Raw genomic sequence first — 144,179 nt, 5'->3', positions numbered from 1 at the left:
CCTATTTCTACAATATATCTTCTTAATATCAGATTTTAAACCCAACCCTTACCTTAACCCTAACCTTAATCAGACTGCTAACCTTATGCCTAACCCTAACCTTAAATTGAGCAAATTAGTGACTAGTGGAAACCGGGAGAGGGAGAGAGAGAGATGGAGAGAGAGAAAGGGATAGAGAGGAACAAGAAGACTCAAGGGGAAAGAGAGTAAGTCAGACAAAGAGAGACATGAATGCCAGACACCACAGGAATGCTCAGGAAGTGAAATCGTTTTTAAACTGTCATTTCTGGAGGAGCATCGGCCATTTCCTCTGTTTGTGCCTGGGGATGAGCTGCGGTCAGTATGTGTTTTGTGTGTTGTGGTTGGTTACAGTCACTTCGCCTAAAGCAGGAATAATGAAGAAGGGTAGTGATGTCATTGGAGCAAATCCTCAGGTAGGCCCTCAGTTACACTTACAGAATAGAGGAACAGCGTATGTGTGTGTTTGTTTGTCTGTGTGTGTGTGTGTGTGTGTGTGTGTGTGTGTGTGTGTGTGTGTGTGTGTGTGTGTGTGTGTGTGTGTGTGTGTGTGTGTGTGTGTGTGTGTGTGTGTGTGTGTGTGTGTGTGTGTGTGTGTGTGTGTGTTGGTTCTTCTATTCTCGTGGGTACCTAAAATCTACTTAAATAAACAAGGATATAAATAAACAAGGATAGTAAAACAAGGAAAATTCTCCCTTGTCCCCATGAGGCTATTTTAAGCTTAGGGTTTAGGTTTAGGTTTAGGGTTACAATTAGGGTTAGGGTTAGAATTAGGGTAAGGGGTTAGTGGTTCGGGTTCGGGTTATTGTTAGGAGTTAGGTTTAGTGTTTTGGTTTGTGTTACGGGCAGGGGTGAAAGTAAGGTGGTACGGTCAGGTACGGCGTCCCGGCAAAATAAATAGTAGGGGTATGCCGTACCGGTAAATGTGAGTTTATCACAATTAATGTGTGTGTGTCTGAGACAGAGAAAAAACAGTTGCTTGAAGACATATGTAGGTTGATGGGCTGAATGGCTAGCTGTTTACATGAGACGAAAAGACAGAAGACAGACAGACAATCACGCAAACATCAACTCCTAAACACACACACTTACTTACGTACACCGCCCTCTCTCTCTTACACACACACACACACACACACACACACACACACACACACACACACACACACACACACACACACACACACACACACGCACACGCACACGCACACGCACACACACACTCAGATCAGTTCTCTGTGAAATGTAATCCGTTACAGTTACTAGTTACCTGTCCAAAATTGTAATCAGTAACTTTACTTTTGGATTACCCAAACACAGTAACGTAATATGATTACTTTCAGTTACTGTGAGATTACTTTCCCCTTAACAAAAATGTATAGTACCAATTGAACAATATCTATTGGAGTATAAATCAATGTTGACATAGCTGGCCATAAATGGATGTTGCATTTTATTTTATGAGTTATAGGCTTCTTCTTACCCATTGCTTTCTATTTCAATACAGATAATAATACGATTAGACCAGGGCTGTCCAACCCTCTTCCTGGAGATCTACCGTCCTGTGGGTTTTCAGTCCAACCCTAATTTAACACACCTGATTCAACTAATTAGCTGCTCAAGAAGACCTTAAATAGCTGAATCAGAACCGCTAAATTAGGGTTGGACTGAAAACCTACAGGACAGTAGATCTCCAGGAAGAGGGTTGGGCAGCCCTGGATTAGACTATATCTTTAAATAAAAAAACAAATCTGGTAGAATTCCATTCATTCCAATGAATTTAATACCCCTTGATCTTCAAGAATAAGACATGGAAATATAATAATAAATCAAATATTAACACACATGTGAATTGGAAATGTGATTTTTGCATATCCCAGTCTACCTGAGACACCCTCGGAGAGTGGGGTCACAGCCAGGGTCTTTCATTATCAAAGGCAACCCTGGAGCAATTAAGGTTAAGTCCCTTGCTCAAGGGCACAGATGTTTCACCTTGTCAGTTCAGGGATTCGAACTAGTGACCTTCCAGTTAACGGCCAAACGCTATTACCGCTTGGCTACCTGCCGCTACTCTATCTGGAAATATAGATCAGCCAAATTGATTTACCTGAGCATAACCCAAAAACGAAGGACTTAATAGCCAACTCTGTTGTTTATGATGTTGTTGTCATGGAGGACTGATTGTGCTCATTGCGTCGAGTCGACAAATAAATGCTGCTCTCATGGAATGGCATGCTTTGAGCACTACCGAAAAGTGCTATTTGCAAGTGAAAAATGTTTGGTGACGCATTGATATTTCAATATTTTGCAGCTGTTTAAGTCCATCAATTGTGCGTGAGTTTGTCCATTAGGCCTATAGATTTCTTTCTTTTTCAACAGAAAGAATTAGATAGAGCAATAAAAGCCACACTTCTTAAATTACATTTGTTGTTTACAGTATGGAGCACAATACCAGGGAGGATTTTAGAAGGGAGGAACTCTTCCACAGGCTGGAGTCCGCACTATGCAGCTGTTGCAAGAGCACATTTTTCACTTTCTGTCCACTGGTCGCAAAAACAATGATTGATAGGCAGCTTAAAATTCTTAAATTCAAACATTATTGGGTAAAATCCATCCACAACAACCACAATCCGTAAGGCGCAAATAGCTAAATGACAGAGCAGAAGTGTGATTCACATCATTGCGCTATGTATATACTGTATTAATAATAAGTGATAGCCGTGTCGGCTACACCACTACTGTCTTCCTTACCTCCAAGCGTTTATTCAAGTTGGATGTACAGTAGAATCTTTAGATGCCGACAGCAGTCGCACCATTGGAAGAAATAGCTTCGACAGTAGCCTACAAAAGCATATTCCTTCTTTCTCATCAAAAGCATTGTGTGTCATCATAGTGGTCTCTGATTTGTGGTCAGACTTGTTCAGGAGGACCAAACTTAAATTTGTGCCATTTTTCAATGCTGATTTGAATGACATTTAGAAAACAGAAAGGTGTCATTCATTTTTTCCCGCAAATGTCCTTTCTGAATTTAAACGTAATCCTAAAAGTAATTATCAATTTCTTCTAAAGTATCTGTAATCCGATTCCAATATTTTTGCTGGTAACATAAGGGACAGTTAAAAAAAATAATCAGTTACATCTAATCCGTTACTCCCCAACCCTGTGTGTGTGTGTGTGTGTGTGTGTGTGTGTGTGTGTGTGTGTGTGTGTGTGTGTGTGTGTGTGTGTGTGTGTGTGTGTGTGTGTGTGTGTGTGTGTGTGTGTGTGTGTGTGTGTGTGTGTGTGTAGCTGATGAGGACTGACATGGATGCTCTGCACTCCAGACCAACAGCAGGCTGACTATAAATAACTCCCCCCTCCTCCTCTTCTCTCCTCCATCTTCATCCATCCCTCTCTCCCTCCATCCATCATTCTCTCTATCCCATCCCCTCTTTCTGTCTCATTCCTCTTCTGCTCTCTATCTTCCTCTCCCTTCACTCTGAGTCGCTCTCCAACCCTACATCTCTCTTTGCCTGGCTACCCAGACTCCTTGCTCAGGCGAAATGCTAAACCACACCCACAGACGTTAGTTTCTTCTCCACAATGAGTCTGGAGTACCTTCCTGACATTCAGGGTAATCTGATTGGTCCAGAAACCGTTGGGCTGGGCCAGAGCCAGAACACACGGTTGGAAAAGTAATCTTTGGCTTTGATACTTTGATTGGTTAGAGACGATCCAATCGCTGATTACTTTGTTTTGTACAAAGCCCCTCGTCACCACAAACGACTTTAATGACGGCCGTCTCAGACTAATGTACAGTGGCTTGCGAAAGAATTCACTCCCTTGGCATTTTTCCTATTTTGTTGCATTACAACCTGTAATTTAAATGGATTTTTATTTGTATTTCATGTAATGGACATACACAAAATAGTCCAAATTGGTGAAATGAAAAAATTAACTTATATATATATATTTTTTTTTAACGAAAAAGTGGTGTGTGCATATGTATTCACACCCTTTGCTATGAAGCCCCTAAATAAGATCTGGTGCAATCAATTACCTTCAGAAGTCACATAATTAGTTAAATAAAGTCCACTTGTGTGCAATCTAACTGTCACATAATCTGTCACATGATCTCAGTATATATACACCTGTTCTGAAAGGCCCCAGAGTCTACAACACCATTAAGCAAGGGGCACTACCAAGCAAGCGGCACCATGAAGACCAAGGAGCTCTCCAAACAGGTCAGGGACAAAGTTGTGGAGAAAAAAATATCTGAAACTTTGAACATCCCACAGAGCACCATTAAATCCATTATTAAAAAATGGAAAGAATATGGCACGACAACAAACCTGCCAAGAGAGGGCCGCCCACCAAAACTCACGGACCAGGCAAGGAGGGCATTAATCAGAGGCAACAAAGAGACCAAAGATAACCCTGAAGGAGCTGCAAAGCTCCACAGCGGAGATTGGATTATCTGTTTATAGGACCACTTTAAGCCGTACACGCCACAGAGCTGGGCTTTACGGAAGAGTGGCCAGAAAAAAGCCATTGCTTAAAGAAAAAAATAAGCAAACACGTTTAGTGTTCGCCAAAAGGCATATGGGAGACTCCTCAAACATATAGAAGAAGGTACTCTGGTCCGATGAGACTAAAATTGAGCTTTTTGGCCATCAAGGAAAACGCTGTGTCTGGCGCAAACCCAACACCTCTCATCGCCCCAAGAACACCATCCCCACAGTGAAGCATGGTGGTGGCAGCATCATGCTGTGGGGATGTTTTTCATCAGCAGGGACTGGGAAACTGGTCAGAATTGAAGGAATGATGGATGGCGCTAAATATAGGGAAATTCTTGAGAGAAACCTGTTTCAGTCTTCCAGAGATTTGAGACTAGGACAAAGGTTCACCTTCCAGCAGGACAATGACCCTAAGCATACTGCTAAAGCAACACTCGGGGAAACATTTAAATGTCTTGGAATGGCCTAGTCAAATCCCAGACCTCAATCCAATTGAGAATCTGTGGTATGACTTAAAGATTGCTGTACATCAGCGGAACCCATCCAACTTGAAAGAGCTGGATCAGTTTTGCCTTGAAGAATGGGCAAAACTCCCCATGGCTAGATGTGCCAAGCTTATAGAGACATACCCCAAGAGACTTGCAGTTGTAATTGCTGCAAAAGGTGGCTCTACAAAGTATTGACTTTGGGGGAGTAAATAGTTATGCACGCTCAAGTTTTCAGTTTTTTTGTCTTATTTCTTGATTGTTTCAGAATAAAAAATATTTTGCATCTTCAAAGTGGTAGGCATGTTGTGTAAATCAAATGATACAAACCCCCCAAAACACCTTTTCATTCCAGGTTGTAAGGCAACAAAATAGGAATAATGCCAAGGGGGGTGAATACTTTCGCAAGCCACTGTATTTAGCAAACGACAGAGCAGCGAAGGAACTTAGTGTGAGAAGTCAGACTACATCCCTCTGTCCACTTGGTCTCTCTCTCTGTCTCTTTGTCGCTCTCTCTCCCCTCTCTCTCAGACACCCCAAAGAGAGGATGAACAAGCAAACAAATAAAAATATGTCTTAATAGCAATTAGAGCAGCTCCAATCCTGTCTTCTCCCAGAGGAGGAAAGGAGAGGATAGAATAGAGGGAAAGAGCATTTGTTGGGGAAATAGGAAGGAGAGAGGGGGGTAGTGGTTATGTAAATCAAACTAATCTCTTTGCAGCGCTGAGAAAGATAGAGGACATGCTATTTCCATCATCCCATCTCTCTCTCTCTCTCCCTCTCTTTTGCTCTCTCCCTCTCTCTCTCTTTTGCTCTTTCCCTCTTTCTCTCTTTTTCTCTCTCTCTCTCTCTCACTCTCTTTATTTTGCTCTCTCTCTCTCTCTCTCACTCTCTCTCTCTTTTGCTCTTTCCCTCTCTCTCTCACTCTCTTTATTTTGCTCTCTCTCTCTCTCTCTCACTCTCTCTCTTTTGCTCTTTCCCTCTCCCTCTTTCTCTCTTTTGCTCTTTCAACCCACTGAAAAGTCAACATCTACCAGGACTAGTTGTGAGCCTCTTTATATAAGAGGAACAAACTAGGCCAAAAATGTAATGATGATGCTGGACATCAAAATGTTCCTTTAACAAGCTCCAGTCAAGTAAATGTTTTGCTAACAAGATAACATTAGTTTGTGTTGTATCCCCCAAACAGGGCCACCTGCCCCTGGCCAAAACTCCCAGACAGAGAGCCTAATTCTTCTCCCCCAAACACCCTCTAACCCCTATCCAGTCCACCAGCCCCCCAGCCCGACACAGACAGGATGCTCCAGTGCCCTTTAACCTAATTTACTGTGGTCCCTGTCTGGGGGTGACACCATGGCCAGGGGTACTCAACCAGAACCCAACAACAGGAAGGGCCGGGGGTAGGATGGCGAATGTGTGAGGATCCTCAATCAGTTTTTTGGGGTCAGAGGACAACATTTTTAAGATCCGTGAACATTTTGTGATACTTTTACATGCTTTGTGCATGGAGTTGAGCCATAGTAAATGAATCCAAAGAAAGATGTCTGTTTGACTGTAAATCCTAAATATAATACAGCTTATGAACCTGACCTTGAGTGAGAGACTTGAGAACTCTCAGAACAAAAAGAGAGAAGAGTTTGAGTTGCTTATTGTTTGGAACATAAGGAATAAGTCTGTCTATCTGATTCGATCTAAATAGATGATAGTATATCTGTGTAACATTACAAACCACAAGGCACAAAGGTTCTGTGATACTAGACCCAGTGTTCAATATATAGTACTCGATGACCTCATAGTGTGCAAATACACACACACACACGCACATACACACACAATGACCTCACACAGGCCTTGATTTCATGTTTCTGCTGATGGGTCACAAGATGAGTCCTCTGACTGTCTCTTTCATTCCTCCAGAGTCCCTCTCTCCTTCGCAAATCTTTCTCTCTGTCTCCCTCCCTGTCTAATTCTCTTCTCTCTGTCCTTCTCAAATCTCTCTCTCCTCAAATCTCTCTCTCTCTCTCTTTTCTCCTTCTCAAATCTCTCCCTCTCTCTTTTCTCCGACTCAAATCTCTCTCTCTCTCTCTCTCTCTCTGTTTTCTCCACATTATCTCTCCCTCATCCCTCCATGTCCTCTCTCGGTTCTGGCGGTAGCTACTAGCTAGAACCCTCACTCTCTCTCTCTCATTCCCCCCACCTCCCCCGTTCCCTTCTCCTCCTCTCCTGGCAGACTGGATTCTCTCTCTCAGCAGAGGAGCTAAATCTCCCAGAACCAATCCCTTCATAGAGAGAACACACAGCAGACAGCCAGGAGGACTGGAACACAAAGGAAACAACTATTCACTGGTACTGTTCACCGTCTGACTGGGCCAACACTGGAGGCTACAGTGCTGATGGAGTCTTTTCATTCCTCAGTGTTCTTTTCTGTTCTGTTCTGTTCTGTACCATGTTAATACAAGCTTCAGATTACACTGACAGACAAATTAAGTTGTAAACTCTTAGTTTCAGACAGACCGAAGATGGTCATAAACCATGTACGCATGTATACACACACACCACACATACCATTTGTTTTTCAAAGAGAGGTCCGTGTTATAAATCTGCTGTCAATGTCAGGATGGCTTCTGGAACAGGCGATGGGAAGGACAGGATTCTGAATGATGTCGGACATTTCCCAGAAATAGGAAAACATGTTACCGTGGCGATGGCAACATATACAGACAGCCAAACCATGTGTGTGTGCGTGTGTGTGTGTGTGCATTTATTGTGTGTTTGTGTGTGAGAGTGTGAGAGAGAGAGAAACAGAGAAAGAGGACAGAAGGAGGAATGACAAGAGAGGCCTAGTGAGGAATAACATCTGTCAACAATTACAGCAAAGTGGGCTCAATTCCACAGACCCACGATCACACAGGCACACACATGCGCACACACACAAACACACACACACAAAGGCATGCCTTGGTTGGGGTTATCATTCAATAGAGGCGGCAGGTACCACTCATGGGGCAGCAGGTAGCCTAGCGGTTAGAGCATTGGACTTGTAACCGAAATGTTGCAAGATCGAATCCCCGAGCTGATAAGGAAGAAATCTGTTGTTCTGCCCCTTGAACAAGGCACTTAACCCAGTGATCCTAGGCCGTCAATGAAAATATGAATTTGTTCGTAACTGACTTGCCTAGTTAAAAATGAGACAAGTGTACACTCCTCGAAAAAAGGGTTCCAAATGTTTTTTGGGGCTGTCCCCATAGGAGAACCCTTTTTGGTTCCATGTAAAAACCCACTGTGGAAAGGGTTTTGACATGGAACCCAAAAGGGTTCTACCTGGAAACAAACATGTTTTTTCAAAGTGTACTCCTAGGGACACTTTGCGGGACACTTAGGGACAACCTAAGACAAAATATATCTAAGAGTGCACGGTATGGAACTCGACAGAGAGGGGGATATCAATTACAAGCAAAGGCGGTCAGCTCTGAATCAGGCCAATAGTCTTAAAGTGAAACAGACATGAGAAGTCACCATCCCAGTCTCCATCTATAGAGTGACATGGTGTAGTTCACAGGAGGTCGGTGGCACCTTAATTGGGGAGGACGGGCTCATGGTAATGGCTGGAACGGAATTAGTGGAATGGTATCAAATACATCAAACACATGGTTTCCATGCGTTCGAGACATTATTATGAGCCGTCCTCTCCTCAGCAGCCTCCACTGGTGTAGTTGTAGTATCTATCAGGCCTAAGGACAATGATGACAGGCTTGGTTAGATCAATAACTGCTGTTCTTCTTCACTCAGCCAACCTAATCATTTCATCAATAGGGCCAATCAACAAACTGCTTCATCAATACCTTTGGCACTTGTATTGACAAACTGTTACTGTTGTTACTGCAGTTACACTTTTTATGTTTGCTTGCTACAATGTTTCTAGAATCAAACAAAGCATGGTGTGTTATTGTGTGTGTGTGTGCATGCGTGCGTGCGTGCGTGCGTGCATGTGTGTGTGTGTTTGTGCGTGCATAAGTGCATGTGTGTGTTTTTGGTTGTTGTGGGGGGAGGCCAGAGGGAGTGGCTCATTTTGGAAGTAGGTTGCTCTTTTGACTCTTACATGGAGCAGACCTTTGCTGACAAGTTCCTGAAATACCAATAGGGCTTCATTACAAACAGAAATACTCCGCAGCAACCCCTCAGACGATCCTGCAGATGAAGAAGCGAGGTCCTGGAGGTCCTGGGCTGGCGTGGTTACACCTGGTGTGCGGTTCTGTGGGCGGTTGGACATACTGTCAAATTCTCAAAAATGACATTGGAGGCGGCTTATGGTAGAGAAATGAACATTCAATGATCTGGTGGACATTCCTGCAGTCAGCATGCCAATTGCACACTCCTTCAAAACATGAGACGTCTGTGGCATTGTGTTGTGTTACAAAACCGCACATTTTAGAGTGGCCTTTTATTGTCCCAAGCACAAGGTGCACCTGTGTAATGATCATGCCGTTTAATAAGCTTCTTGATATGCCACACCTGTCAGGTGGATGGATTATCTTGGCAAATGAGAAATGCTCACTATACAGTAGGCTCACAGTACATGGCCTTCAGATTGTAGGCATGCATAAGACAAAGGCAAAGCAGCTAGTGAGGTACTGCTCTGTGTCAGCGGTCATGGGCAGCCTTGCTGTGTGGAGAAGACGGTGCTATCTGTTTCCATAAGTGTCCAGATATCTGTGTCCTTTGAAATGTTTGAATCCTTCTCGACTGTAATGTGATTTGTGGATTCAAATCAAGATTTTAAAATGTGTGTGTGTGTGTGTGTGTGTGTTTCAGCGCTAACTTAATCCTCATCCTTTAGGCCCCTGACACAAGTCAAGTGACACTCAGTGACATATTAGACCACTTTAGTCCCTCTGGGAAAATGGCTGGAGTGGGGCCCAGATTGGCTGGTTCCTCTCTGCAGTCTGATTCCTACCCATGTAGTCTGGTTCCTCTGAAGGTTTCCTCCTACCCATGCAGTTTGGTTCCTCTTAAAGTTTCTCCCTACCCATGTAGTCTTGTTCCTCTCAAGGTTTCTTCCTACCTATGCAGTCTGGTTCTTCTTCCAACCACATGCAGCATGGTTCCTCTCAAGGTTTCCACCCACCTATGTAGTCTTGTTCCTCTCAAGGTTTCCCCCTAACCATGTAGTCTGGTTCCTCTCAATATGTATTCCTACCCATGTAGTCTGGTTCCTCTCAAGGTTTCCTCCTACCCATGTAGTCTGGTTCCTCTCAAGATGTATTCCTACCCATGTAGTCTGGTTCCTCTCAATATTTATTCCTACCTATGCAGTCTGGTTCCTCTTAAAGTTTCTCCCTACCCATGTAGTCTTGTTCCTCTCAAGGTTTCTTCCTACCTATGCAGTCTGGTTCTTCTTCCAACCACATGCAGCATGGTTCCTCTCAAGGTTTCCACCCACCTATGTAGTCTTGTTCCTCTCAAGGTTTCCCCCTAACCATGTAGTCTGGTTCCTCTCAAGATGTATTCCTACCCATGTAGTCTGGTTCCTCTCAAGGTTTCCCTCCTACCCATGTAGTCTGGTTCCTCTCAAGATGTATTCCTACCCATGTAGTCTGGTTCCTCTCAAGGTTTCCTCCTACCCATGTAGTCTGGTTCATCTCAAGATGTATTCCTACCCATGCAGTCTGGTTCATTTGAAGGTTTCCTCCTACCCATGTAGTCTAGTTCCTCACAAGATGTATTCCTACCCATGCAGTCTGGTTCCTCTCAAGGTTTCCTCCTACCCATGTAGTCTGGTTCCTCTCAAGATGTATTCCTACCCATGCAGTCTGGTTCATTTGAAGGTTTCCTCCCACCCATGCAGTCTGGTTCCTCTCAAGATTTCCTCCCATCCATGCAGTCTGGTTCCTCTCAAGGTTTCCTCCTACCCATGTAGTCTGGTTCCTCTCAAGATGTATTCCTACCCATGCAGTCTGGTTCATTTGAAGGTTTCCTCCCACCCATGCAGTCTGGTTCCTCTCAAGATTTCCTCCCACCCATGCAGTCTGGTTCCTCTCAAGGTTTCCTCCTACCCATGTAGTCTGGTTCCTCTCAAGATGTATTCCTACCCATGCAGTCTGGTTCATTTGAAAGTTTCCTCCCACCCATGCAGTCTGGTTCCTCTCAAGGTTTCCTCCTACCCAGTCAAGGAGTTGGTCCTTTCCACTGTTGCTTTAGGCTTGCTCTTTGGTGTGTAGGCCTGGGTTACAGTTCAGCACTTTATGAAAAAAATATATTTGTAATATTCTTATAATGTTGTAGAAATTCAATTATATTGATTGATAGCTATATGGAGTTGTTGGCAAATGTCAGCACTCAGGAGCCTAATGTGATCTACTTAATTCCATCATACTGTATACAAGCCTATTCTTCTGGTCATTACACACAGCATTGATTCTCGGTCCTCTTACAAATACATTTACAGCACCATCTGTGCTATTGATTGAGTTTCAACCCACTGACATTAAGACACTCTTCTGCTATATTCTGCAAGGCAATCTTCTTCATCTTAAACTACTGTATCTCAGTATAGATGAAGGGAAGGACACAAGAAAAGGAAGCCGCTTAAGAGTACCGGGATACATCCGTGGTATTTAGTGAACTTGTCTTTGACTCCCTTCATTATTCTCCAGAGCTACAGTAGTATTTACCTTCCGAATAACAGAGAAAAACAGAGGTCATGTCTCTAGTCAGGTACCCAACGATTACTGCTCCTAACAGGGGGTAGAGAGATCTGTGTGTATGTTTGTGTGTCCCTGTCAGTCTGAAGGGTGCTGTCAGAATGTTCTCAAAGGGCACAACCTCAGCACAGAGCGGGAGAGGAGACAGGCAGTCAGATTTATACACACACACACACACACACACACACACACACACACACACACACACACACACACACACACACACACACACACACACACACACACACACACACACACACACACACACACACACACAAAACCGTTTTTTGACAGTAGTAGAACAAAGCATTTGTAAACAAGTTGAGATGTTATAAGACTCTCCTCAGACGAATCTGCTAAGAAACGCTATCTGGAGTGGTTCAAGAGTGGCTAAAAAGTCATAACATTGTTCTAAAATTAACCCACAAATAGCACTGTTTGGAGACCTGGAAAGCCATAATAAGATATTTATCACAATCTGTTGATAATTTGCCATTATAAAGGTTCAGAATCTATGTAAGAGATCATAGCACAGATAAAAAAATATACAGCACATGGAAATCAAGAGATACCGAATAAAATACCTATGGGTCTCCCAATCACAGCCAGCTGTGATGGAGCCTGGATTTGAACCAGTGACTGCTCTTACACTGAGGTGCAGTGCCTAAGACCGCTGTGCCACTCAGGAGCCTGTTATTAAAAGGATAGTCTGAGATTTTGGCAATGAAGCCATTTAATTACTTTCCCAGAGTCAGAAAACAGAAAACAGATATATTTTTCTACAAAAATAAACAAAAAAACATGCATCCCCTGCAGTACCTCCGCAGACCCCTAGGGTATTATGTCAGAACCCAGCAAAATGTTATCAGATTTTACATCATTACAAAAGCAAATGATTGGGAATGGAAAATGTTAAGGGAATGATGACAGAAGTTAGCATTTGGCTTATGTTCACCTACTGCTTGTACATTTACCTGAATTAATGTAACCTGTGAGAGTACTTTCCTGACCCAATGAGTCATATTATATAGTTACTCAGCTTTACCATCTGTATAGCTTCTAGCACTCACCATCATCGCTGTATAAATTACTGTAGGCTACTTTATCTTCATTTAAACGCCAGATGGCTGCAAATGCATTTTTAAATGTGCATCACACAGGTGCAGTAATTCTCTCTCTCGCTCTCTCTCTCTCTCTCTCTCTCTCTCTCTCTCTCTCTCTCTCTCTCTCTCTCTCTCTCTCTCTCTCTCTCTCTCTCGAGCTTCTTCGAAAAGAAAGCGCAGGGTCGGAGCTTTGGTGGCGTACCCGAGCGCTGTGATAGCACGGCTCCAACCCCAGCCTCGGACGCGTCCACCTCCACTATGAACGCTAAAGCGGGGTCCGGTTGCGCCAACACAGGAGCGTCAACAAACAGCGCCTTCAACCGCTTGAAAGCTCTGTCTGCTGCTGCCGACCACTGTAAGCGCGCCGGCCCCCCCTTCAGCAGTGAGGTTTTGGCCACCTGGCCAAAACCCGGATAAACCTCCGGTAGTAATTGGCAAACCCTAAAAACCGCTGCACCTCCTTTACCGTGGTCGGAGTCGGCCAATTACGCACGGCCTTAACACGGTCACACTCCATCACCACCCCCGAGGTGGAAATGCGATAACCCAGGAAGGAGACAGCTCGTTTGGAGAACACACATTTCTCAGCCTTAACGTACAGGTCATGCTCCAGCAGTCGCCCAAGTACCTTGCGCACCAGGGACACATGCGCAGCGCGTGTAGTGGAATAGATCAGGATATCATCAATACACACCACCACACCCTGCCCGTGCAGGTCCCTGAGAATCTCGTCTACAAAGGATTGAAAGACAGCTGGAGCATTCTTTAACCCATACGGCATGACAAGGTACTCATAGTGGCCCGATGTGGTACTAAACGCGGTTTACCACTCATCTCCCCCCCGAATACGCACCAGATTATACGCGCTCCTGAGGTCCAGTTTCGTGAAGAAACGCGCTCCGTGAAATGATTCCACCGCCGTAGCGATAATCAATGCACGGACACAGACCTCCCTCCTTTTTCTTCACAAAAAAGAAACTCGAGGAGACGGGTGACATGGAGGGCCGAATGTACCCCTGTCTCAGAGATTCCGTGACATATGTCTCCATAGCCAGTATCTCCTCCTGTGACAATGCGTGACTCCTGGGAAGTGCAGCGTTTTCCTGGAGGTTTATCACGCAATCCCCTCGTCGATGAGGTGGTAATTTAGTCGCCCTCTTCTTACAGAAGGTGATAGCCAAATCGGCATATTCTGAGGGAATGCGCACATTGGAAACCTGGTCTGGACTCTCCACCGACGTAGCACCGATGGAAACTCCTACACACCTACCTGAACACTCCTCTGACCACCCCTGGAGAGCCCCCTGTTTCCATGAAATACTGGGATTGTGATTTGCCAGCCAGGGAACCCCCAGCACCACCGGAAACGCAGGTGAATCGATAAGGAAGAGACGAATCCGCTCCCTATGATCCCCCTGCGTTACCATGTCCAGTGGAACCGTGGCCTCCCTGACCAGCCCTGACCCTAACGGTCGGCTATCTAAGGAGTGCACGGGAAAGGGAGGATCTATCGGTACCAGCGGAACCCCCAACCTATGGACGAGTCCGCGATCCATAAAGTTCCCAGCTGCGCCTGAATCGACTAGCGCCTTATGCTGGAGAGAGGGAGAAAACTCAGAAAAATACATTTATAAAAACATGTGACCAACAGGGAGCTCTGGGTGAGTTTGGTGCTGACTCACCTGGGGTGACCGAGAAGTGTTCTGCCTGCCCTCTCGACTCCCAGACGAGCTCCTCCAGCACCGGTCGGAAGTGTGCCCTCTCCGACCACAGCTGGTACAGGAGGAGCCTCCTCCTCCGGTCCCCCTCGCTGCAGCCCCCCCTAACTCCATCGGAATGGGAGCGGGAAGTCCAGGAGATGGAACTGACAGGGCCCTTTCTGAACGCCCGCGGGCAGCTAGCAGGTTGTCCAGCCGAATAGACATGTCTATAAGTTCACCGAGAGAGAGAGAGTGGTGTCCCGACAAGCTAGCTCCCTGCGGAACTCCTCCCGGAGGCTGCACCGGTTGTGGTCCATCAGGGCCCTGTCATTCCACCCCGTGCCAGCAGCCAATGTCTGGAACTCCAGCGCGAAGTCCTGCGCCCTCCTCCTCTCCTGCCTAAGGTGGAACAGCCGTTCACCCGCCGCTCGGCCCTCAGGAGGGTGGTCGAACACGGCCAGGAAACGGCGGGTGAACTCTGGGTAGTGGTCCCGAGCGGAGTCTGGGCCATTCCAAACTGCGTTGGCCCACTCCAGGGCCCTACCCGTCAGGCAGGAGACGAGGACACTCACACTCTCTTCACCCGAGGGGGCCGGACGAACGGTAGCCAGGCATAGCTCGAGCTGGAGCAAAAAGCCCTGGGACCCAGCAGCTGCTCCATCGTACTCCCTCGGGGGTGCGAGACGAATTGCGCTATAGCCGGACGCCGCCGGAGGAATGGGTTGAGTCGTCGAAGGCAGAACTGAGGGGGAGGTAGGGAGACCACTCCTCTCCCATCGCTCCATTCGCTCCATCATCTGGTCCATCGCAGACCCAATACGATGGAGGATGGTTGTATGATGGAGGACTCGCTCCTCCATAGATGGAAGAGGGGTGGCCGCTGCTCCTGCTGACTCCATTGTGGTGCGGGCTTCTGTAACGCGAGGGTGCAGGAATCAGGCGCAGAGAGCAGAAGGTTAGGACAAACGTATTTAATACTGGTACTGACACAGTCACGCCAACACACTAGGCGCATAAAACCCCGATCGGCCCAAACCAGGACCCACGACAGTACGGCGTAAATACAACAAAATACAATCCACCACAACCTAACAGAAGAAACAAGCCCGCACAATAGCAAGCGGGCATGCCAGCTTAAATAGCCCTAATTACAACCTAACAAGGAACAGGTGAAAACAATAAGACTCAACCAACCGAACAGGGAAAAAGGGATCGGTGGCAGCTAGTAGACCGGTGACGACGACCGCCGAGCACCGCCCGAACAGGAAGAGGAACCGCCTTCGGTGGGATTCGTGACAGCCCCCCCAATTGTCACGATCGTTATGAGACGAATGAGTGGACCAAGGCGCAGCGTGGAAAAAAGACATCTTCTTTTAATGAAGAAAAACAAACACTTACTAAACGAACAAAAAAACAAACGATCGTGAAGCTAAAACGAACTAAGTGCACACATGCAACATAGAACATAGACAATTACCCACAAACACCTAAAGCCTATGGCTGCCTTAAATATGGCTCCCAATCAGAGACAACAATAAACAGCTGTCTCTGATTGAGAACCAAACCAGGCAACCATAGACTTTCCTAAACACCTACACTGAACACAACCCCATACATTCTACAAAACCCCCTAAACAATACACACACCCTAAACTAGACAAAACACACAAACATCACCCATGTCATACCCTGACCTAACTAAACTAATAAAGAAAATCAATATAACAAAGGCCAGGGTGTGACAGTACCCCCCCCCCCAAAGGTGCGGACTCCGGCCGCAAAACCTGACACAGAAGGGGAGGGTCCGGGTGGGCCTTCCTATGGCGGCGGCTCGGGTGCGGGACGTGGACCCCCCTCCACCATAGTCACTACCCGCTTTGGTGGCGCCTCTGGAACGGCGAGTCCCGGACTGAATACCATCCCAGAGGGCGCCACTGGACTGAGGGCAGCTCCGGACTGAGGGGCAGCTCCGGACTGAGGGGCAGCTCCGGACTGACTGACGGCTCTGGCGGATCCTGGCTGGCTGACGGCTCTGGCGGATCCTGGCTGGCTGGCGGCTCTGGCGGATCCTGGCTGGCTGGCGGCTCTGGCGGATCCTGGCTGGCTGGCGGCTCTGGCGGATCCTGGCTGGTTGGCGGCTCTGGCGGATCCTGGCTGGCTGGCGGCTCTGGCGGATCCTGGCTGGCTGGCGGCTCTGGCTGGTCATGGCTGGCTGACGGCTCTGGCTGGTCATGGCTGGCTGACGGCTCTGTCTGGTCATGGCTGGCTGACGGCTCTGGCTGGTCATGGCTGGCTGATCCTGTCTGGCGGACGGCTCTGGCTGATCCTGTCTGGCGGACGGCTCTGGCTGATCCTGTCTGGCGGACGGCTCTGGCTGATCCTGTCTGGCGGACGGCTCTGGCTGATCCTGTCTGGCGGACGGCTCTGGCTGATCCTGTCTGGCGGACAGCGGCTCGGGACAGACGGGCAGCTCTGACGGCTCGGGACAGACGGGCAGCTCTGACGGCTCGGGACAGACGGGCAGCTCTGACGGCTCGGGACAGACGGGCAGCTCTGACGGCTCGGGACAGACGGGCAGCTCTGACGGCTCTGGGCAGACGGGCAGCTCTGACAGCTCTGGGCAGACGGGCAGCTCTGACGGCTCTGGGCAGACGGGCAGCTCTGACGGCTCTGGGCAGACGGACAGTGCAGGCGGCACTGGGCAGACGGCAGACTCTGGCCGGCTGAGGCGCACAGTAGGCCTGGTGCGTGGTACCGGAACTGGAGGTACCGGGCTGAGGACACGCACCTCAAGGCTAGTGCGGGGAGCAGCAACAGGACGCACAGGACTCTGAAGGCGCACAGGAGGCTTGGTGCGTGGTGCCGGAACTGGTGGTACCGGGCTGGAGACACGCACCATAGGGCGAGTGCGTGGAGGAGGAACAGGGCTCTGGAGACACACTGGAAGCCTGGTGCGTGGTGTTGGCACTGGTGGTACTGGGCTGGGGCGGGGAGGTGGCGCCGGATATACCGGACCATGCAGGCGTACTGGCTCCCTTGAGCACTGAGCCTGCCCAACCTTACCTGGTTGTATGCTCCCCGTCGCCCGACCAATGCGGGGAAGTGGAATAGCCCGCACTGGGCTGTGTAGGCGAACCGGGGACACCATGCGTAAGGCTGGTGCCATGTATGCCGGCCCGAGGAGACGCACTGGAGACCAGACGCGTTGAGCCGGCTTCATGGCACCTGGCTCAATACTCAATCTAGCCCTGCCAGTGCGGGGAGGTGGAATAACCCGCACCGGGCTATGCAAACGTACAGGAGACACCATGCGCTCTACCGCATAACACGGTGTCTGCCCGTACTCTCGCACTCCACGGTAAGCATAGGGAGTTGGCGCAGGTCTCCTACCTGACTTCGCCACACTCCCTTGTAGCCCCCCCCAAGAAATTCTTGGGTTTTACTCACGGGCTTCCAGCCTTGCTTCCGTGCTGCCTCCTCATATCGCCTCCTCTCGGCTTTAGCTGCCTCCAGCTCTTCATGAGGGAGGCGATATTCTCCCGGTTGTGCCCAAGGTCCCTTACCATCCAGTATCTCCTCCCAAGTCCAAGAATCCTGTGTATATAGCTCCTGCTGCTGCTTTACACGCTGCTTGGTCCTTTTGTGGTGGGTAATTCTGTCTGTCACGATCGTTATGAGACGAATGAGTGGACCAAGGCGCAGCGTGGAAAAAAGACATCTTCTTTTAATGAAGAAAAACAAACACTTACTAAACGAACAAAAAAAACAAACGATCGTGAAGCTAAAACGAACTAAGTGCACACATGCAACATAGAACATAGACAATTACCCACAAACACCTAAAGCCTATGGCTGCCTTAAATATGGCTCCCAATCAGAGACAACAATAAACAGCTGTCTCTGATTGAGAACCAAACCAGGCAACCATAGACTTTCCTAAACACCTACACTGAACACAACCCCATACATTCTACAAAACCCCCTAAACAATACACACACCCTAAACTAGACAAAACACACAAACATCACCCATGTCATACCCTGACCTAACTAAACTAATAAAGAAAATCAATATAACAAAGGCCAGGGTGTGACACCAATTTGGTTCTGAAATCACCATCACCCACTAATGAACTTGTCAGTATTGCAAATTAAGTGTTTGAGCTAGTAATGTATCAATATTTATAATTTACAAATAAGCTATGACATAGCCAATGAATATATAGCACAGCTTTGGATTTCACCATCATCTGAAAATTGTTTGGAAGTGTTTACGGAGTGATCTTCTCTTCTCCTCTCCCTTTGGCCACTAAGTGCACCTTGCAAAGTGATTTCTGTCCTCGTTATGAAATTCTCAACTTTACCATGTACAGTTGAAGTTGGAAGTTTACATACACTTACGTTGGAGTCATTAAAACTTGTTTTTCAACCACTCCAAAATGTCTTGTTAACAAACTATAGTTTTGGTAAGTCGGTTAGGACATCTACTTTGTGCATGACACAAGTAATTTTTCCAACAATTGTTTACAGACAGATTATTTCACTTATAATTCACTGTATCACAATTCCAGTGGGTCAGAAGTTTACATACACTAAGTTGACTGTGCCTTTAAACAGCTTGGAAAATTCCATGGCTTTAGAAGCTTCTGACAGGCTAATTGACATCAATTGAGTCAATTGGAGGTGTGCCTGTGGATGTATTTCAAGGACTCCCTTCAAACTCAGTGTCTCTTTGCTTGACATCATGGGAAAATCAAAAGAAATCAGCCAAGACCTCAGAAAATAAATTGTAGACCCCCACAAGTCTGGTTCATCCTTGGGAGCAATTTCCAAACTCCTGAAGGTACCACATTCATCTGTACAAACAATAGTACACAAGTATAAACACCATGGGACCACGCAGCCGTCATACCGATCAAGAAGGAGACGCGTTCTGTCTCCTAGAGATGAACGTACTTTGGTGCGAAAAGTGCAAATCAATCCTAAAAAAACAGCAAATGACCCTGTGAAGATGCTGAAGGAAACAGGTACAAAAGTATCTATATCCACAGTAAAAACGAATCCTATATCGACATAACCTGAAAGGCTGCTCGGCAAGGAAGAAGCCACTGCTCCAAAACCGCCATAAAAAAGCCAGACTACAGTTTGCAACTGCACATGGGAAAAATATCGTACTTTTTGGAGAAATGTCCTCTGGTCTGATGAAACAAAAATATAACTGTCTGTCCATAATGACCATCATAATGTTAGGGGGGAAAAGGGGGAGGCTTGCAAGCCGAAGAACACCATCCCAAACGTGAAGCACGGAGGTGGCAGCATCATGTTGTGGGGGTGCTTTGCTGCAGGAGGAACTGCTGCACTTCACAAAATATATGGCATCATGAGGAGGAAAATGTATGTGGATATATTGAAGCAACATCTCAAGACATCAGTCAGGAAGTTAAAGCTTGGTCGCAAATGGGTCTTCCAAATGGACAATGACCCCAAGCATAGTTCCAAAGTTGTGGCAAAAAGGACAACAAAGTCAAGGTATTGGAGTGACCATCACAAAGCCCTGACCTCAATTCCACAGAAAATTTGTGGGCAGAACTGAAAAAGCGTGTGGGAGCAAGGAGGCCTACAAACCTGACTCAGTTACACCAGCTCTGTCAGAAGGAATGGGCCAAAATTCCCCCAACTTATTGTGGGAAGCTTGTGGAAGGCTACCTGAAACGTTTGACCCAAGTTAAACAATTTAAAGGCAATTGTAACGGCGTTCCTCCTCCTCTTCATCCGAAGAGGAGGAGCAGGGATTGAACCAAACTGCAGCGTTGTATTTAGACATAATGAATTTATTTAAGTGTAGACGAAAAACACGAACTTCACTTGAATACTTACAAAATAACAAAACGAATGTAGACAAACCTGAACATACGAACTTACATATAAAACGAAGAACGCACGAACAGGAAAAATGACTACATAAAACGATGAACGAACGAAACAGTCCCGTATGGTGCAAACAAACACAGACACGGAAGACAACCACCCACAAACAAACAATGTGACACCACCTACCTTAATATGATTCTCAATCAGAGGAGATGAAAACCACCTGCCTCTAATTGAGAACCATATTAGGTACCCATTAACCAACATAGAAACAGAAAACATAGACTGCCCACCCAAACTCACGTCCTGACCAACTAACACATACAAAAACTAACAGAAAACAGGTCAGGAACGTGACATAACCCCCCCCCTTAAGGTGCGAACTCCGGGCGCACCAGCACAAAGTCTAGGGGAGGGTCAGGGTGGGCATCTGACCACGGTGGTGGCTCAGGCTCTGGGCGAGGTCCCCACCCCACCATAGTCAATCCCAGCTTACTTCTCCCCCTCAGAATGACCACCCTCCTATTCCACCCACCTAATATAAGAGGCAACACAAAAATAAGGGACAGCTCCGGGACAAGGTAGCTCAGGACAGAGAGGTAGGTCAGGATAGAGAGGTAGCTCAAGATAGAGAGGTAGCTCAGGATAGAGAGGTAGCTCAGGATAGAGGGGCAACTCCGGACTGAAGGGCAGCTCCGGACAGAGAGACAGCTCTGGACTGAGTGGCAGTTCTGGATACATGGCAGCTCTGGACGCTCATGACTAGCTGACGGCTCTGGACGCTCATGGCTGGCTGACGGCTCTGGACGCTCATGGCTGGCTGACGGCTCTGGACGCTCATGGCTGGCTGACGGCTCTGGACGCTCATGGCTGGCTGACGGCTCTGGACGCTCATGGCTGGCTGACGGCTCTGGACGCTCATGGCTCGCTGACGGCTCTGGCAGATCCTGTCTGGTTGGCGGCTCTGGCAGATCCTGTCTGGTTGGCGGCTCTGGCAGATCCTGTCTGGTTGGCGGCCCTGGCAGATCCTGTCTGGTTGGCGGCTCTGGCAGATCCTGTCTGGTTGGCGGCTCTGGCAGATCCTGACTGACGAATGGCTCTAGCGGCTCCTGACTGACTAACGGCTCTGACGGCTCGGGACAGACGGGCGGCTCTAATGGCTCGGGACAGACGGATGGCTCAGACGGCACTGGGCAGACGGATGGCTCAGACGGCACTGGGCAGACGGATGGCTCAGATAGCGCTGGGGAGACGGATGGCTCAGATGACGCTAGGGAGACGGATGGCTCTGGCCGGATGAGGCGCACTGTAGGCCTGGTGCGTGGTGCCGGAACTGGAGGCACCGGGCTAAGGACACGCACCTTCATGCTAGTGCGGGGAGCAGGGACAGGGCACACTGGACTCTCAAAGCGTACTATTTGCCTGGTGCGTGGTACCGGCACTGGTGGCACCGGGCTGAGGGCACGCACATCAGGACGAGTACGGGGAGAAGGAACAGGGTGTACAGGGCTCTGGAGACGCACAGGTGGCTTAGTGCGTGGTGCCGGAACTGGTGGTACCGGGCTGGGGACACGCATCTCAGGGCTAGTGCGGGGAGCAGCAACAGGATGCACAGGACTCTGGAGACGCACAGGAGGCTTGGTGCGTGGTGCCGGAATTGGTGGTACCGGGCTGGAGACACGCACCATAGGACGAGTGCGTGGAGGAGGAACAGGGCTCTGGAGACACACTGGAAGCCTGTTACGTGGTGTAGGCACTGGTGGAACTGGACTGGGGCGGGGAGGTGGCGCCGGAAATACCGGACCGTGCAGGCGTACTGGTTCCCTTGAACACCGAGCCTGCCCAACCTTACCTGGTTGAATGCTCCCCGTCGCCCGACCAGTGCGGGGAGGTGGAATAACCCGCACCGGGCTATGTAGGCGAACCGGGGACACCATGCGTAAGGCTGGTGCCATGTATGCCGGCCCGAGGAGACGCACTGGAGACCAGACGCGTTGAGCCGGCATCATGGCACCTGGCTCAATGCCCAATCTAGCCCTACCAGTGCGGGGAGGTGGAATAACCCGCACCGGGCTATGAACACGTACAGGAGACACCGTGCGCTCTACTGCGTAACACGGTGTTCGCCCGTACTCCCGCTCTCCACGGTTAGCCTGGGAAGTGGGCGCAGGTCTCCTACCTGCCCTTGGCCCACTACCTCTTAGCCCCCCCCCCAAGAAATTTTTGGGGTTTCTTCACGGGCTTCCGTGCTAGCCGCGTACCTTCATAAATCCGGTCTCTCTCTCCCGTTGCCTCCGCTCTCCTAATCGCCTCCAGCTGTTCCCATGGAAGGCGATCTCTTCCAGCTCGGATCTCCTCCCATGTGTAGCAACCTTTTCCATTTAACACGTCCTCCCATGTCCACTGCTCGAACTCACGCTGCTTGGTTCTGGATCGGTGGGTGGTTCTGTAACGGCGTTCTTCCTCCTCTTCATCCGAAGAGGAGGAGCAGGGATTGAACCAAACTGCAGCGTTGTATTTAGACATAATGAATTTATTTAAGTGTAGACGAAAAACACGAACTTCACTTGAATACTTACAAAATAACAAAACGAATGTAGACAAACCTGAACATACGAACTTACATATAACACGAAGAACGCACGAACAGGAAAAATGACTACATAAAACGATGAACGAACGAAACAGTCCCGTATGGTGCAAACAAACACAGACACGGAAGACAACCACCCACAAACAAACAATGTGACACCACCTACCTTAATATGATTCTCAATCAGAGGAGATGAAAACCACCTGCCTCTAATTGAGAACCATATTAGGTACCCATTAACCAACATAGAAACAGAAAACATAGACTGCCCACCCAAACTCACGTCCTGACCAACTAACACATACAAAAACTAACAGAAAACAGGTCAGGAACGTGACAGCAATTTTATCAAATACTAATTGAGTGTATGTAAACTTCTGACACACTGAGAATGTGATGAAAGAAATAAAAGCTGAAATAAATCATTCTCTCTACTATTATTCTGACATTTCACATTCTTAAAATAAAGTGGTGATCCTAACTGAATTAAAACAGGGAATTGTTACTAGGATTAAATGTCAGGAATTGTGAAAAACTGAGTTTAAATGTATTTGGCTAAGGTGTATGTAAACTTCTGACTTCAATTGTATATCTAAAAATGACCGTATACACTGATTGTTTAAAGCAAAATTACCCAAACTATTGTTGAACCTGAACAATCAAAATAAAAACTATTGTATGCTCAGTTCAGCAGTTAGCCGATTAAACTCAACTCCAGGATTTCAGGTTTTCAGCACCCAAAGAATAGCCCGCAATTACACACGACATTGTTCTGTGTAATTGCGGGCTATTCTTTGGCTGCTTACATCAGTAGATTTTGATAAAAATTAAATTTTATGTGACAACAATAGTCGTTGCTCAACTCCATCGTAAATCGTGGAGTTGAGTTATGGCTCTGGTACCTTAATTTTATTCCGGTAAAACACCATTTTCAACAGCACATGAATAACAGTAACCTAGCAAATTACATAGGTTGTCACTAAACTAATAAAGCCTAATATCACGCAAGCCATTTTAGCATTTGAATGTGCTGTGCAGATGGACAAGATCAGGAACAGGCTGCATACCTCGCGTTGGTCAGCGTGTGTAGCTGGGCACAGTGCGCAGTTTGACTAGGCTATTGATATTGCAAAATTACTTGTACATCAATGAATGTCAACAGTTACATGCAGATCGACATTGAAGCAGATATGACGCATCAGCTGTCACAAAAGATGAGAGGTATTTTTGGAAGGTAGAAATAATGTAATATGAACAACAACAAAAATGTGAACCGGTGATTCGTAACGTTTGGATCGATTTTCTGATGGATGCATGCTACATTTGGATCGGTATTGGGTCCGCGACCGATGGACTTGTATCTTAAACATTTGAATTGGGGACTGATGCGTATCGTTGAATCGTTACATCCCTATTATTTATGGTCCAATCAGAGCAGCAGCATTTCCAATTCTGCTCACAGCTGATCCTGATCCATACACTGTATTAAAACAGGCATTGAGAGCATAAAACAAAGATGTCTCTTTACGGTGTCACAACTTAACCCTATCTCTGCCCTCTCTCACGCCCCCATTCTCTCTCTCTCTTTCTCACTCTCCATCTTCTCTCTCACTTACTCTCTCTGCCAGAAGCTTTCATCGATATATCCTCTATCACTTTCCATGCCGCCTTTCTCTCTCTCTTTCTTTCTCTCTGCCCCCTTCTCTCTCTTTCTTTCTCTCTGCTCACTCTCCCTTCTCAGCCCTCTCTCTTTCTCTCTCCCCCCTTCTTTCTCTCTCTCTTTCTTTCTCTCTCTCCCTCCCTCCCATTTGTGTGTTAGACATTATTGTTCCTTCAGCAGACAGTCAGACACCCTTAAACAACTGGGGATGGCATGAGAGTCAGACAGGGAATGTCCTGCCAAGACTCTGACGATATGGGTATTAGCGGGAATGAGTGTGTGTGTGTGTGTGTGTGTGTGTGTGTGTGTGTGTGTGTGTGTGTGTGTGTGTGTGTGTGTGTGTGTGTGTGTGTGTGTGTGTGTGTGTGTGTGTGTGTGCCTGCACAGGCATTTCTGCATATATGTGTGTGTGTGTGTGTGTGTGTGTGTGTGTGTGTGTGTGTGTGTGTGTGTGTGTGTGTGTGTGTGTGTGTGTGTGTGTGTGTGTGTGTGTGTGTGTGTGTGTGTGTGTGCCTATGTGCGCTTGCATTCGTGCGTGTTTTCCCAGACAGGGGATGCCAGTGGGGTGGGTAGGGAAGACAAACCCCACACTGAAACAGCTGTGTAGAGCCAAAGACAGACAGCACAGCTCAGCACATTATTACCTAATGCTGACCGCAATTAGTGGACTGTTCGATTGTTTGGTCAATAGGCTGTTGGTCAACCAAGATTATTTTTAGTCAAGCAATATATTTTGGCACACGAGACACCTGTCTGATTCGCGCTGATCTCAGAGATCTAATCCATTGAGGAGGCCGTGTGAATGGCACAGTCCATGAAAAAGGGGAGTGGGGCTAAAATGCACAACTCTCTCCAGAATGGGCTCTCTCCCGCCAATTTGTGCACATTCATTATTTTATGACTTCATTGTGTGAAATGTTTGCCTTGATTGTTGGTGTCTATCTATTCCCCACTACATATATGACCAGTAGTACATTTACAGTTAATTCCTATAATTTCTGATCTACAATGTTTGCTTGGTTGTGGTCATTTCTGTTAATGCATTCTAAATATTATTATTCCAGTCTTTTGCCGTTCTCATTGTCAGAGTGGACACTTTGTTTACAGAGCGCTACACTTGTGAGAAACACGTTTTGGTTTATTTCATTCCATTTACGAGTTTTGTGAATTTAGTCATCGTATTTTGTTTGGAGTGCTACTGTCAATGTTGAGTAAGGACGCGCACCGGATTGCACATAGAAGTAGGCCTATAGACTACCTGGCCTGCGCGCAAATGTTGGATTTGATAGTATTACTGATTGGCTTAACGCACCACCACTAATGAGCTGTGGAGCTTCTCAAAGTAATGTTTTCTTCACCTCAATCAGCAAGCAAACAAAGTCTGTTTTTACATCCATTGAGAATGACAATGGTTCCTCAATGTATTTGAAAAATCTTTCCATCTCTCTCCCTTTCGATAACCACTCAAAGCGAATGAAAAAAATGTCATGCTCTGATCTGGTGGAAACATCATAAAATAGGCCTACCTGATTAGCTCTTATCCCTTGCACAAATAGCCTACAGCTGTATCTGTCCCTATCTCACTGGCTTGGGAAACTTTGAGGGCCCAGAATATTTTATACAATGTTGCAAGTTTGCTAATGCAAGCTTTAGGCTGGACCCAAGTTGATAGTTGATACAATGTTTCAAGTTTGTTGCTGACAAGCCATGTGTAGCCAATGTGATTTATAGGATATGTATTTTTATCAGGATATTTTCTACCTGCAATGTTTTTATTTGTTGGCTTTATGTACGCTATTTTTACATAGTTGGCAATGGCAACATAAATTACTTTTTAGGTTTGTATAATTTTCATTTCAATTTGGATAGAATTTTGATTAACCACATGACAATGATTTTGAGATACGAAGATGTGTATATGAAAACCATAACTGGCACGCAGATCGGTAGAAATTGGAAGATAAATTGCCATTCCACATGAGAAAGGTTGCCGACTCCTCATGTAGCCTATTACCGGCAAAATCAGGAGAGTAGAAAGCCAGCAGGAGTAGGAGAACGATGGTCGGGTCAGGTTAATACGTTTTTGTTTTTACCTCTAGTTATCCTGATATCTGACTCCCTCTTGAGTCATTTGTGTCTTATTTCATCAAACAGTTCGCTTAAAGCATCAGACAAGCATATAGTTGATTTTATTAAAACACATAGGTGTGTCTATATATGGAAAAATACACGTTAAAGAATTTCAAACAATCGATTGGTCAACAGAACAGACGACTTTCGGTTGACAACAAAAAAAGAATTGTCAGGGACAGCCCTACAATTACCCAACATTCCTGCTCCACAGAGACACACGGCAGTCTAAGAGACTAAGTGAAGACAGATGAAATGGCATCAGAATCCCGGAAATATGCTGAGAAATATGTGAGATTTGTACATAACTGGACAAGAGAAATACCTATATAAGAATGCTGTTCATTGACTACAGCTCAGCATTCAACACCATAGTACCCTCCAAGCTCATCATCAAGCTGGAGGCCCTGGGTCTCAACCCCACCCAGTGCAATTGGGTCGTGGACTTTCTGACAGGCCGCCCCCAGGTGGTGAAGGTAGGAAACAAGATCTCCACTTCGCTGATCCTCAACACTGGGGCCCCACAAGAGTGCATGCTCAGCCCCACAAGAGCGCCTCTTCAACCTCAGGAGGCTGAAGAAATTTGGCTTGTCACCTAAAACCCTGACAAAATTTGACAGATGCACAATCAAGATCATCCTGTCGGGCTGTATCACTGCCTGGTACAGCAACTGCACCGCCCTCAACCACAAGGTTCTGCAGAGGGTGGTGCAGTCTACAGCACCCAATGTTACAGGAAGGCCAAAAATATCATCAAGGACAACAACCACCCGAGCCACTGCCTGCTGACTCCGCTACCATCCAGAAGGCGAGATCAGTACAGGTGCATCAAAGCTGGGACCGAGAGACTGAAAAACAGCTTCTATCTCAAGGCCATCAGACTGCTAAACAGCAATCACTAACTCAGAGAGGCTGCTGCCTACATAGAGACTCATATCACTGGCCACTTTAATAAATGGATCACTAGTCACTTTAAACAATGGCACTTTAATAATGTTAATATAGCTTTCATTACTCATCTATTATGTATATACTGTACCTTATACCATCTATTGCACCATGCCTATGCCGCTCATCCATATATTTATATGTACATATCCTTATTCTTCCCTTTAGATTTGTGTATTAGGTAGTTGTTGGGGAATTGTTAGATTACTTGTTAGATATTACTGCACCGTTAAAACTAGAAGCACAAGCATTTCGCTACACTCACATTAACATCTGCTAACCATGTGTATGTGACCAATACAATTTGATTTGATTTGAACTCTTGTCAATTAATTAAGACATTGAATAGACACTGTATCAAATCTCAAGAAGCAGAAATGTCAAATCAACCAATCAATGACTAGATCAATAGATCAGTCAAGTCTTGAATCATTTTAGAGACAGACACTCTTTCCACTGATCTAAACAGAACAGACTTAACTGAGTAGGCTATGGCTGTGTTTACACATGCTGCCCAGCTCTGATCTTTTGCCCAATTATTGGCGAAATAACTGGTTTGATTGGGCAAAAGACCAATTATTATTGAGAAAAGATCTGAATTGGGCTGCCTAACGCAGCCATTGTGATGGATATTATTACCTACTGTAAAGTGACAGTAACATTTGAAACAGTGTAAAATAGCTTCGGGTCCTGCATGTTTTTAGTATGGATGATTTGTCTACAACAGCTGTTCAGATATGGCTGCATCATGTGAGCTCAGCTCCTGATGTGTGACTGTAGCTGGAGCCTGTCCGTTCCACTGTATGTAATGTCAATAACATAAAACATTGCTGTTCACAACACAACACAACCGTGTCACTGGAATGACACGAAACAGGCCCGCAAACAATCAAAACTTAAAATATAGGCTACTGCTTTAAAAAGGTGAAAACTATAAAGAACCCGACTACGAGCACCTCACGCTTTAAAAATAAGTTTGCTACATGACAGCGAAACAATCCTCACCATGATGTGCTCTGGGCCCTAGGCTACTTCAGAAATAACCAACATTTTATGCAGAACAGCATCCATTCCGTATGCACAACTCGGATACATTGCTGATAGTTTAGTAGCCTAAAATCCAAGAAACTCACCTCGAGCTGCTCCTTGCAGAGAACGTCCGAGGAACGACTATTTCCAGATGTGGCTTGAGTGTAATATTAAAGTAAGTTCTTTCCTTGATATAACAGGTATTCCCCCCTCATTTCCCCCTTTCTTTCACGAGTTGAAACTCAGTCTTCCCTTTCTCATCTTGCTCACTCTCGTCCTCTCTTCTCTCTGTACCGAACACGTCCGCTTGGAAGAGAAACAGATTTGCAACAATCTCGACTGGTCCCGTCCTTTTCTCTCAGTCTGTTCTCTCTCGCGCGCAGTATGCCAGCCCCCAACGTCCGGGATGCGTGCTGCAGCGGTTCAGCGCCACCCGCAGACAGAGGGAAACGAACGGAGCAGAATGGAGCAGCGCGGGCGAACTTGCTGCTCTCGTCGTGGCTCGAACGCTGATCTGGAGTGACACGTTTTAGGACGGTGGAGGGAAGGGGATAGGAGACGGTATCATAGGGGCTATTCAGACGGCCGGTGTTCCTTTGCTTGACAGAAACAATCCCTTACATAATTTTACTGTCGACCACTTTGCTTCAAAGATCATGTGTCCTTTGTCATATAAATAGTCTATTTGCTAGCGTATGTGTTAACATACAATGCAATGTAGATCAAATAGTGGTGAGTAAAATGTCCCACTGGGCTATGGTCTGTCACAGTCTGTGAGATCTCTTGAGTCAGATTCTTTAGTCAGTGGCCATATCCTGACTGGGTTAGAAACACTTTGGGTCACAGCCTATTCCAGAGGAAATCCTGATTCCTGTCCCTCACGAACTAGCCTATAGAAACTCAATTGGTAGCTAATTCCTCTTAGCACTACACTACCTCTCTGACTGAGCTTTGAAACAGAGCCGTCGTTGTGTCTGAATGGGTTTAGTGTCAGAGATGGTGAGGCTGTACAGTATGTACTGCTCCTTGCCCTTAGGGCCTTATCGTCCAGAGGTTGGTGGGAAAAGGTTGTTAAATGCCAGTCAACATTACACAGAGGGACATTTCTTTATTTATTTTCCCTTTTGTATTTTAACCATTTGTACATCGTTACACTGTATATATACATAACATGACATTTGTAATGTCTTTATTCTTTTAGAACCTCTGTGAGTGTAATGTTTACTGTTCATTTTTATTTTTTATTTCACTTTTGTATATTATCTACTTCACTTGCTTTGGCAATGTTAACATATGTTTCCCATGCCAATAAAGCCCCTTGAATTGAATTGAATTGAATTGAATTGAATTGACATGATCCACTGTTTGATGATTCATGGTGAGTGGTGTCTATTGTATCAATTCATGGAGAACATTTGGAACGTTGCTTGAACCAGTAACCTTGTTACTGTGCCATAAAGGTTCAGACCCCAAGGTAGAGGCCATACTATGCCTTCATATAGATAACACTTTTAGACTATGTGAAAATGGATAATGCTATCCATTATTTTTTATAATTGAATGATTCTTAAGTCATTGCTCAATTGATAGTGTCCGGTTCATACCTCTACACGTGAGGTCCAGTACCAGTCTATAACCTGACTGATACCTGAGACCCCTATCACTGTTGAACTCTGAATGACCCTCTACCTCCCTCTCACTTTCTCTTGCTCTCTCACTCCCTCTTGCTCTCTCTCTCTATCTCTCTCTTGCTCTTTCTCTCTCTCCCTCTCTCTCTGTTTGTGTAAACTGTACGCATTTATAAACTGAATTGCTGCCAAGAACATTACCCCCACTTCTCTGATCACCCTCATCCCATCTATTCCCCCTTTCTCACCCACCACCTCCCTCTCCTTCCCCATTCTCCAAGGCTATAATCCCCACCTCTCCTCTTCCACCTCCCTCTTTCCTCTCCTCCTCCAGCCAGTGTACTGCTCCTGTGCTAATATAATTCACAGCTGAAATTAGATGCACTGATGGAGTGCAGCCGCTGCATTCTCCCCAACAGCCTCTCTGTGCATTCTACTACATTAGGTGAGGCCTTATGACACTTTATTCCCTATGTAGCGCACACATTTGTACCAGAATCCATAGAGCTTTGGTCAAAAGTAGTGCACTAAATAGGGACTAGGGTGTCATTTGGGAAGCACGCTCAGAGCGTATTTACAGGACTGACTGATGATGAGGGTTGTGGGCAGGACTCTCGTTCAGTTTTGAACCGCAGCAGTTGTGGTTTTTTAACTGTTCATTTATTAATCTGTGACTCTGCCAACATGTATAGCATACATTTCCTGCTGCATTTACAGTTAGTGTGGGTGTGTGTGTGCGTGCATGCGCAGGCACGTGTGTGTGTGTGTGCACCAACTAATGAAAGTAATTGCCTTGGGCAGTCAGTTGGGCTTGTGATAGAGTGTGTATATTTGATCATATAGCTTGGAGCTCAGTCCATCTAATGCTTCTTCCATACAGCACACTGAGTGGGGGTAGCGTCTCATTTGACCGATACTATATCCGCATTTCTTTCTTTTGCGGTTGGTTATGTGGTTGTGATGTGACTGTTGCAATACACTGATGCTGTTGAACAAAATGCAAGTGTGGTATGCACAATTTGTATCCAATGACTGGAGACCTACTCAAATAAACTAAACTGTTATTTGTCACATGCTTCGTAAACAACAGCTGTAGACTAACAGTGAAATGCTTACTTACAGGCCTTTCACAACAATGCAGAGAGAATTTAATTTAATTTAATAATAACACATAACTTGGCTATATACACGGGGTACCAGTACCGAGTTCATGTGCAGGGTTGTGAGGTAATTGAGGTAGATATGTACATATACACTACATTGACAAAAATGTGGACACCTGCTTGTCAAACATCTCATTCCAAAATGAGTCCCCCCTTTGCTGCTTTAACAGCCTCCACTCTTCTGGGAAGGCTTTCCACTAGATGTTGGAACATTGCTGCGGGGACTTCAATTCATCACAAGAGCATTAGTGAGGTTGGGCACTGCTGTTGGGCGATTAGGCCTGGCTCGCAGTCGGCATTCCAATTAATCCCAAATGTGTTCAATGGGGTTGAGGTCATGGCTCTTTGCAGGCCAGTCAAGTTCTTCCACACCGATCTCAACAAACCATTTCTGTACGGACCTCGCTTTGTGCACTGGGGCATTGTCATGCTGAAACAGGAAAGGGCCTTCCCTAAACTGTTGCCAAAAAGTTCGAGGCACAGAATCATCTAGAAAGTCATTGTATGTTGTAGCGTTAAGATTTCCCTTCACTGGAACTAAGGGGCCTAGTCCCAACCATGAAAAACAGCCCCAGACCATTATTCCTCCTCCACCAAACTTTACAGTGCATTGGGGCAGATAGTGTACTCCTGGCATCCGCCAAACCCAGATTCGTCCGTCAGACTGCCAGATGAGGAAGCATGATCCATCACTCCGGAGAACGGGGTTTCCATTTCATAAAGCTCCCGAAGAACGGTTCTTGTGCTGATGTTACTTCCAGAGGCAGTTTGGAACTCGGTACTAAGTGTTGCAATTGAGGATAGACAATTTTTACATGCTACGCGCTTCAGCACTCGGCTGTCCTGTTCTGTGAGCTTGTGTGGCCTTCCACCGAGCCGTTGTTGCTCCTAGACGTTTCCACTTCACAATGACAGCACTTACAGTTGACCAGGGCAGCTCTAGCAGGGCAGAAATGTGACGAACTGACTTGTTGGAAAGGTGGCATCCTTTGATGGTGACACGTTGAAAGTCACTGGGCTCTTCAGTAAGGTCATGCCAAGGTTTGTCTATGGAGATTGTATGGGTGTGTGCTCATTGTTATACACATGTCTGCAATGGGTATGGCTGAAATAGCGAATCCACTAATTTGAAGGGGTGTCCACATACTTATGGATATATAGTGTATATGATTTTTTTATATTCACTATTAGCAATTGCTGATTTTATGTTCAATACAATTCAACAAAAATGTAATGTATTGTTGTTTTGCTATATATTTACTGCAGCATACTGTTAATTATGGTGCATTGTGGATTAATATTGTGGGAGGAGAAAGAATTGCTAGCTCATTAACATATTTTAAGGCACGGTAAGTGGCTATGTTTATTTGCTATCATTAAAAAAAATTGGGGGGGGGGGGGGGGGGGGGGCTATGTCTGTTGTGCACCCGTCAGTGAGAGTCCTGTACCAATTTAAGTTATATGTGGTATTAGTTCCCAAGAAATGTAATTTATATAGGGAACAGATCAGAGTGGTAGCAGGTATAGGCCCACCCACTTCGGAGCCAGGCCCACCCACTGGGGAGCCAGGCCCAGACAATCAGAATTAGTTTTTCCCCACAAAAGGTTATTTATTACAGACTGAAGTACTCCTCGGTTTCATCAGCTGTCCGGTTGGTTGGTCTCAGATGATCCCGCAGGTGAAGAAGCCGAATGTGGAGGTCCTGGGCTGGCATTGTTACACGTGGTCTGCAGTTGTGAGGCCTGTTGGACCTACTGCCAAATTCTCAAAAATTACATCAGACGCGGCTTATGGTAGAGAAATAAACATTTGATTCTCTGGCAACAGCTCTGGTGAACCTTCCTGCAGTCACGCTCCCTTAAAACTTGAGACATCTGAGGCACTGTGTTGTGTGACAAAACTGCACATTTTAGAGTGGCTTTTTATTGTCCCCAGTACAAGGTGCACCTGTGTAATGATCATGCTGTTTAATCAGCTTCTTGATATGCCACACTTGTCAGGTGGATGGATTATTTTGGCAAAGGAGAAATGCTTACAAACAAGGATGTAAGCAAATTTGTGCACAAAATTTGATTGAAATAAGCTTTTTGTGCATATGGAACATTTCTGGGATCTTTTAACACTTTACATATTGCGTTTAGATTTTTGTTCAGTATATTTACCCATGTCCATTTGATCTGTTTTGCCCTGTAGTCAAACCCAGTTTGGAAGCCTTTGTTTAGACCTCTATAAGTGCAAGTAATATAAAACTCCTAGTATACATTAATTTGCTGTAATATGCAAATGCATACAGGCAACCTGCTTGCTCTAATACCTTGTAATTACAGTAAAATATTGCAGAAATAATTTTTAACATTTTAATAGTTGCTTTTACTGTGTTGTACTGTGTTTTATTGCTCTTCAACAATATTTTCAGTAACGTTTACAGAAATGTTTTACTTGCTATAACTCTTGATATGTGTTTTTTTTATCAACCTTGGTAAAATGCACTGACTGTAAGTTGCTAAAGACAAGAGTGCTCGCTAAATGATCAAAATGTAAATGTAAATGTCAACATTTAAACTTCCAAAGAACACTGGGTAGTATGTCACTGCATGGGTAATTCCAGTAATATACTGTAAATTAGATTACAGTAACATGTTTGATACTGTAAAATGGATTACCGTAAAATGGATTACAGTAGCTGTAGTGGCCAATTGCTCTAAGTTACTGTACATTTTACCAGAAATGTTTTACAATGTACACACACGTGCATGTGTGCACACACACACAACCACTCCGACCAGGAACTGTCAAGAGAAGAACTGACCCTTTAGTTGGATACATGACGATGATGCCGGTCCAGTTAATGAGCCTATAGGACGATAACAAGACAGATATCAAATGTTTTCCTTATATTTTTTTCCCCTTGTTATGTTTATATTTATTGTTCTGTTTCTGGGGTTATTTTGATGTGTGGTGACCACATTCCAGTCTTCATTGTTAATGTTATATAATAATGTAATTTTCCCATGGTGAATTAAACATATACATTGAACCCATTAAGTACATTGTAGCTAGTTATTAATACTTGAATAAAAGAACACTTGTGAATGTTCGACTGAAACAACAGAATTTAGAACTCTATGCTTTTGGGTATTTCAGAATCTGTCTGTGGTGCAGGTACTTGTTTATCATTGTAGAGAGAAGACCTACAGTAACAGGGTCAAAGTTAGGTCAGGTGACTAGTAGGACTAGACCCTGGTCATAAGATGAAGACCCTTAAGGCAGAGAACGTCTGTGAATCATATGATATGAGAGGCCCATTTCATATAGCTCGGTCTCTTGTTCCCTCCACTATAGGATTTATGCCATCTATGTTCACAACCTACTGGAAGGCTAGCTATCACCATATTATAAACCATATTCCAGAAATACACTACTCGTCGAACATCCAATTTCAAAATCAAGGGCATTTTAATATGGAGTTGGTCCCCCTTTGCTGCTAAAACAGCCTCCACTCTTCTGGGAAGGCTTCCACCAGACTTCCTGCCACTCGGATCTGTCCTCTGTATAAATTGAATTGTTAGGGAAACACTACCACATATCACTTAAATTGGTACAGCACTTTCACTAATGGGTGAGTGAGAAACAACAATACCCTGCACCCACTAGTGTTCATTGTCCACTGTATTCGGAATTACAGTAAATTGCTGGCAGCAATTGGCCAGTAAGTTGCAGTAGAGTTTCAGGACAAGGTCTGTAGAATGCCTAAAATACAGTGTAGTACTGTATTCTGTGGATGTACAACTGTCTCACTCATGGGTGCAACAAATAGAGCCTCTTACAATGCACGGCTTAAAATATGCAACGCGCCAGAGACTTTCCCCGCCCACAAAATATTTCCACAATTTCAAGGCCAGGTATGTCCTGCTCTACCATATGGGAGTCTCTCAAAGCATACCTACGTGGCCAAATTATTTCCTATACAGCCAACCAAAACAAAGCTCACTCTCAGCAACTTCGGGACATGAGCGAATCCATAGCCACATTGGATGAGAAGTATGCTACGGATCCTTCCTCTGATCTACATAAAGAGCGCCAACTACTCCAATCTGAATTTGATGAGCTTTCTACCAGGCAAGCTGAACATTTACTCTTGCGAGCTCAATACAGAGTGTATGAACAAGGCGACAAGGCCAGTAAACTCCTTGCACATCAGATCCGTAAATCTGAGGCCTCATGTTTAATCCCACAAATAAGGACCCTGTCTGGTGCCACCACAGTTATACATAAAGAGATCAATGATCAATTCAAACAATTTTACTCTGCGCTATACACCTCTGAATCTCCTCAAGACCCTTTGCTGATTGATTGATTCATTCTTTAATGGCTTGAATATGCCTTCAATTGATATAGACTCCCGTGACTGTCTAGAAGAATAACTTACACCTGAGGAGATTGCAACAGCAGTGTCCGCAATGAAAAGTGGTAAATCACCGGGTCCAGACGGTTTTCCAACTGAATTTTACAGGACGTTTTCTGGTCTGCTTTGCCCATTCTTGTCTCGATTATTTGCAGAGTGCCTTAATACCTCAAAGCTACCGCCTAGTCTTTATCAGGCTTCAATTTCATTACTATTAAAGAAAAACAAAGACCCCCTGGAATGTGGATCCTATAGCCCAATCTCGCTTTTAAACTGTGATTACAAAATCCTAGCCAAAGTTTTAGCCATCCGTATGGAGGGCTCGCTGCACCAAGTAATACACTCTGACCAGACTGGCTTTGTGAGAAATAGGCATTTGTTTTTCAATATTAGACGCCTTATGAATATACTGTACTCTCCAGCGTTGGGGGACCCGAAGGTGCTGGTCTCACTTGATGCGGAAAAAGCTTTTGACCGCGTTGAGTGGGACTACCTAACAGCTGCCCTTTATAGATTTGGCTTTGGCCCCAAATTCATTGCATGGATAAAGAGTCTTTATTTTTCTCCCATGGCTTCGGTACAGACTAACAACTTGTCCTCTGACTATTGTCCCTTGCACCGCGGATCCAGACAGGGTTGTCCACTCTCCCCCTTGGTGTTTGCTCTGGCAATCGAGCCTCTCGCCATTGCACTACGCTCTAATGATGCCATTCAAAGTATAATCAGGACGGGCTTAGAGCAGAAAGTCTCGCTATATGTTGACGACCTCCTTTTGTTTATCTCCAACCCTGATACCTCATTGCCACGTGCCTTATCTGTTCTTAAAAAGTTTGGATCAATCTCAGGATACAAGCTGAATCTTGGCAAGAGTGAGCGTTTTCCTGTAAATAAGGCTGCTTTAAAGTGCTCTTTTGCAAGTTTTCAGTTTAGGATTGTCCTGGAACAATTCACCTACTTGGAGTTAAAGTGACAAGGAAATATTCAAATTTGTTTCAGGAAAACTTTGTTGCTCTAGCAGACAGTTTGCAACAATCTTTTACTTTTTGGAAGTCTCTACCTCTTTCTCTTATCGGAAGGATTAATGTCATTAAAATGAATGTGTTGCCCAAATTTGTATATTTATTTCAATGTTGACCCATTTTTATTCCAAAGTCTTTTTTTAAATTCACTGGATCAAACATTCATGTATTTTATTTGGGATGGCAAGGATTGGTAGAAAACATTTACAGAAGCCTAAGGCACTGGGTGGTTTAGCTCTACCAAATTTTCAGACATACTATTGGGCTACAAATTTCAGAGCCCTTTTGTACTGGCTGCAGACTGATCCTACTGGCCCTAGACCACTCTGGGTCCAGATGGAGTCGGAATCATGTAAACCTGCTGCACTTTCGTCTGTGTTGTGCTCGTCTCTCCCAGTGTCCCTAGGCAAAGGTGTGTCAACCCAATTGTAAAGCAGTCTCTTAAAATTTGGAATCAGTTCCTTTTAGCCTTTAGCCTCCGAGGCTTTTCTCTATCAGGCCCAATTAATCAGAACATTTTATTTCCTCCATCTTTGAATGATGGGGCTTTTGCCATCTGGCACTCACTAGGCCTCTCCTCACTAGCCCAATTATTCTTTGATGATACATTTGCCTCTTTTGCTCAGCTACAGGAAAAGTTCAACCTCCCCCATCCCACTTTTTCCGCTATCTCCAGACTAGGAACTTTGTCAGAGCTAACACACCTGAATTTCCCCATAGGCCTGCGAATACAGCTATAGAGAGCATCTTTGAGCTGAACAAGCTTCCTAGGGGCGCAATTTCAGATGTATATGCAATCATTCATGACTTACAGAACCCTTATTTGGTGCCTTTAAAGACTCGATGGGAAAAGGATTTGGGGGAGGAACTTGGGGAAGACACCTGGGAATCTGTGCTGCACAGGGTGCATTCGTCCTCTTTTAGCACTAGACACAGCCTCATTCAATTCAAGGTGGTTCACCGTATCCACTGGTCCGGGGCCAAACTTGGAAGAATATTCTCTGATTTTGATCCTACCTGTGTCAGATGTAAACCGGAACCAGCCACACTGTTGCATATGTTTTGGGGCGGTCGTAAACTGTCAGGTTTCTGGGAATTAATATTTAAATGTTTCTCTAATATATATGACACTGTTATAGATCCGTCTCCCCTTACAGCCCTTTTTGGTGTACTGCCCATAGGTACCCCCCTGTCAAGAATCCAGTTGGACACTGTTGCTTATACAACTATTTTAGCTAGACGGCTAATACTACAGAACTGGAAGATGGCAGCTCCCCATCATATTAATATTGGGTGAGAGATGTGTTGTGCTCTCTGAAACTAGAACAAATTTAAGTCAATACACGTGGGAACCCCAAACTGTTTTATGAGGCTTGGGCTCTATTCCGGTCTTACTTCAAACAGTCCATCCTCTGATGGCATTCATTTTAAAACAAAAAGAAGTCTGTATTTGACTCCCCTGTGACTGAAGGGTTGGATGAGCATTTCATTTTTTTTGGGGGGGGGGGGGGCATTAAGGTTGTGTGCTTATTGTGCTTATTGATTGTGTCCTGCGGATGCCTTGTTCGGGTCAGAGACTAAAATGTGAGCTTGTTTTGCCCTGTTTTGAGGGGGGTTTACCTTTTGTTCACGCACGCTTACATAAAATTATTATAATTTATTTTCTTTTAAAGCATTGTAAACTTTTTTTTTGGTCCAGTGGATGGTCGGTCTGTGGCCATGACTGTCTGTGAGTGGTTGCATTTCTCCACCCCTATCCCTTGACTCTTTACAGGAACAATGGTGAGGTGTTTGCTCTGTCCCTGTATTACAGATTGCCCTTTAACCTTTGTAGCCTTCTGCCCGGTGTGTTTAACTTGTCGAAAGTACGGTATCTTTAAAGCTAATTATTTATTTTTTAAATTTGTATTTTTTCTAGTTGAGTATATTATTTATATTGTTTTGTGTTGTCTTCTGTGTAAAACTGAATAAACAGAGTTTAAAATATATATATATTTCCACAATGCACAAAAATTAATACTGTAAAACGCATTTATGGTATTTTCCTGTTCATTCTACGGTGTATTATTGTTGAAATTATAGACAGGTCTTACAGTATGCTTTCAAACAAATGTGCAGTATTTTAGTGTGCATTCTATGGTAATCTACTGTATTCAGTTTATACAGTATCATACTGTTGACTAATGCAGTAATTTACGGATAAGATTACAAAAACGGGTAACAGTGTATGTGTGTGTGTCAGGGGGGTTATTTGCATATTCCAAAGTTAAATCAGTGGGGAGCATCACAGTGTGAAACAAGCATTCTTAGCCCCATGCAGCACTGGGCTCATACAATATTGAATCTTTTGTCCACTGCAGACTCTATCTGTATGGCTGTGAATAGAATAGAAGGGAGAGAATTGGGGCAGAAAACTCTTAACTCCATTCCAAAGTTCTATTCTAGAACACTGTTTTTCTGTTTGTTCACAGATGTACACTACTGCCATCTGAGTGCTTTGAGTTGGATACCAACGTCTGTTTTGTAAACAAAGTCTGTGAAAGCCAGTGTGTGTGCATCATACTGTAGTGTACAGTAAGTCCTAATCCTTTGAAATATGCTGTTATTGTTCGAGGCTTGATCAGTGGGATACGAACGTTGACATTTTGGTCACTGCTTGTACTGACTGAATACAATGGGATAGAACACCCCCCCCCCCCCCCCCCCCCCCATGGTGAGACAAAGCTGAATAGATGAGCTGCCCAGTCTGTTTACAATCCAACTACAATCCTTTCAGATCTCTGAAATAGAATAATCAAGGATCCAGAGCAATAGGGAAAGCTATGAGGTTGTTTTGGATGGATTGGGCACTATACGCACCACCGCATTATTATTTTGATGGAGTTTTGAGTCCAAAAATGTTTTTTTTTGCGGTGTGCAGACAGCATCCCTGTTCTGGCTCCACACACCTGCAGTACACTGATTTATATTCAAGAAATGGAGTGCAGCAATCACCTGCCTTCACCTATACAGTGAGCACCATAATTAATTGGACAGTGACCATTTCTTTAGTTATTTTGGTTCCGTACTCTAGCACTTTGAGTTTGAAAGGATACAATGACAATGAGGGTGAAGTGCAGACTGTCAGCTTTAATTTGAGGGTATTTTCATACATATCGGATGAACCGTTTAGAAATTATAGAAGCTGTTGTACATAGTCCCCCTCATTTTCGGGCATCAAAAAACATTGGACAGTTTAACATAATGTAGAATAAAGTCATCATTGTTAATATTTGGTCGCATATCCTTTGCATGCAATGACTGCTTGAAGTCTGCGATGCATCGACAACACCAGACGCTGGGTATCTTCCCTGGTGATGCTCTGCCAGGCCTGTACTGCAGCCATCTTCAGTTCCTGCTTGTTTCTGGGACTTATTGCCTTCAGTCTCCTCTTCAGCATGTAAAATGCATGTTCAATTGGATTCAGATCTGGTGCTTGACTCGGCCAGTCAAGGATTTTCCACTTTTTGGCCATCAAAAACCCCTTCGTTGCTCTAGCAGTATGTTTAGGGTCATTGTCTTGTTGCATGATGAAGTGCCGTCCAATGAGTTTGGAGGCATTTGGTTTTATCTGAGCAGATAAAATATTTCTATAGACTTCAGAATTCATTGTTCTACTTCTGTCTTCAGTCACATCATCGATGAAGACAAGTGAGCCTGTTCCACTGGCAGCCATACAGGCCCAAGCCATAACACCTACTCCACCATGTTTCACAGATGAGGTGGTAGCAATTTCAAAGATTTTACTGAGTTACAGTTCATAAAGGAAATCAGTCAGCGTGTACAACAGCGTGTACCAGTTCCCGCCAATATCCAGGATATTCACACAGCCATTGAAGAGCAGTGGGACAATGTTTCACAGGCCACACTCAACAGACTGATCAACTCTACGCGAAGGAGATGTGTCGCGCTGCATAAGGCAAATGGTGGTCACACCAGATACTGACTGGTTTTCGGATCCATGACCCTACCTTTTTTTTAAGGTATCTGTGACCAACAGATGCATATCTGTATTCACAGTCATCTGAAATCCATAGATTAGGGCCTCATTTATTTATTCAAATTGACTGATTTCCTTTATGAACTGTAACTCAGTAGAATCTTTGAAATTGCTACATGTTGCGTTTATATTTTTGTTCAGTGTAGATGCGTATCGAATCGTCTTGAAACGGAAATATGCACATCACAAAGAGTTTCTAACAACATCCTCTGGCTCCTACGCACCTGGCTGGGATACAGTAATTGAGGTGGACAATATTTTCTCTTTTTGAAATAAACTTTTCTTATGAAAACCGAAACAGCATTTGATGTGTAAACAATATAGTGTCTTATGAGCAGGGTTTGTGAGAAAATCACTAAACAAAATCAGAACTATAGATCATTTTAAGGGAGATCAGCTTCAGCTTTGTTGCAGTTTTCTACAAATGAATCTCTCCTCTCTTCTCTCTCTCTCTCTCTCTTTCTCTCTCCCTCTCTTTCTCTCTCCCTCTCTCTCTCTCTTTCTCTCTCTCTCCCTCTCTCTCTCTCCCTCTCTCACTTTCTCGCTTTCTCTCTCCCTCTCTTTCTCTCTCTCTCTTTCTCTCTCTCTCCCTGTCCCTTTGTTTCTCTCTGTCATCCCCCTCTCTGTACTCCACCTCTCCCCCTTTCTCTCTGCTAAAGTAAATAGAAACTTAAACTAAACCAATTGAAGTTTTCTCTGAAATTGAATCAATCTAACCAATAAGCTCTTACTAAGCTGTCACAAGTGCACTAAATAACTGTCTCAACCTGTAAATTGAAGATTAATACTTTTTTCAGGATCAAATTTTTCGCTCCCAGAGCTTAAAATTAAGTGTTTAGAGCCATCCTCCCAGGATTACTGAAACCAACTTCAAAAGCTCATCTTTCTAATCCTTTATTATTGATATGGGAAGGTAGGGAAATAGGGAGTAAAATGTACCATTAGAGTCCCATTAAACATTCAGCATGATAAGGGGCTACGGCAACGTCACAAAAGATTTAACATACTCCCTATTCAAAACTAAGACAAACAGTAAATACTGTATGTTTTTAAAGGGTTTCATTGTTAGTTAAGAAACATTTGAAGAACATTAGGCTATTAGGATCCTATGGCACCCGCCTCTCTCTGGGGTTTTCTCTTCTGTGTATTGAATAACTCCCCTCTAATGACACTGTGGTGTGTGCTAAATAGGCTTGGACTGATAGTGCCTCAGTATTGAACACACACACACACACACACACACACACACACACACACACACACACACACACACACACACACACACACACACACACACACACACACACACACACACACACACACACACAAAACATGGGTTCAGATGAGAGGACAATTTTTTTATAAAAACAAAATGAAAAAGTATATGACGTTGTTGGTATTTCAACAAACTTTAATCTCATAACAGTACATGATGTAACAGAAAATATCAACATTGACGATGATGTCAAGTCTATCTTAATTTACTCACAATTAAAGGTCAAGAACAACATCCCACGCAAAGTAGTCAGTGTGACACTAATAATCCACTGTAGCCTCTCCTCCCACACAAACAAACACCCCATGGTCACGCTACAGACAGGTAACTTGTGTGTGTCCCAAATGGCACCCTATTCCCTTTAGTGCACTACTTTTGCCCAGGGACCACAGGGCTCGGTGGTAGACCATATACGGAATAGTGTGGTATTTGGGACGCATGCTGTATGTGTCACGAATCCCGCTTCCTGAGTCTGGGTTTGCCTGTGTGTCTGTCCTGGAGTGTGTTTCAGGTGTCCTGGAACGCACCCTGTCTGGTTGCCGGGCGAATTAGCTCATTGGGAGATTGATTTCACCCGCACCTGTTTCCCGTCAGTAATCTGCACACCTGTCCTGATCATCATCTCTACCCTTCAAAAGCTCTGACCTGACTTCCATTCCCTGCCGGATCGTTAGCCATGAACAGTATGTTGTGCCTGAGTACCAGACTCCAGTTGGATAGAATTTGTTTTGTTGTTTTCATTTACGTATTGCTTGCCTTGAACTTACCTCCGTTTGTTTTGTCTTCAGTTACTCACCTGGATCATTCACTCCATTCCCGCCTGGTTGACAGAGGATTCTGCTACTACATTGGATTCACCTATTTCCTCTCATCTACTCACCACCGCTGCCCGCTACGCCATCTGGATATATCTACCTTTTCACATTTCACTGTAAATAAATACTCACCTTCTTCCTACGCTCCTTGTCCTGGTCTGCTTCTGGGTTCGATCTTGAAAGATCGTGACAGTATGTACCTTACAGGGGCTGTCCACAGTAAGTGTGTGTTGACAGTATGTATGTTCCTTACAGGGCCTATCCACAGTAAGTGTGTGTTGACAGTATGTATGTTCCTTACAGGGGCTGTCCACAGTAAGTGTGTGTTGACAGTATGTATGTTCCTTACAGGGCCTATCCACAGTAAGTGTGTGTTGACAGTATGTATGTTCCTTACAGGGGCTGTCCACAGTAAGTGTGTTGACAGTATGTATGTTCCTTACAGGGCCTATCCACAGTAAGTGTGTGTTGACAGTATGTATGTTCCTTACAGGGGCTGTCCACAGTAAGTGTGTGTTGACAGTATGTATGTTCCTTACAGGGGCTGTCCACAGTAAGTGTGTGTTGACAGTATGTATGTTCCTTACAGGGGCTGTCCACAGTAAGTGTGTGTTGACAGTATGTATGTTCCTTACAGGGGCTGTCCACAGTAAGTGTGTGTTGACAGTATGTATGTTCCTTACAGGGGCTGTCCACAGTAAGTGTGTGTTGACAGAATGTATGTTCCTTACAGGGGCTGTCCACAGTAAGTGTGTGTGTTGACAGTATGTATGTTCCTTACAGGGGCTGTCCACAGTTGGTGTGTTTTGACTGTAAATAAATACTGCAAACAACATAACAGATGCTCTGACCTTCCCCTATGAGGGGTCCCAAATGTCATGCAGTGTTAGTGATGTATGCACACACACACACACACACACATAGGCATGTGCACATATGCAGATACACACACGCATGGTAGCATGCACACACACACAAACAAACCCACACAGACAGACACACACATCACATTCACACACACACTCCCCACATTCACACAAACACAGACACACACATCCCATTCACACACACACTCACACACAGCGGGGGACTGGGATGTAAGCAATATTTGCTTTTGTGTGTAAGGAGAACGCTCCATGTTACATTAGATTAATCCACACACTCAGATGGGAGGGCAATGACCCAGATTAGCCAAGCGCTAAGTCTCTCTCTCTCTCTGTGTGTGTGTGTGTATGTGTATGTGTTGATGGAATTTATAGCTTTAAAGGAATGATTAGAATACTCCACTCTGAAACCATATAATTGTAGAAATTGACTAGAATCATAAAGTTATAATTAATGATGTGTGTAGTTTTAGTCAGTCAAACAATATGTCTATTATAGTGTCTTGAGCACAGACTGTCTGAGCACTATAATAAGCATCAAATGTAGCAGTGAATTATACTGTACATTTCCCAGAGAGATTGTGCTCCAGATGGCCATTTCAGTCAGGCAACACAAAGGGCAACACATTCTCATACAGTGAGAATAAGACCCTGGTGAATTTGCGTTCCTGTAAAGGTTCTCTTCCAGGGGTGAAGGAGAGGACCAAAATGCAGCGCGGCTAGTGTTAAACATGTTTAATACAAACACAAGTGAAACACTACAAACAACCTACAAAATAACAAATGTGCAAAACCGATACAGACCTATCTGGTGCAGAACACAAACACAGAGACAGGTAACAAACACCCACAAAATCCCAACACAAAACAAGCCTCCTATATATGAGTCTCAATCAGAGACAACGACTACCATCTGTCTCTGATTGAGAACCCACACCAGGCTTACATAGAAACAGACAAACTAGACACACAACATAGAATTCCCACCCAGCTCACGTCCTGACCAACTAAACACATACAAAACAGAAAACAGGTCAGGAACGTGACAGAACCCCCCCCTCAAGGTGCGAACTCCGGGCGCACCCCTAAAACTCAAGGGGAGGGTCTGGGTGGGCATCTGTCCGCGGTGGCGGCTCCGGCGGTGGACGAGGGCACCACTCCACCATTGTCTTTGTCCACCTCCTTAGCGTCCCTTGAGTGGCGACCCTCGCCCCCGACCATGGTCCAGGAACCTTCACCAACTCCCCTCTACAATAGAGGAGACAACTCAGGACAGAGAGGTAGTTCAGGACAAAGAGGTAGCTCAGGACAGAGAGGTAGCCCAGGACAGAGAGGTAGCTCAGGCCAGAGGGACAACTCCGGACTAGTGGCAGCTCCGGACTGAGTGGCAGCTCATGACTGAAGGGCAGCTCATGACTGGAGGGCAGCTCATGACTGAAGGGCAGCTCATGACTGGAGGGCAGCTCATGACTGGAGGGCAGCTCATGACTGGAGGGCAGCTCATGACTGGAGGGCAGCTCATGACTGGAGGGCAGCTCCTGACTGGAGGGCAGCTCCTGACTGGCTGGCGTCTCTGGCAGCTCCTGACTGGCTGGCGTCTCTGGCAGCTCCTGACTGGCTGGCGTCTCTGGCAGCTCCTGACTGGCTGGCGGCTCTGGCAGCTCCTGACTGGCTGGCGGCTCTGGCAGCTCCTGACTGGCTGGCGGCTCTGGCAGCTCCTGACTGACGGACGGCTCTAATGGCTCGTGGCAGACGGACGGCTCTAATGGCTCGTGGCAGACGGACGGCTCTGATGGCTCGTGGCAGACGGGCGACTCAGATGGCTCGTGGCAGACGGGCGACTCAGATGGCTCGTGGCAGACGGGCGACTCAGATGGCTCGTGGCAGACGGGCGACTCAGATGGCTCGTGGCAGACGGGCGACTCAGATGGCTCGTGGCAGACGGGCGACTCAGATGGCTCGTGGCAGACGGGCGACTCAGATGGCTCGTGGCAGACGGGCGACTCAGATGGCTCGTGGCAGACGGGCGACTCAGACGGCTCGTGGCAGACGGGCGACTCAGACGGCTCGTGGCAGACGGGCGACTCAGACGGCTCGTGGCAGACGGGCGACTCAGACGGCTCGTGGCAGACGGGCGACTCAGACGGCTCGTGGCAGACGGGCGACTCAGACGGCTCGTGGCAGACGGGCGACTCAGACGGCTCGTGGCAGACGGGCGACTCAGACGGCTCGTGGCAGACGGGCGACTCAGACGGCTCGTGGCAGACGGGCGACTCAGACGGCTCGTGGCAGACGGGCGACTCAGACGGCTCGTGGCAGACGGGCGACTCAGACGGCTCGTGGCAGACGGGCGACTCAGACGGCTCGTGGCAGACGGGCGACTCAGACGGCTCGTGGCAGACGGGCGACTCAGACGGCTCGTGGCAGACGGGCGACTCAGACGGCTCGTGGCAGACGGGCGACTCAGACGGCTCGTGGCAGACGGGCGACTCAGACGGCTCGTGGCAGACGGGCGACTCAGACGGCTCGTGGCAGACGGGCGACTCAGACGGCTCGTGGCAGACGGGCGACTCAGACGGCTCGTGGCAGACGGGCGACTCAGACGGCTCGTGGCAGACGGGCGACTCAGACGGCTCGTGGCAGACGGGCGACTCAGACGGCTCGTGGCAGACGGGCGACTCAGACGGCTCGTGGCAGACGGGCGACTCAGACGGCTCGTGGCAGACGGGCGACTCAGACGGCTCGTGGCAGACGGGCGACTCAGACGGCTCGTGGCAGACGGGCGACTCAGACGGCTCGTGGCAGACGGGCGACTCAGACGGCTCGTGGCAGACGGGCGACTCAGACGGCTCGTGGCAGACGGGCGACTCAGACGGCTCGTGGCAGACGGGCGACTCAGACGGCTCGTGGCAGACGGGCGACTCAGACGGCTCGTGGCAGACGGGCGACTCAGACGGCTCGTGGCAGACGGGCGACTCAGACGGCTCGTGGCAGACGGGCGACTCAGACGGCTCGTGGCAGACGGGCGACTCAGACGGCTCGTGGCAGACGGGCGACTCAGACGGCTCGTGGCAGACGGGCGACTCAGACGGCTCGTGGCAGACGGGCGACTCAGACGGCTCGTGGCAGACGGGCGACTCAGACGGCTCGTGGCAGACGGGCGACTCAGACGGCTCGTGGCAGACGGGCGACTCAGACGGCTCGTGGCAGACGGGCGACTCAGACGGCTCGTGGCAGACGGGCGACTCAGACGGCTCGTGGCAGACGGGCGACTCAGACGGCTCGTGGCAGACGGGCGACTCAGACGGCTCGTGGCAGACGGGCGACTCAGACGGCTCGTGGCAGACGGGCGACTCAGACGGCTCGTGGCAGACGGGCGACTCAGACGGCTCGTGGCAGACGGGCGACTCAGACGGCTCGTGGCAGACGGGCGACTCAGACGGCTCGTGGCAGACGGGCGACTCAGACGGCTCGTGGCAGACGGGCGACTCAGACGGCTCGTGGCAGACGGGCGACTCAGACGGCTCGTGGCAGACGGGCGACTCAGACGGCTCGTGGCAGACGGGCGACTCAGACGGCTCGTGGCAGACGGGCGACTCAGACGGCTCGTGGCAGACGGGCGACTCAGACGGCTCGTGGCAGACGGGCGACTCAGACGGCTCGTGGCAGACGGGCGACTCAGACGGCTCGTGGCAGACGGGCGACTCAGACGGCTCGTGGCAGACGGGCGACTCAGACGGCTCGTGGCAGACGGGCGACTCAGACGGCTCGTGGCAGACGGGCGACTCAGACGGCTCGTGGCAGACGGGCGACTCAGACGGCTCGTGGCAGACGGGCGACTCAGACGGCTCGTGGCAGACGGGCGACTCAGACGGCTCGTGGCAGACGGGCGACTCAGACGGCTCGTGGCAGACGGGCGACTCAGACGGCTCGTGGCAGACGGGCGACTCAGACGGCTCGTGGCAGACGGGCGACTCAGACGGCTCGTGGCAGACGGGCGACTCAGACGGCTCGTGGCAGACGGGCGACTCAGACGGCTCGTGGCAGACGGGCGACTCAGACGGCTCGTGGCAGACGGGCGACTCAGACGGCTCGTGGCAGACGGGCGACTCAGACGGCGCTGGGCAGACGGACGGCTCAGACGGCGCTGGGCAGACGGACGGCTCAGACGGCGCTGGGCAGACGGACGGCTCAGACGGCGCTGGGCAGACGGACGGCTCAGACGGCGCTGGGCAGACGGACGGCTCAGACGGCGCTGGGCAGACGGACGGCTCAGACGGCGCTGGGCAGACGGACGGCTCAGACGGCGCTGGGCAGACGGACGGCTCAGACGGCGCTGGGCAGACGGACGGCTCAGACGGCGCTGGGCAGACGGACGGCTCAGACGGCGCTGGGCAGACGGACGGCTCAGACGGCGCTGGGCAGACGGACGGCTCAGACGGCGCTGGGCAGACGGACGGCTCAGACGGCGCTGGGCAGACGGACGGCTCAGACGGCGCTGGGCAGACGGACGGCTCAGACGGCGCTGGGCAGACGGACGGCTCAGACGGCGTTGGGCAGACGGACGGTTCAGACGGCGTTGGGCAGACGGGCGGTTCAGGCACCGCTGGGCAGACGGGCGGTTCAGGCACCGCTGGGCAGACGGCAGACTCTGGCCGGCTGAGACGCACTATAGGCCTGATGCGTGGTGCCGGAACTGGAGGTACCGGGCTGAGGGCACGCACCTCAGGGCGAGTGCGGGGAGGAGGAACAGGGCTCTGGCGATGCACTGGAAGCCTGGTGCGTGGTGTAGGCACTGGTGGTACTGGGCTGGGGCGGGAAGGTGGCGCCGGATATACCGGACCGTGAAGGAGGACACGCGCTCTTGAGCACCGAGCCTCTCCAACCTTACCAGGTTGAATGGTCCCCGTAGCCCTGCCAGTGCGGCGAGGTGGAACAACCCGCACTGGGCTATGCAGGCGAACCGGGGACACCACCTGTAAGGCTGGTGCCATGTACGCCGGCCCGAGGAGACGTACTGGAGGCCAGATACGTTGGGCCGGCTTCATGACATCCGGCTCGATGCCCAACCTAGCCCTCCCAGTGCGGCAAGGTGGAATAGCCCGCACTGGGCTAAGCACGCGTACTGGGGACACCGTGCGCTTTACCGCATAACACGGTGTCTGACCAGTACGACGCCCTCTCACTCCACGGTATGCCCGGGGAGTTGGCTCAGGTATCCAACCCGGCTTCGCCACACTCCCCTTTAGCCCCCCCCCCCAAGAAATTTTTGGGTGAGCCTCTCGGGTTTCCAGCCACTCTGCCTTGCAAGCGCCTCATAATGCCGCCTCTCCGCTTTTGATGCCTCCAGCTCCGCTTTGGGACGGCGACACTCCTCTGGCTCTGCCCAGGGTCCTTCTCCGTCCAGAATCTCCTCCCATGTCCATTCCTCCTTGTACTGCTGCTGCTGTTGCTGCTGCCCGTTGCCACGCTGCTTGGTCCGGGTTTGGTGGGTGTTTCTGTAAAGGTTCTCTTCCAGGGGTGAAGGAGAGGACCAAAATGCAGCACGGCTAGTGTTAAACATGTTTAATACAAACACAAGTGAAACACTACAAACAACCTACAAAATAACAAATGTGCAAAACCGATACAGACCTATCTGGTGCAGAACACAAACACAGAGACAGGTAACAAACACCCACAAAATCCCAACACAAAACAAGCCTCCTATATATGAGTCTCAATCAGAGACAACGACTACCATCTGTCTCTGATTGAGAACCCACACCAGGCTTACATAGAAACAGACAAACTAGACACACAACATAGAATTCCCACCCAGCTCACGTCCTGACCAACTAAACACATACAAAACAACAGAAAACAGGTCAGGAACGTGACAGTTCCTCTACTCTTCTCCCCAAAGTGTGCACTTGTTTACTCCACTCTCTTTGATTTTTACGCCTTAGGTCAAGATTGTTTCTACATGAGCAGAATGTGTGTGTGTGTGTGTGTGCGTGCATGTGTGCGTGTCTTCAGTCACGTGTGTGTGTATTAGAGGGATAGAGGTTAAAGATCAAAAGGCATGTGAAGGCTTGTAGTGTTATTATGCAGTTCATATACTGTTCACCGGACGTGCTACCTGTCCCAGACCTGCTGTTTTCAACTCTCTAGAGACAGCAGGAGCGGTAGAGATACTCTTAATGATCGGCTATGAAAAGCCAACTGACATTTACTCCTGAGGTGCTGACTTGCTGCACCCTCGACAACTACTGTGATTATTATTATTTGACCATGCTGGTCATTTATGAACATTTGAACATCTTGGCCATGTTCTGTTATAATCTCCACCCGGCACAGCCAGAAGAGGACTGGCCACCCCTCATAGCCTGGTTCCTCTCTAGGTTTCCTCCTAGGTTTTGGCCTTTCTAGGGAGTTTTTCCTAGCCACCGTGCTTCTACACCTGCATTGCTTGCTGTTTGGGGTTTTAGGCTGGGTTTCTGTACAGCACTTTGAGATATCAGCTGATGTAAGAAGGGCTATATAAATACATTTGATTTGATTTGATGATTATACCTATGTGTCTATCTTCAGAACAGATCAAGGACACCATCAGGTACAGTACAGTCAACTCTCCTTAATCACCTTTTAGCACACATTCTTCTAAGATATCAACAACAACATCAATAAAATTGTGTTCATATACTGTAGCTCTAAATGCACTCATGTCATGGTGATTCAGGTTCCAGTCCGAGTCACTGGTCAATCCAAGGTGTGTTGTCGACAAACGCATTGCATTTTATTTTTAAAGGTAATGCTCGAGTTGACATACGCAGCAGCGTTTACCATAAACGTCTGGGATATTGCCTTTAAAGCAGCAGTTGAAACAATAACAAAGCCGTCTCCCCACCCTTGTTCCGGTAAAAAGCTGAGGGATGGGGCTGGAGAAATGTAACCACTCTCAAATTCATAGACAGAGCTATGGATGCAAGGACTGACCATCTGTGATATCAAAATTATAGTTTCACCCATGTTTTGAAGCTATATAGTGTTTGTTTACATTTAGTTTGTTTGCAAACATTGGAGTAAAACAATAAGTCATTGAAACACACACACCCGCCCTTCTTCTTCCCGGAGAGATGTTTATTTCTGTCAGTGTGATGCACAAAGAATCCCGGTGGCTGTACCGACTCCGACAGCTTATCCCCAGAGAGACATGTTTCCATGAAACAGAGTATGTTACAATCCCTGATGTCTCTCTGGAAAGCAGAGAGACATGCCCTTGTTATCTAGAGACTGGACATTAGCGAGTAATATACTCGGAAGCAGTGCGTGGTATGCGCGCCTCCGAAGTCTGACCAGAAGGCCGTTCCATCTACCGCTTCTGCAGCAACGTTGTTTTGGGTCAGCCTCTGGAATCAGTTCAAATGCTTTGGGTGGTTCAGACAAAGGATCCACTTCGGGAAAGTCGTATTCCTGGTCGTAGTGCTGGTAAGTTGACATCGCTCTGATATCCAATAGTTCTTTCCGGCTGTATGTAATAACACTTAAGATTTTCTGGACTTACAATGTAAAAAATAATACCAAAAAACCCAAAATACTGCAAAGTTTCTAGAAGGACTAGAAGCGAGGCGACCCTCTCTGTCGGCGCCATCTTGCAATGTAAAACGCCATTCAACGGCTGAGGGTCGAGGGCTGTCTACTTTGCGCTTGAACCGCAGCCTGTACACGTGTTACGTACAAACGCGCACACAGTTTCCATTGTGAGGAAATCTGAATCTTTGGATATGAGTTGAAACAGCAGCTGTGGAAATGTTATCGTTGGCTGAGACGATGGTACCACTGAAAAACTCTCCAGACACTGAACAGACGTGTGAATACACATACAGATGAAGATAATGTGAAAGTACACATGCGCATGCCTACCTACGTGTGCTTACGTACACATAACCAATAAAGCGAGTATCTAACAAACAAGATAGTTTGGGAGGCGATAGGCAGAGAGCAGTGAAGAAAAATAAGTGAAGTGAGAGAGGGAGCAGGAGAGGTCAGGGGAGAGGACAGAGCTGAGAGGACAGGGGGAGAGGAGAGAGAGATAAGAAGAGAGGGGTGCGAGGAGGAGTCAAAGAGAGGGTGTGCTGCACTAACGTGAAGAGACAGGGCCAGTCAGGGGAGCATCTGTTTTTAGAACTTTCCTCTTACCTTCTCCTCCCTCTTTCCTCCTCCTAGAAGAGGCTTAGGGGTAGCTTTAGGTCAGTGCGGGGCAAACAGACAACTTGTGCCAAAATGTTGCGCAACACGCCTGTTGCCACAGTTACACAGGTGATGATGATGATGGTGGTGGTGATAATGATGACAATCACACATACACAGACACAGGCAAGTCTACTCAGACATTTGTGTGTGTGGCTTAACTTACACATAGGCCATGAATTAAACATCAGCCTTCTTGATTAGAAAGTATGGAGCGTGTGTGTGTGTATGTGTGTGTGTTTGTGTCGTCTTGTTCTTCTATCCTCGTGGGTACCTAAAATCCCCAAAAGTCCCCACAAGGATAGTAAAACAAGGAAAGATCTCCCTCGTCCCCAGGAGGAAAAAGGCTATTTTAAGTTTAGAGGCTAGGTTTAGGGTTTGGGTTCGAATTCAGGTTAGGGTAAGGGGTTAGGGCTCGGGTTAGGAGTGGGGGGTGGGTTAGGGTTAGGGTTAGGTTTAGGGTTAGGGTTCGAATTCAGGTTAGGGTAAGGGGTTAGGGCTCGGGTTAGGAGTGGGGGGTGGGTTAAGGGTGATGTATGTAAACACAAGCTTCACTGCCTTCGACCGGCAGCTGTGTCGCTCTCTGGCACGCACGTACACAAGTGCGAGGTCATGCACGGACAAGCATGCACGCATATGCACACATGCACTCACTCACCCATGCTCATACACACTCATTCACACAAACATACCACATTCAAGCTAACATATTCTACACAGTATTTCTCTCTCACAACATAATAGCTGTAGTTTCCTCGCCCCTAGCTCCACATAAACACACATCAATTGGCCGTAAGAGCCCCAGGCAGCTCCACGGAGGTAAAGACAGTGGACTAGAGAGAAGGTGAAAGGTCAAATCTCCTGTTCTCCCTGTGGCACACAGAGATCCTGCTCCATAAGAAACTCAGTGAAGGGTAGTGAAGGGAAGGAGGAAGGAGAGAGAGGGGGAATGAGGGCCTTGAGAGGGAAAGGCTATACGGACACGCATGGTGCTCAAATTGAGGACATATGTCGTGCAGCTGAGAGTCAAGTGTAGAGGCGAATGGATTTGGTTCAGTCAGTTGTCCTGATGAGCCCTTCCCGGCTAGTTTATGCTGGCTAGCTGGCAACAACAGTAGCATGGCGCTAGTTAAAAGTGTAAAAAGAAAGTGATAATTATTTTGTTGGGCGAGGGAGAAATAATTTGTAGCATTGGTCAGTGGCATGTATTTATGGATGCCAAGGTAATCCAGGCTTCCCCAAAAAGTTTACCAAGAAATAATTTATCTTTCGTCTCTCTGTTTCATAAATGTACCTCAATTTGTTAGAGGCTGAATGTATCTCACCGGAGAAAGCATCTGAGTAAACAAAACAGCGCCCCTCTGTCTCAGTAAGTGTAGCCCATCTACAGTGGCTTTTGAAAGAATTCAACCCCCTTGGCATTTTTCCTATTTTGTTGCATTACAACCTGTAATTTAAATGGATTGTTATTTGGATTTAATGTAATGGACATAATCAAAATAGTCCAAATTGGTGAAGTGAAATGCAAAAAATAACTTGTTTCAAAAAATTTGAGAAAACACAAACTTAAAGGTTGTGCGTGCATATGTATTCACCCCCTTTGCTATGAAGCCCCTAAATAAGATCTGGTGCAACCAATTACCTTCAGAAGTCACATAATTAGTTAAATAAAGTCCACCTGTGTGCAATCTAAGTGTCACATAATCTGTCACATGATCTCAGTATATATATACACCTGTTCTGAAAGTCCCCAGAGTCTGCCACCCCACTAAGCAAGGGGCACCACCAAGCAAGCGGCACCATGAAGACCAAGGACCTGTCCAAACAGGTCAGGGACAAAGTTGTGGAGATGTACAGATCAGGGTTGGATTAAAAAAATGTCTGAAACTTTATACATCCCACGGAGCACCATTAAATCCATTATTAAAAAATGGAAAGAATATGGCACCCCAACAAACCTGCCAAGAGAGGGCCGCCCACCAAAACTCACAGACCAGGCAAGGAGGGCATTAATCAGAGGCAACAAAGATAACCCTAAAGGAGCTGCAAAGCTCCACAGCAGAGATTGGATTATTTGTCCATAGGACCACTTTAAGCCGTACACTCCACAGAGCTGGGCTTTACGGAAGAGTGGCCAGAAAAAAAAGCCATTGCTTAAAGAAAAATTAAGCAAACACGTTTGGTGTTCGCCAAAACACATGTGGGAGACTCCCTAACATATGGAAGAAGGTACTCTGGTCAGATGAGACTAAAATTGAGCTTTTTGGCCATCAAGGAAAACGCTATGCCTGGTGCAAAACCAACACCTCTCATCACCCTGAGAACACCATCCCCACAGTGAAGCATGGTGGTGGCAGCATCATGCTGTGGGGATGTTTTTCATCGGCAGGGACTGGGAAACTGGTCAGAATTAAAGGAATGATGGATGGCGCTAAATAAAGTGAAATTCTTGAGGGAAACCTGTTTCAGTCTTCCAGAGATTTGTGACTAGGACAGAGGTTCACCTTCCAGCAGGACAATGACTCTAAGCATACTGCTAAAGCAACACTCGAGTGGTTTAAGGGGAAACATTTAAATGTCTTGGAAGGGCCTAGTCAAATCCCAGGCTTCAATCCAATTGAGAATCTGTGGTATGACTTAAAGATTGCTGTACACCAGCGGAACCCATCCAACTTGAAGGAGATGGAGCAGTTTTGCCTTGAAGAATGGGCAAAAATCCCAGTGGCTAGATGTGCCAAGCTTATAGAGACATACCCCAAGAGACTTGCAGCTGTAATTGCTGCAAAAGGAGCCTCTACAAAGTATTGACTTTGGGTCGGTGAATAGTTATGCACCCTCAAGTTTTCCATTTTTTTTTCTTATTCCTTGTTTGTTTCTCAATAAAACATATTTTGCATCTTCAAAGTGGTAGGCATGTTGTGTAAATCAAATGATACAAACGCCCCAAAAATGCAACTGCAGCAGGCAATACTCATTAAAAATGTAATTCCACATTTTATGAGGGGGTGTTGACTGGGAGGGCCTGTGTAAATTGCAGTTTGTTATAAAGAAAGGACAAAGCTTTTAGATAACACACTTCACAACCAAAATGACTATACTACTTGTATCTGCTTGGCTGGGTAATTAACCTACTAGTTTATCAGACCAAGTATTTTTTTTCTACAACGTTTCACAAAACACACATTATCATTGTTTATAAAGCCGTCTGTGTCATCGGGCAATAACTTGATTCAAGCTAATTCTAGGTCGTCACTAGTTACCGCCACCACAAAGTCATAAAGCCCGCTTATATCTACAATGTATCTTCTTAAAAGGTGGTTTTAAACCCAACCCTAACCACACTGCTAACCTTACATTCAATTAAGACCAAAAAGCACATTTTTACAATACAGTATAGCCAATTTTGACTTTGTGGCTGTGGTATTTTATGCTTTACAGACGTAGACCGACTGTAGCTCCAGATTGGATTGGATTCAGGCCGCTGACGCTGTTACGGTTGGTTGCTCTGAGTTCAGTGTATTAGTCAGGCTCAAACATGAGTTCGCTAACACCATAGCTGCATCCAATATTTAGTTTTGCCCGTAGACAATACAGAATACACTTGTATGAGCTGTGAACTAACTTGCAAATCTGACTTGTAGGCTAACGTTAGCTAGCCTGCCTCACTAGCATTATCAAATACCGTTACATAACTAGCTATATCTAGACAATACACAATAAATGTGTATGCTCTACGACATAACTAAATTGTAATGAGGTAGCTAGCTTGCAATTAATATGATCTAAAATGTATGACCATTATCTCTGGTTATACTCAACACCCCTGGCCGTTGTACACCAAACTAGCGTTACTTGTGCAGACTTGGGGACCGACGAACTCCAACCACCTATTTGCGTACTAGCTAGGGTCTTTTGTCAGTGCATGCAAACCATACAACTTTGGCTGTGGAGGCATGGTCAATCCGTGTAGGGCTTTTCAGTCTCAAATGGACATGATCCTTTGAATGCGTTGTGGCGATGAAACAACGGCACCCCATTCAATGAAGGGGCAATTTGCACGTGGAGCTTGGCAAAAGAGGCCATGATTTTTTGAAATGATTGTAATCCAAACCCAACCTTAATTTACTCGTTGTGACGTACTGAGGTTCCAAACTCTGTTTTAGACGAGACTGACTTTATAATTCGAATGATTCGATTTACATTTTGTAGTACATTTTGACACTAGAATAAATGTTTAGGACTCATATCGATGCCACATAGGCTGTTTTCAAATTGATTAGTTGCTTTTTAGGAGCGGTCGCTCTTTAAGTAATTTGCCATATTTTCTGCAAGTCATGTTGCTTTGGCTAGCTGTCTTCTGAGGTGAGCTCGTGATGGGTGTATGTCTTATTTATTATTTGTATGCTTTGTATTTTTGTGATGTGGATGCAGATGCAGAACATTTTGTAATACATTTTCTCTTTTCTGTATTTTACAGTTGTACAAATATCTTTCACAAAATATTCAAAACGGTACTCCTGGGTCTTTATTGGGAGTTGTAAACTGTCTGCCAAGCTTAGTTCCTTACACACATTGTGACGGCAGAGCAACAAAGTTGGCACCGGTTTTCTCTTTAGGACCTGGAGGCAGAGGCAGATTAAGGTATGGGCATGGCAGTATCTTGCCCGGGGCGCACGGGATGTCGGCACAACATTTTTTTGTCGAATGATGACATTTGCACGATCGGTTTTCTATCGCTCATTTGCACGTCACGTCAATGATATCATGTCACCGTGTGGGACTGTGGGTCAATTAACCTTGTCGGAGTGGGCTCCCTGATTCTAGTTAGTGAGCTTGGCATGCTACTGTCTGGGAAGGTCTCCCACTCAGAAGTACGAGATGGGGAGGGGGGCGGGGGTAGGTTGACCTGAGGTCTCCCCACTGGAAGCCCGAGGTAGGGGGAGCCATCAGCCATCAGGTGCCCAGTTTAGGAAAAAGAGGAAAGAAGAAGAGGAGAAACGTGCAAAAGATAAAGGTATGCAGCTATGTCATCTCTTTATGAGTATAATAATATGCATGTAATGAAATAGGCTAGTATAACACTTATGTTTGTTAGCCTATGTTGCTTGCTATGCTATTACACATAGGGCGACAATATTCTGTTTTCTGTCCAACTAACTTACATAACATTGGATATCATTTCACACAGTTTCATCATGTGTGTAGCCTGCAGCAAAACGATTACAACCTAACTAGCACATTATTGATTTGGTTAACTTTCATTGAGGTGACATCATAAAGGTTTTCTGTGATTGTATTAACTAGGTCCTGAGCTCAGTAAGGAGAATTTCCAATGCTGTAGGCTAACTTAAAATATGTCTATATTTGTAACGGTTTTCTTCCAGGGGTGAAGGAGAGGACCAAAGTGCAGCGCGGCTAGTGTTAAACATGTTTAATAAAGAACAAGTAAAACACTACAAACAACAATACAAAATAACAAATGTGCAAAAACCGACACAGACCTATCTGGTGCAGACAATCACAGAGACAGGAAACAAACACCCACAAAATCCCAACACAAAACAAGCCTCCTATATATGATTCTCAATCAGGGACAACGATTACCATCTGCCTCTGATTGAGAACCATATTAGGCTGGACATAGAAACAGACAAACTAGACACACAACATAGAATTCCCACCCAGCTCACGTCCTGACCAACTAAACACATACAAAACAACAGAAAACAGGTCAGGAACGTGACAATATTATGCAGATATTTTGTGATATATTGAGTCTTTTGGGGTGTCTTATGCCTAGAATTAGCCAAGGAGGTTGTATGGTTCATTTGGTTTCTATTCTGGAAATGTGATAAATTGTGCATTATGACATATTTAATTGTGCAACAAATGTATTTAGGGTGTCAGACTCATATACTGTATTTCAATGCAGATTCAGGGGCACTTCTGAAATATTTTGGAGCACCCTCTGGCACTGGCCAGGATGAGGAGCCATCTACTTCCTCAGCCACACAGGCCTCTTCAGAAATGATCTCAGAGCCTCAGGATGAGGAGGAATCCACCTCCTCAGCCACACAGGTGTCTTCACAAATGTTGTCTGAGCCTGAGGATGAAGACCCATTTGCTTAAACTTCTCTCCAGCAGGATTCTTCAGGTGTGTGTGTGTGTGTACACGCACATGTGTTTGTGTGCATCCCTGCATAACATAAACAAAATAAATAATTTCTCTTTTGAAAAGTTTTAAGTTTCCATATTGTAGGTAACAATGATGATTTTATTATTACTGGGTATGTGGGATGTTCCACCCCTATAAATGCTGTGAATAACGTGTGTAAACTAATGCCCATGTGCTCTCCATTAGAAATGCCTGTAGCAGCATCCCCACCAAATCCTGCTGCTGAGGTTGAACCACTGTCTACAGACCCAGCTGACTGGCCTTCAGTTCTGACTGACAGAATTCGGACACAACTAGTTTGCAGAGGACCAAGTGTGGTACCACCTAACTTTGTTTTCCCAAGGAATGAGAGTGATGGAAGAAGTTGCCACCACCAGTATTTCAGGAAGACCTTGGTGAGTGGTGAAAAAATCACTAGAAGTTGGTTGGTGTATTCTGAAAGAAACAACAGCCTCTTCTGCTTCTGCAGCAAACTCTTTTCTAAGAAGAAAATTCATTTAGAAAACTCAGGACTGACAGATTGGAAACATGCAAGTTCTTTGCTGACTTCACACGGCAGCAGTCCAGAACACCAAAACTGCATGAAAACATGGAAAGAACTGGCAATAAGGATCTAAAAGGGGGAAATAATTGATAAGCATGAGATGGCACTTATGGAGGCTGAGAGGATAAGATGGAGAGAGGTGTTGACACGTCTGACTGCTATTGTGCAGTCTCTGGCAATTAGAAATCTGGCAATAAGGGGACATACTGAAACACAGTACTCTCCATCAAATTGACATTTCCTCAGAGGTTGAACTGATGTTACAATTGGATCCAGTCATGAAAGAGCACCTGGGAGAGAAGTTTGGAGTGCTGTCAACCTTCCAAAGTCTCTCAAATGAGGAGCTGACAGAACAATGTGAGGCCCTTAGTATGACACTGCACTATAAAGAACACTCAGACTTGGATGGCAGAGAGCTTGCACAGGAACTGAAGAACTTGCCTGACTTGCTATCGATGACCCTGCCTGAGCTGCTGATATTTATACACGAAAGCTGAAGCAGAGGAGCTTTTCAAAGCTGAAGCTCATCAAATCCTATCTGAGGTCCACCATGTCACAGGAACGCCTTAGTGGCCTTGCTGTCATCAGTATTAACCATGCAATTGCTGGGCAGATTTCTTATGATGATGTAATTGATGACTTTGCATCAAGGAAGATAAGAAAGGTCAGGGTTCAGATGGCAGTTGTGCAATTTAGTTTGTGTGTTTCATGTTAGAAGTTGCAGTAGTGCAATAATCAGGTTATCTTCTTTATAAGTGTGCTATTCTATTTGTATAACATAGATTTGTGCAATTTAGATTTATTTGTGTGTTTTTTGTTAGCAATAGGGTAATAGTGTAATAATTTGATTCTCTTTTTTATTTGTATTTATATACTACAATTTGTTTCTATTTGTCTTTGTTACTTTTTTTGATATTTATGAGTTATTTTTGCATATAATTTTATATTTATATAGTTTTAAATATGATTATTTATTTGTGTTGTTCCAAATGTCTGAATAAAAATTACAGTTAGTGCAGAATGGTGTTTTTTGGGGAGGGCGAAGGGGGGGGGTTCGTCCAGGGAGCCATACAAGCTAGAACCGCCACTGCCTGGAGGGGTATAAAAAAAGGGGGATGAATACAAAAATGAAAGACTTCTTTATTCTCCAAAGGCCACCACTGTGCTAATTTCAACCAAAAACTGTGATCTTTACATAACAAAGGCTTCAGTAGAGCCTCATGACAAATGACACATTCTTCCTGTAAAAGTAGGCTGACATGTTTAGTCAAAGCAACATTAGAGGGAGGTAGAAGTGAGAAATGGGCATAGATTTTTTAAAACTGATATTACTTCATATTTCATATTAAATGTTGTGTCATGTATTTGGACACACTGGTTCACACTGCTTTAATGCTTCACTATATGGCGTTCTGTAGCTTTGTGTAGCAGAACGACTAGCCTGTGTGCTAGTACCAAGTCTACCAACAGACTTACTGCCCTTCACATCAGTGTGCAAATGATGAGCCCAATTTCTTTACTTTGCTCATTTTTGCTGCCTTGTAAAATACACTTTTCAGATAGCTTATAAAGGATGATGCTTGTTCCCAAGCTAAAAAGGGCCATGCTCCATGATAAGTGAATCATTAGTTATTTGACCAGGTATTGATTGTGAAAGAGAAGAACGTTTGAGAAGATGCCTCTGCTGCAATGCAGCTATATCACACTGGGCCACGCATCACTGAGTCTACAGCAATGGTAATAAATGGACACAAACACTCTGTCCCTCATGTACACACACACACACACACACACACACACACACACACACACACACACACACACACACACACACACACACACACACACACACACACACACACACACACACACACACACACACAGACACACAGACAGACAGTCACTAATGGGCCTGTATTGAGCAGAAACCTGGTAATGATCATTCTAATCAATGGTGCCAGCGCACATCTTTCAATCAAATGCAATGTGCTACGCAGTGGCGATTTTAGCATGTAAATCTTGGTGGGGCAAACTCAACAACAACAAAAAATCGATGCATGCCAGCAAGCCACTATACAACACAACACTAAACAATACATTAATTGGACTATAACGGTGACAAACAGTGCCCTAAAACTGTTAGGGCCTACATAAAGCTGTCCCAACAGCAGAGTCCCAACAGCAGTCCCAACGCCTTACCACTGCTACACCTGGCTATCAGTGGAGCCTTGTCTAGCAGTGAAACAGTTCATTCAGGCTTTACTAGCTTTATAAAAAAAAACATAGCTGATATGGCTGACTTGCTTCAACAAATGTGGTTTCTACTGACAATTGAGATGTACAAACTATGGTATAAGGGGACGGCGAGCAGATAAGAGGCAATCCGTAATTTTGATTAAGACATTAATGAGCCCCTTAAAAAAAAGACTTTAATGAGCGAGCTCGGTTGGACGTAGTCAATATAACAATTTATTCAGCACTTCTGAGCTGTACAGCGACAAAATTCAGAACACCAAGTCAGAACCGTAGGATAAATACAGGGGGCATATAAGCAGACAATGAAAACTCTTACAATATTCAATGATGACATTTCTCTAAAACAGGCTATAGGCTACATGTGCACCACCAAGTCAGAACAGTAGGCTAAATTAAGAGGTGAAAATAGACCAAATGATTAGGGTGAGGCACATGGGCTGCTAACATCGTACACAACATACACTTAGTATTACTTTCTTAGCTAGAGTATACATATCTCCCTGGCATATTACATCATTTATGTAAGAGATTGGTATTTTGCCAACATCTATTTAGGCATATTAAAACACTTTCGTCTTTTCCGATTACGAGTATGATCCGATCCAACTATGAACTGTCAATTACGGATACGATTACGAATACGAGTATGGTCAGGTCGGCACAGCCCTACTTGTGTGGTGTGTGTGTCTTTCTGTGTGTGTGTGTGTAACTGAGTTAAACTTCTGTGGACAGTCCAGTGGAAGATAAACACACAGAGAGAGATCATCTCTAATCCTGGATTGAAGCAGGATCCTTTAGCTCAATTAAACTTCTCTACACACACACACACACATGCAGGATCCTCACATTCACATACACCACACAGACAAACTTACTAAAATATCTTTGTCATCTATATATTTGTGTCTGTGTTTTATTTCACGTGATGCTACACAATGTTAAGTCTGTTTCCAGTCTGTGTTTTATTCTTTAATATTATTTCATTCCACTGCAAACACTGCTGGATGGACAAAAAAAAAATTCCACTCAGGAACAATGACAGCAAGTTACACACTCAAAATGTCAACACAAATACACAAACACAAACACGTGCACGCACGCACGCACGCACGCACGCACACACACACACACACACACACCGTGTGTTTAAGTAAGAGCAACAGTTAAAGTGTTGTCTCCACTGGGGCCTGAAATTTACTTTCCTTCCTGCTGCACACCCAGAGAAACAATGAGCCAGATTTAATCTGGGGTCTTTATGTGTGTGCGTGTGTGTGTGTGCATCCCAAGATTATTATAGTAAACTGAAACTAAAATGAAAACTAATCATGAAAAAAAAAGTTCAGTAAACTGACATGAAATAATTAACAAACCTGTTTGAAAAACTAAAACTATACTGAAACTATTATCTTTCACTCCAAAACAAATTAAAATAAAAACCATCATGAAATATCTTCCGTTTTAGTTATTTTCTACACTTTAGACAAAAATCTATTGGTGTTTTCCATTGGGTTCTCAAGACTTTGGGGGGTTTACAAGCTACTTAATCTGGGCCCGGTTTCCCAAAAGCATTTTAAGGCTAAATTCAATGTTAGAACCATAGGATCCTGGCAGGTAAATGAGGCCAAACGATGTTTCAAATAGGCCTAGCTTTGTGTGTCACTATCACTAGCTAATAGAGAAAGAAGCTAGGTAGCTAACTTGATTCTAACTTGATGTATTACTAAAGTTAAAAAGCATTGGATTGGTGTAAACATTGAGCGACAGAGAGTTTCGTTTCCCCATATTTTTACACCAGTCTCTGCGATATTCCTTTTAAATCCAGGTCACATGCAGATTGACTTCATAATTTTAACAATCTAACCATCACTTTATGTATTACTATCCTCCATGTGCAGGAAGTGACATCCCAAAAAACAAACACAAACTATAAACCCAAGTGGCTCTTAGCCTCCCGCACATGCTTTCTATCCTGAACACAGAAACAAAAAAAGTGTTACATATGGTAATAGTTAAATCATATATACAAATATTTGTATCAATATTTGAAGAAAAACTAGCAAATCAGGTCTGAAAAATGCGTATTTGTCTAAACTTCATCATTTTCCCCCTCCCTCCCTCCCTCCCTCCCTCCCATTTCTCATTACTAAATGAACCACAGTGAGTAAGGCTGGTCCATTAGTCCTGGCTGGCTGTATGTGAAATCCCTCCCATCAAAATTATAGAAATGTAATCCTCGAGCAGCTCACCCACACAGATGTCATCCAGCCAGCCAGCCAGGCTAAGAGAGCTTTACTAAACTTTACTAGGGTCAAATCAAACCAAATGAAATTTTGTTGGTCACGTACACATATTTTGCAGACGTTATCACAGGTACAACAAAATGCTTATGTTTCCAGCTCCAACAGTTCAGTATTACTGAACAATACAAAACAATGCACACAAATCCCTAAAAATTTAAAGAAATACATCAAGAAATATCAGCACTGGAATATGAATCTATATGTATATGATGGTGTGTATAGACCGTATGGACAGTATATGAATATAAAAGGTGTGTACAGCAGTAATTGAGATGAGCCTTGATGAAAATACAGTATATTCATATGAAGTGGGTAAAACAGTGTGTAAACATTATTAAAGTGACCAGTGTTCATGCATGCAATTCACTCGGAAAGTAGTCAGGCCCCTTGACTTTTTCCACATTTTGCTTTGTTACAACCTTATTCTAAAATTGATTAAATAGTGTATTTCCGTTATCAATCTACACACAATACCCCATAATGACAAAGCAAAAACTGGTTTTTATATAAAAAAAATAAAAATGGAAATATCACATTTACATAAGTATTCAGCCCCATTACTCAGTACTTTGTTGAAGCGCCTTTGGCAGCGATTACAGCCTAGTGTCTTCTTATGTATGAAGCTACAAGCTTGGCACACCTGGATGTAATAAATGTAAATGTGGCACACCTGGATGTAATAAATGTATCACTAGTCACTTTAAACAATGCCACTTGATATAATGTTTACATACCCTACATTACTCATCTCATATGTATATACTGTACTCTATACCATCTACTGCAACTTGCCTATGCCGCACGGCCATCGCTCATCCATATATTTATATGTCCATACTCTTATTCATCCCTTTACACTTGTGTGTATAAGGTAGTTGTTGTGAAATTGTTAGATTACTTGTTAGATATTACTGCACTGTCTGAACTAGAAGCACAAGCATTTCACTACACTCATTAACATCTGCTAACCATGTGTAGGTGACCAATAAAAAAATATATACACTGCTCAAAAAAATAAAGGGAACACTTAAACAACACAATGTAACTCCAAGTCAATCACACTTCTGTGAAATCAAACTGTCCACTTAGGAAGCAACACTGATTGACAATACATTTCACATGCTGTTGTGCAAATGGAATAGACAACAGGTGGAAATTATAGGCAATTATCAAGACACCCCCAATAAAGGAGTGGTTCTGCAGGTGGTGACCACAGACCACTTCTCAGTTCCTATGCTTCCTGGCTGATGTTTTGGTCACTTTTGAATGCTGGCGGTGATTTCACTCTAGTGGTAGCATGAGACGGAGTCTACAACCCACACAAGTAGCTCAGGTAGTGCAGCTCATCCAGGATGGCACATCAATGCGAGCTGTGGCAAGAAGGTTTGCTGTGTCTGTCAGCGTAGTGTCCAGAGCATGGAGGCGCTACCAGGAGACAGGCCAGTACATCAGGAGACGTGGAGGAGGCCGTAGGAGGGCAACAACCCAGCAGCAGGACCGCTACCTCTGCCTTTGTGCAAGGAGGAGCAGGAGGAGCACTGCCAGAGCCCTGCAAAATGACCTCCAGCAGGCCACAAATGTGCATGTGTCTGCTCAAACGGTCAGAAACAGACTCCATGAGGGTGGTATGAGGGCCCGACGTCCACAGGTGGGGGTTGTGCTTACAGCCCAACACCGTGCAGGACGTTTGGCATTTGCCAGAGAACCCCAAGATTGGCAAATTCGCCACTGGCACCCTGTGCTCTTCACAGATGAAAGCAGGTTCACACTGAGCACATGTGACAGACGTGACAGAGTCTGGAGACGCCGTGGAGAACGTTCTGCTGCCTGCAACATCCTCCAGCATGACCGGTTTGGCGGTGGGTCAGTCATGGTGTGGGGTGGCATTTCTTTGGGGGCCGCACAGCCATCCATGTGCTCGCCAGAGGTAGCCTGACTGCCATTAGGTACCGAGATGAGATCCTCAGACCCCTTGTGAGACCATATGCTGGTGCGGTTGGCCCTGGGTTCCTCCTAATGCAAGACAATGCTAGACCTCATGTGGCTGGAGTGTGTCAGCAGTTCCTGCAAGAGGAAGGCATTGATGCTATGGACTGGCCCGACCGTTCCCCAGACCTGAATCAAATTGAGCACATCTGGGACATCATGTCTCGCTCCATCCACCAACGCCACGTTGCACCACAGACTGTCCAGGAGTTGGCGGATGCTTTAGTCCAGGTCTGGGAGGAGATCCCTCAGGAGACCATCCGCCACCTCATCAGGAGCATGCCCAGGGGTTGTAGGGAGGTCATACAGGCACGTGGAGGCCACACACACTACTGAGCCTCATTTTGACTTGTTTTAAGGACATTACATCAAAGTTGGATCAGCCTGTAGTGTGGTTTTCCACTTTAATTTTGAGTGTGACTCCAAATCCAGACCTCCATGGGTTGATAAATTTGATTTCCATTGATAATTTTTGTGTGATTTTGTTGTTAGCACATTCAACTATGTAAAGAAAAAAGTATTTAATAAGAATATTTCATTCATTCAGATCTACTGTTCTGCCTGCGGCTATGGAACCCTGACCTGTCCACCGGACGTGCTACCTGTCCCAGACCTGCTGTTTTCAACTCTCTAGAGACCGCAGGAGCGGTAGAGATACTCTTAATGATCGGCTATGAAAAGCCAACTGACATTTACTCCTGAGGTGCTGACTTGCTACACCCTCGATAACTTCTGTGATTATTATTATTTGACCATGCTGGTCATTTATGAACATTTGAACATCTTGGCCATGTTCTGTTATAATCTCCACCCGGCACAGCCAGAAGAGGACTGGCCACCCCTCATAGCCTGGTTCCTCTCTAGGTTTCTTCCTAGGTTTTGGCCTTTCTAGGAAGTTTTTCCTAGCCACTGTGCTTCTACAGCTGCATTGCTTGCTGTTTGGGGTTTTAGGCTGGGTTTCTGTACAGCACTTCGAGATATTAGCTGATGTACGAAGGGCTATATAAATAAAATAAAATTTTGTCTACCAGTCCCTGCCGCTAAAAAACATCCCCACAACATGATGCTGCCACCACCCTGCGTCACCGCCAGGTTTCTTCCAGACTTGACGTGTGGCATTCAGGCCAAAGAGTTCAATCTTGGTTTCATCAGACCAGTTAATCTTGTTCTTCATGGTCTGAGAGTCCTTTAGGTGCCTTTTGGCAAACTCCAAGCGGGCTGTCATGTGCCTTTTATTGAGGAGTGCCTTCTGTCTGGCAACTCTACCATAAAGGCCTGATTGGTGGAGTGTTGCAGAGATGGTTGTCCTTCTAGAAGGTTCTCCCATCTCCACAGAGGTACGCTTTGTCAGAGTTACCATCGGGTACTTGGTCACCTCCCTGACCAAGGCCCTTCTCCCCCGATTGCTCTACGAAGAGTCTTGGTGGTTCCAAACTTCTTCCATTTAAGAATGACAGAGGCCACTGTATTCTTGGAGACCTTCAATGCTGCAGACATTTTTTGGTACCCTTCCCCAGATCTGTGTCTCGACACAATCCTGTCTCGGAGCTCTACAGACAATTCCTTTGACCTTATAGCTTAGTTTTTGCTCTGACATGCACTGTCAACTGTGGGACCTTATATAGACGGGTGTGTGCCCTTCCAAATCATGTCCAATCAATTTAATTTACCACAGGTGGACTCCAATCAAGTTGTAGAAACATCTCAAGGATGACCAATGGAAACAGGATGCACCTGAGCTTAATTTCGAGTCTCATAGCAAAGGGTCTGAATACTTATGTAAATAAGGTGTTTATGTTTTTTTTACATACATTTATAAACATTCCTAAAAACTTGTTTCACTTTGTCATTGTGGGATAGTGTGTGTAGATTGATGAGGATTTTTTTCTCTCCATCCATTTTGGACTAAGGCTGTAACATAACAAAATGTGGAATAAGTCAAGGAGTCTGAATACTTTACAAATGTGCTGTACATAGGGCAGCAGTCTCTAAGTTACAGGGTAGAGTACCAGGTGGTAGCCGGCTAGTTCATGGTAGGGTACTGGGAGGAGGCCGGCTAGTGGTGACTATTTAACAGTCTGTTGGTCTGGAGATACAAGCTGTTTTTCAGGCTCTCGGTCCCAGCTTTGATGCACCTACAGTATACTGTCTCCACCTTCTAGATGGTAGCAGGGTGAACAAGCCGTGGCTCGGGTGGCTGAGGTCATTGATGATCTTCTTGGCCTTCCTGACACAGGGTGAATACAATACTGAAAGAAGAAAAACTATATAAGCGACTGTTCTACAGGCAGTGAGGGCGTCATACCATACTGAATACAAAAAATATACATACTATGTTCTAGGGACTGACAACCTGTCATTGGGATTTGGGAGTAGGGTGGATATGGTACTATAACTATAGGCAGACTATGGACAAGTGATTTGAAACATATACTGAACAAAAATATAAACACAACATATAAAGTGTTGGTCCCAGGTTTTAGGAGCTGAAATTGAAGATCCCATACATTTTTCATACGCACAAAAAGCTTATTTGTGCACAAATTTGTTTACATCCCTGAGCATTTCTTCTTTGCCAAGATAATCCATCCACCTGACAGGTGCGGCATGTCAAGAAGCTGATTAAACAGCATGATCTTTACTCAGGTGGACGTTGTGGGACTCCTCTAATAAACCACAGCAAGATTGTTGACCTGGTGTCTCAATAGTATTCTGAAGTGGCTTCTCTCCATTTTTCTCCCCCATCTGGTTTTTGACTACTCTCTAGAATAGCCAAGCCACATATGAACTCTAGTGGAGAAATTGTAGAACTGCAGCCAAGTGTGATTCTAATGGAAATTCAATATATGGCGCAATTATCAAACAAATATATTGAGTAGACAAAGTTTATGGGGCTGGACTGTGACTGCACCCACCTACACACACAGCCAGTGTAACAGGCTGTAGGGTCAGAGGTGGCAGGCATCAAAGATAGACTCTCTCATCAAAGATAGATATTTGAAGTGCAAAGGTCTCTGATTCACCCCTCTATCTGTCTCTAACACCCTGTCTGCATCCAAAATGGCACCCTATTCAGTGCACCACTTTTGACCAAGGCCCATAGGGCTATGGTCAAAAGTAGTGCACTATACTGTATAGGAAATAGTATAGGGAAAATGAGATAGGGAATAGGGAATTCTGGGAAGATCTCAACTGTAATATCTGAAACCAATCATCAATATCTCAACATAGACCATTATGTCCCCATATTAAAACACGTAACATTTTAGAGAACTTGAGATACATTTCTCCATATTCAATGAATGACCATTGTGGGGAGAAAACTTCCATATTATTACTATTTATGATCCAGCTAGCTCTCACAGTCTCATGTCAGAATTAGATGTTCATCCATATTTCTCAAACGTCAAATTTCAAAGTTGTTCCAAACATCACATGTCGAGGTGTTTAAGGTTACGTTTAGCCAGTAACTCAGAAATCTTAAGGTTAGGTATTAACTCCGAATGGTTAAGGTTTAAGGTTTGGGATAGGCTTAAAACAAAAATCTCAAAAACATTTTTATGTCGCTGGATTCAAACAGGCAACCTTTGGCACCACAGGCAGATGCCCTCCACCATCGCCATCTACAACGCCCTAGCAAAAATGTAACTTATTTGAAATTAAGAGTGCTCCTGGTTGCCCCTAGTGGCCGGTTTCTATGTCATCTCCCGAAGTCCTCAGACATGGATGGACATTGAATACTGACTTGTATCACGGGTGAACTGGCTGTATGACATAGAAGTCTACACACTACACAGCCATATCTCAGTGCAACTGATCAGCATAACAAACGCCATTCTCTTGACACAGTGTTGCCTCTAGCCAAATCTCTGTTGAAACTATGTGGTAGGACTAGACTACAATCAAATGCCCATCTAGATTGATGTGTTGTTATCTCAAAAGAAGATGGCAGTAAAAAGTGTGAGTGGGTGTGATGTCATAACACTTAAGTCAACAGGTGTGGATGTGTAAAGTGACGTGTCGCTAAGAGACCTAGCCATGGGTGTGACCTAATAGTCTAAATCAGGGGTGTCAATTATTTTTGCCCTGGGGGCCGATTTCGGTCTTCAACGAGGTCTGGAAGATCGCACTGAAAATTGGTTATATTTCCTCGCAGTCAAAATTGACAAAAAGTAGTCCTCTATCGTTTTGGGAATTTTTTATGCTCTCTGACTGTCTAGCTTAAATTCCGGTGATTATCAGCAAGTTGGACACAGTTAAGAAACGATATGAATGTAGGTCCATTATCACTTCTACACAGTTCCGAGTTCTTTATTTTTACTCAAACGTGGGCCGGATTGGACTCCCTCACGCCCCAATCTAGTCTGTGCATTCACCTAGCCTGTGTTTTCAGATCAGTAAAAAAATGAAGAATAAACAAGGAGAGGAGAGACGAGGAGAGCAAGCCACTTTAGACTTGAGATGCAGCCCAGTATTTCCAGTTTCTCTAGGTTCAAGAGTGATTAGTTGTCTGGCTGAGAGACTGTGACCTGTTTGTCTAGAGAATTTATGTCACTCAGACTGGTGGTAAGCCTCCAACTGTATAATTTGACAGACAGATACGTGTTGTAACATTTTCAGTTTTTAGGACATCGCCATCAGTGTTCTAATCCGGGGGGTTTTTGTTCTTAAAAAAAAAATCTGGAAAAGTTCCGGAATGGTCTAATTTTCCCAAAAATTAAGATAAAGGCTTGATTGACAGGAATGTGTGTGCATGTGTGTGACAACTGAAGCGTGTATGTGTGTGTGTGTGTGACGGTGCATGCATGAGTGCGTGCCTGCATAAGCGTGTGTGCGCATACGTACTTGTGTGCGTACGTGTGTGTGTGTATGCGTGCATACATGCCTGCGTGTGTGTGTGGGTGACAGCTGATCTAACAACAGAAGCACGTGGCTGTCTAGGAGTTAAACCGGTCATGGAGGGAACAGGGAGGCGTCTCTTGGCATGGCGTGCTACAGCCACAGTGACTGTTTGTTTTGGAAGAGTCCATCGTCACACACTAGTCTTTGTCCAACCCACACAAGAACAGTCACACCATAATTTCCAAGCCACTTCTAAACAAGTAACAACATTATAACAAATGTCACTTTTTATAAAGGAACTATAATCGATACTACAATGACATGCCCTATAGCTACACAGACCCCCTATGATTCCCTTCACACTATAAGGGCACAAGGCAAGACCCAGATGCAGATGGTTTGAGTCTCTGATATTTGTTATAATTCAAGGGGTAGGCAAGAGAATGGTTGTGGACAGGCAAAAGATCAAAACCAGGTCAGAGTCCAGGAGGTACAGAGTGACAGGCAGGCTCGAGGTCAGGGCAGGCAGAATGGTCAGGCAGGCGGGTTCAGAGTCCAGACATGCAAGCGTCACAAGAAAGTCTATATACAGTGTGTGCAAAAGGCATGAGGAGGTAGGCAATAAATAGGCCATAGGAGCGAATAATTACAATTTAGCAGATTAACACTGGAGTGATAAATGAGCAGATGATGATGTGCAAGTAGAGATACTGGTGTGCAAAAGAGCAGAAAAGTAAATAAAATAAAAACAGTATGGGGATGAGGTAGGTAGATTGGGTGGGCTATTTACAGATGGACTATGTACAGCTGCAGCGATCGGTTAGCTGCTCAGATAGTTGATGTTTAAAGTTGGTGAGGGAAATAAAAGTCTCCAACTTCAGCGATTTTTGCAATTCGTTCCAGTCACTGGCAGCAGAGAACTGGAAGGAAAGGCGGTCAAATGAGTTGTTGGCTTTGGGGATGACCAGTGAGATATACCTGCTGGAACGTGTGCTACGGGTGGGTGTTGTTATCGTGACCAGTGAACTGAGATAAGGCGGAGCTTTACCTAGCATAGACTTATAGATGACCTGGAGCCAGTGGGTCTGGCGACGAATATGTAGCGAGGGCCAGCCGACTAGAGCATACAGGTCGCAGTGGTGGGTGGTATAAGGTGATTCGGTAACAAAACGGATGGCACTGTGATAGACTGCATCCAGTTTGCTGAGTAGAGTGTTGGAAGCTATTTTGTAGATGACATCGATGACATAATGAGAAAAACAGGTGACACCTGGAGATGGGTGTAGACAATCACATAAGACAGGTGAAACAGATCAGGGCGTGACACACACACACAGAAAACATTAGATACAAAATGTAGATACAGAAAGTCTTGTTCCTCATTGACTTGTGTGTCACAGACAGGTTGTTGCCTGGGCTATATCTATGAAGGGGGGTGCAGCCATGGGTGGGCCTGGGAGGGCATAGCTCCACCAACTTGGAAGCCAGGCACACCCCCCGGGGAGCCAGGCCCAGCAAATCAGAAGAGTTTTTTCCCCACAAAAGGGCTCTATTACAGACAGAAATACTCCAGGTAGATGAATTATCTTGGCAAATGACAAATGCTCACCAATAGGGATGTGAACAAATTTGTGCACAAAATTTGAGAGAAATAAGCTTTTTGTGCATATGGAACATTTCTGGGATTTCTTATTTCAGCTCATGAAACATGGAACCAACACTTTACATGTATATTTTTGTTCAGTATAGGATCCCCACTGGTCACAGGTGCAGCTCGTCACCTGTGGTCAGGAATAGAGGGAGGAGAGAGAGGGAACAAAGAGAGAACAAATGATAACATTAGAGGGTGAAATTATGAAAGTAGGAATATTATTCAAAATTCATGAAATATGGATTATAATATTGATGAGTAGAATAAAGGATAAACATGAACATTCATACATACATATACTTTCTCATACTCAGCCCCCCCTTCTAGATAGAGATGGCAGGCACCCGGTGAAGGCTTCCCTTTGTGCACATTGTGCATACATATATTTCTGTGATAGCTCTGTATGCTACTTGCAGATGAAATGTTCTGCTTGTTTCAGCAATGTTGTGCTTTCGTAGAGCAGAATCTGTTAAGTTTGTCCCCTGCTGTTGGAATTATCATCACGTTAATGTCAAATTAGTCACGGATACCTGAGGTGCACTGCATGAGTCTCAGTGTGTGTGTGTGTATGAGAGAGAGCGAGAGAGAGATGGTGAATGCTTGGTATTGTAGTCAGGTTAAACGTCGATGGTTCATTCACACACAGACCCAGCTAGTACATTTTATTATTGACACTGACCCATTATATACAGGTAACTTCCCATATAAAGGAAATACCAACATAAAGTGGAGTGGTAACAGGTGCGCTATCTCGCTTTATTAGCTGGCTGCTCTGCCATATATGACAATGACTTCAAACGAAATCCCAAGAACACTGGGAAATGGCAGCACTCCAAAATGTTTTCAAAAAAATACAAAGAAACGCATAGTGGTATTCAAAACATTAGTCAACAAACAGTTTTTACAAAGGAAACACCAACAGAAAGTGGAGTGTGTAACAGGTGCCCAACCTCACTTTATTGCTGCCATACAGTGCCTTCAGAAAGTTTTCACACCCCTTGACTTTTTTCACATTTTGTTGTGTTACAACCTGAATTTAAAATTGATTAAATTGAGATCTTGTGTCACTGATCTACACACAATACCCCATAATGTCAAAGAGAAAGTATGTTTTTACAAGAGTTTTCAAATTGATAAAAAATGTAAAGCTGAATTGTCTTGAGCCAATAAGTAGTCAACCCTTTTGTTATGGCAAGCCTAAATAAGTTCAGGAGTAAAATTGTCACATTATGAGTCGCAATGACTCACTATGTGTGCAATAATAGTGTTTAACATTCTTTTTAAATGACTACCCCATCTCTGTACCCCACACATACAATTATGTGTAAGGTCCCTAAGTCGAGCAGTGAATTTCAAACACAGATTCAACCACAAAGACCAGGGAGGTTTTCCCTTGGTTTGCAAAGAAGGGCACCTATTGGTAGATGGATTTAAAAACTAAACAGACATTGAATATCCCTTTGAGCATGTTGCAGTTATTAATTTTACACTTTGTATGGTGTATCAATATACCCAGTCACTACAAAGATACAGGTACCCTTCCTAAATCAGTTGCAAGAGAGGAAGGAAACCACTCAGGGATTTATTTATTTAACTAGGCAAGTCAGTTAAGAACAAATTCTTATTTACAATGACAGCCTACCCTGGCCAAACCCTAACCTGGACGATGCTGGGCCAATTGTGCACCGCCCAATCACGGCCGGTTGTGATACAGCCTGGAATTAAACCAGGGTTTTTAACGACACCTCTAGCACTGAAATGCAGTGCCTTAGACCACTGCGCCACTCGGAAGCCCAACAAATAAGCTTGCTGCGAAGGGGGCTCGAACCCACGTTAGACAGTGCACTATTGATTGGGAGTCAACTGCTTAAGCAGAGTAAGCCACCAGGAAGCAATCACCATGAGGCCAATGGTGATTTTAAAATAGTTAGTTTAATGGACGTGATAGGAAATAACTGAGAATGGATCAACAACATTGTAGTTACTCCACAATACTAACATAAATGACAGAGTGAAAAGAAGGAAGCCCATACAGAATAAAAAAATATTCAAAAACATACATCTTGTATGCAGTAATGCTCTAAAGTAATACTGTAGAAAAATGTTGGCAAAGCAATTAACTTTTTGTCCTGAATACAAAGCGTTATGTTTAGGGTCAATCCAGTACAACACATAACTGAGTATCGCTCTTCATATTTAGAAGAATGGTGGTGGCTGCATCCTGTTATGTGTATGCTTTTTATCTGCAAGGACTCGGGAGTTTATTTTCATAAACATAAACAGAGTAGAGCAAAGCACAGACAAAATCTTAAAGGAAAACCTAGTTCAGTCTGCTTTCCAACAGATACTGGGAAACAGATTCACCTTTCAGCAGGACAATAACCTGAAACACAAGGCCAAGTGTACACGAGTTGCTTACCAAGATTACATTGAATGTTCCTGAGTGGCCTAGTTATTACTAAAATTGGCTTGACAATCTATGACAAGACTTGAAAATGGCTGTCTAGCAATGATCAACAACCAACTTGACACAGCTTGACACATTTTTTAAGACTAATGGGCAAATATTGTACAAACCAGGTGTGCAAAGCTCTTATAGACTTACCCAGAAAGACTCAACTGTAAGCACATCCAAAGAGGATTCTAACATCTAACTCAGGGTGCTGAATACTTATCTAATCAAGATATATTAGTGTTTTATTTTCCTTTTTTTATTAAAGATAATTCTTCCTGCACTTTGACGTTACCAAGTATTTTATGTAGATCATTGACAAAAACTACATTTAAATCCATTTTAATCCCACTTTGTAACACAACAAAATGTGGAAAAAGTCCAGGGTTGTGAATACTTTCTGAAGGCACTGTACATGACTTCAAATGAAATCCCAAGGAAATTGGGAAAGGCTTCACTCAATTTATGTATTTTCTAAGACAAAAAGACTCATTTCACCTTTCTATTTTAGGCTGGGCATGCTAACATGTTTCGGCAGTTATGCCTTCATCAGATCATTGGGAGATGTACCAAAGCCACAGTTTTTTTTAATGCAAGTGCCAAGGTGATAATTACAATTGCCCAGACCTATGTGAGGGTGGTGCATAGTGGTATTCAAAACATTAGTCAACAAACAGTGACATTATACAGTATATACAAAAACATATACACATATGGCTTCTAAGTAGTGTTTTGCCATAGCATATTTAATATTGCCAGTGCAGATAGCTGTTTAATGTTCAGATATTCTTATTTTGAAACATTTTTGTTTGGCCCACATACTGTAGGCTTTACCACATGGGCACGTAAGAATATACATAATGTTGGTGGAGTTACAATTGATGAACTGCCTCTGGTAGAACTTTCGGCCAGGAAAAGGGTGTGTGAAGTATTTACAGTTTGCTATGTTGTTACATTGAGCACATCTTCCACACTTATAGTTCCTTGTAGAGGTAACCAGTTTGAACGGTCAGGCTTTTGGAAAGAATGGACGAGCGTGTCCCTGATTGTGCGTGCTCCTCTATATGAGAACAGAGGGGGATTTTCCTCCAGAGGCTGGAGCATCCTCACTGGGCACATTTTTGATTTACTTTTGGTTGAGTTGTCAACTAACGTGAAATCATTGTAAAATCAACAACAAAAAATTACCATGTAATTGGATTTAGGTTAAAAGTTGGGTTAAAAAATGACAAAATGCCCTCATGTTCTAATCCAATCAGTTTTACAAGTTGATTCAATGTCAACACATTTATTTTGGGGGTTGAAATACGTGGAAACAATGTTGATTGAACCAGTATTTGCCCAGTCAGTTTGTAGAATAGGCTATTGTTTTGGGATTTTTGATTTTGTTTGAACAATGACTGAAGTCATGTTACAATGCACTGCCGTGCCATGCTGTTCTTTTGGGGCTTCTGAGCTAGAAGTGACGGTCTGGGCATGTCCTGAGCCTGGAGGATTGGACTAGAATATCCTCTGGAGCCTGTGTGTCAGCTCTTTGAGTGTAGAGCAGTTGCGACTCAGGCGTAGAAACTGGCCAGTCAGGATATCTGTTTTGAGATGTCACGGATGATTACTATTGAAGTGGAGGACAGTATTCTCTTGGTTTCCGATAGATGGTAGTGTGGATTTTGATCATCCTTGAATATTTTGAGATCTAGGAAGTTGATGCTGTTGGGGTCACATTCAACAGTGAATTTGAGGAAAGTCCTTGTGTTGTTCAGATAAAAAAGTAATCAAGATTCTCTTTAGATAAACACCAAAATAAAATTATGTCGTCAATTTAGCGCTTCCAAAACGTAATATGAGTAAAGGGTTATTGTCTTCATTGTGAACACGAGTAATGAGTAGTACATCTGAATCAATTTGACAGTCATTTAAGCAGTTGAGTAGATATTGTGTCTTAAAAAGGATGGCAACTTAAAAAACATATTTTTCTGAAAAGAATCTATGAATTTCGAAAGGGGGTCTGTGACTGATTCTATGCCGTTGATAATACGTCTGGGTGGAGGGTGAGCAGGGTTCTTATGCACTTTCAGAATAGCATAAAGGACTGGGGTGACTGGATAGGTGACTTTTAGGGATTTGTGCTCACACTTGGTGATCCAGTTTTGGTCAAATGCATGTTGTAACAAGCTATCAATTTCTGATTTTATAGAGGCAATAGGGTTCAACATTAAGTGTCTTAATAAGGCTTTGGGCCACCACTACCCACCAGAACAGCTGCAATGTGCTTTGGCATAGATTCTAAATGTGTCTGGAACTCTATTGAGGGATGCGAAATCATTATTCCATTATTTGGTGTTTTGTTGATGGTGGTGGAAAACACTGTCTCAGGCGCCGCTCCAGAATTTCCCATAAGTGTTTAATTGGGTTGAGATCTGGTGACTGAGACACACACGCTAGCGCACACGCACGCACGCACGCACACACACACACACACACACCCTTTAAACCTTTGCGACCCCTCTTTCAAAGTCACTAGCCATGGTAGCCAAAATAAGGGGCAACTGGGCATTTTGCATGATGGGATGTTAATTGTTTAATTAACTCAGGAACCACACCAGTGTGGAAGCACCTGCTTTCAACATACTTTGTATTCCTCATTCACTCAAGTGTTTCCTTTATTTTGGCAGTTACCTGTCCATCTCTAATGGTAACTCTGTGCAGATTGGAAATAACACACGTCTGTGCTGTGCTTGCTTACGACAATATGACTCACACACAGCCTTAGAACCTGATTAACAAGCAGTGTTTGGGTTTTCAATGGAATGATGTGGCAGTACTGAAAGACAATGATAGATCCAGTGTATGTAAGTGTCAGAATAATGAGAATGTATTATGATTATGAAACCAGAGTGTGTGTCCTCGCCTAGGTTGAGATGAGTCACAATGTCATCTTGGCTTTGTTTTTTGACCCTGTCTTTGTGGCAGAGCCATCAGGCTAAACTACCTGAAGATGCCGGAACGTCTGTGCATAAATTATTTGTTTATTCGTTTGTGTGCATGTGTAGGGTAGGCTACTTTCTAAATGTAATCCATTATAGTTACTACTTACCTGTACAGCATTTGTATCAGTAACATCACTTTTGGATTAACCAAACTCAGTAATGTAATCTGATTACTTTCCATTACTTTTGGATCACTTTCCCTTAAAGAGGCATTAGAAGAAGACAAAAATGACCCATCAAAAGCATTTGGTGTGTCATCATAGTGGTCTCTGACTTGTGGCCAGACTTGCCCAGGAGGAACAAATTTAAAGCTGCACTATGTAACTTTTTGGGGCGACCTGACCAAATTCACATAGAAAAGTGAGTTATAGACCTGTCATTTTGGTAGATCTGTTCGGTGCACTATTACTATGCTTCCCAATCTAAAGTTTAGTTTTTGTGTCTTTTACTTTTAGTTTTCTACACCAGCTTCAAACAGTTGAAAATATAATATTTTTGGCTATGGAAAAGATATTTCACAGCGGTTTAGATGGTACAATGATTCACTACAATATACTTGCTTATTTTGTCATATAAAAACTGAAATTTGCGATTTCTGCAAAGTGCACCTTTAAACTTCCGCCTTTTTTCAAAGCCAAATTGAATGTCATTGAGAACAGAAAGGTGTCTGTATTTTTTCACAAAAATCATTTCTGGATTTAAAAGCAATCCAAGAAGTAATCTAGTTTTCCAAAAGTATCTGTAATCTCATTACAATATTTTAGATGTAATCAGTTACTCCCCAACCCTGTGTGTGTGCATCTCTTTGTATGTGTGTGTGACAGGTGAAGCGTGTGTGCGTGTGTGTGTATTGTTTAACCAGCTCTCTCAAGAGACGGCTATGCAACCGCCCAAGGCCCTAGCCTTAGGAGAAGCATAGAGAACAGGGAAAAATGAGAGATGTGAAGGATAAAAGAGATGGAATATTATACTAATTATTCTGAATCACTTTTATGACTTTTCACCTGTTCAACCCCTCTCTCTCTGATCTCCTCTGACTCTAGGAAAGGGTCCTAAAATAGTCTCTCAATCCATTCCTTAGGGATTCCTAGGTGGTGAATTTTTTTGTTATAGACTAGCACTTATACACCTGGTTCAACAAAAAAAAATATTACCAATAATTTAATTAGCTGAATCAGTTGTGGTGGGTCGGATTAAACCTTTCAAATATTTCAGACTAGGACTCAATATAACTGATGTCTAATCACTCTGAACTACTTTCTGTTATCAGTCTTAGTGAATAAATGTGTCGTATCCAAGTTCACAAGAAGAATGATATTTCCCCACTCTGAAACATGGATTGTGCTTCTGGTAAGAATCTTATCAAACGTGCAGGTAGAATCTTATCCTTGAAACCTGGAGGTGAAGAAACCCTGTTTAGAAGGTAACTAAGAATCTCTCCCTCACAATCTCTCTCTGACTGTCCTGTGAGAACTCCATGACAAATTAAAGACTGGTATTGGATCTTGATCAGTAGGCACGAAACATAAGAAAACAGTCCAAAATGGTACTATCTGAACTTGTTCGGCTCACCCTGATGTTGCAAAATATTTTTCTACAGTGTGCCCTAATGAACACGGCCCTCATGTGTCAGAGTTTTGGGCAACATCAGGGTGAGCCGAGTGTCGGTACAGCTTCTCTCTGACTAAGGAGGACTATACGGTGAGCCACCGGATAGGGTGTGCTTTACTACATAACAGTGGAACATTGAGGTTTTCAAGATGGGTTCAAGATCCAAGGCATGTAACTTAATGGTTATGTGTGACTGTGCGTGCATGCCTGCATCTATGTGCATGTATGTGTGTGTGCATTATCTCAACAAGAGTTCATACGGTCATACTGCCCTTGTTCGATCCAGGTCTTCACCATACCTTTCAGTGACTCCCTCTACCAGTGTGATCCCGCAACAAGCAGAACAAGTCGATCCTGTTGGTCTTAGGAAAACAAAACGTTAATTATTACATCAGAATTCGTATGGTTCTGTTGCTGCTTGTGGTACTATAATTAACCAGTAGACTACCTGACAGTATCATAATGTAAATCCTCTTAGGAGACATATCGGTCTCTGGGTGACAGGCACACATGGTTGCACGTCTATGGGTGACCGATTTATCTGTCCTGTGGTTTTGACACATGTACAGTACATTCTATGACCTATTTCCACAACTGAGTTATTGTCTTACAGGTGCTGTACAGCTGACTTCAAATTAACTATCCCCTTTAAACTCCACCAGAGTGGAACATTGGTACAGTACTTTTGGAACCCCACTGACCTGGGGAATCTATTCTAGATGTACAAATGTAGTCCGTTTCAATCGCTGTGCTTTCTCTTAGCCGCTGCCTTTGGCAATGTCTCTAGAACACCGAATAGGCCGACAGAAAGACACTATTCACTGAGTCCCTAAATGTCCTCTAAACAAGACTAATGAGACACACGGTTATGCTTTCAACCGTGATGTTTATGCTTCCCAGAACACAAACAGAACCACCTTGAGACAGCAGAACTGCTAGCTGAGTATGTGTATGTATAACACAATGTAGCCAGAGATTTGTGGGAGACGAGGCTGGATGCTAACCAAGTCATTTATTAGGAAATGGGCCTAGATGACTGCCTCTTCATTACCACTCTGTAAACATCTGTCAGTGTTGGTCCACCCCAGGCAGACAACACTCCAGAGACCTGTGCCTCACCCTAATACTTTACTCATGATGTACCCCTCCCTCACACTGAGTGTTTGGCAATGTTAACTGGCTGGCTTGTTGAGCCTAGCTGATGTAAATCCTCGGGCCATGTTTCAATACCTCCCTTCCTATCTCCCTCCCTTCCTTCCTTCCTCACTCCTTCAATGCTTCACTACCTCGAAGTTCACTGATTCACTCTGAACTGCAATACAGGTCTAAAGAGAGATGAATATGGGCTGACCAGAGCACCGTGTCAGTTATATACACACAAGCAATGATAAACAACAAGAGGTTGAAACATATTGTTTATTAGAATTTCAGCTCATCAAAATGAAATGTAAACGAACCAGAAGTCAGTGAGCTGCTACTCAATGTGTTAGTGAAGCAGGAGGACTTGTTGTGTCTGCACTGGACATATTACTCATGTGACAGAAAAATATGGAGAGGGAGGGAGAAAAATAAGGAGAGAGAGACAGGCAGACAGACAGAGAAAGGGGTAGAGATACTGCATAAAGCAAGAGAGTGTGTGAGACAAAGCGAGAGAGATAGAAAGACAGACAGAAACCATTGGTAGATATAGTATATGGAGCGAGAGAGAGAAAGACAGACAGAAACCATTGGTAGATATAGTATATGGAGCGAGAGAGAGAAATACAGAATGCTGTGGATGGTGCTTAACAACCAGTGAGAAACTATCTAAACAAACCCACATGAATGGGCAAGACTGAGAACAGTCTCATCATCGGTCACATTTTATTATTTTGGAATTTAAGCCTTATAGCTATGGTGGTATATTCTGTTCATCATGCTGTTGGCTAACCTACCATGCTTCTACAACAGGTTTCCCCAAACCCTGGCCCTGGAGAGCATCTGGATGTGCAGGGTTTTGCTTCAATCCATCACTAACATACCTACTAAACAAAATCAATTCATCATAGTTTTCAGGCTGACTCTGGACCATAATAAGTTGCATCAGCTGTGTTGGCGCTGGGCTGGAACAAAAGCCTGCACCACTCATAGATCTCCAGGACCAGAGTTGGAGACCCCTGTTCAACAGTGTTATTAGACTACTTGTGACTACTGAGACCCACATCAGAGCCTCTTACAAATGGCTTTAAAACAACAACGGCAATAGAAGAGCAACTTGGTACAAAATCACAATATAAATGCTTTTTTTCCCTTTTAAATGTTTTTCTTCAAAGAACATAGTGGCACTAATAGTGCAGTCCTTTTAAAATCTGACAACAGTTTATGATGGTCCCCCATCCTATTAGTAAGCATCCATGTTGTGATGGTTTGTCATCTTTACAGAGAGGGCTATAGAGAGGGCAGAGTAGTTTGAGGTGAAGACCAGGACCATTAAATGCCACTTTCCCCAGTTTGCTCCTGTATCTTGTGGTGAACAGCACAGGTTAGGTTGCAGAGAGTAGTTGTACTGTACCATGACCTATATTACTTACTGAGGTATCCATGTCAACTCCAGTTCTCAGGTTAAGATGGGATAGAGCAGTGAACTGGTTGTAGAAGGGAGGATTTGACTTTTTCCTCACTCACTCTGGATTATAATTGCTGTCTTCCAATTGCACTGGAGCTGTTTTTGATTCCAAACGGTGACGTTATCCTGACATTTTGAAGCTACACTATTCCCAGTTGGCAAGATCTTCATGTCACGGTACCAGACATCACACCATATTTGAGAATTGCTGGAGCAAGATCTATTTGAAACAGACAGGCCCCAAACTAGATAGCATCTCTCAGGTCTGTGGAAGAAAGAGACACATCTGTGAGTCAGAAACAGAGATCTACATTCTGGGTTCATTTACTGGTGTGGTTTTGATGCGTCACCACCCACAGGGCACAAACTGGTTGAATCAACGTTGTTTCAACGTAATTTGTCAACATATTGTTATGTGAAATCTATGTGGAAAATACATTGGATGTGATAAAAGTATTTAACTGTTGTTTTGAGGGTGAAATTTCAACCACAGGATTATATAATAATAGTAATTTTTTTTCCAACATATACAAACCTTGTATAAAATATGTTGAATTTGTACCTTCAAACCAACATCAAAACTACAGGCTGGGCAGCACATCCAACTGGAGAATGGGTCTATCTACAGCTACCCTTTGGTCTCCCATCAAGGGCGGTGCACAATTGGCCCAGCGTCGCCCGGGCTAGGGTTTGGCCGGGGTAGGCCGTCATTGTAAAGAAGAATTTGTTCTTAACTGACTTGCCTAGTTAAATAAAGGTAAGAATAATATATTACCGTTCAAAAGTTTGGGGTCACTTAGAAATGTCCTTGTTTTTGAAAGAAAAAGATTTTTTTTTGTCCAATAAAATAACATCAAATTGATCAGAAATTCAGTGGAGACATTGTTAATGTTGTAAATGACTATTGTAGCTGATGTGAATCCAACATAGTATTTGTTAACTTGTCAACAAGTTAATAGGCTATTTATTGTATTTCAAAAGTGAATTGTGTTTGGTTGTCAACGCAAAAAAATATCAACAGGAGATCTATCTTCTGCTTGGATAGTTCCATCTGTGCGCCAGTGACAAATTATTAATTGATATGTTGGATTCACGTCTCCATCTCAACCAAAAATCTATGTTAAAGAATAGGACAAAATCAAACCATTTTTTAAGTTTAATTTGATTCCTTCAATTTAGATTTTAGTTTTTTGTATGGTATACATTTTAAAGTGAAAAATCTGCGTCTCAGTGTAAATCCGTTACCATTGAATTGCCCTAACACATCCATGGCCACAGGTTACCGTAACTAAACATCTCTTCCTATGTAATTCTATAAAGTGTGCATGTTCAAAACAGCATGCATAGGTCATCGCAAGTCTGTGGAGATCTTCACAATTGCTATAATAATCTGTGCAGAATCACAAACAGCATTGCACTATGTACTTTTAATGTAATCTCAACTGCAATGCAGGTTATTTGGTTCTGCTACAAAATTAAGCACAGTGATAACACATTAACCTGTTGTATAAAACAAAAGATCTGACATTGTTATTCCCATTTGAACTTTGCTGTGCTCTTAAACGGTTGAAAGCGCAGTGATAGACATTTGGGTGACAAATCTAATTGTTTTTCCATTGGAATTTGGTTGTGCTTTTAGATGGTTGACAGCATAGTGATAACACATTGGAAATTCAACTAACTTTTGGCTGTCTTATTGAATGGGTGAATATACAATAGGTTGTAATCTCATTGATCAACGTAAACCAAATATTACCCAATTATCCACGTTAAAATGACGTGGTGTCCCCAGTGGGCAGTAGCCACGGGAAACCAAAATAACTTGCACAAAAAAAGGATGAAAAAGGTTTAAAAAAAATAGATGAAAGCTAGCACAGTGCTATAGATAGCATCACAGCTGTCCCTGTGTGTATGAAGCGGGCCGTAACTCTTCAAACGTATCCTCACGTCATTTGTAGATCCCAAATCTTCATTTAAAATAACCCCGTTGGGAGTATAGTTTACCTACCTAACTAAATAACTGTCACTTTGTCTCATCACTCCTGGGTATATTTAGAGACTAGCTGAATAGGGCTTAATGACGGCTTCTCTAATGGAGGCTTCTCTAATGGCTTGTGTTGCTTTTTCTTTCTTTCCTCTTTCATCTCCTCCATCAATGCCACGGTCATGTGACGTTTAGTCTCCAACCAGCTATAGCCTTTTAGAATTTACTGCAGCATTCAATTCACTGCTTCTCCAGACCACATCACTGACTCACTGCCACCTGTCCTGGCTTGTTAGATTCAATCATACGTGGTGTGTGTGTGTGCGCGTGCATGTGAGTGAGTGAGAGCAAGAGAGAGAGTGCGTGTGTCTGCATGTGTGTGCTACTTTCCGTTTTCAGGGTCTAGAGGTATAAGAAGATAATTGAGAACTGAGCGTGTGCATCTGAAATAAATCTATTCAGGAATTCTCTGGTGGAACTCTCTCTCCCCTCTTTCTCTCTTCAATCTCTCTACAGAGAGGTCAGGCGCTCTTGCCAGGTTCACCTGCTCCAATTAACTAGTGCGTCTCACAGAGGAGAGACAGAACTCTGGAGATCAGTGGTGACATGGAGAAAATAGATGAGAAGAAGAGAAAGCAAAGGAGAAAGGACAAGATGAGGGAGGAAAAAAAGATAAAGAAAAATGTGTGAGAGAAAGTGAGAAAGGAGATGGTGAAAAGGGGAAAAGACGGCAAGTGGAGAAAGAGAGAGCGAGAAATGGAGAGCATCCGATTCAGAGAATGGTGAACAGTTTCATCTCATGTCCTCTCCGCATCCTTCACCTGGAGCCGCGAGATTTTTTTACTCTGCTTCACTAAAATCGACCCTCTCTACTCTACCCTCTGTATCCTAACAACCAACACTAAAAGAAAACAGGAGAACTGACTAGAGCAGAGCTCCCCTGGATGTCACTATCTGGCCACCATATCTGTTTTGCTGTAACACAGGCTGCAAATATAACTAATCCTAGTTTGTTCTTACCTTAGTTTCCTCCCTTTTAGTAGGCCTATACTGCTCTTCCATTTAACACCAGTGCTTTTATGGGAGATTGCAATTTGTCTGAGTAACTGTATATAATTGTTTAAATGCCAGTGTTGCCCAACCCTGGTCCTCGTGTACCCCCAACAGTACACATTGTTGTTGTAGCCCTGGACAAACACACCTCATTCAGCTCATTGAGGGCTTGGTGATTAGTTGACAAGTTGAATCAGGTGTGCTTGTCCAGGGTTACAATAAAAATTATTACGGTTGGGGGTTCTCGAGGACCAGGGTTGGGAAACACTGGTTTAAGCAGCTAGCTGGCAGAGTGCCTGTCTTGCTCTGTCTGTCTGTCTGTCTGTCTGTCTGTCTGTCTGTCTGTCTGTCTGTCTGTCTGTCTGTCTGTCTGTCTGTCTGTCTGTCTGTCTGTCTGTCTGTCTGTCTGTCTGTCTCTGTGTGTGTATCTCTCTATGTGTCTCTCTGTGTGTGTGTGTGTGTCTCTCTCTGTGTGTCTCTCTCTGTGTGTGTCTCTCTCTCTGTGTGTCTCTCTCTCTGTGTGTCTCTCTCTCTGTGTGTCTCTCTCTCTGTGTGTCTCTCTCTCTGTGTGTCTGTCTGTACAACCAACAAAATACCAGAAAGCAAAACTCAGTCTGCTTACCTCAGGTGTGTAGCCTATAAGTTGTTATGGCCAAGAACCGGAAGTGATGTCTGATCCTCTGTGGCTGAGCTGTGATGTCATGGTAGAGTTCAGAACTGGGAATTTTGCCAACCCCAGTTCAGACACATTAGTTGGAGTTGGTTAGGAGAAAGAGAGTCAGTAGTGTAGCGGTGCTGCTAATCCATTAGCTCCAACTCAGTTGATGGTGTGGTCTCTTGACAGGGTGTGATGTTGAATCTCCCATAGTCCTGATGTGCTTGTAGTGTCCATTGATTTGAGTACATAATAACCAAGGAATGTCTGAAGCAAATGGCATTGAAAGTGCATAAAAACTGTTAATACTGTCATATTTCCTATCACAAATATAATGTTCAAAGGGTATTTTCATTGGATACTCTGTCTTGGGTTAAACGTTACTATATGTTAATAATAATACTTGAATGTGGTTATTACAGTTTGTGTTACCATTGTAATCAATAAAGATAATTTACAACGAGAAATTCTAAGAATAAAAACAAATACACTTTTCCCCTCAATGTTCTAATATGAAACCTGCTAAAAAGGTGTAGAGCACACCATCGTTAAAACACATCTTGTCCCTCCTTCGGACATCTGCCTCCATTTTAAAACACAAGCCAATTCAAGGCCATTGTCACAATTCACAACAACTTCATATTCCCATGAGCCTCTTCTTCTTCCTCCTTTTCCTCCTTGTTACCATGGTCTGTGTTGAGACTTCACAGCCACCTGTGTCCTGCCCAGCGAGGAACCTTATTCTGGGGCTGAGATCTGAGGCCTGCTCCCTGAATCACCCCCTCCAGGGCTAGTCTTTTATTGATCCAGACTGAGCCGTATTGACGTGAGCTGGGTTAGCTCTAGCCTGCTAAGTTTTGCAGAGTTGAGGTAGGTTCTCTCTGTCTCTCCTAGGCAGGCTTATCTTATGCGAGTCCTCACTGTAACCCATGGCTTTGGGTGTCAAACAGGAGAAAGCAATACAAGAATAGCTCTTAGGAAGGTTGAATATTGTGCAGAAATCTCCTCTTTTGAAACATAGTTGTTATTCCAACACACATGCAAGCGACCATTTTCAGTGGTGCAAAAACTTTTAAAAAAGGCCCATTGCAGCCGTTTTTATATCCAATCATTTCTAGGTAACAATTAAGTACCTTACCTTAAAATGGACAAAAACTGCTTTTTCAAGCAAGACTTTTCTTAGGACTGTCTAGGAGTGGTCTGTGTGGGGAGGGGAAAACTTAAAACTAGCTGTTATTGGCAGAGAGGTTAGAAACTCTCTTTGTTATTGGTCTATTAACTAATTTACTGCCTGGTGATGTCACCAGGCAAGCCGAAACTCCCGCCAATGCAAACAGGTTGATTAGACGACTGTATTTCCAACTAGCAAATATCAGGAAATAACACTGATTTTAAAAAATGTCACACTTTTACAGTGTTAGTTTCATCAACTGTTGTACAATATTATACAAAACACAGGAAAAAGCATTTTGACTGCACTGGGCCTTTAAGTAGGACAAATGGCAGGCTATCTCCCTCTCTCATAATTCAGTTCAGGCTAGCTGTTATATAGACTTGCCTAGAGCCCATTTACTCTGTGAGCAGCATGGATCATCCACAAATGATCTCTACACCCCTCGGTTTGGGGCCAGTTTCTCAAGTTCCTCCCGATGAGTATTAATGTTCTTGATGTAGAGAAGGAGATAAAGTCAGAGCCTTACAACAGGCCCTTCAGCATGTAATGACCGAGTCATAGGTTCAATTGTCGCTGGGGCCACCAATACAAAATGTATGTACTCACTGATGTAAGTCGCTTTGGATCTGCTAAATGGCCTATATTAATGTCCCAGTTCAGTCCTCCCACCACAGGGGGAGCTACCTCCCAGACACAGATTCCCTCTACTACACAGAGCTCTCGTCCGGTTTGGGCAGCAGCTGTGTGTGTTTCCTCTTCTCTAGGATCCTGTTGAGTTCCTCAGTGAAGGAGTAGCAGAGAGGAGAGCTGCTGTCTGCGTCACTCTGTCTTAACAACACGTAGCTGTTACCGTGCATCCTCCGCAAGACGCTGGGTAACGTCGCCGATAGGCCGTTGGGGCTGGGGAAGTCTTGCAAGTCACACTCTGATTGGTTGAGGGCGGTGTGGGGGGTCTGAGGAGGCGGGGGGAGAGGAGGGGCAGGGGGTGGGGGGTCCTTGTTGGGGGACGACTGGCCCTCCCCAGGGACGATCTGGAGGAAGCCCCCTTCATGCGCGTCACCGTCCCCCGGTTGTTTGGAGACACCATTACCATTACAGATCCCGTTCCCATTACAGTGGCTGGAGATGGTCTTGAGCTCGAGGTGGGCGGAGCTACTGTGGCGTTTCTGATGCTGCTTCCTGTGTTTTTTCTTCCTGTCCGTGTGATTGGCAGAGGCGGCGGCGGCAGCGCGGAGAGAGTACTTCCCCCTGTGGCCGCCCCGAAGACAGAAGCCCACGTAGAGGAGAACCACGGTGAGAACCAGACACAGACCCCCCAGGATGGTGATCATGGACAGGTACATAGCCTCCATGCTCCTGGGGGAGAGCAGCTCCGAGGTGGGGGGGAGATGGGCCGGGGGAGGGGGTAGCAGGGGTCTCTCTGAGGAGGGGGGTGCGCTGGGTGGAGGGGGGTCAAGGGTGGATGAGTCAGAGTCCCAGGGGGTGTAGTAGGAGTAGTCTTCCTTGGTGGGGTCCATGAGCGGGGGAGGGGGTTGGGGCATGTCTAAACGAACTGTCACAGAGTACGTAACCACGGCGATCCGGATGCCGTTCTCGAGGGCGTAGCAGGTGTACTCGCCGCTCTGCTCAGGTCGGGACTCAATGACCAGGAGGCCATCGTTTCCCACTCTGAAGCCGGAGTCCAGGCCGTAGCCCTGCAGCTCTGACCCGCCCAGAGTCCACACTGGGATTGCCAGGTTGGAGCCGAGTTCACACTGGAGCAGCACGTCATCTCCCACCATCACAGACCGGCTCCGGTGCTGGACCAGCTCTGAATGAATGGCAACACACATACAACATGAGTATCCTCTTACAATAAGACTGATATACTGTTATGGATTTCAGAATAGACACTAAAAGGCCCAAGACATTGTACTATGTGTTTGGGAGTTATATGCAACTTCTATAAAACTTATCAGACTGCATATATGACTCTAAAATCACTGGTGCATAAGGAATTCAATATGTTACTTTCTCCCATTTAAAATAATTGCATCGTAATCAGAAAAGCTTGAGGATCTCAAATTCTGAATTGCATAGTATTTTCTAACTTAGTATGTAAAGTACATCAATGTATAAGTCAGATTCTCTTCTGAAAGTTCTCTCCAGACCTATCAGAAATATGATTAGATATGCTATGGAAATGAGGGTGCTGCAGAGACAGTATGCATAACCAACTTTCAAATATTAACACAACTCTTATCATTTCTGTAAATCCCTCAACTTTCCAGATAAAATACATCTGCATGACAATACAACTAAGTATGATCAGATAAGGCCTGTCTGTGTGTGTCTGCGTACCGTCTGCTGTGTCGCTGTCACATCCTCTGTTTCCATACAGGACATCCTGACTCAGGTTAGACCTGACAAGAGAGGAGAGGAGGAGAGAGGAGAGGAGGAGAGACTGTTAGCCGGTCATCAAGTGCGCACACACAACTAGTCATGTCACGTTCACCAGCACAGTCAACAACAAACATTACGCCCAGTTCAGCATTACGCAACAGTTGTGAATGCATTGCAGAGATTGCAACACAGACAGAGATATATAGAAGATAAGATAAGTCAAATCAAACACACAGACAGACACAAGGGCACCAGCTAGAATGGTATTACTCAACCCCATCACCTGACAGTGACGTGATGACACACACACACACCTGTCAGTCTGTGCTGTGATGTCCACACAGTCCTGTCCATCCCAGCCACAGTAAGGGTCCCGGGAGAAGACACAGTCGTAACAGGAGGTGTACCTGCTACAGGTGGAGAGAGGCAGCTGGACCACACCAGAGGGAGAACCTACATACACACTCATCTAGAGGGGAGAGAGAGAGGGAGCCTCTCTGTGTTATTGAAAATGGGCTAGAGCAAAAGCCTACAGCAGTGCATCTGGGTTAGCGGTCCTTCACTTAGAATAACAATAAACAAAACATAATACTAGCCGTGTGAGTGAAAATGTGCATCTGTGTGTGTGTGTGTGTGTACGTGTCTGCACGTCCGTTTGTGAGTGTGTACCTGTGTGTGTGAGATGACCAGGCTATCCACAGGCTGTGGTTGGTCAAACAGCTGAAGCTCCTCTATGATGTGTAGATGACCCTTGACCTCCACAGCTCTGTGCAGCCAGCCATCGTCTGAAACAGGAGACAGAGACAGGGTCACAACACACACACACATACAATGGGATGTACAGTACATGTGGTTTGAAGTCTGTTCCATTCCTTTACTGGGATGATTGGGGATCGCAATAATTGACTGCCTAGTGACACACAAACAAATCACATGTACGCAAACACACAGCATAACACAAGCACACCCCTTACCCCCATAACCCTCCCCCTCCCTACACCCCCACCAACCTGTGCCCATGAACAGTACATGGTAGTTCTGCCCGTCCAGCCCCTCCACCCTGTGAGCCGCCAGCTGGGTGTAGTCTGTGGTCCTCCTAAACAACAGGGGACGCTGCTCTGTAGACATGACTTGCTGGGACATCAGAGGGTGTCTCCTCACAAAGTTCAACACGTCGTCTGGCAGGGAGGTGGAGGAGTTGATACCTCTGGATCTCAACTGGTCTGTTATACACTGTAGACGAGGGAAGAGGGGATGAGAAGGATGGAGAGAGAGGAGGATGAGAGGAAGGAGTTGACACTTCTAGATCTCAACTGGTCGGTTATACACTGGAGCGAGGGATTAAGAAAAAATGAATTCAGAAGAGAGAGGGATAGAGGAGAGAAAGAGGTAGAGTTGATGCCTCTGGCTCTCAAATTGCCTGTTATACACGGGAAAAGAAATGGATGGATGAATAAATTAATTGGGGATAGACTGTAGATGGATAAAGAGAGATGAGTGGAAGATATAGCCCTCCCTTACAGTATAGCCTTGTGAGTTGAGACTTTATAGTATACAAGGCAAGACCTCTGAGTCTACAGTCCAGTAGGCCAATAGCACAGGCGGTTGGTGGCACCTTAATTGGGGAGGACGGGCTCATAGTAATGACGGTAATGGAATGAATGGAATGGTAATCGAACTCATCAAACACATGTGTTATATACCATTCCATTTACTCCATTCCAGCCATTATAATGATCCGTCCTCCCTCTTAGTGGCCTATAGGCCACTATGAGTTGAAAAGTCAGTGTGTGCATCTGTGTAAGCTGCTTATCTCTCTCCACCTGACTAAGGGAACAACTTCTCTGACTTTGTCCTCTGTAAGATGTCATTGCCAACTCTGCTAAGAGGCTTTGACACTGCCACTACAGTTAAGACCCAGAACCGTTACTTCCTCTACCCCATTTCACAGCTAGACCCGGAGAGAGGAAATTAAGCTTTTCAGCATTGAAACGACACTACTGTAGATCACGACCCGTCTCATTAATGATGTCATGCCTTTGGAACCCATAATACGTCATCATCATAACTGTCGCCGAGTCTCGGCCCAGCAATAATCACCATAGAAAATGGCTTTCAATGACATAAGCTCCTTCCATTTGATCCTCATCCAAGAAGCTGCCACTCAGCTCTATGATCACTTTTTCCATCTTTCCTCTCTCTCCTTCCCAGTCCCTCCTCCTCTTAGTCTGTTTATCACTCTGTTTTTATAAACCCCTCTCTTCCCTCCACTCCTCAATCTTTCTCCCTCCCCAACCCTTTACCGTCTCAATCTCTCCCTCTCCCCAGTTCTTCATGTGAGTATTTAGACTCAGTATATTGGATGTTGGGATGCTGGGGAAAGAGGAGATAGATTAGGGGAAACTTTAGATCGGCAACTCAGAAGACCTGACTGGGCTGTTATATAGAAGTCTGCTTGGAGAGCGAAAGACGAGGCGTGTGCGTGTGACACTCACTGATCCAGGTCGTGGTTCAGGGACCTTGCCAGTGTACTCGCTCCATTTTGCTCCAGAGTCCTGGTTCTCTATGTAGGGCCCATCAAACACCCGCTGGAGCTCAGACAGAGAAAACTGGCACACTGCCGACGCCTTCACGTTCTTCCTATAGTACACACACACACACACACACACACACACACACACACACACACACACACACACACACACACACACACACACACACACACACACACACACACACACACACACACACACTTTTAAGGTTGCTGATCAACAGTTACACTGCCCTAAACAGTTTGTGATATCCCACATAAAGAAATGGGACTATTCCATCTATTCCACTGGTTTCATTAGGCTGGACAAGATAAATGAAGTCACTAAATTAAGAATTCCTAAAATATTGGAGAGAAAACTAATACTATTTGGACCAGGTTTGGTGAAGAGGTACAAGTGACTGTTCCAATCCAGGAGAGCTCAAAGCTAGGTTCCTAATACAAACAGTGCTGTCTCCAAGGACATGGTCTGTAAACACTACAGCACTCAGAGAGGACACGTCACAAACTGATACAGTATAAACATCTCTCTCTCCCAATGGATATGTTCATTGACCTGGGTCACACACACACACACCCACCCACCCACGCACGCACGCATGCATCCACCCACCCACACACACACGCCCGCCCACCAGCAGTAAACCTTAGGTGTTACTACAGCGACAGCTAAAATAGATCAGAGATTGACGTAGCGGAGATGAAAAGAGAAATAGAGAAAGAGAGAGAGAGTAGGGGGCATGGTGACAAAGAGAAATGTTCAAAGCTAATCAAGAGAAGCTCTACGTCTCCTTTGACAAGTAAAAAAGGGAGTGTAGTGAACAGAGAGCGGGAGAATGAGAAGAGTGTAGGCGTGAAGGATAAGAGAAGGTATGAGTGGGAGAGAAGAGAAGGAGAGGTAAACAAAAGAAGGAATGGGGCCCTTTAAGGGAATGGAAAAAAAAGACTGGGAGAGAGCGTTGGTGACCAGAGCTGAGCTACTATATCACCTGATACTCAGACAGTCAGAGGACATTGCGGTCTCTCATACACACAGCCAACCCATCATTGACATTGCCAAGTGTAACCTGACCATAGAGGTCATAACTACAGTCTCTCTCTCATATATATCATATATACAGTATATATATATATATATATTTCTACTACTACTCACCACTCGAGACCAAAGACGCCGTAGAACAGCGTGTCGTGAGGTGTGTCCCCCGACAGCGTGTACACACTCCTCAACACGTTGAAGTGGAAGTCATATTCCGGCAGGGAACACACCAGTCTGGCCTTCAGGAACGATGTCCACCTCTTCTGGAGGGTCAAAAGACCTCCTCGGTCTCCCTACGAGAGAGGGAGGAGGGGGGGGGGGAGTAGGAGGGTAAAATAGGAGGATGGAGGGAGAGGGGGGAAGGGAGAGGAGAAGATGAGGGGGAGTGAGAAGAGGACAGGGGAGAAGAGGAGGATGAAAGAGAAAAAGAGGGAGCAGGAGGAGAAATAAGGTTAGCACTCAACATATGGACAACCTAAACTAAGTCCAGAGAACATGCCTTTCTTGGGCACAAAGGAGGGTCAAAGGAGGTTATCGTATCTGCAAGGTTGTTTACTTTTTACAATCTACAGCTTCTCCGGAGCTAAGACACGAGACAGAGAGCATAGCCATGGGAGTGTGTGTGTGTGTGTGTGTTTGCATCTGTGTCTGCTTAGCAACAGCACTGCCCTGTGAAAGCCCATTAGCAACCCTGTTGAGAGGGGTGATACACACTAGACATCAAGTGCACTCTGCAGTCAAGAGTGTTATCTGCTGCTGAGAAGCACACACACACACACACACACACACACACACACACACACACACACACACACACACACACACACACACACACACACACACACACACACACACACACACACACACACACACACACACACACAGTGCTCAGAGGGCAAGCCAGAGGCAACGTAGACATCAAAACACACTCTCTCTTTCTACTAAAGTCGAGGGCAAGCGGTTTTTCAGGAGCACAATGCTCAGATGTGTTGACCAGGTGGTATCTAAGCTGATCAAATCAGATCCTTTGACACCTGTCCTCAACAAATAATATTTCACTTTGACATTTTCTTCAGTGTCTAAAAGTCCTTGCCCTGGTACAGTAAGTCAGTGCCTAATGCCCACAGTGCCACCCTACCCGCTCTTCCTTCATCTCTTTCTCCCTCCTCACCACTCTCTCCTGGCTTCATATGGTGTCTACTCCTGGCTCTTCTCACCCTCCCTCCTCACCACTCTCTCCTGGCTTCATATGGTGTCTACTCCTGGCTCTTCTCACCCTCCTCACACCCTTACACCTCTCCTCACCTTACAGACTCGTCCAACCCGTGCCACTCTAATGTGGCTGTAGTATGGTGTCTGCTCCTGGCTCTTCTCAGTAAAGAAGTAGTAGATTTTATCGTCATCTCCAGTGGTACTGCCCTCACTCTCCCTCACCAGGGCACTGCCCACAAAGTCAGCCTCTGGGGAACAAAGAAACACACACAGAGTAATGAAACATGCCAACCCTTCACTTAGAAATGAATTAAAACTGTTCATGCAAATAAAACCTATCCTTTTAAATAACAGGCAGAACAGAAGGTGCTGCTTCAGTCTTCTTTGAAGACCTGGTGACTTGAGCATGAAAATAAGCATTCGAATAGATCTTTGAGAAGGACCATAATGGCCAAAGAACCATCTAACCAGCGTGTGTTCTTTGTAAGGATCTCTTCTAGCCCCAGGGTACTCACCATCTAACCAGCGTGTGGGTGCCTCCTCTGTCCTCACTGTGGGGGAGGGGAAGTTACGTCGGACGTCCGGAGAGCCGCGGAACTCATACTGAGATGCTGTGTACATCTGCTGGTCTGGACCAATACAGGAACAGCAATGGTTATTGGTAGGTTTACATTTCAGAACAAGTATGACATCAGCATTGAGCATAAATAAAAATTGTGAAAAATACCCCCCCCCCCAAAAAAAAATAATAATAATTGTTTTAAAATTTGTGTTCAAATTAAAAATGTATATATATATTTTTTTTTACATCTACACCTGGCCAAAACATTGGATCTCATGTTTGGTGACAGAACACATCCCAATAAAGGATGTACAGTAGTCATGTATACAGGGTCTAAGAATGGTTGTCTTACCTACGATGAGGCCAGTGTAGCCTGTAGCAGGTCCATATGGACACTTCTCTCGGCCCTCCTCAAACTCAGATGACACTTTAAACCTCCCCTCATCCTACACATGAGAACAGGAGGTTAGGGCGGCTAGTGACACAGTGCTATAAGGGGAAAGCGGGATACCTAGTCAGCTGTACAACTGAATGCCTTCCACTGAAATGTCTTCCGCATTTAACCCAACCCCTCTGAATCAGAGGTGCGGGGGGCTGCCTTAATCGACATCCACGTATAGCATAATATGTTTCATATTGTGTCAATTACTGTGGAAGGGGGAGAGAATCGACCGACACAATACCTTGAAGGAGTTTTTCTATTTAGCTAGAATACCAAATAACCCATTGAGAAATTATTATTACATTTTTTATGCATGTTCATTCTATGACTTAGTATGTTTAGATTCCTTACTATGTATGCACAGAGAGGTCTGAAGGCGTAAGTCCCACACATGTAGAGATGAGTTGAGTTAAATCTCTGGAGAAACCTGATGTGGTTATAACACTCTGTCTGTTGAGAGAGAGAATACATTAAAAGAGAGAGGGCGAGAGAGGGAGAGAGAGACTGTATGAGACATGAGAGAGGGCGAGAGAGGGAGAGAAAGAAATGTTGAGATGAGTAGATTTAAACCTCCTTTGGAGAGAGAGGGAGAAAGAGAGGATGAGGAAGAGAGCTGGAGAGAGAACGAGAGGTTGTGATGAAGGCACTCTGCAAAATAATAAACATATCACAGAGAATAAGAAAGAGAGAGAGGGATAGGTTGTGCTCTAAGGAGAAGATGCACACTAGCTGGGATATGAAGAAATAAAGATACCTACCTTATTGTCTTTCCCTTTGCTCAGACACTGCTGTTTTTGCTCTGTCGAGGCTTCCCATTCAATCTGATAGGAGAAAGAGATAGAGAGCGAGAGAAAGAGGGAGAGAGACGGCGATAGAGGGAGCAAGAGACAGAGAGAGTTAGACAATAAATGATCAGTTCAGGTGAGAGAGAAAGAAGGGAGTGTTGTTCATGACAATTTGATCTGTTTAATCTGTACAAATCTATCACACACGTCTACTACTTGATCTTTGTGGAGCATCTATACTATGTTAGTGGAACGTTAACAAGGGTTCTTGGCTAACTAAGTTTACAACAGTTTTATGCCAGGGTGTCAGGTGAAACAGGGTGTTGAGTTTCTGTCCTAGTGTGGCTAGATTAAGTAACAGAAGATCATAATTTTGTGCCCTTAAGGATAACTAGACAGTGGGCTAATGTTCTTGGAGAGACAGTCACTGCGTCCTAATAATATCTCCTTCTTCCTGAAGTGTACACTCGTTCACTACATCCCAGTTCCCACAAATATGAAAAGCATTGGATTGGTGTATGCATGACCCACATTTTTTATATCAGTCATGTCTTTTAAATCATTGGAGGAAAGTGAACAAGTGCACACTTTGGGAGGAAGGAGCGATAATTAGGACCTATCCAATGACTCAAGGTGGGGTTGTTTACCTTGCAATAAAGATGTTTAGTATAAAATAGTGGGAGTGGTAGGATCCTAAATCCTCTACTGTAAGTTCCCTGAAATCACACGCATGCACAATCTCGCTCTCCCTCTCTTACAGTGCGAGCTGTGCTGTCTGAGATGTCTGTGGCGTTGAGAGAGAACGCGGCCCCACGGGCCCCCACATAGAGAAGACCCCTGTCCTCCTCTAGTAGCAGTGTACTGTAGTTCACTACTGAGGTCTGGAAACGTCTGCAGCCCAACAGACCTGGGGGGAGATAGAGGACGGGAGGGATGAGAGGAGGGATGAGAGAGAGAGAGAAAGTTAAGAATTAATAATAATTTATTAAAGTGCCCTCTTACATGTACAACCCAGTGACACAGCTTGTGCTCTGCCGCTCACTGTGGGTGCATGTGCCTGTGGGTGCGTGTGCCTGTGCCTGTGGGTGCGGGTGTGCCTGTGGGTGCGTGTGCGCCTGCCTGTGGGTGCGTGTGCCTGTGGGTGCGTGTGTGCCTGTGGGTGCGTGTGCGCCTGCCTGTGGGTGCGTGTGCGCCTGCCTGTGGGTGCGTGTGCCTGTGGGTGCGTGTGTGCCTGTGGGTGCGTGTGTGCCTGTGGGTGCGTGTGTGCCTGTGGGTGCGTGTGTGCCTGTGGGTGCGTGTGTGCCTGTGGGTGCGTGTGTGCCTGTGGGTGCGTGTGCGCCTGCCTGTGGGTGCGTGTGCGCCTGCCTGTGGGTGCGTGTGCGCCTGCCTGTGGGTGCGTGTGCGCCTGCCTGTGGGTGCGTGTGCGCCTGCCTGTGGGTGCGTGTGCGCCTGCCTGTGGGTGTGTGTGAACCTGACTCAGCAGTATAGCATCTGCTCTAATTAGTTCTTCAGTTGAGAGGCTATGAAATACTAATGACCAGACAGAGTCGGCATCAGGAACACAGAGATATAATAATTAGCAAATCATTCTAAAACATTTGGAAATATTTAACTTTTATCAATTAAATTACAAGACCCTCCCCTAGACTGAAATAAAAACACTAAACCCTCCCCTAGACTGAAATAAAAACACTAAACCCTCCCCTAGACTGAAATAAAAACACTAAACCCTCCCCTAGACTGAAATAAAAACACTAAACCCTCCCCTAGACTGAAATGTTTAAACCATGTCCCTCCCCAAAATTACTCCATTTAGGCCTACCCCATTCTGTAAATTAAAAACGGTCCTTAAGGCAGGTTTTGTGCACAGGTTTTAACTCCATATTAGCAGAGCAAAACAATAATATTTAAAATGCTTGTTTTTTTTTAGTTCAGGGTTCAGGGCGTGGCGGCTCGCCTGCACATGGTTTGCGTATGATTTTAAATGACTTTGCTGGAGAATAATGTTTTTTTTTCTTCCTAAAACAAAATATATGTTGGAATCATACCACTGCAATCCCCATGTGAACCCAAGATTAGCTGTGTGATTAGTGATAACACATTCTTAGACAATTGGGATGACTGGCAGTTGAGGGGAAAACATTGATAATAACAAAATGTGCACAAAATAGAGGATCCAAGGGTACCGTTTTCAAATGAGAGAAGTAACAGCGACAGAAGAGGATCTTTTAGAGCTCTACATTGATCAGATGTGGTAGGAAAGGAAGAAGATCAAACACACAGGGATGGATCTCATAAAGATATGTGTTAGGTTGTGTCAACACAGCAGGCCGATTTTACACTTTTACATTTTAGTCACTTTAGTCATTACATTTGACATTTTAGTCATTTAGCAGACACTCTTATCCAGAGCGACTTACAGTTTGTGCATTCATCTTAAGATTCACAGTAAGTACACTTTTCCACTCCTTCAAGACAGTTGGAAAAGCATTCCAGGTGAAGCTGGTTGAGAGAATGCCAAGAGTGTGCAAAGCTGTCATCAAGGCAAAGGGTGGCTACTTTGAAGAATCTAAAATCCAAAATATATTTTGATTTGTTTAACACTTTTTTGGTTACTACATGATTCCATATGTGTTATTTCATAGGTTTGATGCCTTCACTATTATTCTACAACGTAGAAAAAAGTAAAAATAAAGAAAAACCCTGGAATGAGTAAGTATGTCCAAACTTTTGACTGGTACTGTAAAAAAGTATGTACCTCAAACACCTTGTACCTCTGCACATTGATATGGTACTGGTACTCCCTGTAAATAGCTTAATTCTTGTGTATTTTATTCTTCGTGTTATTTTAATTGTTTAGTTGGGAAGGGCTCGTAAGTAAGCATTTCACGGTAAGGTCTACACCTGTTAATTTGGCGCATGTGACAAATAAAATGTGATTTGATGAGGGATCCATTTGGGATTTGTCATTGTTACCCCTACCTCCTAGGTACCTGCATAAATTTGACTATGAGGGATTCCTGTCAGATTCACATTATGACCTAAAGTGAAGAACATGACAAAATATTACATTTTCCCTATAATTTATTGAAAGTGCTTCAGCAGTAACCTATGTACCTAGGGCCTGCTTCATACAGCATCTGCATACCAAATGGCACCATTTTCCCTGTATAGTGCTCTACTTTTGACCAGGTATTCCCTATATAGTGCTCTACTTTTGACCAGGGCACATGCAGATCACTAAATGGGGAAAAGGGTGGCCCCTGCTAAAGCACCAATTTATCCAGCTGTATTTCTCGCAGGACAGGAAGTTAGCGGGCTAACCCATACTGTGTGGCTAATTAGCGTTGGAGGCTTACTCACACTGAGAATCAAACACAGAATTTAGCAGCTGTCGCTAACACTGCGAGGGGTCACAGAGGACTACGAGAACTATGTATACAATGTTCAGTTGAGGGGTAGCTAGCGGTGGTTCTAGTCCGATACTTCTGCAGGTGCTAACTACTAATCCCTCACTAGGCTCTGTGTGAGTACAATGCAGACCAATAGATTTTAAAGTCAGTGCCGTGCTCCAGGATGCAACCCCACTCAGTCCTACACGCCAAACCCACAGGCGTCCAATAGAAGTGCAAGATAAATTGTCCGGTCAACAGTCCATTGAACACATCCCAAACACTTTACCTTGGTGTGAGACTGGGACCAGGGCTCTCTGACATCTGCAAGAGGATAAATACTCATTGCACAAAGGAAACGATGCGAGAAATCGTTTACATTCAAGCTGGCCAGTGTGGCAACCAGATCGGCGCAAAGGTGATGTATAATATAAAGAGATAAAAATTCAACCTCAGTACTCAGCCCCCCCCCCCCCCTCTCTGTCTTGTTCTCCCTCTTTCTATCATCAATATCATTGACTTCTTCAGAGGTGTTTGGTTAGATTTGACTGTGTACTCTCTGTCTAGTTCTGGGAGGTGATTAGTGAGGAGCATGGAATCAACTGCACTGGGGAATATGTGGGCGACTCAGACCTTCAGCTGGACAAGATCAGTGTCTACTTCAACGAATTCTCGTGTGAGTCTATCTCTGTGTCTTTAATACAGGAGTCAACATTCTATGTCAATCTCTGTAAACATCTCTTGCGTATTTACATTAGTGTATTAATCAAATGTTTAGTGCAGTAACAGTGATCAAAGTAATTCTCATTGCGTTCTCAAATGTATTAGGGAATTACATGCAGCAATGTACACATTTATCCAGTCCATTCCCCTAATCACTTGTCTCTGTGTGATTGTCTCACCCCAGTCTCCAAGTATGTCCCCAGATCCATTCTAGTGGACCTGGAGCCAGGAACCATGGACAGTGTGCGCTGTGGACACATAGGACACCTCTTTAAACCGGACAATTTCATCTTCGGTCAGTGGGGGTCTCTGCTTTGTCATGATGTCAAACCAAACCAATTTTGCTCACTGTGTACATTAATAGCTGCCTAAATCATCCATAAACCAGCTTAAGTTATCCGTATAACAAACTACCTTATCTCCCCCCATGCTCTAGGTCATAGTGGAGCTGGTAACAACTGGGCTAAGGGCCACTACACGGAGGGAGCTGAGCTAGTGGAAGCAGTGATGGACGTGGTGAGGAAGGAGGCAGATAACTGTGACTGTCTCCAGGGCTTCCAGCTTACCCACTCCCTGGGCGGGGGCACAGGCTCTGGCATGGGGACCCTACTCATCAACAAGATCCAGGAGGAGTACCCTGATCGTATGATGGCCACCTTCAGCGTGGTCCCCTCCCCTAAGGTGTCGGACACGGTGGTGGAGCCCTACAACGCCACTCTCTCTGTTCACCAGCTTCTAGAGAATACAGACGAAACTTTCTGCATCGACAATGAGGCGATCTACGACATCTGCTTCCGCAAGCTCAAGCTCCCCACACCCACCTATGGAGACCTCAACCACCTGGTGTCGGCCACCATGAGCGGGGTGACCACATGCCTTCGCTTCCCAGGCCAGCTCAACACCGACCTCCGCAAGCTGGCCGTCAACATGGTACCCTTCCCCCGCCTGCACTTCTTCATACCGGGCTTCGCCCCGCTCACTAACAGGGGGGCCCTGCAGTACCATGCCCTCACCGTGCCTGAACTCACCCAGCAGGCATTCGACGCCAAGAACATGATGGCAGCCTGCGACCCGCGTAACGGGCGCTACCTCACCGCGGCGATGGTGTTCCGGGGTCACATGTCTATGAGGGAGGTGGACGAGCAGATGCTGGCCATTCAGAACAAGAACAGCAGCTACTTTGTGGACTGGATCCCCAACAACATTAAGACAGCGGTCTGTAATATCCCACCCCCTGGACTCAATATGTCCGCCACCTTCATAGGCAACAATACAGCCATCCAGGAGCTGTTCAAGCGTCTCTCTGAGCAGTTCACCGCCATGTTCCGTCGCAAGGCCTTCCTGCACTGGTACACCGGAGAGGGAATGGACGAGATGGAGTTCACCGAGGCCGAGAGCAACATGAATGACCTGGTGTCTGAGTACCAGCAGTACCAGGACGCCACCGCTGAGGAGGAGGTGTTTGAGGATGAAGAGGAAGAAAAATGAATAGTCTGAGATCCAGAACCAAAATGTAACTTTCTTAAACCATCAAATAATGGGCCGTACCAACACCAACAAAATCGTAATGATGGTGCAAATGCATCCAATGACATTTTTCATGATTTTGTTTTTGCTTTGTCTGAGTGTCTATAGCAGTTAGCCCAAGCAGGGTCCTAAAATGCCTTGCTGTCTCAGAAATTGATAGTGACTTCAAGTAGCACTTATTATGTATATAACCCATATTGAAGCCACATTGTAATTAACTTCATCTCCTGAATGCATTATGTTAGGCAATATTTATATTATTAAAGTTAAGATTTTGTTACTGCACAATGTTTGGAATTCTATTTCTATGGTTATGGTTGATGGGAGGCAAAGTTCACCTTTATAATAAACCATTGCATGCATCTATTGTCGCATTTGCAGAGGAACAATAAAATATCATTCCTAATGCGATCAGGAGGTCTAGGCTACAGGTATGCACTATGTTATTTTAGGCATATGTGAAGCAGCTCGCTTGCCAGCCATGGTTCCAGCAATTTGACACCCTATAGGCAATATCAAAATGTGCAAAAATAACCTTTAGAAAAAAAAGTTAAATGACCAGATTCCCACGTGGCCCATTATATTAGGCAATCGGTACATGGCTATAGGCCTATCAGCCAATAGGATAGACGTAATATAAAGAGAGCAGAGTTGGAGAGAGAGCAGACACTTGCAGTTTCTTTAGCCTACATTTTAGGAGCGGAACAATTTGCAGGCAGAGACAAATAAATGGGTGATCAATATTTATTGAAAAAGCGCAACGCTCGCTCACAATGGTATGCACACGTTGCGCCTTTTCAATGATGATGTGTTTTTATTGCACATGGCCTTACGTTAGTTGAGCGCCCTCCAATTCTTTCCATTAACAATATTCATTTACAGACATTGTAGTAAACTATAGCTTCATTATTAGTGATGGACATTGTATTTTTTCAAGTCAAACAGTTTTCGATAGTTTGACTATGATTGGTGTTAAAACAATTCTAATTAAATTATTAAATTAAATCATACTCTACCTTAAACACAATGTATTTAAAAATGCATTGGTTTGTTATGAAAAAAAATGCTATTAAACATTTGCATGTAAAGTATAACTTTTTAATGTATATAAACAAAGTGCATTTAAATCTAACAATTCAAAACTAATAGAATCTGAACAACATAATAGAATATTGCACCATATCAAAGAAAAATAAAACATGTGCAAAACTGCAGCATCCCACTTAAAACATTAAACTGGTCCCTCTTTTCGCTCTCTTCTTTATTGCCATGTTATAACCAGCAGCACACAGCAATGCTGACCATATTTTGCTTTTATGAGAGATTTGCATTCAGAAATGCAAGCTGCCTCACTTGAGGTTTCTTCTGTCAGTAATTATCTGTCCCGTTTTCAAGAAGAGCCTCTCAGAGGGAATGGATGTGGCCACTATGCAGTCTCCCTGTAATGACTTCAGTAAGCCGTGGGTAGACAGAGGCCTTGTTCTTCTTTGGAGGAGCTCCTCCAAATAGGATCGGACCTCCATTATGGCTTCTGTTGAGGGATTCCTTCGTGCTGCATCTCCAGTTGCTTTCGCGTCAAACAACATCCAAACAGCAGACGTTTGTGGCACTACTGCTGGTGCTTCTGCTCCATCTGATCCCTCTTCTTCCTGTTGCCCTGGTGCCTGAGCCAGCTGACTGCTGGGGCTGTCCCTCCCTGCTGCTGAGGTTATTCTTTGAAGAGCCTCATCAATCGCTCTAGCATCACTGAAGGCTAACTTCTTAAACCTGAGGTCAATTGCAGTGGTTTCTGATAGCACGTGATTATATTCCATTCTGTAGAACTTTCTGTCCAATGATGAACATAGGGTGTCCATCAACTCTGTCACACGTCATGTGGTTACATTTGCTTCTCTCTGGCGGCTAGCTGTGATTCGCCGCAGAACCTTACACAGGAGTATCCTTTTTGAGGCTGAAAAGAGAGAACAGTAACTTATTAGTTCAGGTTCATATTTTGTCTACTGATAATACATTCTCATCTACTGCTCATATACATATATAATACTGGATTAAACAATGATGTAGTAATAACTGCTTACTGTACCTCTCTCCACAGTGACCTGCTCAAAGGGTTCCAGAACTCTGCACACCTCCTCCACCACTTCCAATTCCTCTTGGGTCAGAGCATCAATAGGTGCATTGACAATGCCCAGGGTAGAGATGATGGCATCCTTTGACTCAAGAAACCACTTCAACATATAAAATGTTGAATTCCACCTTGTAGTGCAGTCTTGTTTAGGCCTCAGCTTAGGCATCCCCATCTGGCGTTGTGTAGACTTTAGTTTTTCGGCACCTACAGTGCTCCTGTGGAAGTATTCCACAGCTGCTTTCACTTTGTCCACAGTGGGCTTCATCACCTTCAGAGCATCTCTTACAATCAGGTTGATTGTGTGGGCAGGACATGGATGATGGGTCCATTTTAAAATGTTCATGGCTTTGGTTATGTTAGCTGCATTGTCGCTAACACAACAGACCACTTTTCCATCTACTTGCCATTCTCTGGCCACTCTCAACAGTTCCTCTGCCAAGGTCTCTGAGGTGTGTCTGTCGCTGAACTCAAAGCAGTCCAGAAGACAGCTAGACATCGAAAAATCTTCAACGAAGTGACATGTAACCGACATGTAAGAAGTGGTTACCCTTGATGTCCAGCAGTCAGTGGTAAGGCAAACTGCAGTAGCTTTTTGGACTCTTACCCACACTGAAGCCTGTGTGCTCTTGTACAGTTGTGGAATAAGTGATTTTAAAAGGGTTTTCCTGCTTGGAATTGTGTAGATTGGATTTAGACTATTGCTATAATTTCTAAAACCTCTGTCCTCCACGATCGAAAATGGCTAGAAATCGGTGGCAATCATTTTAGCCAAATCAATATATACTCTGGACCTAGTTTTGTCCCATGGAATAAATGTTGTAGATCTTAATGTTTTTCCTCATAATCCTGGACTATCGGACCACCATTTTATTACGTTTGCAATCGCAACAAATAATCTGCTCAGACCCCAACCAAGGAGCATCAAAAGTCGTGCTATAAATTCTCAGACAACACAAAGATTCCTTGATGCCCTTCCAGACTCCTTCTGCCTAAGGACGTCAGAGGACAAAAATCAGTTAACCACCTAACTGAGGAACTCAATTTAACCTTGCGCAATACCCTAGATGCAGTTGCACCCCTAAAAATTCAAACATTTGTCATAAGAAACTAGCTCCCTGGTATACAGAAAATACCCGAGCTCTGAAGCAAGCTTCCAGAAAATTGGAACGGAAATGGCGCCACACCAAACTGGAGGTCTTCCGACTAGCTTGGAAAGACAGTACCGTGCAGTATCGAAGAGCCCTCACTGCTGCTCGATCATCCTACTTTTCCAACTTAATTGAGGAAAATAAGAACAATCCAAAATTTATTTTTGATACCGTTGCAAAGCTAACTAAAAAGCAGCATTCCCCAAGTGAGGATTGCTTTCCCTTCAGCAGTAATAAATTCATGAACTTCTTTGAGGAAAAGATCATGATCATTAAAAAGCAAATTACGGACTCCTCTTTAAATCTGCGTATTCCTCCAAAGCTCAGCTGTCCTGAGTCTGCACAACTCTGCCAGGACCTAGGATCAAGGGAGACACTCAAGTGTTTTAGTACTATATCTCTTGACACAATGATGAAAATAATCATGGCCTCTAAACCTTCAAGCTGCATACTGGATCCTATTCCAACTAAACTACTGAAAGAGCTGCTTCATGTGCTTGGCCCTCCTATGTTGAACATAATAAACGTCTCTCTATCCACCGGATGTGTACCAAACTCACTAAAAGTGGCAGTAATAAAGCCTCTCTTGAAAAAGCCAAACCTTGACCCAGAAAATATAAAAAACTATCGGCCTATATCGAATCTTCCATTCCTCGAAAAAGCTGTTGCGCAGCAACTCACTGCCTTCCTGAAGACAAACAATGTATACGAAATGCTTCAGTCTGGTTTTAGACCCCATCATAGCACTGAGACTGCACTTGTGAAGGTGGTAAATGACCTTTTAATGGCGTCAGACCGAGGCTCTGCATCTGTCCTCGTGCTACTAGACCTTAGTGCTGCCTTTGACACCATCGATCACCACATTCTTTTGGAGAGACTGGAAACCCAAATTGGTCTACACGGACAAGTTCTGGCCTGGTTTAGATCTTATCTGTCGGAAAGATATCAGTTTGTCTCTGTGAATGGTTTGTCCTCTGACAAATCAACTGTACATTTCGGTGTTCCTCAAGGTTCCGTTTTAGGACCACTATTGTTTCCACTATATATTTTACCTCTTGGGGATGTCATTCGAAAACATAATGTTAACTTTCACTGCTATGCGGATGACACACAGCTGTACATTTCAATGAAACATGGTGAAGCCCCAAAATTGCCCTCGCTAGAAGCCTGTGTTTCAGACATAAGGAAGTGGATGGCTGAAAACTTTCTACTTTTAAACTCGGACAAAACAGAGATGCTTGTTCTAGGTCCCAAGAAACAAAGAGATCTTCTGTTAAATCTGACAATTAATCTTGATGGTTGTAAAGTCGTCTCAAATAAAACTGTGAAGGACCTCTGCGTTACTCTGGACCCTGATCTCTCTTTTGACGAACATATCAAGACTGTTTCAAGGACAGCTTTTTTCCATCTACGTAACATGGCAAAAATCAGAAATTTTCTGTCCAACAATTATGCAGAAAAATTAATCCATGCTTTTGTTACTTCTAGGTTAGACTACTGCAATGCTTTACTTTCCGGCTACCCGGATAAAGCACTAAATAAACTTCAGTTAGTGCTAAATACGGCTGCTAGAATCCTGACTAGAACCAAGAAATTTGATCATATTACTCCAGTGCTAGCTTCCCTACACTGGCTTCCTGTTAAGGCAAGGGCTGATTTCAAGGTTTTACTGTTAACCTATAAAGCGTTACATGGGCTTGCTCCTACCTATCTTTCAGAGTTGGTCCTGCCGTACATACCTACACGTACGCTACGGTCACAAGACGCAGGCCTCCTAATTGTCCCTAGAATTTCTAAGCAAACAGCTAGAGGCAGGGCTTTCTCCTATAGATCTCCATTTTTATGGAATGGTCTGCCTATCCATGTGAGAGACGCAGACTCGGTCTCAACCTTTAAGTCTTTACTGAAGACTTATCTCTTCAGTAGGTCATATGATTGAGTGTAGTCTGGCCCAGGAGTGTGAAGGTGAACGGAAAGGCTCTGGAGCAACGAAACGCCCTTGCTGTCTCTGCCTGGCCGGTTTCCCTCTCTCCACTGGGATTCTCTGCCTCTAACCCTATTACAGGGGCTGAGTCACTGGCTTACTGGTGCTCTTTCATGCCGTCCCTAGGAGGGGTGCGTCACTTGAGTGGGTTGAGTTACTGACGTGATCTTCCTGTCTGGGTTGGCGCCCCCCCTTGGTTTGTGCTGTGGTGGAGATCTTTGTGGGCTATACTCGGCCTTGTCTCAGGATTGTAAGTTGGTGGTTGAAGTTATCCCTCTAGTGGTGCGGGGGCTGTGCTTTGGCAAAGTGGGTGGGGTTATATCCTTCCTGTTTGGCCCTGGCCCTGTATCATCGGATGGGGCCACAGTGTCTCCTGACCCCTCCTGTCTCAGCCTCCAGTATTTATGCTGCAGTAGTTTATGTGTCGGGGGGCTAGGGTCAGTTGGTTATATCTGGAGTACTTCTGTCTTATCCGGTGTCCTGTGTGAATTTAAGTATGCTCTCTCTAATTCCCTCTTTCTCTCTTTCTTTCTCTCTCTCGGAGGACCTGAGCCCTAGGACCATGCGTCAGGACTACCGGGCATGATGACTCCTTGCTGTCCCCAGTCCACCTGGCCTTGCTGCTGTTCCAGTTTCAACTGTTCTGCCTGCGGCTATGGAACCCTGACCTGTCCACCGGACGTGCTACCTGTCCCAGACCTGCTGTTTTCAACTCTCTAGAGACCGCAGGAGCGGTAGAGATACTCTTAATGATCGGCTATGAAAAGCCAACTGACATTTACTCCTGAGGTGCTGACTTGCTACACCCTCGATAACTACTGTGATTATTATTATTTGACCATGCTGGTCATTTATGAACATTTGAACATCTTGGCCATGTTCTGTTATAATCTCCACCCGGCACAGCCAGAAGAGGACTGGCCACCCCTCATAGCCTGGTTCCTCTCTAGGTTTCTTCCCAGGTTTTGGCCTTTCTAGGGAGTTTTTCCTAGCCACCGTGCTTCTACACCTGCATTGCTTGCTGTTTGGGGTTTTAGGCTGGGTTTCTGTACAGCTCTTCGAGATATTAGCTGATGTACGAAGGGCTATATAAAATAAACTTGATTTGATTTGAATATCAATTTGTTCTTGTTTTGCTACAGACAGACTTTGGCATAAACTGGTCCAAAGAAGACTGCGTTGCTGTGGGTCGCGGAGTAGGTCTACTTGACTAAGTGGATACATCTCCACGTGTGGAGGTGCTGGCTCCACCACTATCACGCCCGCTAGTTTCTCGAAGCTCCGCTACAGCTAGCTTCATAGTTGGGTGCACAGTTCGCATATGCCGGTATAGGTTGTGCTTAGACCCGGCTTTATATGAGATTTTGTTTTGGCAAATTCTACACTGTGCTCTAACATTGTGTACATTATTAAAATGCATCCAAATGCTACCGTGCTGCCGACTCATTTTCCAGCGGTTGTTTTCACAGCTGTCCTTTCTCTCTCTCCTCGGCTGCTAAGTGTGTGACTGTAAGTGAGTTGGCTCGGCCCTCCCTCATGCATCTTTGGTTCATTGGTTGACACTGCGTGTCTGATTGACAGGAACAACAGGTGAGGCTGTTAGTCTGAGCAGATAGTCAGAACGAATGCGTGTGCGCTTGAGCATTTAGGCCTATATTATTTTATTTCTTTTTTCATTCTTTGAATTAGTTAATTCTATTCATGTAAATCTTTTGATTATTCATATCTTAATTTTTTAATAAATAGATTCGGCTCTTCTGATATGCGAGCCGGCTCCCAACGTTCACCTACAAGAGCCGGCTCTTAGAGCCGACTCGTTCGCAAACGACCCATCACTATTAATTATATTTAAGTCAATTTCCTTGGAAAGATAACTGTCACGTGATTCTCCGTCCATGCATAGGCAGCCTACTCTATTGTATTGAGACCACACACATAGGTGCACTTGATCTCGCATGCCCAACTAGGCGAGGAGATGTAGACTACAGAACATGAAGCCAATGATGAGGGTGAATAATGTGACAGATGTGCATTTAATACAATTGGTTGTCCTAGGCTACAGCATACAAAGCAGAAAGACAATTTCCAAATAAATCAGCTGGACCAAAAAAGTTGTCTGTCTGACCGACCTGCTTCCGCCCGCAGCATGAAACATGCGGCCACGCCGCAATGATCTCTGTCGGGACCCGCAGGCTCTCTAGCCTACATTCGGTAATAGTAGTCCTAGTCACTGCAGCCTAATATGTTAATTTAACTCACAACTTAAAAAAGTTAATTGAACTCACAAATTTAAAAAGACCATTCTGAATAGAGGCACAATCGAGGCTCAGCCCCGGGGGTCAATTATTTTAGGAGGTCCAGGAAAATGTTTGGCTTTTCTAAATGCATTACATGGAGACATTTAGAATATTTTTTAATACCACAAAAATTAACGAAATGACACTGACAAACTTAGATAATTAAAAACAACCTTGTCTTGAGTGTAACCAATAGCTTAGGCCTACGGAAAGAGGGGAGACAAACAGATTGTACCATATGACATCCATCTAGCCTGGTGGAGGAAATGATAGTCCTAAAAAAAAAAAATCCTGAGGCGCAGACTCAATGATAAAGACTGTGAAGGCTGGGCTTAGTCTCGGAAACCCGACCAACAGGTAACCACAGTGCCTAGGGTCATGATTCCCACACAGACTGTCTTGTTAAATTCTAAAAGGGAAAAACAAAATGTTCCCGGGGAGGGTCCTTTTCAGACAGACAACTCTCCCAACAAATGGCCTGTAGGCAGACATGCCAGAACATTCAAATTCAAAACGAAAGTGGCTTTCAGATGTATATTTTTAGGCCACCCGTGGGAGTAAATGTCATTCCGGTTCATCTGTTCCTGTTGTATTGTCATCACATGTTAAGGTTGAACACTGAGTTCCTCAAAAGCCTGTGCAAAAAAAACTAAGTTGGAATAGTTACCACTATTACTATATGTAATCAGCAATGTTAGTATAATTAATAGTATATTAGAATATGTAATATGCATACATATTTAAGGGACATGTTAATTTGCAGTGTACAAACTTAACATGATGAACAGAAATTACATTTACTCTAACGGGTGTTCAAAAATACATATACAAAGCCACACCTCCAATAAGCCACACCTCCAATCTTCTGATAGGCTGCCACCTTCTGATAGGCTGCCACCAAATATTATTACAAATGTAAAAATAATACCTTTACAACAGGGATTCGTTGAAGACCCTTTTCAGAGGGGTTGCTCAAGGAACCTTTTGAACTGGAAAGGTTCCCCCAGTGTGGCAATTCTTTCAGGATTGAATAACACGAATAACATCACATTGACAGGGGGAATCTGATCCTAGATCAACATTCCTATCCTGATTCCTGGAAAGTGAAGACTTGTGGACAAGAAATGTCTGATTTTTTTCACCTCGTGAAGGTACTAGTAGCTGGTATATTGTGTAAGTTGTATTAAGAATATTCTTATCTGCAACTGTGGCTGAGCACTCACACACTTAATTATCAACAATAAATGTACACTCTTAGAAAAAAGGTTCCAAAGGGTTCTTTGGCTGTCCCATAAAATAACCTTTATTTGTACCTGGTATAATCCTTTTGCTTTTCATGTACAGTGGCTTGCAAAAGTATTCACCCCCCTTGGCATTTTTCCTATTTTGTTGCCTTACAACCTGGAATTAAAATGGACTTTTGTGGGGTTTGTATCATTTGATCTACACAACATGCCTACCACTTTGAAGATGCTAAATATTTTTTATTGTGAAACAAACAACAAATAAGACAAAAAAACTGAAAACTTGAGCGTGCATAACTGTTCACCCCCCCAAAATACTTTGTGGAGCCACCTTTTGCAGCAATTACAGCTGCAAGTCTCTTGGGGTATGTCTCTATAAGCTTGGCCATCTAGCCACTGGGATTTTTGTCCATTCTTCAAGGCAAAACTGCTCCAGCTCCTTCAAGTTGGATGGGATCCGCTGGTGTATAGTAATCTTTAAATCATACCACAGATTCTCAATTGGATTGAGGTCTGGGTTTTGACTAGGCCATTCCAAGACATTTAAATGTTTCCCCTTAAACCACTCAAGTGTTGCTTAGCAGTATGCTTAGGGTCATTGTCCTGCTGGAAGGTGAACCTCCGTCCCAGTCTGAATTCTCTGGAAGACAAACAGGTTTCCCTCAAGAATTTCCATGTATTTAGCACCATCCATCATTCCTTCAATTCTGACCAGTTTCAGTCCCTGCCGATGAAAAACATCCCCACAGCATGATGCTGCTATCACCATGCTTCACTGTAGGGATTGTGTTCTCGGGGGGATGAGAGGTGTTGGGTTTGTGCCAGACATAGCGTTTTCCTTGATGGCCAAAAAGCTAAATTTTAGTCTCATCTGACCAGAGTACCTTCCTCCTTATGTTTGGGGAGTCTCCCACATGCCTTTTGGCGAACACCAAACATGTTTGCTTATTCAATCTCCGCTGTGGAGCTTTGCAGCTCCTTCAGGGTTATCTTTGGTCTCTTAGTTGCCTCTGATTAATGCCCTCCTTGCCTGGTCCATAAGTGTTGGTGGGCGGCCCTCTCTTGGCAGGTTTGTTGTGGTGCCACATTCTTTCCATTTTTTAATACTGAATTTAATGGTGCTCCTTGGGATGTTCAAAGTTTCGGATATTTTTTTATAACCCAACCCTGATCTGTACATCTCCACAACTTTGTCCCTGACCTGTTTGGAGAGCTCCTTGGTCTTCATGGTGCCGCTTGCTTGGGGTGCCCCTTGCTTAGTGGTGTTGCAGACTCTGGGGCCTTTCAGAACAGGTGTATATATACTGAGGTCATGTGACAGATCATGTGACACTTAAATAAATTCCACCTGTGTGCAATCTAACTAATTATGTGACTTCTGAAGGTAATTGGTTGCACCAGATCTTGTTTAGGTAAATACATATGCACGCACCACCTTTCCCTATTTAATTGTTTCAAATATTTTGAAACAAGTTATTTTTTTCATTTCACTTTTTTACTATTTTGTGTATGTCCATTACATGAGATCCAAATAAAAATCTATTTAAATTACAGGTTGTAATGCAACAAAATAGGAAAAACACCAAGGGGGGTGAATACTTTTGCAAGGCACTGTAGAACCCTATGTGGAAAGGGAACCAAAAAGGGTTCTCCTTTTAGGTTCTTCATAATCACTTTTTTTCCCTTTAAAACAAAGAGTGTACTGTGTAGCTCCTTATCAATAACAAGTGCCTCTCTATGGGCCGATTTCCCTGGACTAAGAAGCACTTCCAAGGTACAATCTCTCCTGTTTGTTAGTTTAGAAATAGGTCTGTGAAATAAGTCTGTGTCCGGAAAACCACCCGTATATGCAGTGGAGGCTGCTGAGGGGAGGACGGCTCATACTAATGGTTGGAACGGAGCGAATGGAATGGCATCAAACACATGGAAATTACATTTACTCTACATTACTCTGCTCCAGCCATTATCACGAGCCCTTGCTCCCCAATTAAGGTACCACCAACCTCCTGTGCTTATACATTTTATATGTATTATACTACGTTGCTGGAAAACCTTGGTAGAGCATGGGCGAAGTTTGGTCTTGTGATGCCCATGTGAATTTACTTTCTTTTTAGGCTTCAGACCAGCCTAACTGGCAAGTTTCTGTGTTTAATTTCTTATACTATGTTTTAAATTCTATCTTTCTTCATGTTTTTTTACTTCCCAGTGACTAGCATTCCGATTAATCAGACACAAAGGACGGGTTCCATATTAAATTACTTCTGGATGACAGTATTACGAGCCTATCGTATTCTCTCCCCTGGAATCGTGAGATCTTCTGTAAGCAGAATTGTGAAAGAAAATGCCATTCACACACACACACACTTTGCCTGTCATTAACAGTGGGGACAATGTGTGCTGCAGAGACAATGCCTGAGTTTAGGGGCGGACTTAGTGATTTGGAGGCCCCAGGCAGAGACCAGTCAGGGTAATCCTAGCATTTTGCCTCACTAAGGCAGGAGAGAGTATGAAGGAAAATAAAAACACAAATTAAAACTCTTGGTAAATAGTATGGTCTATAGCGTATCATGAGGTATTCTTTTATAAATATATACAGTTGAAGTCGGAAGTATACATACACTTAGGTTGGATTCATTAAAACTAATTTTTCAACCACTCCACAAATTTCTTGTCAACAAACTATAGTTTTGGCAAGTTGGTTAGGACATCTACTTTGTGCATGACAAGTAATTTTTCCAACAATTGTTTACAGACAGATTATTTAACTTATAATTCACTGTATCACAATTCCAGTGGGTCAGAAGTTTACATACACTGAGTTGACTGAAACAGCTTGGAAAATTCCAGAAAATGATTTCATGGCTTTAGAAGCTTCTGATATGCTAATTGACATCATTTGAGTCAATTGGAGGTGTACCTGTGGATGTATTTCAAGGTCTACCTTCAAACTCAGTGCCTCTTTGCTTGACATCATGGGAAAATCAAAAGAAATCAGCCAAGACCTCAGAAAAATTGTAGACCTCCACAAGTCTGGTTCATTCTTGGGAGCAATTTCCAAATGCCTGAAGGTAACACGTTCATCTGTACAAACAATCGTATGCAAGTATAAACAACATGGGACCACGCAGCCGTCATACCGCTCAGGAAGGAGACGCGTTCTGTCTCCTAGAGATTAACGTACTTTGGTGCGAAAAGTGCAAATCAATCCCAGAACAACAGCAAAGGACCTTGTGAAGCTGCAGGAGGAAACAGGTACAAAAGTGTCTATATCCACAGTAAAACGAGTCCTATATCGACATAACCTGAAAGGCCGCTCAGCATGGAAGAAGCCACTGCTCCAAAACCGCCATAAAAAAGCCAGGGACAAAGCTCATACTTTTTGGAGAAATTTCCTCTGGTCTGATATAACAAAAATAGAACTGTTTGGCCATAATGACCATCGTTATGTTTGGAGGAAAAAGGGGGAGGCTTGCAAGCCGAAGAACAATATCCCAACCGTGAAGCATGGGGGGAGAAGCATCATGTAGTGGGGGTGTTTTGCTGCAAGAGGGACTGGTGCACTTCACAAAATATATGGCATCATGAGGATGGAAAATTACGTGGATATACTGAAGCAACATCTCAGGACATCAGTCAGGAAGTTAAAGCTTGGTTGCAAGTGGGTCTTCCAAATGGACAATGACCCCAAGCATACTTCCAAAATTGTCGAAAAATGGCTTAAGGACAACAAAGTCAAGGTATTGGAGTATCCATCAGAAAGCCCTGACCTCAATCCCATAGAAAATGTATGGGCAGAACTGAAAAAGCATGTGCGAGCAAGGAGGCCTATAAACCTGACTCAGTTACACCAGCTCTGTCAGAAGGAATGGGCCAAAATTCACTCAACGTATTGTGGGAAGCTTGTGGAAGGCTACCGAAACTAGGAGTAGTATTTGGTAGCATTGCCTTTAAATTCTTTAACTTCAAACGTATGTAAACTTCTGACCCACTGGGAATGTGATGAAAGAAATAAAAGCTGAAATAAATAATTCTCTGTACTTTTATTCTGATATTTCACATTCTTAAAATAAAGTGGTGATCCTTATTATTATTTATTAATAATAATTATTATTATTATTATTCAATGTTACTTGTTCCAGGTCAACGTCAAACAAATTGTACATATGTAGATATATTTAAATTACAAAATGAAACAAGATAACATAAATCATAACCAACAAACACCAAAACAAATAAACATACAAAAACAATAAGAATTATACATTCCCTTTCAGTTCTCTGCCCTTAATTTTTCATTGCTTTAATATTTTTTCCTCATTCATTTCATTAACATTTGTTACATACAATTAATAATTTCACTGTCGCAAAATGTGTGACTGTAGTACAAATAGCCATTGGTCCATTCTTATAGGACATATGAACCTGCCCTCCAGCTCGGTTTTGACATTTTCTCAGAACATTTTAATTAATGGGAAAATCCAAAACAGATGGCCATGAGTGCATTCTTCCTTCTTACACTTACAACTGCTATCAGAGAATTATGCTTTCATTTTATTACATATAATGGGAGTCCTATGAACCCTTTGCATAATCTTACATTGCATCTCTACCTTTCTGGTACCAGAGGTGGAAAATGCTATCAGAGATACCAGGAGGAAAGACCTTGTTATTTATAAGGGGAGTCAGAGCAGAAAAGTAATCCTTTCTCCCAAGGTGTTTGCAAATCTCTCTCCAGATCTTCAAGGTGCTGTTAAGAATCGGGTTATGTTTCACTTCTGTGCTGACTGAGTTTCTATTACCAGTCATAACACTGATTAATGAGTATGGAGATGTGAAACAGGAGTCATTACTGACCCAATTAGAGCAATGTTCATCCTGAGCCATTCTGCATTTATGCGAGCACGACATGCCCAGTTATAAAATAGCAAATTAGGTAGTGCCAGGCCTCCTAAATTATACGGCAGCTGCACTACTAATTTTCAACCTTGGTATTTTTCTGTGTTGTGCCATATAAGGTGTGAGAGGTATTTATTGAGCTCATTAAAATTATTTTGTGTTATATATAATGGTATCATCTGGAGAAACAAAAGTCTGGTGAAAACCTTCATTTTAAAATCAGATTAATTTCACCCATCCATTATGATGGTGGGTCCATCCACCTATCTATGTCTTCATTAACTGCCCTAAGTATAGGTTAAAAGCTGCTGTTAGACAGGTCGGCTGCTGTTAGACAGGTTGTGAAGTTTATTCAACATTTTTATACCTAGATAAAAAAGAAAAATTGTCCATTTGAATGGAAACTCATTCAAAGTGTTGTCACTCAAGCTCCCTAGGGGCATAGCTTCGGATTTATTAAAATACATTTTGTAGCCAGAAAAAGGAGCTAAACCTCTTAATTAAGTCAATAAGAATGAGAATAAAGGTTTCTGGGTTAGAAATTAATAGCAAAATATCATTGCATATAGAGATATTTTTTATATATATATTTTTAACCTTTATTTAACTAGGCGCGTCAGTTAAGAACAAATTCTTATTTACAATGACGGCCTACCCCAGCCAAACCCGGACGACACTGGGCCAATTGTGCGCCGCCCTATGGGACTCCTAATCACGTCCGGTTGTGATACAGCCTGGATATAATGTTGTTTTTTTCAATCTTGACACCTGTAAGACCTTCCTGGGTACGTAGAGCCTCTGACAGGGGCTCTAATACCAAGGCAAATAACAGAGGTGACAGTGGGCAACCATGGCGTGTCCCTCTACCCAGAAAGAAAAAGTGGGTGACTGCTTTCCGTTTGTTATCACAGTGGCCTGCGGGGCATTGTATATCAGCTTTATCCAGTTAACGAAATTCTCTCCCACTTCAAAGTACTTTAAATTGGTATGGCCATTCTACTCGGTCAAATGCCTTCTTGGCATCCAATGATAGAGCAGTGTCTCTATGTTGTGATTGCTCAAAGGGTTGTATTATGCTGAGGAGATGTCTGACATTTGTGAATGAATGCATTTGCATTATAAAAACAGTTGGGTCCGGCTTTATTAAAGTTGGTAGAAATATTTCTAGTCTCCTATCTAGGATCTTAGATACGATCTTACCGTCCACATTAATAAGGGACACAGACCTATAGCTAGAGCAATCTTTGGCTGGTTTATTTTTCTTAAGAATGAGAAGAATTTTAGCATGGTTTAAAGTGGGAGGGAGCTTGCCCCTGGCAACGGAGTCTGTATACATTCTGAAAAGGGGTTCCGTTATGAAATATTGACAATTCTTATAAAACTCTGGTCCAAACCCATCAGGTTCTGGCGATTTCCCATTTGTAAGGGTTTTAATCGCCTCTTGTATTTCTTCTTTGGATATCTCCTTGCATAATAATTCTCTGTTTCCCACATGTTATGTTGGTAGAGATAGTTTGTCCAGAAAGGATTGCATGTCAGACAGATTATTGCTGGAGTCGGAGCAGTAGAGTTACAGGTTTTAGTCCCTCATAATGTTATTTATTTCCCTAGTGGTGAATCGTTCCACCCCCGATTGATCCTTTAATGAGGGTATAGCCTCTGTTCTTTAGCAGTCTTAAGAGGAGTCAACTTGGTTTATTTCCATGTTCATATAATCTGTGTCTAGCCTGGAAAATATATGCTTCTGCTTTGTCTGTAAACAGTTGGTCTAATGCTGATCTTGCCGCTTGTAATTCTTTGAACAGCTGTTTGGAAGAAGTCCTTTTAAATGAATCTTCAAGTTGCCTTACTTTTAACTAAGTCCAAATGTAGTTCAAATGTTTTCTTTCTTTTAGCTGCAACATAGGAAATAATATTCCTTCTGATAAGTGCCTTGCCTGCTTCCCAAATGATTGAAGGAGGTAGGTTAGGGGTGTCATTATTCTCCATATAGAGATTCCATTGATTCTTTAAAAGGACAGTGAATTCAGGTGTTAAATAGCATAGGGTTTAAATGCTACCTTCTGTTAGATTGCTCCCTGTCAGGTGGGAAAATGACCATGCTGACCTGGGAATGGTCCAACAAACACATGATTTTGATATCACAAGACTGTGTTCAGTCTAAAACCAGTTGTGAAGTTAGAAAGTCATTTCTAGAAAAAGATTTGTCTGGCAGAATAAAAAGAAAAGTCCTTCTCATTTGGATGCATAATCCTCCAGGCATCATGCAGACAGAAATTATTTTTGATTGACCAGTGGGTTCAATGGACAATTATATTCTCCTCCTGAATTACAAAATGGTATCGCCAGTGAAGCCGCATCATTTACAAGTTTTGCAATAAAGGTATTTAGGTAAAAATTAGGTGCATAAATTGATCCCAGTTGATTATGCTCGCTTTCCAGTGTAAAAGGGAGATTTTTGTGAATAAGAATGACAGCCCCTCTGCTTTTAGAATTATAGGATGAGTAAAACACTTTGCCTATACAGTCTCGTTTTAATTTCTAATGTTCCAAGTCAGTCAGATGTCTGTCCTGTACGAGAGCAATCTGTACCTTTTCTCTTTAAGCTGAGTCAATACTTTTTTTAGGCGAATGAATTCCTTTCAAAAGAATAGTAGGTATCTTTAAAATCATGGGGGTTTGCTGCTGTTACGGAATCCACAACAAGCGATGAAAGAGCAATAAAACCCGTATGATAATATTTAACATATTTGGCCAACATTAAGATAAAGACTTAAGATAAGACTTAAGATAAAACTTATACATCCAAAATTACATAACAAAATATAAACACCTGAGAAAATTATAATCAGTATGTGATACTGAAGGAGGGTAAGCTGCTGGGGAGGTGGAGTCTTGACCGCTTCTGAAAATAAATATAACGTGGTCTAGGTCATCGTCACCTATGAGCATCTTCATTGGTCCAAATAAATGTTAAGATTTTACCATTAGCTACCCTGGTACCGTCTACCTTCCAAGAGGCCTTTACCCAAATGCAAGTAGATATCAATGCAATTAAAATTGCATTCAATTGTGCATTCGGTCAGCAAAGCCATTAACTGAAAGATAATTAATATTGAATTAATTATTATAACCTAATAATACTAATGATAAAGTCATAATAATAAGAATAATAAGAGTGCTGGGAAGGAGAAATTAAAATGAATGATTACAAACTTCCCTTAATTAAACAAGCTCCTAGTTTAATAAGAACACAATAGACTTAAGAAAGAAGAGGGCTTCTTAATCGAATGTCAGAACAAATCCCATTCTGCTTCCTATTATAGACAGCAAAGTCAAACAGAACAACCTCTCAGTATTTGAATCCCAGTCAGAGCCAGGGCGAGTCTATAGAGGCTCATTAATCTATCAACCTTAATTATTCGGGCCATATTATGATTGTCGTCCGACCGCTCAAGTCATTTTATCCCTCTGAGCTCTCAGCTCCAACATAAAAAACAGTCCTAATAAATTGAACCATCCATGGGGAGTAAAAAAAACAAAAGAGCGGGGTCTTTGGAACCTTTATCCTGAGAGCGGACAGACACCCAATAAATATAAAAATCCAAAACATAATAGACCCGTACAATCGGCTACTGTTGACCATAGGTGCGCTCGACCCCACCCGCCTCGAGCCGTTGGTCGGCTGAGGCCCCTGCCCCCTGGGTCCAAAGGGATTCTCCAAGGATGAGAAGGACCCCGCCTGGCCGGCCACCCCGGTGGGCATAGAGACGGGCGCACCCACAAACCCCACTTCAACATAAAAGTAGCATCATACGTTGAACCTATGAAAAGTTAAATATAATTTTCATCCACACAAAACATTAACAGTACCAGTCAAAGGTTTGGACACACCTACTTATTCACTCATTTTCTTTATATTAAAAATGTTCTACAATATAGAATAATAATAAAGACATCAAAACTATGAAATAACACATATGGAATCATGTAGTAACCAAAAAAATGTTAAACAAATAAAAATATATTTTAGATTTTAGATTCTTCAAAGTAGCCACCATTTGCCTTAATGACAACTTTGCACACTCTTGGCATTCTCTCAACCAGCTTCACCTGGAATGCTTTTCCAACCGTCTTGAAGTTCCCACATATGCTGAGCACTTGTTGGCTGCTTTTCTTTCACTCTGCGGTCTAACTCATTAACAAGGCACACCTGTTAATTGAAATGCATTCCAAGTGACTATGTCATGAAGCTGGTTGAGAGAATGCCAAGAGTGTGCAAAGCTAGCACAGACTGGAATATGATCTGGGATTCATCCAATTGCATTGAGGAGTATACCACCGGTCAATGGCTTCATCAATAAGTGCATCGATGATGTTGTCCCCACAGTGACCGTACGTACATATCCCAACCAGAAGCCATGTATTACAGGCAACATCCGCATCGAGCTAAAGGCTAGAGCTGCCGCTTTCAAGGAGCGGGACACTAATCCGGACTCTTATACTCTTATAAGAAATCCCGCTACACCCTCAGACGAACCATCAAACAAGCAAAGAGTCAATACAGGATTAAGATTGAATCCTACTACACCAGCTCTGACACTCGTCAGATGTGGCAGGGCTTGAAATCTATTACAGATGAAAAAGGGAAACCCAGACACGAGCTGTCCTGTGACGCAAGCTACCAGACAAGCTATTTGCCTTTTACACTCGCTTCGAGGCAAGCAACACTGAAGCATGCACGAGGGCACCAGCTGTTCTGGATGACTGTGTGATAACGCTCTCGGTAGCCGATGTGAGCAAGACGTTTAAACAGGTCAACATTCACAAATCCGTGGGGCCAGATGGATTACCAGGACGTGTTCTCAAAGCATGCGCAGACCAACTGGCAAGTGTCTTCACTGACATTTTCAACCTGTCCCTGACCGAGTCTGTAATACCTACATGTTTCAAGCAGACCACCATAGTCCGTGTGCCCAAGGAAGCGAAGGTAACCTGCCTAAATGATTACCGCCCGTAGCACTCATGTCGGTAGCCATGAAGTGCTTTCAAAGGCTGGTCATGGCTCACAACAACAGCATCCTCCCGGATACCCTAGACCCACTCCAATTCGCATACCGCCCCAAAAGATCCACAGGTGACACAATCTCAAACGCACTACACACTGCCGTTTCCCACCTGGACAAAAGGAACACCTATGTAAGATTGCTATTCATTGACTACAGCTCAGCGTTCAACACCATAGTGCCCACGAAGCTCACCACTAAGCTAAGGACCCTGGGACTAAACACCTTCCTCTGCAACTGGATCCTGGACTTCCTGACGGGCCACCCCCAGAGGGTAAGGGTAGGCAACAACCCATCTGCCCCACTGATCCTCAACACTGGGGCCCCTCAGGGATGTGTACTTAGTCCCCTCCTGTACTCCCTGTTCACCCACGACTGCGTGGCCTAACACGACTCCAACACCATCATTAAGTTTACTGACGACACAACAGTGGTAGGCCTGATCACCAACAACGATGAGACAGCCTATAGGAAGGAGGTCAGCACTGGCAGTGTGGTGCCAGGACAACAACCTCTCCCTCAATGTGAGTAAGACAAAGGAGCTGATCGTGGACTACAGGAAAAGGCGGGCCGAACAGGCCCCTATTGACATCGATGGGGCTGAAGTGGAGCGGGTCGAGAGTTTCAAGTTCCTTGGTGTCCACTTCACCGACGAACTATCATGGTCCAAACACACCAAGACAGTCGTGAAGAGGGCACGACAAAACCTTTTCCCCCCTCAGGAGACTGAAAAGATTTGGCAGATCTTCAAAAAGTTCTACAGCTGCACAATTGAGAGCATCCTGAACCGGTTGCATTACCGCCTGGTATGACAACTGCTCAGCATCTGACTGTAAGGCGCTACAGAGGGTAATGCATACGGCCCAGTACATCACTGGGGCCAAGATTCCTGCCATCCAGAACCTATATAATAGGCGGTGTCAGAGGAAAGCCCATGAAATTGTCAGAGAGTCATAGACTGTTTTCTCTGCTACCGCAAAGCAAGCGACCAAAAGGCTCCTTAACTGCTTCTACCCCCAAGCCATAAGACTGCTGAACAATTAATAAAATGGCCACCGGACTATTTACATTGACACACCCCCCATTTGTTTTGTACATTGCTGCTACTACCTGTTTATTATCTATGCATAGTCACCTCACCCCAACCTACATGTACAAATTACCTCGTTATTTTTTACTTTAGTTAATTTGGTAAATATTTTCTAAACTCTTCTTGAACTGCACTGTTGGTTAAGGGCTAAGTAAGCATTTCACGGTAAGGTCTACACTTGTTGTATTCGGCGCATGTGACAAATAAAGTTTGATTTGATTAAAGAGATGGTTGGGTGTTTTAAACAGCCTTTCTGAATCTCATACTTCCCATTCCTACTTTAAAGAATCTCAAATATAAAATATATTTTGATTTGTTTAACACTTTTTTGTTTACTACATGATTCCATTAGTGTTACTTCATAGTTTTGAAGTCTCTACAATGTATAAAATAGTAAAAATAAAGAAACACCCTTGAATGAGTAGGTGTGTCCAAACTTTTGACTGGTACTGTATATGCAGTTTGCCTATATTGTCCCATTTGAATGACATGAAGCATGTGACCAGAATGCAATAGTCACCGTTAGGCTATTTCGCCAATAAATCATATCCAGTTGAAGTGCGTAGTCGTACAGCATACTTCACGACATTACATCATTAGTCATGACTGTCATTTCCTTCAGTGAGTCCTTTATATCCATTTGACTATAGTGTGTCCGCTCCCTAACATGCATGCCTGCCCCTGCGTCACTGACCGATTCAGAAATAAAAAGGTGTGGGCTATTTGTTCCCAAGCATCCCCCGGCATGTAGGCCTACTTTAGAGGCAGGTTGATTTAAACCAAATGAGAAGAGTAAATATTCTATAGCATTGTCTATTAGACTACCTGGTGATGGTTCATAGACCAAATGTAATTTGAGTCAATAGGAGGTGGTAGGCTATTCACATATTATGCCAGAGTACATCTTCTGGTGATTCAAATGCCAGAGTACATCTTCTGGTGATTCAAATGCCAGAGTACATCTTCTGGTGATTCAAATGCCAGAGTACATCTTCTGGTGATTCAAATGCCAGAGTACATCTTCTGGTGATTCAAATGCCAGAGTACATCTTCTGGTGATTCAAATGCCAGAGTACATCTTCTGGTGATTCAAATGCCAGAGTACATCTTCTGGTGATTCAAATGCCAGAGTACATCTTCTGGTGATTCAAATGGCAGAGTACATCTTCTGGTGATTCAAATGCCAGAGTACATCTTCTGGTGATTCAAATGGCAGAGTACATCTTCTGGTGATTCAAATGGCAGAGTACATCTTCTGGTGATTCAAATGTCATAAGCTGCCACTTTTGTGTCAGGCTTAAGGTTGCTGGGAATATCATGGAGAACCAAATCCTCTTGCTTATCAGCTCCTCACAGATTCCGTTGAAGCCCCGGCATTTTGCCCGTACACTGGCACAGAGGTCTTGTTGGAAAGAAATCCCAACGCCCTCGTATTAGAGTGGATTCTTTGTCTTTGCCACTGACAGGATTGTCTCTTTATCGGTGTAGTTGTGAAGTTTAATGTAGACAGACCTCGGTTGGTCTCCTCTCGCCTGCCCGGGACCATGGTGCCCTCAGTCAATTTTCATGAGTCCCTTTTTCGTCTCCAAGCCAAGCAGAGTTGGTAGCCATGTGTCAAAGAATTGGACTGACCCCTTCGGTTCCTTCTCTCAGTTTTGAAATGTTAATATTGCCTCTGCGACTTCTGTTCTTAAAAGTAGACAACGCTTACAGTCAGTGTTGTAACGCTTACAGTCAGTGTTGTAAGGCTTACAGTCAGTGTTGTAAGGCTTACAGTCAGTGTTGTAAGGCTTACAGTCAGTGTTGTAACGCTTACAGTCAGTGTTGTAAGGCTTACAGTCAGTGTTGTAAGGCTTACAGTCAGTGCTGTAACGCTTACAGTCAGTGCTGTAAGGCTTACAGTCAGTGTTGTAAGGCTTACGGTCAGTGTTGTAAGGCTTACGGTCAGTGTTGTAAGGCTTACGGTCAGTGTTGTAAGGCTTACGGTCAGTGTTGTAAGGCTTACGGTCAGTGTTGTAAGGCTTACGGTCAGTGTTGTAACGCTTACGGTCAGTGTTGTAAGGCTTACGGTCAGTGTTGTAAGGCTTACGGTCAGTGCTGTAAGGCTTACGGTCAGTGCTGTAACGCTTACGGTCAGTGCTGTAACGCTTACGGTCAGTGTTGTAACGCTTACGGTCAGTGTTGTAACGCTTACGGTCAGTGTTGTAAGGCTTACGGTCAGTGTTGTAAGGCTTACGGTCAGTGTTGTAAGGCTTACGGTCAGTGTTGTAAGGCTTACGGTCAGTGTTGTAAGGCTTACGGTCAGTGTTGTAAGGCTTACGGTCAGTGTTGTAAGGCTTACGGTCAGTGTTGTAAGGCTTACGGTCAGTGTTGTAAGGCTTACGGTCAGTGTTGTAAGGCTTACGGTCAGTGTTGTAACGCTTACGGTCAGTGCTGTAACGCTTACGGTCAGTGCTGTAACGCTTACGGTCAGTGCTGTAACGCTTACGGTCAGTGTTGTAACGCTTACGGTCAGTGTTGTAACGCTTACGGTCAGTGTTGTAAGGCTTACGGTCAGTGTTGTAACGCTTACGGTCAGTGTTGTAAGGCTTACGGTCAGTGTTGTAACGCTTACGGTCAGTGTTGTAACGCTTACGGTCAGTGTTGTAACGCTTACGGTCAGTGTTGTAACGCTTACAGTCAGTGCTGTAACGCTTACAGTCAGTGCTGTAACGCTTACAGTCAGTGCTGTAACGCTTACAGTCAGTGTTGTAACGCTTACAGTCAGTGTTGTAACGCTTACAGTCAGTGTTGTAACGCTTACAGTCAGTGTTGTAACGCTTACAGTCAGTGTTGTAACGCTTACAGTCAGTGTTGTAACGCTTACAGTCAGTGTTGTAACGCTTACAGTTAGCAAGGTGGCGGCGTCCTCAGCAGTGGAAATACGCTTCTCTGCTTCCTCGATTCTCTTCACATTAACATCCAACTTAGTTTCAATTGTAACAAGGGTGGCGGAAAAAAACTTTAATTTCTCGTCAATTATATTGATCAACTTTTCTGTAATCACTTTGACAAGTTCCGTGTTTGGTGAAGTTACAGTCAGCTCTGCTATACTGTTTGCGTTGGCTTTGTCCTCCCGCGACCCTAAAAGTTGTCTGTTTTTCTCCGCTCTGGTTAGTGCTTTTGGTCGATTCATGAATAATAATCTAGATTCCAATCTCTCGCTAAAACTTGGGTTACACACAAAATAAAGACAAAGTATTTTCATGTTGACCAGCCTTCAGCACGTCGGTCGTGAATCCCATGTACTCTAACTCAGGCAAGCAGAACCTTGAGACTTCCTTAATATTAAAGATTGCGCACCAATTGTTGTTAACAAAGAGACCCCCCGACCTTACCAGACTCTCATTCTGTCCTGCCAACATGTATATTATCCATGTCCTTGTTCAGCCACGACTCTGAGAAGCATAGGATATTACAGTTCTGAATGTCCCATTGATAGGATAGTCTCGAACGGAGTTTGTCTAGTTTATTCTCAAGTGATTGCACATTCGCCAATATAACAGAGAATAGAGGCTATTTATTCACTCGCCACCATATCTCATCAGGGTGCCCGCGCGCCGGCCTCTATAGCGCCATCTCCTTCTTCGAGTGTCGGGGATTTGGGCCTTGTCAGGAAAAATCTATATGTATTTTGCCTCCGACTCATTGAAGTAGAAGTGTCCCTGTCCAAATCAAGTTTAGTGATATCTGTTCTCATGTCCAGAAGCTCTTTTCGGTCATAAGATGGCAGAAACATTATGTACAAAAAAAGTTAAGATCAGCTAAAAATAAATACACAAAATAGCACAATTGTTCATGAGCCCATAAAAACGACCTCTTTCTAATACAGAAAGATCAAATCCATCGTCATTATCCCAGAATACATTAGGCTCTAAAATCTAATACATCCTGAGACTGAGAGGAGGAGACGAGATAAGTCTAAGTTATAGTCACAGTTGTTCTCTTATAAACCCACAAAGGTGTGATAGAGTACACCTCTCCTAGTTTGGTCAGATGAGTGATGCTGTAGCTCTCTTTCTCTCTCCCCAGATTAATGAGAGAGAGGGCGAGAGAGAAAGAGAAGGGATGTGGGGGGTTCCAAAACAATATTGTTTCCTTCTATGCGTCTGAGGTGGGTGTGTGTGCTTACCGCTGGTAGTTATGGTGATTCTGGGGGTGACGTCCAGGTCTATGGGGGGTCTGAATGGGTATCCCACCGTCACACACACACCGTAGGTCAGGAGCAGGAGCAGTGCGGGCAGGGTGGCACACACACACACTGCCATCTCCACACACACACCCAGCCAGGGGGAGAGAGCTGCCCTCCTACTACTCCTCAGAGAGGAGGAAACACAACACACTCACTCGGGAAAACAAACGCTCATACACATGCATTCACATAAACACACACTAGCGAGCTGCCATTCTCCTACTATTCAGAGTAAAGAACTCACACACTCACACCAGCTCAAGCAAAGAAACACGATCGCTCCCACACCACCGCTGGAGGTCTTCTCTCCTCTCGGCAGACACACACACACACACACATATACTCTCTAGCACACACACGCCAACAGACACTGGAAGTATCTCTCGCTTTGTGCTGAAGCCTGAACCAGCTGGCTCATCTCCTTGCTGCAGGTTCCATCTATTGAGAAAACACACAACAACAAGATAACGGTTAGACTTATCCAATATCATCTACACATACAGTACCAGTCAAACGTTTGGACACACCTACTCATTCGAGCGTTTTTCTTTATTTGTACTATTTTCTACATTGTTGAATAATAGTGAAGACATCACAACTATGAAATAACACATATGTAATCATGTAACAAAAAAAAGTGTTAAATAAATCAAAACATATTTTATATTTGAGATTCTTCAAAGAATCCCTTTGCCATGTTGACAGTTTTGCACACTCTTGGCATTCTCTCAACCAGCCTCACCTGGAATGCTTTTCTAACAGTCTTGAAGGAGTTCCCACATATGCTGAGCACTTGTTGGCTGCTTTTCCTTCACTCTGCGGTCCAACTCATCCCAAACCATCTCAATTGGGTTGAGGTCGGGTGAATGTGGAGGCCAGGTCATCTGATGCAGTATTCCATCACTCTCCTTCTTGGTCAAATAGCCCTTTAACAGCCTGGAGGTGTGTTGGGTCATTGTCCTGTTGAAAACCAAATAGTCCCACTAAGCGCAAACCAGACGGGATGGCGTATCGCTGAAGAATGCTGTGGTAGCCATGCTGGTTAAGTGTGCCTTGAATTCTAAATAAATCACAGACAGTGTCACCAGCAAAGCAGCCCCACACCATCACACATCCTCCTCCATGCTTCACCGTGGGAACCACACATGCGGAGATCATCCGTTCACCTACTCTGCGTCTCACAAAGACACTGCAGTCGGAACCAAAAAGCTCATCAGACCAAAGGACAGATTTCCACCGGTCTAATGTCCACTACTCGTGTATCTTGGCCAAAGCAAGTCTCTTCTTCTATTGGTGTCTTTTAGTAGTGGTTTGTTTGCAGCAATTCCACCACGAAGGCCTGATTCACACAGTATCATCTGAACAGTTGATGTTGAGATGTGTCTATTACTTGAACTCTATGAAGCATTTATTTGGGCTACAAACTGAGGTGCAGCTAACTCTAATCACTTATCCTCTGCAGCAGAGTCAACTCTGGGTTATCCTTTCCTGTGGTAGTCCTCACGAGAGCCAGTTTCATCATAGCGCTTGATGGTTTTTGCGACTGCACTTGAAGTTTTCAAAGTTCCTGAAATGTTCCAGATTGACTGACCTTCATATCTTAAAGTAATAATAGACTGTCGTTTCTCTTTGCTTATTTGAGCTGTTCTTGCCATAATATGGACTTGGTCTTTTACCAAATAGGGCTATCTTCTGTATACCACCCCTACCTTGTCACAACACAACTGATCAGCTCAAATGCATTAAGAAGGAAAGAAATTCCACAAACTAACATAAGGCACACCTGTTAATTGAAATTCATTCCAGGTGACTACCTCATGAAGCTGGTTGAGAAAATGTTAAGTGTGCAAAGCTGTCATCAAGGCAAACGGTGGCTACTTTGAAGAATCTCAAATATAAAATATAGTTTCAGTTGTTTAACACTTTTTTGGTTACTACATGATTCCATATGTGTTATTTAATAGTATTGATATCTTCACTATTATTCTACAATGCAGAAAATAGTAAAAATAAAGAAAAACCCTTGCATGAGTAGGTGTATCCAAACTTTTGACTGGTACTGTAAGTCTGATCTATGTTAGATATATTTTATAACTCCAAAGGACAGAATATCAGTAACACACATTTAAATATTCAGCAATCATTATCATAACCACAGCAATCATTACTATTACAACTGTATCAATTGCATGTGTATTCGTCAACCCATCACTGTGTAATATGTATAATAAACCAAGTAAACACTTACAGATAAGATAGCGATGGAATGCAATCAAAATCCAGAAGCATGAAATTAGTGTGAGCGTTAAAGCACTAAAATCCACAGAGAAAAGGAGAGAATATAACATTCACATTGGTTGAAGAGACGGAGGAATGACAGCAATCTACAAGTGTTTCTACAGGCTGCAGAGGAATGAGAGAGGGACAGAGGGACAGAGGGAGAAACGTTTATGTTGTGTGGAGAGAAAGAACGTAGAGTCAAAGAGAGAGAGGACAGAAAGAGAGTAATAGAATGATCCTGCTGCCCACTATAGTAGAAGGGGAGATAGCTTACAGACTGATAGAATAAGAGAAGAGAGGACAGATAGAAAAGTAGTTTGATAGGTGCAGCATAACATCGAGCAAGTCTCTAGCTTCGCCTTTAGCTCTCTTCAGTTCTATGGCTTTAGGTCATAAGGAATTACATGCTGTAAAAACACTCGTAGACCTCCTGTGGAGCAAGGCTTCATCTGGTTTAGCAGGGTGCTTATCTTTCCCTATTTCTGTCTCTCTTGCTGTCTCTGGGCGATTTCATGCCAGTGTAGGCTGAAAATATTTTTGGTATCTCAGATCGTCCTGGCAATTCTCAAAGAAACGTCATTGGGTGGAAGGATTTTTGACATGCTATTTACAGTTGTTTTTTTTTATCAGAAAAAAATCATGATGAAAGTGGCCCTTTTTAGACCTATACATGCCTCCTGTAAGAGCCTATGAGCCAAGAACCGTACATGATACAGACCAGGGCCCAGCTTCCCAAAAGCATCTTAAGGCTAAGTTAATCATGATAATCATTGAGCTCAATAGTTCTAATGATGAACCTAGCCTTAAGACACTTTTGTGAAACTGGGCCCAGGGCTCTAAAGTGCGACAAAACATTTTGTTGTGCGACATGGCATTTTATTTTGGGAGCACTGTGCGACTATGAAAAGAACCTCCCAGATAATAATTGTTGTAATGATAAGGCTTCTCTGTACTGTTGTTTCCAAGTTCCCTAGAGCAACAAGCTAGTGAAGAGTCGTTAGCGTCACGGTTGCACCATTACTACAGCGATAACGGCCTGCTTCCAGACCAACCAGATCAAAAGATCTGACACATATTACGGCACAATTATTTTTCTTCCTATAACGGATTGCCGGGATGGCATTTTACACTCATAAACCATGATGTGGGCCTTCTAAAACTACTTCCGTGTCGACGTTGTTAACCATTTGTTTATTCTTTGTTTAGTCATGTTACCTCATTGGATAGCTAACAACCTGGTAACTTCATCAGTGTATTTGGGGGGGAGAGAAAAAAAGGAAAAGGGATAGCTTCTTCAGGAGATCAATGGTCATAGCAATGAATGAATGACAGGTCTCTTGCATGTTGTCATGACCTTTTTAAAGAAACAGTGTAGAATTTTTTATGTAATGCATTTCAATAGGATTTTTAAATTTTTTATTAGACACCTGTAGACACCTAATATTCCACAAAGGACTTTGTAATTTTAATGGCAGGTATTTGTAGCAACATTTGTACTTTACAGTTTTACATTTTATATTCTAGGGCACAACATGTGCTTCAAAAGTAGCTAAAATTCATGTTGGACCAATATAGGCGAGTGCTCCTAAATTTCATGTGGTGTTCCAAACTTTTTAAAGTTGTGAGCACCAGTGCTACCAATCTTTTATTTATAGCCCTGATACAGACAACATCTTGGAGTCATTATACTCAATTTAGTGTGCTGTACATTAAAAAATATATATCTCAAAAGTACCCTTTTGATTTAGCATGTTTTTAGATATATTGTTTGGAACAATATACTCTTCAAATATGTACAATTTCCAGAGTGGGCTCTCTGGTACTTTTAATGATATGAGCCATTTTATACATAGAAATTGACATTATAGGTCATTAACCAATCCCAGTCCTCCTTTAGGATTGCACATTCAGTAAATCACCAGCAGAGGGAGTTCCCTTTGAATCTATTTTCCCATTCACTGTGTTGGTGGTGCTCATAAAATGTATGATACCTTCGGAATTAGCAGAGAGCTCACTGGGAATGTGATGTGTATTTGTGTATTTCAGAATCTAGACATACTCCTTATGTTAGAGCACAATGTAAGGGGTGTAACGACACCATTTTAAGACTACCTTCTTTAGCTAAGATTCTTGAATCCTTGGTTAATGTACAACTTTGTTCCTTTTTATCTGAATATTGTATTTTTAAAATACCCAATCAGGGTTTAGGCCTGGGCAAAGTAGTACCACAGCAACCACGCAAGTTGTTAGTGATCTTGACAATGCCTTGGATGCCAAAAGAGCTGTGCTGCCTTGTTTATTAACCTGTCAAAGGCGTTCGACACTGTTGATCATTCTGTTTTGCTGAAGATGTTTTCAAAAATAGGCCTGGGATATACAGTCTTTTTATGGTTTCAGAATTATCTTAGCGACAGAACTCAGGCCATCTTGACAAAAGATGTTCCTCAGGGTTTGATTTTGGGTCCATTATTGTTCACCTTGTATATTAATGACATAGGAAACACTGTTAATACTTGTAACATTCATCTCTATGCAGATGACACAGTGTTGTATTCCTGTGCATGTTGACCCTGAGGACCTGCATATTTGCGATACAAATGGAGCCCAAATTAAGCTAGTTTCTCAATATAAGTACCTGGGTGTCAACAAAACAAAGGAGATGATCGTGGACTTCAGGAAACAGCAGAGGGAGCACCGCCCTATCCACATCGAAATAACAGTAGTGGAGAAGGTGGAAAATTAAGTTCCTCGGCATACACATCACAGACAAACTGAAATGGTCCACTCACACAGAGAGTGTGGTGAAGAAGGCGCAATAGCGCCTCTTCAACCTCAGGAGGCTGAAGAAATACGGCTTGTCACCTAAAACCCTGACACACTTTTACAGATGCACAACCGAGAACATCCTGTCGGGCTGTATCACCGCCTGGTACGGCAACTGCACCACCCTCAACCGCAAGGCTCTCCAGAGGGTGGTGCGGTCTGCACAACGCATCACCGGGGGCAAACTACCTGCCCTCCCAGACACATACAGCACCCAATTATCAAGGACAACAACCACCCGAGCCACTGCCTGTTCACCCCACTACCATCCAGAAGGCAAGGTCAGTACAGGTGCATCAAAGCTGGGACAGAGAGACTGAAAAACAGCATGGCCATCAGACTGCTAAACAGCAATCACTAACTCAGAGAGGCTGCTGCGTACATAGAGACTCATATCACTGGCCATGTGTATGTGACCAATAAAATGTGATTTGATAGATTGATGACAAGTTGTCCTTAATAACGCATATATAAAATCTGACTAAGAAGCTAAGATTGTTTTTTTTATATCGAAATAAATCATAACCCAGTATTGAAAATAGGAGAAAGATTGTTCAAACAACGCTTCTGCCTGTATTGGATTTAGATGATATTGTTTACATGCATTCGGCAACCTCTGTTTTGAAACCCTAGGACGCAGTCTACCATTCCACAATACATTTTATCACAGGTGACAATTTTAGGACTCATCATTGTAGTCTGTATAAAAATGTGGGATGGACCTCTCTGTCTGTAAGAGAGCTGCATTCTCTCTTTTATTTAATTACAAAGCAATCTTACAGAAACTGCCTCCGTATGTAACTTCATTAATTAAGTTCCCAGACCCATTCTCAGGAATGGATAACACTAGAGATCCCGTCTGTCTCCACATATGTGGGAACATCTGCAGTTTGTTTTTTGCCCCTAATTTGTGGAACAATCTGCAGAGTTCACTACAATTACATGTGCTGGTGCCATGCAGGAAGTTAACGTTATTGATTATATTGTTTTATTCACATGTATGTTTTATTATTCTGTTTTTATTGTAAATGTGACTCCCTGTTTAAATAAAGGTAAAACAAATTAAGATGTCTGTATCAGGTATAAGTCTAAAAATGGCCTAAAATGTCCACTTTCATCATTATTTACCCCAAAAATGGTTTGTAATACAAATGTAAAAAGCATGTCATAACATCCTTCCTTCCAATGAAGTTTCAATGTGAGAATTGCCAGAACAATCTGATATACCAAAACTATTTATACACTGGAGTGGAATCGCCCTTCTCCATCACACACATACACTACTATATACTCTCTCACAATAATAATAATACAATTTGGTGGTTGCTTATATTTGTCCTATTTCACACATACAAGTGTGTATTAATACGCATGTGTGTATATGAAATATGTTTTTGGCATATCCCAACGCTCCCTGAGACACCCTCGGAGAGTGGGGTCATGGCCAGGGTCTGCCATTATCAACGGCGACCCTGGAGCAATTAAGATGAAGTGCTTTGCTCAAGGGCACAGACTTTTCACAAACAGGTGCATGAATGCACACGCAAACACACTACTATAAACACCCTCAGTCCTTGCCTTCCTAATGTTGTCTCTCTTTGGTGTAAACATTCACACTCTCTCATTCCATTAAACAAACTCACCGGAACTCTCGCTCTTACCGCCATGTACTCTCTCTCACTCACACGTCCAAGAGTAACCTGCAGAATCTCACTCTAGACATCTGTACTGTATCTGAAAAAATCACAACACTCCACAATGCTGTTATGACAACAGATTGCGTTGCCGTAGCTAGCTACCTCTCTACCTCTGGATCAGGTAAGCAGTAGACCGCAGGTGTAGAACATAGAAATAGAGCAACATAGGGGGGCACACAGAATAGAAATAGAACATACTAGAAGAGATACATATTTCCACTGATTGAAGGCTATAATATTATGCTATAGTTCTCAAATAGTGCAAAACAATGTGCATAAAATGCCACAGGGAGAGTCTGATTGTTATCATTTCCCTAAAGTTTCCAATCAGTCAGCTTGTCAGAGATGAGGAGCTCTTATCTTAACAGACGGAAGGCTGAGTCAATCACAAAGTGCTGCTGGGCAATTCCACATTAACAGAATGACGCTGAGACTCCGATTTTTCACTTCAAATGAAAGCCAAACTAAAACCATTGATTGCAAAGTTAAACAAACCAGTGATGGGGTCAATTCGAATTGAAGGCACTCAATTCAGGAAGTGATTTTAATTTAAAAACAGTGTAAGAGCAGTTTGAAAAGACAGCCTGAAATTCGGTGGGATGGAGTTTTGGCCTGCCTAGTGACATCACCAGGCTGTAAATTAGTTAATAGACCAATAAGAAAGAGAGCTCCAAACCTCTTTCAATAACAGCTAGTTTTAAGTTTCTCCCTCCCCACTCAGATCACTCCCAGACAGTCCTTGCTTGAGAAATTGCTCTTTGCTAAGAAGCTATTTGTTTATTTTTGACCATTTTAATTAAAAACAAATCACAGTAAGGTACTTCATTGTTACCCAGAAATAATTTGATACTTAAACAAAAACGGCTGTATTGGACTTTTAAATATCTAATCCGAACTAAGATTCAAAGATATCTGCAGAAAGAACGGGGTGTCAACTATGACATGACACCTTAAGTTCGAAAAAATGCATTTTGGTTATTGAACTACAGTAAGTAAGGTGGATTAACACCCTGTAACAGAGTGATGGTAACAGAATGACATCATGGGTCCCTGACCTGTACTATACAGAAATGCATAATTACGAACGTCATTCTCTTCATGGTGATGTATCCTGAATAGGTACACAAAGGTAGAAAAATGTAATATCCTCCATAGCATGTTTGGGTATTATTCTACACAGTGGCTATTATTCTAATGAGCTCCGGTTTTATTAATGAGGTCTATGTTTCACAAGGTTGGACATCACAGTACAACACAGCACAGTTCAGTACAGTGTAGTTCAGTACAGTATAGTGCTGTACAGTTCAGTAAAGTACTAAACTCTAAAGTACTGTATTGTACTGACCTATACTCTACTTTACTTGTTTACCGTGGTTCCAGGTTGCCTCTGCGAATAACATTGACGTATACACAGACACGGTGACTGAGTTCATCAGGAAGCGTATGGGGGATGCTGTTCCCACGGTGACTATTAAAACCTACCCAAATCAAAAACCGTAGATAGATGGAAGCATTCGTGCAGAACTCAAAGCGCAAATCCCCGCATTTAACCATGGCAAGGTGACTGAGAATATGGTCTAATACCAACAGTGTAGTTATTCCCTCCATAAGGCAATCAAACAGGCAAAACGTCAGTACAGAGACAAAGTGGAGTCGCAATTCAACGGCTCTGACACAAGACGTTTGTGGCAGGGTCTACAGACAATCACGTATTACAAAGGGAAAACCAGCCACATCGCGGACACCAACATCTTGCTCCTGGACAACCTAAACCCCTTCTTTGCCCACTTTGAGGATAACACAGTGCCACTGACTCGGCCTGCTCCCAAGAACTGTGGGCTCTCGTTCTCCGTGGCAGATTTGAGTAAGACATTTAAATGTGTTAACCCTCGCAAGGCTGCCGGCCCAGACGGAAGAATGATGTTCATTAACTATAGCTCAGCCTTCAACACCATAGTACCCTCCAAGCTCATCCTTAAGCTTGGGGCCCTGGGTATGAACCCCGCCCTGTGCAACTGGGTCCTGGACTTCCTGACGGGTCGCCCCCAGGTGGTGAAGGTAGGAAAAAACACCTCCACCCTACTGATCCACAACACACGGTCCCCACAATGGTTTGTGCTCAGCCCCCTTCTGTACTCCATGTTGACCCATGACTGCGTGGCCACGCACGCCTCCAACTCAATCATCAAGTTTGCAAACGACACAACAGTAGTAGGCCTGATTACCAACAATGACGAGACAGCCTACAGTGAGGAGGTGAGGGACTGGGCAGGGTGGTGTCAGGTTAATAACCTCTCCCTCAACGTCAACAAATTGAAGGAGCTGATCGTGGACTTCCGGATACAGCAGAGGGAGCACGCCCCCACCCACATCGACGGGGCCGCAGTAGAGAAGGTGAAAGCTTCAAGTTTCTCGCCGTACACATCATTGACAATCTGAAATGGTCCACCCACACAGACAGTGGAGGTGAAGAAGGACCAACAGTGCCTCTTCAACCTAAGGAGGCTGAAGAAATTTGTATTGGCCCCTTAGACCCTCACAAACTTTTACAAATGCACAATTGAGAGCATCCTGTCGGGCTGTATCACCGCCTAGTAGCGCAACTGCACCGCCCACAACTGCATGGCTCTCCAGAGTGTTGTGCAGTCTGCCCAACGCATCACCGGGGGCACACTGCCTGCCCTCCAGGACACCTACACCACCCAATGTCACAGGGAGGCCAAAAAGATCATCAACCACCCGAGCCACGGCCTGTTACCCCGCTGTCATCCAGAAGGTGAGGTCAGTACAGGTGCATCAAAGATGGGACCGAGAGACTGAGAAACAGCTTCCATCTCAAGGCCATTAGACTGTTAGATAGCCATCACTAGCCGGCAACCACCCGGTTATTCAACCCTTCACCTTAGAGGCTGCTGCCCTATGTACATAGACATGGAATCAGTGGTCACTTTAATAATGAACACTAGTCACTTTAATAATGTTTACTCATATAATTTGTATTATACTGTATTCTACTGTATTTTAGTCAATGCTACTCCGACATTGCCCAACCTAATATTAAAATATGTCTTAATTCCATTATTTTCATTTTAGATTTGTGTGTATTGTTAGATATTACTGCACTGTTGGAGCTAGGAACACAAGCATTTCGCTACACCAGCAATAACATCTGCTAAATATGTATATGTGACCAATAAAATTTGATTTGTACTGTCCAAACTTCTAAGACCTCTTCTCCATCTGTTTGACCATAAATCAAAGCCTTTACTTATTCCAAATTTTTAGGATGGAAATTTGTTAGAAATGTATATGTCTTAATTTCTCTCAAATATAGACTCAGCTTTCAATTAACACCAAATTTGATGTGCTCCTATGAACTTCACATGTTAGTGCTCATGGGGCTTTTTACATGGAAATACCATCCTGCATTCAGATGGCCTGTCAAAAAAAAACTCTTAAAGATGTGACAGAGGAGGAGAAAACGTCTTTATCAGTTCCTCACTGTCTGGAGGGAGCCAGGATTATCAGACGGACGGACAGACAGGGCAGTGTAAAGAAGTCTCCATAAAGCACACATCTTAGTTCTGACTCCTCATGGACTATAGGTTTACTGTCAAGTGTATGAAAAAGCTTTATTGAGTACACACGCGTGCGCAGACACAAACTTGCATGCTGCACACACACAGCAGGATGTGTGGATAATGTTGAGCTACTGACCTGTAAACTGCTTCATGAGAAAAACACATCAATTGATCAATCTCAATGATGCAACCACAGGCAAAATCGGGGAAGGTGAGAAATCTACACTTCTCTACAGACGATAATCCCATCAACCCTTTGCCCTGTTTGCCAGTCTGCCAGCTCAAAAATACATGTGAAAGGGGGCTGGCTCTTACCCTCGCGTTAATCCAGTGGTTGTCAGAGTGGGTCCCCAGTCCTTATCCATAGGGTATTAGCGATTAGCTTACGGGACTCATCATTTACAGTAGGTTCCGACTATGACCCACTGTGAGATTCCTTAGAACTCATCCACTAAACGGAGTTTAGGGTATTAGGCAATTACTGTGTGTCAATGAGCTCTGTCTAATGAGGATATGGCGGATTGGATAATTAAGGCATCTCCATCCGAGATGCCCTCGTTCACATCTCAATATAAAGCCTTTTATTATGAATGTATGAACTCTTTATGAAGGACCAACGATGGATAGATAACTTATAATGACAAATATATCCAGCCCCCTTTCACATCTTGGTATAAAGCCATATTATACAGACAGTCTTTGTGTGTGTGTGTGTGTGTGTGTGTGTGTGTGTGTGTGTGTGTGTGTGTGTGTGTGTGTGTGTGTGTGTGTGTGTGTCAGGCTGCCAGCCTTCCTGATTAGTTCTACATCTCTTATCTATAATCCTTTTTCATTTATGATCCTTCCTTCACTGAAAGTTAAAATAAAATCCTTGTGTCTGCGCTCGTGTACACATGTGTAGAGACAGACAATTAGTGGAAAAGATGACAGTCGATGCCATTGAATTTACATAGAGCCAGAGAGACAGTGTTTTTGTTAAAAGAAAAATATACAGGAACAATTTAATGAATGTGAACTGTTTTTCTGTCACACAATACACTCCCCCAGCTGGAACATGCAAATCTATAACACCATTGACTAATAATAGTTTCCCTTTATTCAATGGAATAAAGAGTAGGAACACATCTGTGTATGACACTGATGGTCTCTACAGTATAACATAAAGAAGAGGGTAACACAAAAGAGGGAGTATGAATTATCAATTAAAGTTATTGAAATGCAGCTAACAGAAGAGAGAGAAAAAAGACAAGACACTGACTCGGTACTGGTACTCCTTGTTTTTATTGTGTTAATATCTCTTTTTTATTTAGAAAATATTGGTCTTACTTTTTAACTCTGCGTTGTTTGGAACGTGCTCGTGTAAGTAAGCATTTCACTGTAAAGTCTACACCTCTGGTATTCGGAGTGGAGGTCGACCGATTATGATTTTTCAACGCCGATACGATACCGATTATTGGAGGACCAAAAAAAGCCGATTTTCTATTTTATTTGTAATAATGACAATTACAACAATACTGAATGAACACTTATTTTAACTTAATATAATACATAAATAAAATCAATTTAGCCTCAAATAAATAATGAAACATGTTCAATTTGGTTTAAATAATGCAAAAACAAAGTGTTGGAGAAGAAAGTAAAAGTGCAATATGTGCCATGTAAGAAAGCTAACGTTTAAGTTCCTTGCTCAGAACATGAGAACATATGAAAGCTGGTGGTTCCTTTTAACAATAGTCTTCAATATTCCCAGGTAAGAAGTTTTAGGTTGTAGTTATTATAGGAATTATAGGACTATTTCTCTCTATACCATTTGTATTTCATTAACCTTTGACTATTGGATGTTCTTATAGGCACGTTAGTATTGCCAGTGTAACAGTATAGCTTCCGTCCCTCTCCTCGCTCCTACCTGGGCTCGAACCAGGAACACAACGACAACAGCCACCCTTGAAGCAGCGTTACCCATGCAGAGCCAGGGGAATAACTACTCCAAGTCTCAGAGCGAGTGACGTTTGAAACGTTATTAGCGCGCACCCCGCTAACTAGCTAGCCATTTCACATCGGTTACACCAGCCTAATCTCGGGAGTTGATAGGCTTGAAGCACAGCGAAGAACTTCTGGCAAAACGCAGGAAAGTGCTGTTTGAATGAATGCTTACGAGCCTGCTGCTGCCTACCACCGCTCAGTCAGACTGCTCTATCAAATCATAGACTTAGTTATAACATAATAACACACATAAATACGAGCCTTAGGTCATTAATATGGTCAAATCCGGAAACTATAATCTCGAAAACAAGACGTTTATTCTTTCAGTGAAATACGGAACCATTCCGTATTTTATCTAACGGGTGGCATCCATAAGTCTAAATATTCCTATTACATTGCACAACCTTCAATGTTATGTCATAATTACGTAAAATCCTGGTGTCACGCCCTGGCCTTAGTATTCTTTGTTTTCTTTATTATTTTAGTTAGGTCAGGGTGTGACATGGGTATTTATGTGGGTTTTTGTGTGTCCAGGGTGATTGTATGGTTTAGGGGGTTTATTTAGAGTAGTTGGGTTTATGTTTAGGATAGTTGTCTAGCTGTGTCTATGTTGGGTGTAGTTGTCTAGGAAAGTCTATGGTTGCCTGAATGGGTTCCCAATTAGAGACAGCTGGTTTCTGTTGTCTCTGATTGGGAGCCATATTTAGGGTAGCCATAGGCTTTAGTTTGTTGTGGGGAATTGTCTATGTTGAACGTTTGTAGCCTGTGTGTGTGCACTACGTTTATAGCGTCACGGTCGTTTATTGTTTTTGTATAGTTTGTATAAGTGTTTCGTTTCGTGTTGCCTTCTTCTTTAATAAAGAAGATGGCTTATTTTCCACATGCTGCGTTTTTGTCCGTCTCTCCTCCACACGATCGTGACAGAATTCCCCACCAACATCGGATCAAGCAGCGTGTACAACAACACCAGGACTCATGGACATGGGAGGACGAGCTGGATGGAAAAGGACCATGGGCTCAACCAGGAGAATATCGCCGCCCCAAAGCTGAGCTGGAGGCAGCGAAAGCAGAGAGGCGTCGATTTGAGGAGCAAGCAAGGACACAGAAGGTGGAGAGGCATCTGGACTACACTACGTGGGAGGAGATCGACAGATGGGCGATCGACCCAAGGAGAGTGCCGGTGCCCGCCTGGGATTCAATGGAGCAATGTGCGGAGGGATACCGGAGAATGGAGGCAGCAAGGAGACGTGGCTGGAAGCCTGAAAAGCCCGTGAGTACTACCCAAAAATTTCTTGGGGGGGGGCTAAGAGGTAGTGGGCCAAGGGCAGGTAGGAGACCTGCGCCCACTTCCCAGGCTAACCGTGGAGAGCGGGAGTACGGGCAGACGCCGTGTTACGCAGTAGAGCGCACGGTGTCTCCTGTACGTGTGCATAGCCCAGTGCGGGTTATTCCACCTCCCCGCACTGGTAGGGCTAGATTGAGCATTGAGCCAAGTGCCATGAAGCCGGCTCTACATATCTGGCCACCAGTACGTCTCCTTGGGCCGGCTTACATGGCACCAGCCTTACGCATGGTGTCCCCGGTTCGCCTACATAGCCCGGTGCGGGTTATTCCACCTCCCCGCACTGGTCGGGCGACGGGGAGCATTCAACCAGGTAAGGTTGGGCAGGCTCGGTGCTCAAGGGAGCCAGTACGCTTGCACGGTCCGGTATTTCCGGCACTACCTCCCCGCCCCAGCCCAGTACCACCAGTGCCTACACCACGCACCAGGCTTCCAGTGCGTTTCCAGAGCCCTGTTCCTCCTCCACGCACTCTCCCTATGGTGCGTGTCTCCAGCCCAGTGCCTCCAGTTCCGGCACCGCGCACTAAGCCACCTGTGCGTCTCCTAAGTCCTGTACACACTGTTATTTCTCCCCGCACTCGTCCTGAGGTGCGTGCCATCAGTCCGGTACCACGCACCAGGCATATAGTGCGCTTTGAGAACTCAGTGTGCCCTGTTGTTGTTCCCCGCACTAGCCTGAAGGTGCGTGTCCTTAGCCCGGTACCTCCAGTTCCGGCACCACGCACCAGGCCTACAGTGCGTCTCAGCCGGCCAGAGTCTGCCGTCTGCCCAACGGTGACTGAACTGCCCGTCTGTAATGAGCCTGCAAAGCTGCCCGTCTGCCATGAGCCTACAGAGCCTTCCGCCAGACAGGAGCAGCCAGAGCCTTCCGCCAGACAAGAGCAGTCTGAGCCAACCGTCTCCGCAGCGCCATCTGAGCCATCCGTCTCCCCAGCGCCGTCTGAGCCATCCGTCTCCCCAGCGCCGTCTGAGCCATCCGTCTGTCCCGAGCCATTAGAGCCGCCCGTCTGTCCCGAGCCGTCAGAGCCGATAGTCAGTCAGGAGCCGCTAGAGCCAGTCGTCAGTCAGGATCTGCCAGAGCCGCCAACCAGACAGGATCTGCCAGAGCCGCCAACCAGACAGGATCTGCCAGAGCCGCCAACCAGACAGGATCTGCCAGAGCCGCCAACCAGACAGGATCTGCCAGAGCCGCCAACCAGACAGGATCTGCCAGAGCCGTCAGTGAGCCATGAGCGTCCAGAGCTGTCAGCTAGCCATGAGCGTCCAGAGCCGTCAGCCAGCCATGAGCGTCCAGAGCCGTCAGTGAGCCATGAGCGTCCAGAGCCGTCAGTGAGCCATGAGCGTCCAGAGCCGTCAGCCAGCCATGAGCGTCCAGAGCCGTCAGCCAGTCATGAGCTGTCCAGAGCCGTCAGCCAGTCATGAGCTGTCCCTCAGCCCAGAGCGGCTATTTATTCAGAACTGCCCCTCAGTCCAGAGCTGTCTCTCTGTCCGGAGCTGCCTTTCAGTCCGGAGTTGCCCCTCTATCCTGAGTTGCCCCTCTATCCTGAGTTGCCCCTCTATCCTGAGTTGCCCCTCTATCCTGAGTTACCTCTCTATCCTGAGTTACCTTACTATCCTGAGCTATCCCTCTGTCCTGAGCTACCCCTCTGTCCCGGTGCTGCCCCTGGTGTCGATGTTACCTAAAGGATTTAGTGGGGGTAAGATGAGGGTGGTCATTAATAGGGGGAGATGGAAGCTGGGATTGACTATGGTGGGGTGGGGACCTCGCCCGGAGCCTGAGCCACCACCGTGGTCAGATGCCCACCCAGACCCTCCCCTAGACTTTGTGCTGGTGCGCCCGGAGTTCGCACCTTAAGGGGGGGCTATGTCACGCCCTGGCCTTAGTATTCTTTGTTTTCTTTATTATTTTAGTTAGGTCAGGGTGTGACATGGGTATTTATGTGGGTTTTTGTGTGTCCAGGGTGATTGTATGGTTTAGGGGGTTTATTTAGAGTAGTTGGGTTTATGTTTAGGATAGTTGTCTAGCTGTGTCTATGTTGGGTGTAGTTGTCTAGGAAAGTCTATGGTTGCCTGAATGGGTTCCCAATTAGAGACAGCTGGTTTCTGTTGTCTCTGATTGGGAGCCATATTTAGGGTAGCCATAGGCTTTAGTTTGTTGTGGGGAATTGTCTATGTTGAACGTTTGTAGCCTGTGTGTGTGCACTACGTTTATAGCTTCACGGTCGTTTATTGTTTTTGTATAGTTTGTATAAGTGTTTCGTTTCGTGTTGCCTTCTTCTTTAATAAAGAAGATGGCTTATTTTCCACATGCTGCGTTTTGGTCCGTCTCTCCTCCACACGATCGTGACACCTGGCAAATTAGGCGGCCCAAACTGTTGCATATACACTGACTCTGCGTGCAATGAACGCAAGAGAAGTGACACAATTTCACCTGGTTAATATTGCCTGCTAACCTGGATTTCTTTTAGCTAAATATGCAGGTTTAAAAATATATACTTCTGTGTATTGATTTTAAGAAAGGCATTGATGTTTATGGTTAGGTACACATTGGAGCAACAACGATACGCACCGCATCGATTATATGCAACGCAGGACACGTTAGATAAACTAGTATCATCAGCCATGTGTAGTTAACTAGTGATTATGATTGATTGATTGTTTTTTATAAGATAAGTTTAATGCTAGCTAGCAACTTACCTTGGCTTCTACTGCATTCGCATAACAGGCAGGCTCCTCGTGGAGTGCAATGTAATCAGGTGGTTAGAGCATTGGACTAGTTAACTGTAAGGTTGCAAGATTGAATCCCCCGAGCTGACAAGGTAAAAATCTGTCGTTCTGCCCCTGAACGAGGCAGTTAACCCCCCGTTCCTAGGCCGTCATTGAAAATAAGAATGTGTTCTTAACTGACTTGCCTAGTTAAAAAAATATTAAATTAAGGTGTAAAATATATATATATATATAAATAAATAAAACAATCGGCCAAATCGGGGTTATGAAAACTTGAAATCGGACCTAATTAATCGGCCATTCCGATTAATCGGTCGACCTCTAATTCAGAGTATTAGATGCATTAGATTTGATTTGATTTATTCCTCCTCTAGAATAAAGAATAACTTTAAGACCACTTACGCACTGCTTATAATGAATAAATTATTTGTTAAACACTTATGGAGTCATTACCCAACATTATTATCTTCACATTCTCCAATCAAATTGGAAATTGTAGCATTGATTGCACTTGATGTCATTGATACCTTCAGTATGGAAGAGCGTAGTAATGATCTGATCATTACCAATCTCATCACTGCATTTTTAGATGATACAGTGGACCTTGTTCAAATTCTAAAATGTACAATTTCCTCCTCCCTTCCTTGAGGTAGGCCTAATCCTTGATCTTCTATGACTGTAATGCTGGAAACGCATTTGAAGTGGTACCTTGCGGTCACCTATCCAATAATCCAGTATCCAGGGCCTATCCAGTAATGTTAGATCTGGGGCCTATGTATCAAGTGTCTCAAAATAGGAGTCCTGAGCTGGGACCAGGTCCTCCCTGTCCATTTAATCTGAATCAATGTGATCTACCTGTGGTCCCTGGTGCTCTGATGTGATTGTCATGCTAGGTTACCTGGTATCCCATGCTAACAATGCTGGCTGATTATGACTCACAAATCATTGTAATCTCGTGGGTGGGCATATGAAGCAAACGTCTAGCAACCCAACATTTGCAAGTTTGAATCTCATCACGGCCAACTTTAGCATTTTAGCAACTTTTCAAAGACTTAATACATTTTAGCTACTTTGCAACTATGTAGCATGTTAGCTAACTCTTCCCCAAACCTTAACCCTTTTAGGTATAACTCAAACGTCTAGCAACCCAAAGGTTGCGAGTTCGAATCTCACCACGGCAAACGTCATAATTTTAGCAACTTTTCAACTACTTACAGCTACTTTGCAACTACTTAGCTAACCCTTTATCCTAACCCTTTAACCCAACTCCTAAATTTAACCCTAACTCCTAGCCTAGCTAACGTTAACCAGCTAGATCACGTTAGCCACCCAGCTAGAATTCGTAACATATCATACGTTTTTCAAATTCGTAACATATTGTACATTTTGAAAATTCATAACATATAGCATGAATTGTAATTCGTAACATATCTTACAAAATGGTTGATGGATATCCCCAAATTAATACATATCATATGAAACGTAACATATACTAAATGGAGTATCTCGGATTTAAGTACAGAATAATACGAAATGCTCTGAGACCAGGTTGACATAGGCGACTAGTCTATTTGCCTCTCAGAATGGGCATTTAAACTCCACTATACATGTCTTGGTAATAGAATAACAGGTAGAAACTAAATTGATTATGATCAACTGTCTTGAGTGGATAGCCTTTCACCGGTTATTTAGACAGAAGTCCCAAACGCGCTTTTCTGTGACAACAGGGTAGGAAATTCCTCTAACAGAGCTCCTATAAAAAGCGATTAGCCTATACTAAATCAACTAGCATGTAATCGATTTGAGTTCGTTTGCTGCAAGTAGCCTATATTTCTACATAGGCATAGCCTATCAATGAAAAACAAATGATTTTCTGTCAGCGTCTATGCAGTTAGGTATAGCCTATATAGCCTACTACTTTTTATTGAACACCAGTATCGTCATTTGTCCATTGTCTCGATCTTTTTCCGCATCTGCCGTAAACTCATGCTGTAGGCTACTGTAAAGCAGCAGGTAGCCTATCCAAAACGCAGATAAATTAATCATACAGTCACAAAGAGCCGCAGTACACGGAGATAAAGTCATTCTGTTTTACCTGAAATTATGGGGGGATTCCTTGAAGAGACGGGATATGGTGTTCGGTGTAAAAAAAATCCCAATGCGGTGTGTTTGTAATCTACAGTGGACTTTCACCCACAGCAAACTGTGGCAGCCTGACAAACAAGAGGTGTAGAACCTTCGTCACAGGTGACCACGCCTCTTCGTGAATGTTACGGAATAAACTAAAACTCTTTCAGTATGACAAAACGTACGTTTGACAGAATGCTCGAAAATAGCAGCAAATTAATTCTATAAGGTTCCCTAAATGTTAGCATTCTATAAGGTTCCCTAAATGTTAGCATCAATAATCATTCAGAAAGGTGTCTGTGTAAATTAAATACAAAAAACAGCAGTGTGTCCTTCCTTAGCTTAGCTGTACACCTACTATGCACTTACAGTGCCTTCAGAAAGTATTCATACCCTTTGATTTATTCCACATTTTGTTGTGTTACAGCCTGAAATCAAAATTGATTAAT

General features: G+C 44.2%; 2 protein-coding genes across 7 annotated transcripts; one reads left to right on the top strand and one right to left on the bottom strand.

The window, feature by feature from the left end:
* Positions 1 to 80,400: 80,400 nt before the first annotated feature.
* LOC120046704 (semaphorin-4G-like) lies at positions 80,401 to 143,795 on the bottom strand. Its single transcript, XM_038992132.1, has 16 exons — positions 143,699 to 143,795; positions 125,111 to 125,608; positions 96,203 to 96,351; positions 95,418 to 95,480; positions 95,011 to 95,109; positions 94,570 to 94,663; positions 94,171 to 94,284; positions 93,749 to 93,903; positions 92,561 to 92,736; positions 91,349 to 91,493; positions 89,864 to 90,086; positions 89,523 to 89,638; positions 89,168 to 89,322; positions 88,812 to 88,873; positions 85,265 to 88,281; positions 80,401 to 81,870 (listed from the first exon to the last, which is right to left on the bottom strand). The coding sequence occupies exons 2-15, from the start codon at positions 125,244 to 125,246 to the stop codon at positions 87,179 to 87,181; spliced, it is 2,790 nt and encodes a 929-aa protein (XP_038848060.1). The 5' UTR covers positions 125,247 to 125,608; positions 143,699 to 143,795; the 3' UTR covers positions 80,401 to 81,870; positions 85,265 to 87,178.
* On the top strand, positions 99,050 to 101,047 carry LOC120046705 (tubulin beta chain-like). Of its 6 annotated transcripts, none has more exons than XM_038992138.1 (5): positions 99,050 to 99,254; positions 99,404 to 99,512; positions 99,744 to 99,854; positions 99,996 to 100,118; positions 100,845 to 101,047. In XM_038992138.1, exons 1-5 carry the CDS (start codon positions 99,198 to 99,200, stop codon positions 101,045 to 101,047), a joined length of 603 nt encoding a protein of 200 aa, XP_038848066.1. In that variant the 5' UTR covers positions 99,050 to 99,197. The 6 variants fall into 6 exon arrangements, with proteins under 6 accessions (XP_038848066.1, XP_038848065.1, XP_038848064.1 ...); XM_038992137.1 differs by having other exon boundaries at positions 99,996 to 100,312; positions 100,814 to 101,047; XM_038992136.1 differs by having other exon boundaries at positions 99,996 to 100,349; positions 100,824 to 101,047.
* Positions 143,796 to 144,179: the final 384 nt, after the last annotated feature.

Source organism: Salvelinus namaycush, chromosome 4 (assembly GCF_016432855.1).
Source record: "Salvelinus namaycush isolate Seneca chromosome 4, SaNama_1.0, whole genome shotgun sequence".
NCBI classification, from domain to species: domain Eukaryota; kingdom Metazoa; phylum Chordata; class Actinopteri; order Salmoniformes; family Salmonidae; genus Salvelinus; species Salvelinus namaycush.
The sequence above is the reverse complement of the archived record's forward strand: the minus strand, read 5'-3'. Positions and strand labels throughout refer to the sequence as shown.

Coding starts and splice junctions, on each gene's coding strand:
- LOC120046704 (XM_038992132.1), bottom strand. CDS start 125,246: ATGGCAGTGTGTGTGTGTGCCACCCTGCCCGCACTGCTCCTGCTCCTG. Junction 93,904..94,170: donor ACCCACACGCTGGTTAGATG/GTGAGTACCCTG, acceptor TTTGTTCCCCAG/AGGCTGACTTTGTGGGCAGT. Junction 91,494..92,560: donor GGCGTCTTTGGTCTCGAGTG/GTGAGTAGTAGT, acceptor TGTGTACTATAG/GAAGAACGTGAAGGCGTCGG.
- LOC120046705 (XM_038992133.1), top strand. CDS start 99,198: ATGCGAGAAATCGTTTACATTCAAGCTGGCCAGTGTGGCAACCAGATC. Junction 99,513..99,743: donor CTACTTCAACGAATTCTCGT/GTGAGTCTATCT, acceptor GTCTCACCCCAG/TCTCCAAGTATGTCCCCAGA. Junction 99,855..99,995: donor ACCGGACAATTTCATCTTCG/GTCAGTGGGGGT, acceptor CCCATGCTCTAG/GTCATAGTGGAGCTGGTAAC.